The sequence below is a fragment of the Aythya marila genome (assembly GCF_965140915.1).
Source record: "Aythya marila genome assembly, chromosome: 7".
Lineage (NCBI taxonomy): Eukaryota > Metazoa > Chordata > Aves > Anseriformes > Anatidae > Aythya > Aythya marila.
The window spans coordinates 32,970,391-33,092,286 of record NC_139048.1 but is presented as its reverse complement, the minus strand read 5'-3'; the positions used below and the strand labels follow the sequence as shown (position 1 = coordinate 33,092,286).

General features: G+C 44.5%; 8 protein-coding genes across 10 annotated transcripts; all 8 read left to right on the top strand.

Moving 5' to 3' along the window:
* Positions 1 to 13,737: 13,737 nt before the first annotated feature.
* On the top strand, positions 13,738 to 19,514 carry STOX1 (storkhead box 1). Its single transcript, XM_082764794.1, has 3 exons — positions 13,738 to 14,073; positions 15,827 to 18,113; positions 19,209 to 19,514. Exons 1-3 carry the CDS (start codon positions 13,941 to 13,943, stop codon positions 19,246 to 19,248), a joined length of 2,460 nt encoding a protein of 819 aa, XP_082620920.1. The 5' UTR covers positions 13,738 to 13,940; the 3' UTR covers positions 19,249 to 19,514.
* A 750-nt stretch (positions 19,515 to 20,264) lies between these two features.
* LOC309880291 (nucleolar RNA helicase 2-like) lies at positions 20,265 to 33,810 on the top strand. The gene is made up of 15 exons (XM_082765081.1): positions 20,265 to 20,407; positions 20,958 to 21,224; positions 22,139 to 22,214; positions 22,708 to 22,886; positions 24,105 to 24,222; positions 24,928 to 25,113; positions 25,664 to 25,809; positions 26,413 to 26,562; positions 28,313 to 28,474; positions 29,206 to 29,325; positions 30,130 to 30,203; positions 30,418 to 30,577; positions 30,848 to 30,982; positions 32,365 to 32,409; positions 33,243 to 33,810. The coding sequence occupies exons 1-15, from the start codon at positions 20,303 to 20,305 to the stop codon at positions 33,441 to 33,443; spliced, it is 2,124 nt and encodes a 707-aa protein (XP_082621207.1). The 5' UTR covers positions 20,265 to 20,302; the 3' UTR covers positions 33,444 to 33,810.
* Positions 33,804 to 44,849, top strand: LOC309880290 (nucleolar RNA helicase 2-like). Its single transcript, XM_082765080.1, has 15 exons — positions 33,804 to 34,292; positions 34,461 to 34,739; positions 36,153 to 36,228; positions 36,512 to 36,690; positions 37,732 to 37,849; positions 38,429 to 38,614; positions 39,606 to 39,751; positions 39,985 to 40,134; positions 40,548 to 40,709; positions 41,258 to 41,377; positions 41,872 to 41,945; positions 42,757 to 42,916; positions 43,702 to 43,836; positions 44,066 to 44,110; positions 44,586 to 44,849. Exons 1-15 carry the CDS (start codon positions 33,942 to 33,944, stop codon positions 44,763 to 44,765), a joined length of 2,361 nt encoding a protein of 786 aa, XP_082621206.1. The 5' UTR covers positions 33,804 to 33,941; the 3' UTR covers positions 44,766 to 44,849.
* A 141-nt stretch (positions 44,850 to 44,990) lies between these two features.
* Positions 44,991 to 55,048, top strand: KIFBP (kinesin family binding protein). Its single transcript, XM_082765372.1, has 7 exons — positions 44,991 to 45,353; positions 46,968 to 47,066; positions 48,846 to 48,925; positions 49,034 to 49,217; positions 50,363 to 50,447; positions 51,928 to 52,037; positions 52,678 to 55,048. The coding sequence occupies exons 1-7, from the start codon at positions 45,006 to 45,008 to the stop codon at positions 53,554 to 53,556; spliced, it is 1,785 nt and encodes a 594-aa protein (XP_082621498.1). The 5' UTR covers positions 44,991 to 45,005; the 3' UTR covers positions 53,557 to 55,048.
* Positions 55,049 to 60,742: 5,694 nt separating this feature from the next.
* On the top strand, positions 60,743 to 62,659 carry SRGN (serglycin). The gene is made up of 3 exons (XM_082765485.1): positions 60,743 to 60,912; positions 62,132 to 62,276; positions 62,395 to 62,659. Exons 1-3 carry the CDS (start codon positions 60,822 to 60,824, stop codon positions 62,588 to 62,590), a joined length of 432 nt encoding a protein of 143 aa, XP_082621611.1. The 5' UTR covers positions 60,743 to 60,821; the 3' UTR covers positions 62,591 to 62,659.
* Positions 62,660 to 62,904: 245 nt separating this feature from the next.
* Positions 62,905 to 75,671, top strand: VPS26A (VPS26 retromer complex component A). Of its 3 annotated transcripts, none has more exons than XR_014317890.1 (10): positions 62,905 to 63,038; positions 64,722 to 64,871; positions 66,440 to 66,515; positions 68,962 to 69,118; positions 69,568 to 69,732; positions 70,193 to 70,299; positions 71,301 to 71,369; positions 72,203 to 72,345; positions 73,922 to 74,811; positions 74,952 to 75,671. XR_014317890.1 is itself a non-coding variant. In XM_082764538.1 (10 exons), the coding sequence occupies exons 1-9, from the start codon at positions 63,036 to 63,038 to the stop codon at positions 74,033 to 74,035; spliced, it is 984 nt and encodes a 327-aa protein (XP_082620664.1). In that variant the 5' UTR covers positions 62,905 to 63,035; the 3' UTR covers positions 74,036 to 74,039; positions 74,147 to 75,671. The 3 variants fall into 3 exon arrangements, 2 of the variants coding, with proteins under 2 accessions (XP_082620664.1, XP_082620663.1); XM_082764538.1 differs by having other exon boundaries at positions 73,922 to 74,039; positions 74,147 to 75,671; XM_082764537.1 differs by having other exon boundaries at positions 73,922 to 75,671.
* A 174-nt stretch (positions 75,672 to 75,845) lies between these two features.
* Positions 75,846 to 92,295, top strand: SUPV3L1 (Suv3 like RNA helicase). The gene is made up of 15 exons (XM_082764793.1): positions 75,846 to 76,103; positions 79,342 to 79,419; positions 79,681 to 79,788; positions 80,881 to 80,995; positions 81,575 to 81,743; positions 82,600 to 82,711; positions 82,977 to 83,054; positions 83,248 to 83,339; positions 84,256 to 84,436; positions 84,825 to 84,918; positions 86,937 to 87,156; positions 87,518 to 87,598; positions 89,076 to 89,252; positions 91,076 to 91,224; positions 91,621 to 92,295. Exons 1-15 carry the CDS (start codon positions 75,866 to 75,868, stop codon positions 92,114 to 92,116), a joined length of 2,388 nt encoding a protein of 795 aa, XP_082620919.1. The 5' UTR covers positions 75,846 to 75,865; the 3' UTR covers positions 92,117 to 92,295.
* A 5,570-nt stretch (positions 92,296 to 97,865) lies between these two features.
* Positions 97,866 to 113,907, top strand: LOC309880068 (hexokinase HKDC1-like). Its single transcript, XM_082764536.1, has 18 exons — positions 97,866 to 97,981; positions 100,744 to 100,906; positions 102,892 to 103,040; positions 103,132 to 103,251; positions 104,011 to 104,106; positions 105,076 to 105,175; positions 105,803 to 105,986; positions 106,277 to 106,432; positions 107,090 to 107,323; positions 107,799 to 108,103; positions 108,394 to 108,542; positions 108,633 to 108,752; positions 109,785 to 109,880; positions 109,971 to 110,070; positions 110,924 to 111,107; positions 111,267 to 111,422; positions 112,102 to 112,335; positions 112,963 to 113,907. Exons 1-18 carry the CDS (start codon positions 97,919 to 97,921, stop codon positions 113,105 to 113,107), a joined length of 2,754 nt encoding a protein of 917 aa, XP_082620662.1. The 5' UTR covers positions 97,866 to 97,918; the 3' UTR covers positions 113,108 to 113,907.
* Positions 113,908 to 121,896: the final 7,989 nt, after the last annotated feature.

Sequence of the window (121,896 nt, the reverse complement as noted above, 5' to 3'; positions counted from 1 at the left end):
TTCTAGTTCATGCAGTGCTTCACCATTACACTCAGACTGTTTACAGAGCATGTAAAGCCACAGGCACGTGAGCCTTATTTTGCCCTATTGTTGAAATACCTCAGTGATGTTATTCTATTTAGAAATAATAACCTTCCCTTCCATATCTGATCATTTTCCCTCAGTCTATTGTGGGCACAAATGAAAGGATCCTGTTGGCTGAATCGTTCCCGTTTCATCATGAAGAAACTGGGGAGAAGGGAAGAGTGGAGAGGAGGAGCAGTACAGAGAATCTCAGCCTGAACTCTCCACACTCTGTTTCAACAACTGCTTTTAGAGTGGTAGTTTGCTTTATTAGTTGCTTGCAACTTTTTCAGTGGTACAAAAAAGGATTTGTCTGAGTGTGCGTTAGGTTTTTCCCTTGTATTTCACTTAATGGTTTTTGGTCTTCCCCACAGAGGGTCATCCGGTTGCCTTCCTGTTTTGTCATGCAAGGGCTGAAACAGCTGGAGAGCAATTGCCCTTCATTTCTGATCTCTTTTTAGCAGGGCTGGATGGTAGCCAGCAGATTTGCAAATAAAAGTAGAAAATGCTGCCGCATGTCATGTCATAGAAATGAACCGTGGGAGATAAAAGTACGTGGTGCTGTTGGCCTCAGAAAAGACTCGTCTCCTAGACCAACCTGCCTTAGTGTAAAACAGACCCCTGCATGCGCACAGAGGCTGTGTCAGAGCAGAAATAGGCAATTGTCACTGCGTGCTAATAAAACCTGCACACATTTAGCCCAAGCCTCCAGCTGGTCTCCTGATAACTCGTTTTACCAAAGAGCTATTCAAGCAAATGTACTTTTGTTAAGTGTATTATGTCAAACATAAGGTATCAATCGAGACAGTCATGTTACAAGGTGCAAAATCCCGGGGAAGGTTGAGAGTATCCTTAAATCATTTGTCCATGGAGAGAAACTTGCAGTTGTCATTATCTCTGATACAAAGAAGCCTTGTATAATGTGACCAAAGGGATGAAAACGAGTAGTTGCTTACCAATATTGGGCTTGGTTTTCTGCTGAAATCTTTCCTGAAATCAAGTTAATTACCTCTGTTGTTGTGGAGTGGTGGGGGCAAGGAAGAAGAGTCTTTTCATTGTACTGACGAGAGGAGAAAGAGGTGACTTTTAGTTCTGGGGGACATATTGGTGGCAGCATGTCTTCAAATGCTCTGGTTATCCAAGGGATCCGGTAATAATACTTGCAAGGAATGTGCAGCCAACATTTTCAGTCTTGTGATTTGGGATATAATGATGGGCAGCACAAAGGGGGACTTGTGGGAATTATACACTGGATAATAACTGAGCCACTGACAAAAGCAGAAACTTTATAGCGTTGGCTTCGGGTGGCAGGGGCTCTGAATAGTTAGGGTTGATAAGAAAGAGGTGGCAGTGCAGATATTCTGAGCAGTTAGTTCATTCAGATAAGGAAAATGAGTCCATTTTAGGCACTTTTTCCAGTGAAGATGGTTTGAAGGCTATTCTAATGTGACCTGCAAGTTAACAACACGGCAGAATCCCCCTCAATCCGAAACGAAATCTCCCTGAGCACAGATTCCAAAGTGAGCAGTGCTCTTACCTTGTCTGGTAAGGATTTTCCACAGTAGATGAGAAGATGCACTGTGCAGCTTTGCACAACAGGAACGAACTGCATGTTTAACCCAAATTCTGTGCGGAGCAAGGCCTGCTGCCCTTGAAGGGGTGCCTCTGCTGCCTCCTTTGCTTGGGCCTCGCTCCATGAACGCGTAACCTGAGACACAGCAAGAGCTGACCCTGGGGGAGGAAAACACGGTGGTGGGATGGGGAGGGAGTCTTTTGTCTCAGTGGGATTTTAGTGCAAAATTGAGGGAGTTCCCTTCAGCCCACAGTGGGGTTTTCCAGAGGAAGAGTGCCCCATGCTGGAGCAGCGGAGACAGAGGGGAGAACTGACCGCAGTGGCTGCAGCTGGGGCTGGAGCAGGCAGCCTTCCAGTGCCACTGAATTTATTTCCTTTCTTCTTGACTCTGTTGCTTGTCTCCTTGGCTGCCTGCCTGTGCAATCCCAATGGTGAGATCCTCTCCACTTTGCAGAGCCGCTGGTTGATTGAGCAGCATGGCCTCAGCTGCCATCGGAGACTTTATCCACTGGAAGTGCCAAACCATGCAGGTGACTTCTGCCTGAGGTATTTCGTGATCAGCAGCATTGGCGTGAATCCTGGGGGGCAAAAATCCTGCAGCCGGGCTGCTGTGCAAGCAAGGAACAAGCAGGGCATCACCACCGCAGCCTTTCCCCGCTACGGACACCGGGGCAAACCAGGTCTCACTTGGTGGTGACCCGGTGAGTTGTTGCAGTGCAGTTGTGCGCACGGGCAATCAGCGTTTAGGGAAAACGTGATAGGACCAGGCTGGTTTAGGTGTTTTGTTGCAGATAGTGGTGTTTTTGGAGGAGGGGACTGGCCAGAGAGTGATACTCTGATCGGCTGGAAGGTGCATTCACAACCAGTGGAAGAACATTTTCAGACAGAGAATGATGCCTAGAAAAAAAACACTGAAGCTGGATGTTATGGATTGAATCAGCACAAAGATTTATGTGGAAAAAAGCTACAGAGCGTGCTGCCACTGAAGCAGGTAAAGGCAGAGGGTGCCCAGCACCGTGGGGCCCCGCAGCTCGGTGGGGCGATGGCTGCCTGGAGGGGAAGGCATTTTGTTACCTCGTGTGGAGGCGATGCTCTGATCTCAGCAGCTGCTTTTAGTCTTCATTCCTCTGGAAATGCTGACCAAAAAGAAGCTCCAAAGGGGTCTTTGAAAGCTTTTCTAAAAATAGGGAAAAGTGAAATTGATGGAAGATCTAAGAAGAAATCAGACTTGGGCACGTTCAGGTTGCTACCTTAAGTATGTAATTATTCACAGGAAAAATTTAGGTAAGAGTATTGCAGAAGATAGCATATTGCAGCAGTAACTGTCTCCGTTCCCCCTTTTGTTTAATCTATTAGCATTCAGGGGATACACAGAGAACACGCTGTCACATCGGGCAGTAGGAACAATGGCAAAGCAATCTGGGGGGGAAAAGTGTATTTTTAAGATCATACTGGTGAAAATTGTATTTATTCATCATTGCTATTTAGTACCTGCAATTAGCTCATAATCAATTAATTATGCTAGTAACCTTTTCAGTCTAATGAGGCCAGGCTGCAATCAAGGGCTTTGAATATACATGAAAATCCAGCTGCTGGATTACTGAGTGCTCTTACTGCACCGGTGCCACTGAATTATTCTCTGAAATGTGGCAGTTGTGTTAACTACATTTCTGCTCTTGGTACCGATCGCTGCCTCACAGCTCCTCATTTTTTTACTTGAGCCATTGGTTTGGCAGTGAAGCTTCTGCAGACTTTGCAATTTTCCATGTGGTTTTGTTGTGGTTAATTAGGACTGTTCTCTGCTGAAGGTGATTATGGGAGACAGCAAGTTGTAATCACCAAGAAACACCTGTAAGTGATGAACGGGGGCAGCCTAGTTCTTGCTTCATGTCAGCTCAGGTGCCTGCTTTAACCTGTTGATCTGAACCACTTGCCCCAAACTGAAGGATTGAAGCACCAGCAGCCAAACCAGAAATGTGGCAAAGCCCAAGCAGAAGATGCTGAAATGAAGGCTGGTAGCTGGTCAGCCCCATAGTAACTACCGGGTACTTGAGGTGCAAATGAATCCTGGTTTAGTTGGATTTCCAAGGGTAGGAATTTTCACAGCTGTCGTTTCTGAGAGGTTTATTGTTATGCTTCCCTGAGGGCAGCTCGGTAATCCGCTGTGTCAGGGGATGAATTTTAAAGTTAGCAGTACATGTTACCTCAGGCAGAGCTGGATCTGATTAGGTAACAGAAGCTTTGTGTTGAAGAGAAGCAGCAGTCCAAGTGAAACAGCAGCTCTGAATTCTTTCTCAAAGCCTTTGTCACCTTTTGGAAGACTTAAGAATGACCTCTTTCAAAAATTTTAATGTGAAAATATGTGATACCTAGCCTGTGCTGTCCTTGGCCAGCTCAACCTGTTTATGCTTCTCTTAATGATGGCTTTAGCTTAAATCACTTAGATTTATTTTTCCCCCCTTTTCCTGATATTTACACTGCTTTCCTAATAGTCTGCAGCGAAGAGCTCTTTTCTGCCTCAGCCCTGTTCTCTGACTCTTCAGTCTCCCCTTGCAGTCTCGTTTTTCTGGGCACTCTGCTGACCTTCTGCACCTGCTCCAGCGAGAGGTTTGTCTGTCCTGGTTGTGAGTAGCCTGCTGCCCTCTTTGCTGTTAACCCCGGTAGGGCATTATAAGCAAGAGCAGCGTTTTACTTTCTGGCCTCCATCTAAAAAGACATCACACTTCTAAATATGTCGGAGATTATTCCCTCTTGTTAGAGTTCTGCATTATTTGTGACTGTTGATATGTTACTTGCCAGTCTCCTGAAAATGATGTAGAGACCTCGATTCATTTGGTTTTTCATCCTCTTGCTTCCCCGTAACCTCTTTTCTCATGCACAGGGTGGCTGGCTGGATCCAAACGAAAATTATTTCAGCAAATGAATTACACAACTTCCCCTAACATTTTATCACTCACTGCAGTAATGCCCAAAGGGGGTTCTAACAAGTTGGAGTTCTCTTACTGTTTCTTTTATCAAATGCCTTTGAAGAAGCTTATTTGTGAATTTCTCTTTTTCAGACATTTGATGTTGAAGGGATTCCTTCCCTCCCTCCCTCCTGAAACCAATTTGTAATTTTAGTGTCTTTATTTAAGTAATTTTCTGGTAAAAAGTGACGTGCTGTGTCTTTTCTTCCATCCCTCGTGATAATGACCATGTTCTGCTCTGGAAGGCTTTTCTCCTATTCCTTGGACGTGTTTTGATCCAGGAAAGCAAGTGACAAGTTAGACAACTAAAACCCAAGGGACAAAGCTTTTTTTTTTTTTTTTTTTTTTTTTTTTTTTTTTTTTTTTTTTTAAAGGAGTTCACAATATTGAAAAATGAAGCTATTGGTATCAAGTTAGCAGTCTTTATTTTATATAGATTGCTTGTTTTAGTCTACCTGCTCCCAAGCTGTTATTTGCAGTGGAGTGGGATTCAAGGCACGTGGGTTTCTTGTGCTCCACGACTCGTGGCTGGGATGTAGGGAACAACAAATGTCCGAGGTGGTTCTTAGGAAACATCCTTTACTGCAGCACATAGCACTAGCAGTGTCTGCAAACTACAATACTGTTTGATGAATTTTCACAGATACCTGGTTGCAGTATCTTTATCTCTGTCCACAGTACACTAAAAGGGCCAAGACTGAGTTTTCAGACTCACGAGAAAAATCAGGCGATGGTTTTAAGGTGTTTCTTTCTTTCTTTCTCTTTCTTTTCCTCTTTAATCCACAACCCATTGCTCGTTGAACAGTAAACGAGAAGCAAGGGGCACACAGCCCCTGTGTCCCCCTGTGCCCTGGAGCCAGGCTCTGGTTTGCACGCTACTCCCGGGGATGGGGGTTGGGAAAATCATGGCAATTCATCTCTCCCTCGGAGGGTTAAGCAGGGGGGCTGGTTTTAACCCCCTTGTCCTCCCGATCTGATAGCTGAGCGGCTTGGGTGGCAATGCTAACACCCCTGAGGGCCCATCTCCGGTGCTTGTTCAGTCTGTTGTTAACCAAATGAGGGGCAAAGCGCTTCCCCTGCCCCTTCCTGGGCAGCCCCGGGGTGCTGGAGAGGAGCAGGACGGGGATGAGCTGGGATCCTGAGGAGCATCGCTCCAGGGTGTGTGAAGAGAGAAGCTGGGGGTCAGCCCAGGAGGAAGCATTGCTGGAGCTGCTTGCTTCGCCTTGGTCGTAACCAGCTCGTGTCTGTCTCCCCAGAGGTCTGCCGTGTGCTGAGCTGCCTGGTTCCCCTTCTGCGGGAACATAAAACAAGTCCTCGCCCAGTTGTTTGTGAACTTGATGGAGTTAGCTGATAGCACAGCTCCTCGCATCTCCTCCTTCCCCTGCAAATACTCCCCAGAACTGAGGGAGAAGTGAAGCACTCAGAAAGAGCCGAAAAGCACGAACGAGAGCAAAGATTGTCTCTCTTTATTTTCACTTCAGTACCTTGAATTTGTTCACAGCAATTCCTGTCAGTGTCAGCATCACCCTGCTGCAGAGTCTAAAGAAACTACAGCTGAAATCGTGGCTGTGTGAGCAGCAGGTGCTGTTTTGCCACAGGAACACCTGGTCTCGGTGAGGACAGTGGCTCTGCAAGAGGCCGGCATGTGCAGCTTGCGATTCCTCTCTTCTGGAGCCCCTTTCTCCCAGGGACTTTCATCCTGCCTCACCAGCGGGGATGTAGGTTTGCGAGGCAAAGCAGAAGAGTTTTGTCCTTCAATGCAGTTGGCTTCTGTGAAGTGTAACTCCGTATGTGGTCGTGGTTCACGCTGGACTGCTCAGGGCTCTTTTTAAGTTTGTTCCTTTTTTATTTTCTTCAGGCTTGAAGAAGAGGGGATGAACAGAAATGTTTTATTTTGCACTGCTGCATATAGGCTCTTAGAACATGAGTGGTTTAGTTGCGTTTTTAACTTTTATTCTCCAGTTGGTTTCAGTAAGGTCTCTGATTCAGAACTTACTTGTATATTCTGTTGTAATCGGGTTCTCCAGGTTATCGCAGTTGTTCCAGTGGTGACTGCCCAATACATCTTTGGGATAAAAAGAAATTGAAGAAAACATTTGTACTTTTTGAAAAAGGACAACTTTTTATTTGCTTTTGCTATCTTTGGTTTACTGAATCAATCCTCCCAGCGTAGATCTCACATTATTTAGCAACGTTTAGCACCTAATTGTAGCTGGCTTTGAGCCCTTACCACTGACTTGAAATGAGGTGACACCTCTGACTGTTTCACACTTTTCCACCTCCTTAGTAAGTTATCAACCCTCTAATCCAAGGACTTGCCTCGGTGTTTTGCACTGAACCCAACTGCGATATTTGTACTGCTGGGACCCCCAGCAGCAAGGCACTGCAACGCTCTTCAAAATCCTGATGGATTTACCACGGCTGCTCAGGTTGAATTCCTGTGAGGTGTTATCTGTAAAACCACGTGCGTGTATATTTTTCCACTCTTTCACTGAGTGGTCTCTCGTTGCACCATTTAACAAGTACCGTTGAACGGGAGTGTATTTTTTACGTCTAGTAAACTCCATTCATTTCAATTGTCTCTGTTTTTTTCTAAGCATTACCTCTAATAAGATCAGTTGTGCAGAACTTCATATGTGCTGCGTATTTCTCAGTGCTAGAAGTTTTCAGCAGAAGTTTTCAGACTTCACTTGAAGGTTAGTTTAGCTTTTCTGTACTGCCTTCCTGCTTCAGCATGTGTCCGCTTCACCACCAGAGAGCACCAGCTCTAACAACAAGCCCGTACAGACAGAGTTTGGTTGTGACAAAGGAAAGGTTACGAAAACAGTGGCTCTTTGAAGGTTGAGAAGAAATCCAATCGGTTTTCCATTCAGATGCTGTTTTGCATGGCCTCCTTGACGTGATGTAAGGGTAACCATCCCCTTTTTTCTTTAGCCTGGTGCAACCCAAGAAAACTTCACAGCTAGCAGAGGTCAAAAGTGCTGTTGCATTGGGTTACAGAAAACAGGGTGGTCAAAGTGGGTGATGAGAGCTGCTGTGGGAGGCACAGGCACCAGTGCCCAATTAAGCTGGATGTCTGGACTGTTACCTCGTTGCTGGGAGCCTGTCCCACCTCCTGCTCGAAGCAGGGACAGCTGTGGGGTCGGACCAGGTTGCTCAGGGCTGTGTCCGGTCACATCTTGGAAACTCCCCAGGACTGGAGACTGCACGACCTCTCTGGGCAACCTGCTCCACTGCCGGGCTGTCCTAAAGGGTGAAAAGGGTTTCTTTATAGCCAGGCTCTCTCGTTCCAGCTGATGCCTGCTGTACTTCATCTTCACACCACGCACAGCTGCACAGAGCTTGGCTCTCTCATCTTCTTGAGGGGCTGCTGGCAGGTCCTCCCAAACCAGGATGATGGCAGCACGGTTTTCTTTAGCCTGATAAAACTGCTGTGATACTTGCGAGAGGTTTTTCTTACTATTTTTTTTAACCATTAGGTTAGAGAGATGTGGGTGTCTGCATTGCCAAAACAACTTCCACCCAGAGCCACTCTCTGCCAATTCCTTGCTGTATTTTGTAAAAACACTCCCGGCAGAGCTAAAACAAAGATGCCAGTGCTGTGCATCACTGCTGTGACTCACGCAGTGTTTACTGCTAACAGAGAGCTCGGTATGCAGAACTGCCCACGTTGGTGAGAGTACTGTGAAACCCTTGGAAATAATCCATGATATAAACCATTTTTTTTCCTAGTATGTTTTATCTTGCACTGATGCATCAGTGGCAAGCCATGGTCCGTTTGCTGGCAGCTCACAGCTTCCCTGCGAGCAGCCCGATTTGTACGGAAGCAGAAAGCTTCCCGGGCAGTGGCACGACTGCTGTTTGGTTAGCAACCTCAGTCTGTTCGAAAGCCAAAATGCTGGGTTTGGTTTTGTTTTTAAACTGAAATAAACCGAGCCTCTGTGAATTTTATTCTGCTTTTCTAAAACAAATGAACCACTCCCAAATGAGGTTTTAAATGTTGCCTTTTAGTACCCCCTTCCACCCCGATGCTGGATTTCTCCTTTGTGCTCTATGGCCAGCTACATGCTGAGCTTCCAAGGTTGAAAATTATGTTATTGTTATTAAATATTTTCCTTGTTCCCCCAAAAACATTGCAATAAAGCTAGCCTGCCCTGAACAACACTTGCTCAGGTACTTGATGGACAGCATTGCTTACTTTTCCCCCATTAACTGTTCTACATCTTCAGTATCCCACAGGCACCTGCACATCTTTGTAACTTCTGTGGGAGGCTTCACCTTGCTCTGTGCGACCCAGCAGCCTTCACAGCACAGCTTCTCCACAACTGGCTCTTGAAAAAGATATTTACTGAGGCTTCTGTAACAGAGTGGAGGTGCTCAGTTGCTCTGTTTGTCATTTACCACTTCCTTTTGGTTGAAATTTAGATGAATTGAAGTATGGAAGGGGAGTTTAATAGCCCCAAATCCATGGGGAAAGGTTTGGGAACTCTGGGCCAGTATCCTGAGATCCAAACTACTGCTGTTAGTTCTGCACTGACCAAACAACTCCTCTGAGACCTTCTGTGATGGCAAACGTGCTGCTTTCCTTTTCCTTTGGGCCATAAATTGCAACCCAGGTGCAGAATATGCAGAAGCATCTTCTTTAGCATGGGGTTTGTCTTTAAAGTTGTATTTCTTTTTAAGGAGAGAGGAAGCTAAAAGTGGCTGCGCGCATCCTTCAACACCATGGGCTTCTCAGACGGGTGCGAATTGCTCGCGTACCATCAAAGCTTTGTGCTCAGCTGAATGACAACGCTCCCTGCAGTGGGATATGGCCTGAAACAGGATCTGAGAGCTGCTTCCTTCCACCTGTGTGTGTGCTGGTGGCTCCTGCCCTCCCTGACAGCCAGTGGCCCTGCTCCGAGGGCTGCTACAACGGCACCAAGCTCTCCGGCAGCTTTTGCTGCTGTGGGTGGGATTTGGCCAAGGGTTGCCTGGGAGCGAGTGGGACTCGATAGCTGTTTTGTCCCCTGATTCATGGTTTGCTGGATCCCTCTGCAGGGGGCTGTGTTCTCTTTTGAAGAGCTCTGTGCCTGCTGTTAGTCTAAAAGACCAGCGTGGGACTTTCCTTGGCTGGGGTAAATGTGGGCTGAAGCCAGAGGCCGTGCAAAGGAATGAATTTTGTTCCACCTAGGGTAGGGAGACATGCTCGTAGTTACGTTTTACTCCCGTGCCCGTTGCCTTAAGCTGTACGCTTTTTGTGAGTGCCTTTTGTGCCACGGCACACTTCCCAGCACAGGAGTCAACCTCGGGAATACAGCAGCAGTTTGAGCTGACCTTTCGGTGAAAAGAGGCAGGAATACACAGCAGCACGATGATGTTTTTACAGCCTCCTTCACTCTGTGGGTAAGTACCTAACCAGCAACACTTCTTAGACCAGAGATTTTGACATTAAAGAGCTACTTGGATGGGCTGAGATTTACTGCAGAAGAGAGGGCAGGGCTGGGAGCAAGGAAAAAGCCGAGCGGTTTCACTGGAGAAACGCCAGGGTTGCGAAGGGACTTTTGGGACCAGGCCCAGTGGAAAAGATGTGCTCGTGTCAAAATCCTGTAGCTCTGGCTGGCAGCACCTGCAGGCAATTACAGGAGCCAGAGGCATTGCCAGTGGCTTGGTTATTTCTCTGCTACTGCTCGCTTCCGTGGCTACTTGCATGGTTTTGCAGCTTACTCAGGACCCTTTTGTTTTATGTTATTTTTACCTCCTTGCAATGCAACTTTTGAATCATTTTGCCTTGTATGCCAGGCACTGAATGCTGAAATGGTTAACGATGACCCTCCTTGCTATCAGCTGTGCTGGGTATATCCAATGCTGTATGTGAGTTGGTTGAAAAGTGAGTTAAAGTGAAAAATAATTGTTGAGTGCTGCTGCTCATAGCTCAGTTTCTCTGCCAGTTAGGCTGCAAACAGCGAGGGTGACCCAGAGGCAGATGTGTTTACGTGGTTTGTGAGGTGGCTGCTTTGACAGCTGTTGTGGGTGAAACAGATCTCCAAGCACTGAACTTGCCTGCTCATCTTCAACACCCAGAAGTGCTCTTTTTGTGGCACGGCCTCATCCTCCATCTGTAAGCATCAGCCCCTGGCTCCAAGTGGAGGACATTGCCTGCTTGTTGTGATCTGGGAGTGTCCTTGCAGTGGTTACAGAAACCCCGACGTTTTGAAGTGTGTGCAGCTGCTCCTGCAGCTCCAGCTGATGAAGTGTCACTGACCTGAGCTGACAGGCGTTTTGTTTCTCTCAGGGAGTTGCACAAAATAAACAGAAAGATGGCCCGCTGTTCTTCAGAGCTTCTGCTTGTTTCAGTAAACGTGTTGCAAGAGTTGACAGTTTTTAATGGAGTTGAACTATTTGCTCTTTGTAAAGAGATGTTTCTGAACAGAGGGTCTGGTACACAATAGTTATGCCAAAATGGAGCTTCCTGGTTATGTGCTTGTAACTGAAAGTGGTCTACGATTCCTAACTCTGTCTTTGGAATCTACGTAGAAATGCTCTCCTTTAGTAAGAGTTAAAATCTCCATAAATGTTCAAAAAGAGATTTTACAGAAGTTCCCAAACTTTCTATGTTCCTTTTAACTTTTTTCCTCTTTAAAACTTTTCCTAGTTTTTAATTATAAAATGCCATAAAATGTGACCGGGATGTGCTTCAGTCTACAGAAAAGCAGAAGCCTTGGAGTTGTGGCAGAACTGTACTTGCTTAGAGTTTCCCTCCTGCATTTCTGCAGAAAGTGAAGCGAATCAAACAGGTTAGGGCTCTCGTGCAAAGAGGCATGGGATCAGTGGGATTTTATGCTCAATTATAGAGTCCTAGATGGACTTTTCTGGCTATTAAATGTAATTCCCAGGTGTTGTGTCTCAGCAGATGTAAGTGGAATCATGTAGTGGAGATTATTGTTGATTTGCATTTATTTTTCCCCAGAACTAATCAGTTATAGTTAACCTTTTATTGCTATGTAAATTCTTTACTCCAGCTTTTAAGAAGTAAATCGAGCTCTCAGGCAATAAAATGCACCTCTGTTCACTTTCTCAGAACTAGCCTGTTTTTACCCAGAAAAAACTTGCACTGTACACATTTTTCTGGTTAAACAACCCAGTGAAAAGTGGTAAAGCTCACGTTACAGGCATGGAACAAAAAAATCGCTTTGTGCAGGTCAAGAATACCCGGAGACTTTCCTGTACCCTGAGTTTGGAGGCTTTTCGTGTGCACCAGTGCTCGTGTTACAGGTGACTTGCCCACCCTGTGATCGATCTGTGCTCTAAAAGGGTGTTCTTGGGTTTCGGGTGTCCAGGTAATAAGCAGTGTTTGAATAGGATGGTAAAACAAACTGAAGGACTATAATACGTGACTACGGGCTAAGTGTCTAGCTGGGGACTGGTAAACGTGATTCTGTAAGAGCTGCGGAGCGTGCAGTGGGAACTGTGCTGTATTTAAACAACCCAGGGGCTTACCCTGAGTTCCTTGAGGGCTGACAGGTACCTTGCATGTCACTGTAAGCAAGTCCTTATAAAAACTATAAAGCAACTAAGCATACTATGTTTCTTCCCCTTACTATCAAACTGGCTTTTGTTTACTACTTTGTTTTAAATATTATCCTGAAAGGGCTTCCCCTTGAAAGAGACATGGGATTTTTGAGGTTGTGAGACAGATGTGGACAATGATGGCATGGTAATTAATATTCATAAAGATCATTAATACATTTCCATTACGTTTGGTGTTTTATTCCCTAGCAGTTTGGTGCTCTACAGGAACAAATGGCAAAACTGGCTGCAGCTCTGTGTGCCTACAGCAGAGAGCTGAGCCAGCAAAGTGTTCACAAGAGTTATTACTCACTGCTGACAGTCTTTTCCCATACAAAAAGAAACCTTGCAATGCTTCCTGCACCTGCAAGGAGTGTCCTAGCAACGTCACTGGGGAAACTGGGTGCCAGGATTTTTCTCTGAGAGCTTTTTGTTGAGCCTAACTGCAGTTGTAAAACAAAGGTCAAGAGCGATTTAAGCTTTTCCAAGTGCCGTTGCTTAATTCATTTACTCAGAGGAATGTTTGTGTTCTAGTTTTCTGCCAAAAAGGATAAATATCAGGTTGCAGAGTCGCCCAACAGACTCCCCAACTGCAGTTTAGTTAAATCTGAACATCGCTTAATCGAAGCTGTCACTTCTCACCAGCGGGAGAATTGCTGTTAGCATTTAACTCTAGCTTTTGCCTGGTGAAGTAATGAGCTGGCAGCTGAGCACACCCAGGGGCTTCCTGCAACAGAGACCAGGGGAGAGAACACGAAACACCACCAGGTAGTGAGAACAGATCGTGGGGCTACCTGAAGAATAGAAAAACGCCTGGTTTTGTCTGGGGTGCACACAGTTATAGTCTTAATGTATGCACAGACCTCAGGTAAGTCCCTGCTTCGTTCTTTGTCACCAGCTTCCAGGAAAAGTCTTTACTTCAGGTTTTCCGACATCATTCCAAGCGCAGGATCCTGTCCTTGTGAGAGGGAGGGAAATGAAAACCCCAGCTGTTGAGCTGCTGGCAGGAGGTGCGCTGTGCTCTGCTGGGCTGGGGCTGCAGCGCTGCTGGGGGAGCAGGGCTTGGCTCTCACCCCTCCGAGCCTCTGCTCTCGCCGTGCAAAGCGGGGACAGCGTTGTTGTCTCTGACCAGGAGACGTGACCAGGTGATGTAGCCTAAAAAATGTGTGAGCTGGTGAAGGAGTACAAATTGTGATTGTAACCAGTTTGTCAGTTATAGCAAGCATGTTTGTTCTCTGTACACTCCAGTAGATAATCTCTAGTTCAAGAGCCAAGTCTAAAAATGGAAAATTTACCATTTCTGTTCCAACGTGCGTGTTAGAGCCTGTTGCTGGTCTTTTTTCTTCTGTATTCTGATCAGGTGAAAAGATTTTGTGCTTAGAATGTTGGATGCTGACCTTTTTCATTAGCTACTCAGAGAAATACAGGTTCTGCATGGTTTTGTTTGTAAACAGTCATCAAATTTAATTCTTTCTCTCTCTCAACTCCCTGTTTACTAAGCTAAATGAAGGTTTAAGCTGGAATTTAATACCAAACAAACTGATGTGCCTAAGGTAGCCTTCTGTTGCCTTCACTACAAAAACACACGAAGTATTTAGAGCCGTTTGTGTTCTCTGAGAAATACTGATGAGTAGTTAGTGAAATAAAAGTAGTTGAGGATAAGATGCTTGCTCTGAAGCAACACCATATAACCGTGGCTAACAGAAAAATGAAGCACTGTGTCATTCAAACAACTTTGTCTTTGTCTTTTTCCTTCCTTCTGGACTCCAGGTGATGTGCTCCCTGTTCTCATGAATCCTTGCTCACTGCCACAGTCTCTTCCTCTGGCAGAAGAAATCTGCCGTGCCATATCAGACATGAATGCAGATCAAATGCTGGTCACACAGAAAACTTTGGTGGAGCAGTTAGTGAAAAGTTCTCCAGGTAAAGTGTTCGTTTCTTCTTCCTTTTAAAAGTGACTGCACCATCATGATATGGGGCAAGTCATCAATGAATGGTCACAAGTAAAACTGGCAATGTGGAAGATTAGAAACCATCAGGCAACTGGGAGAGTGCACAAATATGTATGGAGTCCTTAGCAGCCCATGAGCATTCCTGACGTTGATTTGACGATGATCCTTTTTACAGATTTTAATAAACTGGGTTCGTTAGGACATTGAGAGCATGCCCTTTCTCAAGGGTCGGAAAGAACAGATGAGGGATTGAGATGCCAGATCTGGAAAAGCATAAAGCAGAGACTGCCAGATCAGTAAGGCTTTGAATCCTCCTTTAAGAGCCAGGAACACCTTTGATTTTGATGGCAAAGGGGTCTACAGCAGGGCAGCTACACCTGGTGGCTGGTATCTGGAACGGAGCTGCCCGCAGAATCAGGTTTGTTGGTCAAATTCCTGAAAGCAAATTAATTACACCAGATGAGCTTTAATGAGCTCTTCTGATGGGGGAGTAGTCTCTTCCCTTAAATACTGCAGTTTCTTTTAATCTGAAAAACGTCCCTTAAATCTGCAGTACTGAAGAGGTGCTTGTGCATGTGTGTCTCCATAAAGGCTCCTTATAGCCCTTTGCAGCAGGTTCCCTGGTTTCATACTGAGCTTCCTCGTTTGATTTTTCACAGTCTTCCAGCTCTGCAAACGTTACAGGTTGATCTGGTAAGCATTTTCACTACTGGGAAAATTTTTTAATGCAACCCCATAAACTGGCTCCAAAAGCTGCCAGGAACGTGATGCAGTCCACATGTGCACTGAGACACCACGAGGTTGCATTTTCAGCTCAGCCAGAAGCCGTACTCCCCAAGTCTGTAGAGGGAGAGAACATTTTTCTTGCTATGTTTGTACCTTGCTGGAAGTCTTCCTTCTTGTGGGCAGGAGATGGGCAGCATCTGGGGCGGCTGGTCAGGTGTCACCAGATTAATGATGTGACACCTGAGGGAAAACCAGCAGCTGAGACCAGTCTCAGTGAGGTAAATTTTGGGAGCACTTGTAATGTGACCAAAAGGTACCAGAAGCTTGAGAGAGAGGAATAAAAGCTGCTCTTAAATAACCTGCCCAGAGGCAAATGCTTTGAACACAACACACAGCTTGGGAGAAGGTCTCACAAAAATCATATCCTGACAGATGCCCAGGGACATCCTTGCTTATTCAAAAGAGAATGCTGTGACCACCAGAAACGCTGCTGTCTTTACCTAATTCCTCAGGGGCGAGCTTCCCTCATCAGCGAGGAATGGCCTTGAGAGAGTTAAAAGGGTTTTGCTGGTCCTTAAGCCGCTGGCAGGCCTGCAGCCCCCTCGGCGGGATGGCGTTTGTGTGCTGCCCTCTCCTGGCTGCTTCAGCTCTCCCCGGCTCAGGGCTGAGCACGGAATATCCGAGCTGGAAGGGAGCTGGGGCTGTCCCTGTCCTGCGGGGAGCCCTACGGGGATATGGCTGGGAAAAAGCACTATTGCTGGTGATGTATTAAAAAATAAATAAATGTTGCTGTTTGTCTTGTGGTACCAGGCATTTTCATGTCGAAATTGAGTATTTCCCATTCGCATTTCGGTCGCAAACTGATTCTGAATCTCTCAAGCTAAATACACCGGGTATTTCACGCTGAGTCTGTTACATGCAAGTTTTTCTTCAACCAGTTTCCATTTTATTTGAAAACTTATTTTTGATTTGAAATATCTGTGCTTTCTTTGTTGTAGGCATTGCAGTTCCCTCCCACCAAATCTTATACAATATCCTTGGTGCTCTAATTAAAGAAAGGAAAATCTATCACACAGGAGAAGGATACTTCATCGTCACCCCCAGCACCTACTTCGTTGCAAATGATGCCCCAGAAGGCAATAAAAGAGTCCTGCTGGAGGACAGTTGCTGCTCCTTGTCTTCCATCAGTTGCCTTGTAAATGCTGAGAGCTGTGCAGACCCAGTGAAAGAAAACATTCCTGCCGTATCCTGTTACAGATCCTGCCGTTGTTTCCCCGACCAGAATACGCTCAGTGACCGAAGATATCGGCAACTAATGAACCATGAAGCTAAGGGAGGAGCGAAGAAAGGCTGCAGTGAGTTGAAGCCTTCAATTCAAACTCAAGTGATCTCTGCCTCTGCTGAAAGCCACTCCTGGGACACCATCAAATCCCTGACATCAGTCAAAGAGAAACTGAAATGCAAAAAATTTGGCCTTGGCCTTTTCTGGAGAAGTACTTCCAAAAAAGAGAAACAGAAGAAGGAGTTCTCTACCTTTTCAGCCCAGTTTCCTCCCAAGGAGTGGCCAGTCCGAGATGAAGACAACTTGGATAATATGCCACGTGATATCGAACATGAAATCATCAAGCGGATTAACCCTACCCTCACGGTTGATAACTTGATTAAGCACACAAAATTAATGCAAAAGTTTGAGGAGAGGAAAAGAAGTATCAGTAAAGGTATCTCTGCTGAAGCGTTAACCCTCAAGCAAAAGCATCTTTCAAAGGAGTGTGTTCCAAAGACACAAATTAGAACAGCAAAACACAGCAGGAAAACCAAAGCAGACAGAGAGAAGCAAATCAGCAGAAGCAACAGGAAATCTCCCATGCCTGAGCCAACATCCCCAAACCAGAAACTGGAAGAGAACATTTCACTGCCTACCACGACCCACCAGCCGCTGGATGTAGCGGAGGAATCCCACATCATATATAAAAAACAGATCCAGAACCCTTTTCAGGGTCTCTCATGGAGACACAATGCTTATGCCAAAGGGTACAGAGCTTGTGCTAACAGTCAGCTGAAGCCCAGGACTCAAAAGCAGGATAGGAATTCACAAAGGCCACGTTTCTTGGACTCCTCAAAAGCCTTTGAATATGAAGCTGAACAGTTGGTTGCTGAAATGCAGGCTGACAATGCTAGGCAAAACAAATTACTACGGGATAATCGGTCTTCCCTCCAAGTAAAGCAGGACAGTTTGAGTGGAAGCTGTAGTTACCCACAAAGCAGCACTTTGCGAACAGACGGTAACAGTAAACGCTTTGTGGAGAGCGTTATTCCTGAAGACAACATCCACAGAGGAACAGTCAAAATGAATTGTGGGGATATCCAAAAATCCCCTCGCTCCTACGCTGGGGATAACGGTATGTGCAAAGAAGCAGCAAAGCATTTGGTACGTCCAAAAGACAAGCACTGCAGGCACAGAGCCGCCGCTGTATGCGAGTTACTGGATCAAACAGCAGAAGAGTTTCAGAATGTCAGTCTTTCACGTTGTACAACCAATGTCAGCCGGGTAAAAGAATTTGGTGTGAAACACAGACAGAAGACTGATAAAAAGAATGACCTTACGTTTAAATATGAGTGCGCCAGCCATCCTGGATCACTGAAGGTGGAAAGTGAAGGATTTACTGGTAAGGGCAATCTTCCGCACCAGAAAGCTTGTGACACTGGTAGTTTGTTGCATCTGGGTGACAATCCTGAAAGCAATGAACCATGGCACTTGGTTCCTGGCCGTGCATCTCCAGGTACAAGGGACTGGAACAAAGCTGTGCAAGAGATGGGGCCAGCTCTAACAAACTCCCAGGTTAATATTTGTTCAGCGCAATACAACACAAATGTAAATAAACCTGATTCTGGACACCAGGGATTTAACGGGTGTGCTGGTTTTGCAGAATCACTGGATGGCTCAAAAAGGCATCAAAACCCAGACTTTACAGCAGAAAGCTGTTTGTGCAGTCAGGTTCTTCTGACAGTTCACAGAAAGGAAGCTGAAAGTGGCCTTACTGAACATGTGAAGGCTGCAGCTTTCTGCAGCACCAACAAGGCTGACTCTTTGCTGAACTCCCCCTGTGAGACAGGAGAAGCAGTGGCGTGCCGTGCTTTGGGCCCACAAACCAAAGAAATGAGAAACCCCCCAGGAAAGAAAGGTCTGGTTTTTAAGAACACGGGTACTGTGCTATCAGGGCAGAATCACACAGAGGGGACAGAAAACCACAGCATAACAGGAGACAGTGGAATTGACTCCCCAAGGTAAGAACACGCATGTGACTGTGTCAGTTGTTTCAGCTTCAAATTAACAATCAGCTTTAGGTAGACCGGTTGCTGTATACCATAGATCCCTCTCCACAACAACAAAATTGTTATTATTTTTAAAAACGTAAGTGTTGTGACCCAGAAATACTCAAAATGCAGAGTTCTACCATGTCTTTTTATATGAACTTTCTCCCCATGTCTGCTATACAAATGCTGCAGTTTATATTTTGCTTTCATGAGACAAGAAAATATTATGAGCTCTAATTAAACAAGAAGATGTAGACAAGTGCAGAAATGTTTTGAAACATGGTGATGGATAAACTCAATATGGTCCTGTTAACAATAACGCTCAGCTTGCATTGATCTTACCGTGTAATATTACTAATATTGCCATAGTTTTCCCGGTTGTAGATGAAGACTAAAAAATGTTTTATAAAGGTGTTCAATCATAATTTAAAGTACAAAATATACAAATTGCTCACAACAGACTGGAGAACGTGTCCACCACCTGACCAAGAGGTTTCTCTTCCCTTCATAACTAGGTAACTTCCTCAGGTGGATTTTTGAAAATTCATTAATAAACAAAACCAGTATGAAACAATATTTCATGTAGTTGCATGTGGGTAAGACTTACAAAACTGTTAACTAAAGTGACAGGAGCATAAGATGAAAAGCTCTGAGGGAAAAAATAAAATCATATCAATTTTTAATAGCACCATATGTTCTTAATACCTTAAATGACTGGTATTTAAGCACAATTAAACCACTCAGGTTCTCATTAGACATGTATTGTCACCTTGAGAAACTTGTACACAAAGGAACAAATCACATACTACCATTTTTAAGGAAATTCTGCTAAAGTGTTTTTTTTCTCCCCCTTCTTAAGCAGCTTTTTGGCTGTGCGCTCTCTCAGGCAGAATTTTAAAGTGTTGCTTGGACATGGACACTTGAAGCCTCTTGGTTGTTCTTTAGCAAAAAGTATTGAAAGGGTCATTCTGATTGTATCGATGCCATCTGAGGTACCAGAAGCTAAGCCAATTCAGGTTATTTTTAGAGTATGAGGTCTGACATCTAATAATTCTGTTGTTTCAGATGGACTGAAAAGAAGATGAAGCTTCCTGCCAAATTCTAAAAGAATAACAATGCCAAAAGGAGGACAATCCCCCAAATATTCCTTGCTTCAGCTAACTGTGGTCATGAATGTTTGATTAGTTTTTTAATGAGCTATGTAAACTTTTTTCTTTGTAACAATGCGACCATACTGTAACTATGACTGGTCACAGCGTGAAGCTGCCTCTAAATCAGAGCTGTTTGTTGGAAGTGTGGAGACCTAATGCACATTTCTGTTGCTCTCATCTTTAGTTTTTACATCCCTGCGTCAAATAAAAGTGAGGACTGATATACTTCACTCAGATCCCTTTGTTAATTTTGTTAATTTGGAAAGGGCATGTGTTGCTCTAACAGGACTACACCACTTGTGCAGGATTGTTTGATGCTGTAATTCTCAAGAGTTTTGTTTTGTTTGTTTGTTTGTTTGTTTTTAATTTGTAATTTTTGTGTGGAAAACCAGACCCAGGGGCAGGCTCCAGGCTCCCTCTCCCCTGTCAGCAAACACCCAAAGGATCCAGCTGGGCACGCACCTTGTTACCACAAACACTGCTTGAATCCTGGGGCTTCCTCACTGTTTTGGGGAGAAATCGCGGCAGTGCTGCTGGGCTCGCTTGTGCGTGGCTCTGTGCGGTGCACGGGACTCGGTCTTTGAGGCTCCTTCGGGTTTCTTCCCGTAGCTAAAGGCTGCGCGGTCTTTTACCGACCTTAAACCCCCAGGAGAGTCATTCTGAGACAATATCCCTGCCTGCGAGGAGGGTCACAACCCCTCTAACCTGCTGGGCGCCCTGAGTTTTTTATTTTTAATTTTTTTTCCTCTCACGTAATTCGCCCCCCCTGCCCCCCCCCCACAGGCGGCGAGGGGTGGCGCAGGGACACCCCCAAAATGGCGGCCGCCTCCCGACCGAGGCTGAGGCGGGCGGGGGCTGCCGCGAGGCACGCCGGGAGTTGTAGTCCGCGGGGCGGGGCGGCAGGCGATTGGCTGCGGCGGGCCGGGGCGGCGGGCGGCTTCCGGGGCGGGGCTCATTCCTGTCACGGCGGCGGCGAGGAGCGGCGGCGAGGAGCGAAGCGGAGCGGCGATGCCCGAGGCCACCCGGCTGTGCGCCGGCAGCGGGGCGGAGGCGGGCTCCGACAGCCCCATGGAGAGCGAGGCGGCCACGGCCAACGGCCGGCGGCGGCGCAAGGTACCGGGGGTACCGGGGAGCGGCTCCGAGGGGGGTTCCGCGACCGTTGCGGCCGGGCCGGGCCGGGCTGAGCCTTCCCCGCCCCTCAGGGCTCCGCTGGCGGCCGCCTCAGGCCGGGCCCCGCCGTTGTGCTGCGGTCCCGGGCCGGGCCCCGCGCTGCCCTGAGCCGGGCCGGCCACGTGCGTGGCGGCGTGGGCTCGGCCAGGCCCCCGGGAGGCCTCGCGGCCGCCCCGCAGCCCGGCCACAACGCCCCCGCCGCGGCACCGGGGCTGGGCCCGGCCGGAGAGGTCCCCCCAGGGGGCTCCCGGCTCCTCCCGAGCCCCCCCCCGGTCCCAGCGCCGCGTGTGCCGCCGTCGGGAAGCCGGCTCCCGGCGGCACATGCGCGGAGGGGGCGGGATTTGGGGTTTTTTCTTCTTTAGGGGAGGGTTTGGGCGAGTTACGGGAGCTCCCGGTGGCCAGCCGGCTCTTGTGAGGCGTTTTTTCGTGCTGCCTCGGTGCCCCGTGGCTGGGCGAGGCGCGGGTTGGTGCTGACGGGCGTGTCGTTCCCCAGAAGGAGAAGAAAGAGAAGAAAGCCAAGCGGCGCGACAAGGCTCAGAAGAGGAAATCGCAGGCGGATGAGAGCGAGCAGTCAGAGGATGAGCTCGGTTCGCCCAAAGTCAAGAAAGCAAAGAGCAGAGAGAAGCAAAACGGTGATGCCGGAGGAGAGAGCCCGGAGAATGCCAGGTTGTCTTCCCTCCCCCTTAAGGCTGCCCGCAAAAAGCAGCCCAGTAATTCCAGCGAAACGTCAAGTGGGGACTGTGACAGCGACCAAGAGCAGGTAAAAGTAATAACTGATTAAAAGTAATACCTGGCTTACCAACAGCTAGCAGGTCAGCTTTCAACTCCCATGCTACAACAAGGTTAAATTTAGAACACGTTATTTCTTTTTTTTTTTTTTTTTTTCCTCCTTCCCTCTCAATCAATGAGAACTGTGCAGGAAATTTTCAAGCTGCTTGGCCTGCCGTTGCTGTCGGTTATTTGCAAAAGTTCTAAATTTTGAAAGCATTGAGGTTCTAGATCAGCGCGCCATGGTTTCCTCCCTTCAACAGTCCGGTGCTGTTGTAGCTGTTGGCAGCTGGTGGTGAGCTGCAGCGAGAGGGTACTTTAATGGGATTCAGCATCACAGGATGTGACTGTTGTTTACTGTTTGTGTTTTTTTTGTGGTGATTGATGCTTCACAAAGCACCCAGCGTTACCATGGATAGGTTTGTTTTCAGCACACTTAACGTTTTAGTCAGTGTGCTGCTACAGTGTATATTGTGGTGATGCAGTAGGTGAATTTGATGATTGACCTCAATTTGTTGCTCTTTTGGGGATCAACTTGTGTACGTGTAAATTTCTGTGCTGTGTTAGGAAGTAGGAAGTTGGCTAGCAAGCTATATTACAACCTACTCTGCTTGGCTGTCAGTAATTGCTTAAAATATAGTCTTAAAATGTAATTAAAAGCTATTGGAGTTCATTTATTTATTTTCCATTATTATACAGTTATATTTGAAACTGCCTTAATTTAAACTAGAGGCCGCTTTCGTCTAACTGAAAGATGATAGCAAGTAAAACAAAGAAGGCTGTGATATAGTTACTGAAAAACTGACCTTCGTCTACGACACCAGTGTGCATGCCCATATCCTAAACTTTCTGATCGTCATCTGATCCTCACATGTAAAGCTACTTGATTTCTTGTTTACCCAACAGGAGATGACTGAAGAGCAGAAGGAGGGTGCTTTCTCCAATTTCCCTATTTCCAAAGTGACTGTTGAGCTTCTTCAAGGTAACTTGAAATAACAGATATAAGCTCAAAAAACATTCAGAAATTTTTGGTTAGAAGTTATATCATTGCAAGTAAAAGAAAATCAGATATATTTAGCATCTCTGACAAGAGTTGTATGATTTAGTATGAGATTGAGAGGAGAATTGATTTTGACTAGCATTTTATTTGAAGGTAAGAGATCTTTTTATTTTTTTTTAGCTAGGAGGGGAGAGTTACATAAATAAAATCATGGTGTTTAAAGACTTCTATTATAGGCTAGTAACTTCTGTCCCAGCTAGCTCTCTCTGGTGGTATGAAGCAGGGGAGAGTAAGAGAGGCAGTCTCAGGGTGCTTGTTAAAAATGGCTCTGCGGTTACACGAAGCAGTGGAGGAGATGATATAGTCCTGACTTACTGTAGAGTTGTGGGATATTCTGCTTGGGATGACCTCTGAAATGTACGTGAGAAGACTTTAAATGTGATTGTGCTAAGGAAGTCTGTTCTCATTGTCACAGCTCGAGGAGTGACATATCTGTTCCCTGTGCAAGTGAAGACCTTCCACCCAGTGTTTTCTGGCAAAGATGTAATTGCTCAAGCACGAACTGGAACAGGGAAGACATTCTCTTTTGCTATTCCCTTAATTGAAAAGCTTCAGGCAGACTCGCAGGAAAAAAGAAGAGGCCGTGCACCGAAGGTAACTTAGAATGCTGGTTTTGCTGTTGTCTAATGTCCGAGTGATTCACAACGTTAGCCCCCTGGAAAAGTTGTTCACATTTGTGCAGGGATAAGCTAGCTCACATTCTTTGCAAGCTTTGAAAGCTTCTTTGAAAGTTATATTCACTGGGGCTTTGTCTGCATCCTGTGATGCCTCATGCCCTCCGACTGAGATTAAAGAGCACGGTAGCTCTATCCACTCAACAACTGCTTTTTCTGCTTACAGGGAGAAAAAACTAGAGGGGTTTGATGCATCTCTAGGTAGTCTTGGCCAGCCATCTTACCTGTTTGGCCCCACTGGTCACTGGATGATTGTTTTTTCTCCCAAGTTAGATCAAAATAACAACTCTCTTGATTGATAATAGCTGTCTGCTTAGGCATGTTTTTTTAAGCACATAAATAGCAGGAGAATTAAAAAATAGACACATTTTTTAAGTAGGACCACCACCAGATGTTAAAAATTCTGTTCCAGAGAATGCAGATTTGATTATGAGCTGTCTGCTTTCTTCTCAGGAATGTTTATTTTACCAAAAATCTTACGATACCTTCCAAAACTAGAAAGGCCAATGCCTATTGTCATTTCACCGTGGAATTTTTTGTCAGCTTAATTCATCTTGTCACCCATCTCACAGGCTACCTAAAAGTTATTCCATAACTAATACTAGCTGTTTTATCTGCATCTGGCCGTCGTGTTGGCTGTCTGATTGGGAACACTGACTTAAGATTCAGTGCAGTCTTGCAGAGAAGGGAAAGCTTTCATCAAGGGAGTTAGGAATATCAGAAGAGAACAGATTTCAGGCCTTTATCCAGCATAGTATGCTTCTTACTTTTTTATAATGTGTGTCAATGATGAAAGATATAACAGGACAAGGATCTTAAAGGTCCTTCTGTCAAGCCTCTGTTGCTAGAAAGTATCAAAAAAAAAAAAAAAAAAGCTAAAAAGCTTACCCAACTTCTTCAGTCTTGTACTCACACAATATATGCACATGCAGAAGATCTGTAGCTGATCTGATGTGTTCAAAAGCTGCAGTTTAGAAACTTCAGTGTGTTTCCTAATCTTTGTTTAGATAACTCTTATCCGTTTTTTTTGTTGTTTTTTAATGGTATAGTGGTTGGGCCTAAACTGTTGGCTAAAAGTCTAATGTGTTTTGGTAGAAGCTGTGTTGAGAGAACACCTGTTTGTCATCCTTCTGTCTAGGTACTGGTTCTTGCTCCAACAAGAGAGCTGGCAAACCAGGTTGCTAAAGATTTCAAGGACATAACGAGAAAGCTCACAGTAGCTTGTTTTTATGGAGGAACTCCATATAATGGACAGAGTAAGTGACACATTGCTAATAATTGAAATGTCAATTGACTGATGTGTTTAAGAAGTGCACTCAGGTCTTACCAAATGCAGCCTTTAGCTCAAGCCCTGGGGGGCAATCGTGGGGTATTCAGTGAGTGGCTCAAAATATCTCTTTATGATGGGAAATTACTATAGCTTTCAGTTAGCGTCTTAATGTTCCTTGTCTACTGATGTACTTTTAACCGAAGTTACTGTGTCGTGTTTATAGGGAGTCAATATATACACGTATATTATGTGTACAGGATGTCGTTAGGGATATTTTTTTTCTTTTTTCCAACAGAACTTTGTGGAAAAAATATATTCAGTAATTCAGATAGTCAGAAGTGTTTTTTTTTCTTAATCTGGTTAAATCAGTCAGATGACTTGGAAAGATCTAACTATTTCCCAAGCATGTTCAAACAAGTTCTTTGCTAAGTACGTTAAGTCATGAGGAGAAGCAAGGGAGATGACGAACCTCTTTTTTCCTTCAGGGAGAGTAGCACAACTTCTGTCTTACCAATTTTGTTATTTTCCCAGTTTTCTCCTCCTCTTCATCACTTGTTACGTTTGTTAGGAAAGTACACGAGTTGTTTAAGAAGCTGTTGATTCATTATTACTTGGCTACCGTGTCTCTTTAATGTATAGAATGCTTATTAGTCCACTGCTAACTCCTTTTCTGCTCCTTCCTGTTTATCAGTTGATCTCATTAGAAGTGGAATTGACATTTTGGTTGGGACACCTGGTCGAATCAAAGACCATCTTCAGAATGGCAAGTTGGACCTCAGCAAGGTGAAACATGTTGTCCTTGATGAAGTTGACCAGATGTTGGACATGGGATTTGCTGAGCAAGTGGAAGACATTTTGCGAGTTGCGTACAAGAAAGGTAATCTCGATAAACAAATAGTAGAACATGTAAGGAATCTTTTAGTCTGCTAAAACTGAAGAATATTTTTCTGAAAGTTGTAATGTGGCTTTATTTAGAAGGACTGAAAAGTGTATTCTAGGAAATGTACTGTACATGTATAGTGTCAGAAAGTGTTGTGAAACTGGGAATCACTCATAGGACCTTTGCAGAGCTTGAAATCCAATACCTAGGAGCCTGTAGGTAACTTTCTTTGGCACCTCTCGAGAAGTTTTTCTTGAACTTTTTCCAGTTGAAAGGAATTAGAAGCTTTTTACCCTTTTTATCACTTGAAAGCAGGCTGTATTTTAGCTGTAAGTAACTTCTTCCTCTAATCTTGAAAAATACTTTTAGTTTCAAGAGTACTTTTCCGTGGTGTTGGTAATGCATGAATTGAAAAAAATAATTTTCCTTCTATGTCTTAGATAGTGAGATTTGACCTTTGCAAGATTTGTAATAAGTGTGTAATGAACTAGTATACGTCCATAAAATGAAAGATACTAAGGTTGTGATTTTTTTTTTTTGTTTTAAGATTCTGAAGACAATCCCCAGACGCTACTGTTTTCTGCAACTTGCCCACATTGGGTGTATGATGTGGCTAAGAAATACATGAAGTCTAAATACGAGCAGATTGACCTAATTGGGAAAAGAACTCAGAAGGCTGCTACAACAGTAGAAGTGAGTAATCTGTCTAATGTCAGTGTTTTCAGGCCTCATCCCTTTCCCTTTTCAACACAAATGGTCATCTGTTGACATAAATGGTACCATCTAAGGTACTTTATCAGGGGTGATGTTACAAGTTTGTTTTTAGAATGAATTTTTAGGCGAAGGACACATTACAGCTACTCAAACTGTTGCTAGGTTTAGAAACTCATATTCTCACGGTATCTTCTAACCTTATAGGCATTTAGAGCAGAGCGACAATTCAGTTATCAGTTATGTTGATATTCAGAGAGAAATTCAGCATGTCTGAATCTCTCTGAATTATGAGCTAAAGGCATGCATCTGTGGACTATCATTTTTTCAGAATCACAGAATCACCTAGGTTGGAAGAGACCTCCAAGATCACAGAGTCCAACCTACTTTTTACTGTAATTATTTCACTTAATGTTAGACTGATCATGTACTTTTAAGGGTCATAGAGGTTTTGCATGTTCTGGGAATATTTTGCCCATCAAGAAACTGTATAACTCGTTAGTATTTCTGTATTTTCAAATTTGATATGCTTTAAAGAATCTTGCGGGTTTGGTGTAAGCTAAAAACTGGAATTCTTTTCCACAGCATTTGGCTATAGCGTGCCACTGGTCTCAGAGAGCTGCAGTTATTGGAGATGTCATTCAGGTCTACAGTGGCAGCCTTGGGAGGACCATTGTCTTTTGTGAGACCAAAAAGGATGCGAACGAACTGGCTCTGAATGCTTCAATCAAACAGGTATTTCATCATCTGTGTTAGGTAACACAGATAGATCGACCCTGTACTGATATTAGACCTTCGCTGAATAAGTTTTGGAGAGACTTTGAAAGTGAATGATGCGGGCTTTTGCAGGTGGTCAGATTGTTTTGAACCTGCAAAACCTTAAACAAATGGTTGGAAGTTCTCAGCATTATAGTTTTCAGGACTAGGCTGCTCTAACAGATGCTGGACTACAAAGGGTTCTTTTTTCTTACGAAAAAAATGTCTTTTCATTGATGTTAAATGAAGCAGTTGTGAGCTGTTTTGTTTTTCTTTAGACAGAACTGTCTCTCTTGGATTAAAACACGGAAACAAACTCGGAGAGCTGCTAGGATGACAGGTCGTGGTACTGGAATAGCAGTTACTGAGCTAGGATGCTGATGTTAATTAGTGTAGTCAGGAGGTCCCAATTAGTGTTTAGAGCAGTAGTACACCAGAGGCTCTATCTGTGTCTCATTAATGTATTTGTTAGCTGTTTCGAAGAGTTTAAAGATGCATGCGCAGGAAGAATTCCATCTGCCGTGTCCTGTGAGTGAGCTGCAGTTTATTCCTGAGGTTTGTGATGCAGCACACTAGAGCACGCTAGCACTGGTGGAATACAACCTGCTGATGGCGCGGTGCAATGTTGATACGTTGTGGCACTGGCACTGCATGCTCCTCTTTGGTGGTGGTATCACAGCAACTACTTCTGGATGTATTTTCACCAGGGAGATGGGTTAACTTATGTCTAAAAAAGCTGTAGAGTATTATATTCCTACGGAAAGCAGAACCTTTTTCATCTGCCACTACTGTGTTCGGGAGTGTTTCTCCCGCACTCCTAGATGCCCTCACTAGCAGCTAAACCTGAGCGTGGAGCCTTATCCTGCGTTATTGGTGGTGGTAGTGATATCATAGCTTGCATAGGCAATGCAGAGCTCTGATCTTGGCAGGTAAGAGAGGAAATCATTAGATGTTTCTGGTTTTGCATATTGATGTTCACTAACAGAATATATGCCTCTTCCATTTGTGGGGCAGCATTAATTTAAAACTGTGAAGAAGTTTTTGAATTCTGCGGTGTCTGTAGGATTGCTTTAGTATTTTTTTTTTTTTTAAATCACTTTGTTTACATGAGGAAAGTGTGGAAATCAACTACAGAAAAGAGGTGAAAGGAAGTGGAAGGAAGAAAAAATGATTTCTGTACGTTTTAGTCTTTGCACTTGTTGCTGCTTCGATACAGAAGGAACTTTCAGAATGTTTAGATAAAAACACCCTACAGTTTATTTTCTTAAGTAGTACTTGTGTTTTAATCCTTTAATTTGTAGTGGGGGAAATTAATATTCTAAGAGGGATTAAAAAGCAACACAATTTTGGAAAAGATACCTAAACAAATATGTGAAGGCCTGAGAACATTATTGGAAATGGCTTGCTTTTAAACAGCTAAGCCTTGCAGAGAGGATGTGGGTGGAAAGCTGGGGCATAGTTGTTTTCATAGGTCACAGTAGTTAGAGGTGGAGGTAAGATATGTTGCTGTTGTTTCCATACCTTTGTTAAAGGTATTTGGTACATGAATAAGAAGCACTGAGGAAGTATCGTAAGACATCTAAAGTATAAACTGGCAGTGTAGTTCTTCTGTATCTTGCTATACAGTGTGTTCCATATACCAAGATATTGTTACCAAAAGTGACCATGAAAGGGAGAACTGTTTTGAATTTTGGTGCAGTCCTATAATGATACTGTTTTTTTTCTTCAGGATTGCCAGTCATTACATGGTGACATTCCTCAGAAGCAAAGGGAGATCACGCTGAAAGGTTTTAGAAACGGTGCCTTTAAGGTTCTGGTTGCAACCAATGTAGCTGCCCGGGGTTTAGATATCCCTGAAGTTGACCTGGTTGTACAAAGTTCACCACCAAAGGTAGGTTGGGTGTCTCATGACAATAGTCTTGATAGTATAATGATAATTGTCTTGTTTTCAGATAGTAAATGTTGTCAAGTGATGGTGTTCACTACAGAGTTTATGAGCATTGCATTTGAGGGTAGAGAATGTCCTGATATACAAAAGTAGTTTATTTGAGGATTTTTCAGTGTGCATCAGTCCCTAGAATATGTAAAGATGCTCCTTACGATGCTGCCTTTTAAGGCTGTCTGAAGCCTCTCACTGCAAGGCTGTATATGGTAGTTGCAAGTCTGGAAGCAGTGAACAGTGGGGAAAAAAGCTTTTTGTTTTGCAAGAATGATTAATGAAGTAGGGACACATGTGAGAAGGAGACCCCAGCAGTCGGAACATTGGCCGAAGTTATGAGGGTTTACAAGAAACTCAGTAACTGTGCTCACAAGTTGATATGCAAGACAGGGAATTGAGTTGTGAGAGGTGTACACACTTAATGTTTTCTCATGTTCTCTGTGGTAATGGCAAAACAAGACCTAATTGAGCTGTGCTCGTGATTCTGTCTTTCCAACCATGCTTTCTGGGGATTTATGGGAAAGCTTATTCTTCTGACTTAAGTGATATAATGGTTTTTAATTTAATTCTCATTTGTAATTACTGTGCATTGTTCAGGCTTATCAGTAATGACTTCTAATTTATATGAATGCAATGAGTTGATTAAATTGCAGTGATAAGTCATAAGGCTATTTATTTTGAAGGATGTGGAGTCCTACATCCATCGCTCTGGACGCACAGGACGAGCTGGCCGGACTGGGATCTGTATCTGTTTTTATCAACGAAAGGAAGAAAATCAGTTAAGATACGTGGAACAAAAAGCGGTAAACCACAGTTTTCTTCTGTTCACGAGCACCCAAATGTAATGTGTTAGGGCAGCGCATAAAATCCTCATCTCACGTTTTGTTCATGTAGCTCAATGACAGAGTACACCATCTAAAGCATCCCGTTGAGGTTCAGTTACCTTGCAGAGTTTGGGTACGTTGTAGGCTGCTGTGAAGCAGGCACTGCACTGCAGATTCTCATGCCCACGCTTTTTCAGCACATGCCATAAGACTGTACTCATGGAAATGAGAAGGGGAGGCTGGGGGGAATGCTAGCAGGTTTTCCATTTAGTGTTCACCCTGGTTTATGTGATGAATGATTTTCAGACGTGCAGATTTATTGGTATCTGTTACTTCCCAGCACTATTCCATACAATAGTTTTCTCACTAAGCATTCAGTTGAAATGAGATGGTTTAGTCACAGACATGTAAAACTTAGGCTTGCCTTTAGAAAGGCAACATAACTCATACTTTAATTTTAGTCTGGTTTACTTGCATTTATAATTCTGTTTAGAATTTGTAGGCCTTCATTTTTGCTGGGAAGTATCAAAATAGTCTGTTCACTTCTGTTTAAGGCCAGTAGATCACTTAAAAACCATTTATGTGCCAGGTCAGTTTAAGCTATTTTCCTGTAATTATAACCTTGTAATTTTTACTAACAAAGTAGGGATTTGAAAACTTAAAAGCACAATAAAAAAAATAAGATTTAAATGGTTGTTTCATTGGAGTCCAACGCTGTTTCTTTAAAAAATGAATTATTTATAGTTTGCAACTTTAATTTGTATTTTGCTTTATGAATTTCAGGGCATTTCATTCAAGCGTGTTGGTGTTCCTTCTGCAACAGATATAATAAAAGCTTCCAGCAAGGATGCTATCAGGTGACTCAAGCCTTATTGTATCTTCTTATCTTTTTAGTTCATAAGGGCTGTTTTAGATTGTTCATTGCCATTTCGGAGCTCATCACTATTAAAGTCTTGGACTACTATTCTTATTTATGCTCCAAAGCTAAGTAGATACCTCTGTGTGATTTTTTTTTTTTTTTTTTTTTTTGTTCTCCTTGACTAACAATTTTGTTTGGTTGGTTTTGTTTAGATGTCTGGATTCTGTTCCGCAAAGCGCTATTGATTATTTCAAAGAATCTGCTCAGTTGCTAATACAAGAAAAGGGACCAGTTAATGCTCTGGCTGCAGCTCTAGCACATATTTCAGGTGCTACTTCAATTGAACAGCGCTCCCTGCTGAACTCGGATGCTGTAAGTGCATATAGCTTAATGTTTGTCCTGAATTTGAAGAAAAAAATGAAACAACCACAAAAATACCTGTATTTTGTAAAAATAATTGTCTCCTCGTTCTCCATATGGGAACTAAGAATATAGGGGCTATAAATATGCATGTTTGCCTGCAATGGGAGCCATTTGAAAATGTAGTTTATAGACTAAATCAGCAGGTTTCTCATGTCTGATAGATGAGCTAAAGCCTATTCCTCTGACTGAATGGAATATGCCCAATTTCTTATTCTTTAGGGATTTGTTACAATGATACTGCGCTGCTCTGAAGAAATAAACAACATGAGCTATGCTTGGCGGAAACTTCGAGAACAGCTTGGTGATGATGTTGATAGGAAGGTGAACAGAATGTGCTTCATCAAGGGAAGAATGGTAAGCTTTTTTTTTGAAATTTTATTTCTGCTACTGTAAGAAAGTTAGAGCAGAGTGGATAGTTGGGCTTTTCTTCCTCCATTCCAGACTCTGATAAAGACATGATCCTCTGACTCACGGGGCCTCAATCTTATTAGTGGTCAAGCCTTATTAGTGGTCACCTCAGCAGCTTTAGGGCTCTGCTCCCCTGATACCTCCTTAACATAAATGTGCATGTCCAGAGGGGTAGCAGTACAGGTAAAACATACAAACCGTGTTGCTGTGTAATAGAAGCATAAAAATCCACATGAAAGGAAGTAGACTGTGCATTTTGGAAGTACCAGAAGGGGGGAGAGATGTGAAAAAAGCAGGTGTTGGTGGTATCTAGTTCAGTATATCATCAAAATCCTAGCACATCTATATGCCAGTACTGAGGATACCCACATGTGGTAAACTAGAAAGCTTGAAACAAAGGGCAACCTACACTTCAGCAACAGTTCAAAGATTATTTAAAAAAAAAAATAAAAATTTTAGCTGCTGTGTGTATTCTCTTTTACATTTGATCTTTGTGTAAAAGTTAACCTGCATGTCTTCACTTACAAATTTCATATATAGGTTTACAAGGTTTCCTGACAGGACACTTTAATTTTAAATTTGACCTTGAGGGGATGGTTCTTTATGCCAATGAACTATTTGAGTGTTTCTGAGCTTTTCTGATGTATCCCTCACACTTAGTATTCAATGCTGTCTTAATTGGTGAGATTTCTTTTATTGCCATTGCTTCTATCCATCTGATCACAGCCTTGTTTTGTACTTGATGTGCGGAACACAGTCTACGCATGGCTTTCCCTTCCTGTGTTGTAGTTGTTGATAGTCAAATTACTCCTACAGACAAATAATTGCTTTTTAACATATGACTTATGGATTGTACTTAATCTGTATGTAGTTTATTGTACTTAACCTGTTTAACTTCATGAGATTGTTAGTCTGAACCTAACTGTTCAATTTACTGGATGTATACATTTCTTAGTATAGAAAAAAAAATCTGCTTTGAGAGAATTTACAAAATGTGTGATGCAGAAGCTAATAGACCACAGTTTGGAGTGGAGAGGGTGATAAGCTTGTTAAAGAACAAAATCCATGAAGTACTGGCTATGCAGAGAAAAAGTACTGTATATCTGAGCAAAAAACATTAAGGAAGTACAAGTATTGGTGATTTGTGAAAAACTGATGTAAGTCTTCCAATGTTCAAAGATTTTGAAGCATCCTAAGTCAACATAATAACTTGGAAATGTAAAACTTCAGTTTAATACCTAGGTCTGTAGGTTCTGTTATACTTCTTTTTAGTTGCAATCAATTCAAAGGTTAGATTTGTATCCACTGGAATTATTTTCTCTTTGTAGGGTGTTTGCTTTGATATTCCTGTGGCAGACCAAAAGGAAATAGAGGTACGTACTTCACTGGAGTTTCTGCTAACAGCAGCCTGTAGATGATGCTGACTGTACTGGGTTAGGCTGAAAATGTTATCTAGCTTGTATCCTGCCTTTTCTAGTGGCCAGAAGGGCTGGCCATAAAGGAACAGAGGAACAGAACAAATAGACAGTGTCCTTTTCCTAAACTATTCCTGCCTGCAAAAATGTGTAGCTTGAAACATTTCTAGTGAAACAAATGGTGACATGAACAATATACCCCTTCTTATTGCTGCTGAATTGCTCTCTGTAGGTAATGTGTTTCACTTAAAGATCCTTTTTTCCATTCCGCCCCCTGTTGCTTTTCATCCAGAATCTTCTCCCCAGAAAAGTGAATTTGAGATCAGGTTTTAGTCTGGCAGAGTTAGCATTCCTGTGCCAGAATTCCCTAGTCTGTGGAGATCCCTCTGCATCTCCATACCCTCGTACCCCAGCATTTATTCCTAAACCAATTTTTAGTTCCGGATTAGACAGGGGGGTTGTGAATGGGAGGGTGGGAACTGTTGGATCAGTAATAATTCTAGTGGTATTCCTAGTAAGTGGGAGGTGGGGAAAGAGTTTACTGGTAAGGGCTACTCTGTAAATCTCTAAAGTGGGTTTTGATTCTGTTTTATAGTATCTGAGTTGTAGTCAGAGAGCTGTAGCTTTTATGCTTAAAGTTTGTCAGTACTAGTTTCAAAACAAACTTGAATACCCTATATTTGCTAACAGACTTTCCCTTGTTTTTCAATTGAGCAAATATAATAATTAGGAAATGCACTGTATTTGCGTTTCTGGAATATAACTTGATACATGTGACTTTGTTGCACTAGGGAAAATGGGAAGACTCAAAACAGTGCCGTTTGTGTGTGGCGAATGAATTACCTGAGTTAGAAGAAACGCAGCGAGGAGGAGGAGGAAACGGCAGAAGCTTCTCCGGCTCCAGGAGTGGGGGGCGGCGGGGCGGCTCTGGAAGAAACAGATTCAGAGGCAGAGGCCAGAAGCGGAGTTACGACAGAGCCTTCGATCGTTAACTTCGACAATCCCAAAGTGGGAAAACGGAACTGCAGTATTTTATAAGATGTTAAAATAGGCTGTTCCTGGGCGTTTGTACCACTTTGAGAAACATTCAGTTCTTTTCTTCAGTACTACTTTGGTCATAAGCAAGATCATGTTCATTTTGGGGGAAAAAGAAGAAAAAGCAGGTGTTGTTTCCTTTCTTTCGCATTTGCCATCCCAGCCGTGTGACACCTCAGCCCGTGTTCCGGAGGACGGCTGTCGCATCCAAACCTCTAGCCTGGCTCACCGTATAATGTATAGATCTTACCCGCTGGCCAAACCTGTACATTTCCAGAAAAAAAAAAAAAAAAGACATAAAAAATAAAATGTTATTTTACGAAGTGCTGGTGTCTGTCGGTTTTAGGGCAGAAAGGGGAGCGGCGTGAGGCGCGCTGTGCTCGCTGAGGCGCTGCCGGGCGTCCCGGCGGGCGGTGCGGGCGGAAGGGGCGGGCGGCGCCGGGCTGTGGGGCCGCATGGGCGGCGTGTGGGGCCGCGCTGCCCGCCTCGGCGTCCCCGCAGCCTCCCGGGCGGCGGCTCCGAGCTGCGGCCGGCGGCGGGGGCTGTGCTGGGCGGCCGCGGCCCGGCCGGGCCTGCTGCTGGTGGCGGCGGCGGCGGCGCTGCCCCGGGGCTGGGCGCCTCCCTTCCTGCGCGCCGGGGCGGGGCGCGGCTCTTGGTGCTGCCCCGCTGGAGCCCGATCCAGCGCCGAGCTGTGCGGGGAGCGCCCCGCAGCCATGCCCGCCGCCGGTCCTGCCGCCAGCCCCGGGGAGCCGCAGGCGCCTGCGGCCGCCGAGCCGCTCCGCAGAGGCCGCAGGAGGAAGGCGAAGGTGGGAGAGGGAGGGAGGGAGGGAGGGAGGGAGGGAGGGAGCGGGGCTGCCCGCACGTGGCGCCCCGGGCGGCCATTTTGTGCCCCCCGCGCTGAGGGGGACGCTGAGGGCTCATGGAGGGCGCTGAGGGGACGCCTCGGGCGGCTGACGGCTGCTTTGTGTCCTCAGGGTGAGAGCGCCGAGAAGAAGCCGAAGCGCCGGGAGAAGCTGAAGCGCCGCGGCCAGGCTGAGGGCGACCAGGCGCAGCCTGAGGAGAGCGGGCTGGGCGATGGCGAGCTGCAGCCGCCCCTGCCCAAGAAGGCGAAGAAGCGGCTGAAAAGCAGCGGTGGGGCTGAGGAGAGCGGCACCGTGGGGCTGGGCAAGCCTTCCTCGGCCCTAAGTGATGGCGAGGCTGCCCAGAGCGTGGCCAACGACGAGGTGGATGGAGAGCACGACGGCGACTCCGAGGTAGCAACTGCCCGCAGAGCCCTTGTCTCGCCTAGTTGGTGTCCTGGTGGTAACGAGTTGGCTTAATAACGTGCTGGGCGCCATGTGGAGACGCGGTGTGTGAGGAGCATTTGGCTGCTGCTGTAGGTAGCATTAGGTGCTGCTCTCCTTAGGCTCAGAGCAGCAGCTTTGGGGAGCCCCTAGCGCGATGCACCCGGCTGTGGTGGGTGAGTAAGGCGCAGCAGCACGTGGAGCAGCACGTGGCAGCTCTCTGCCTGTCCTGCCTTCCTCCTCGTGGCAAATGCTAAACTGTTTGGAGTGTCCGGCAGCGGAGGAGGCTGGCTAGCAGGAAGCAGCTTGCATATATTGGCTTGTCTTCCCATAGCAATTCATTCTGTGTCCGACAGCGCGAGGGTTTCTTCCTGATTGCACAAGCAGATCCCATCTGAGAAACGTGCACTGCTTTGTGCTCTGATGGCACTTTCTCTCTGGAAGGCTCTGCGAAGAAGTATTTGGCAGGGAGTCTGGAAAGCATGGTTACTTAATTCCATCTCCTTGAGATCTCCTTGCCCAGATTTGGGGCGTCTGGAGCCCCTGAGCCCTGTACACACGTGTGAGTGGGCACTACAGCTTGCCACCCTGTGTCTGAGTCCTTCCACGTGTAATTTTCTCTCTCGTGTTTAATATGGAAATGTTAATCCAGGGTGCTTTTTGTACGTGGGTATAGTGATGTCACCTCTCTGATCTTTGAAGCAGAAAACTGAATAATGACTTTTAGCTACCTATCTAATGGCATGCAGAGTTAAGCTATTTGTGTAGCGTACCAAGGAGATTAGGTTTGCTCGGAAATTTCTGCTTAACATAGTAAATTCTGATACCAAATATATTTTGCTCACAAAAAGTTTCCTGATTATTATTTCAGTTGAGCCAGTTGAGACTGACAGCAAATAGTTTCTGTTTTGTGACATGCTGAGCATAACTGTATGATGTGATGGGTCACAAATACGTGGAACGAGTGTTTGTTCCCATTCTTTTGCTATGGTGCACGTGTATCTGACTTAGGGATGAGATGACAGTATAGATGGGTTTGAACATATTGCAGGTTATAAGCAGGAAGATTTGGTAGCACAGAGTTCATGCTGATTTAAAAACATGATTTACTTGTATGAATTCCTTGTACCCTGTGACTGGTGCAGCCTGTGTCACCTTGCCTTCTGATACAGTGTGGCTGGATTCGAGTTGCCTGCTTTACAGCGATGACATTTTTGTTTCTGAAGTACCTGCATTTCAAGGCCTTTCTTTTCTTTTAATTAGAAAGGAGGTAGCTGGTACAACTGTGCAATAAAGCAAATACACAGCTTTTCTTGTGTGGGTATGTGGGTTATGCTATTTGATCGTATTTCAGGACTAATAAGTTTTCTTTTATCCTTTTAGGAGCTGACAGAGGAAGCAAGAGAAGGTGCTTTCTCCAATTTTCCTCTCTCCAAAAACACCATCAACCTTCTCAAAGGTTAGTTAACGTGGCAAAATAAATTTCTGTAGGTGTTTGTTAGGATTGTGCTCTGTGACTACTCACCTTTGCATTTGGGGGTGGAATACTTGATCTAGAGTAGGAGTGAAAACCAACAGGTGTGTGTGTATTTCTTCTAACTTGGTACCTCCCGTGACGTGCAGGATTTGGCAGGATGTGACTCACGTACTCAGGCTAGTTCTGTGTGAAGGATCCTAACTGTTAGTCAAGTTTGCAGCAGATTCAGCAGCATTTAACCAAATCTCTTTGGATTACCTTGCAGCTCGAGGTGTAACGTACCTGTTCCCTGTGCAAGCGAAGACTTTTCAGCCCATATATGACGGCAAAGACCTAATTGCTCAAGCTCGGACGGGAACCGGGAAAACCTTTTCTTTTGCTATTCCGCTGATTGAAAAACTTCAGAGCGTCACACAAGATGAGAGAAGAGGACGTTCACCAAAAGTAACTTACCACTTAAGGGTTAACACCAAAACCTTTGAGTAGGGCAGATTTCAAAAGTGATTTTGTAAATGCTTTGTGGACTTGTTTTTCCTTTATTTGTGTTCCTAATACTGAACACTTTCCTCAGGCCAGGAGCTACAGTGTGGCTGAGGTTTTGTAGCATCTCGGTGATAAAATGTTTCGTATTTGAGGTTCCTTATGATGTCCAGACTCCTGTCCTCAGGAATTTGGTGTGTGGCTTTGGGGTTCAGTCCCCTGCCTCTGTAGCATTTGTGTCAGCTGGACTCTTCAGAACTCAGTGAGGTTTTCTTACTGTAAGTTTGGTGATGATAATTTTGTTTTTCCCCTGTGTCTGGAGATGCAACTGAATGGATTCAAGGGGTATTTGCGTTTTTACTTGAGCATGATATTGAATCTATAACGAGGTATCTGTAATCAGATATCCTATTCCCACATCAATGAGATATGTGTATTTATCTTGTGACTGAAAAGCTGTGACAGTCTACAGATCCGTTGCCTATTTTATCCTTCTTTATTTTAAAGATGATGGTGACGTAAGATTTGAAATACTACTGTCCGAAAGAGTTCTAGGAATTAAATCATGTATCACTTTGTTCTTAAAAGGAAACATGGGTGAAAGGAAAGATATTGGAGGAGGGCAGGTAGATGGAGAAGGAGGGTACATGGCTGCAGTACTTCATGCTGTATATCATGTCAGATCTTACTATGCCAAATTGTCCAGTGACTGTTTTTGTCCTTTCACGTTGAACTGTGCCTTTGTTGCCTTCAGTAATTTTACTGAAGTGTCTGTTTTATCTGGTGTTAAGAAAAAAACATCACCATTCTACATCTTAGTTATCTTGTAATGCGACAAGTGTAGCATAAAAAGGGATTACAAACTGGCAAGAATTGGAGAGCAACAGGCAAAAAATCAGAGCAGTTCTGCAGCGTGGCTTCCTTGTCTGACATGAAGTAAATCCTGTTCTTTTTGCATCCTTTCTCGAGCACAGCTACATTTTTGTCTTTTCTTTCTCTTTCCAGGTGTTGGTTCTCGTCCCAACAAGGGAACTGGCCATTCAGGTAGCCAGAGACTTCAAGAATCTCACAAAGAAACTGTCAGTGGCTTGTTTTTATGGAGGAACTCCATATAAAGCACAGTGTAAGTAAACACTAAAACTCATGGATGGGAGTTGTCTTCCTCCAAATGTATTTCGTGAGTAAAACTGGCTTTTTTCCCTGTCAGAGTTTCACTTCAGGCAGCCATGACATTGCTTTCAAAGGAATTACACAGCCTGAGTTGAATTATTTCCAATAAACCGTCATTAAAAAAAAAGAAAAAAAAGATTATAGGTCTGCAAGTGTCTGATCCTCCTGATTACTTCTTTATTGTGGGTTTATGCATGTTGTAAGTGGACATACACTGGGACTGGATGAGTGTCCAAGGACTGTATGTGCAGGTGGCTCCATAAATTTCCATAGAAGTGACTGAAAGAAATAAATAATTTAGCTAAAAAAAATCAAGCTTTTTTTTTTTTTTTCTGTGATAAAGCTATGGAGGTTTCTAATGCCATCACATGGCAGTAATGTCACAGTGCTTCTGTGCAGAGACAAAAGCTGCAGGAAAGTGCAGCTTTTTGGTTAGAAGGTTAGAAGTTTTGCTGTGTACTGGTTGTTTTTTTTTATTTTATTTTTTTTCCTCTGTATTCTGACACAGTTGTTTTTGTCTCTTTTCTTGCAGTTGATCTCCTTAAAATTGGCATTGATATTCTAGTGGGAACTCCTGGGCGGATCAACGACCACATTCAGAATAGCAAGCTGGACCTTTCCAACGTGAAGCATGTTGTTTTAGATGAAGTTGATCACATGTTAGACATGGGCTTTGCCGAGCAAGTAGAAGAAATCTTAGGATTTGCTTATAAAAAAGGTAAATGCAGATATTAGGAAAAGAATAGGGGACGATGCAGAAAACACAGTTATACTATCCTCAAAACTGGTGGTGCTCCCCAGGTTGAATCCTTTGTGTGATGCTAATGTAAAAGCCTGGAGAAAAGGATAGGATACAGAGCAAGGTGTCAGATGGCTGATGGGCTGGAATGACATCTATGGGAGGAGAGAGGGAAAAACGGGAAGGAGGGCGAAAGAGGAGAAGAAAAAAAACACTATTTTTTTAAGGTTTTACACAAAGCCCTAACATTCCTCATTCTGAAAAAGATGACTGGGTTTAGGGTTAGTTGATCCTTGTACAAGTAATATTTGTACAAGTAATCTTCTAAAAAAGGAAATCTGTAAAGGCTTTGTAAGAGTTGTAATTCATCCTTTAAAGCTTTTTTCACAACTGGAAAGTAAATTGCAGGGAATAATACTGTTGCAATGTGTGTTTCTACCTCTCTGATCCTGTGGAGCTATGGAGGTAGGTTAAACTTTTTGAAGATCCCCTTCATTTGTTAAACTGTTCTTACGAGGAGTTGTCTATCTGGTTTTATATTTTTTCCCATGATTCGCAAAGTGTCCTTTTTAGCCCACTGTTCTCCCTTTGTATGTAGCCCTGCTGTCCACAAGTAATAAGTATTGGAACACTGGGCAAAGAGGGACTGAGCTTTTCAGGTAAGAGAGGGACTTCAGGCATGGTCTGAACTATTTTAGCTGAAGATCTGGATGAGTCTTGCATTTCTGTTAGGTGAGGTGAAGGATTCAGCATAGTCAAGTTCAAATTACTGTAATCTTGCCTTTGGTTTCTAAAGGGCTTTAAAAATATTTTAATCACTTCTGAGTTTTATTGTAGTTGACTTACTGCACATGTACACTTCTCAATTTGAGAGAATTCTAATTGATTTTTTAAAAGAATTGATTTTTTTAAATCAGACCTCAAGTTTGAGTCCGCTGTGATGTCTGAAATTGGTGGTCTTTCCTGCCAGGTTCTGAGAACAACCCTCAGACGCTGCTGTTTTCTGCAACTTGTCCGCACTGGGTGTACGATGTTGCAAAGAAATACATGAAAGATGAATATGAACAGATCGACCTGATTGGCAAGAAGACCCAGAGGACTGCCACCACTGTGGAAGTGAGTGAGTCTGGTGCAGAGCGCTATGGTGCTGAGAGCATGTGGCCTGGGTGAGATGGGTTCTGCGGTGACTGTCCAAAGTGGAAAGTGGGGGTGTGGAATGACTTTTCCCTTGATTGACATGTGAGTTTTTAAAGCAAAGATTTCACTTAGGGCCTGTAGTTGGCAATTTAAAAAATAAAGTACAAACATACTACAATTGAATTAATTGTGTCTGCTTCTTTCCCAAACAGCACTTGGCTATACAGTGTCGTTCATCTCAGAGAGCAGAAGTTCTTGGCGATATCATTCAAGTCTACAGTGGGAGCCGTGGGCGAACTATCATCTTCTGTGAGACCAAAAAGGAGGCAAACGAGTTGGCTTTGAATTCTTCTCTCAAGCAGGTACTGGGGTCAACAGAAAGCAGCAGTTAAAGATTGAAGACTCAGTTAAAGTTAAAAACTCAGGGGTTGAACATCCTGGAAGAAACATGAGGTTGGAACCATGTGGATGGAGTTGTTTCTGTGTGTGGTCTTAAGATGTCTGAAATCCATGTCTAAAAGTAGAGCTGTGCATTTAAAATACACTTGTGGCTGTTATTATGTGATTATTGCTGTGGCTTTAAAATCATGCAGGACCAGATCAATGGAAAATACACAGCTAATGCTGACCAACCAGGAAATACTGTCTCTCTTCCCAGCAGTGGGAAGGCATGTTTTGCCCAGTATTTGAAAAATGTCACATACAGAATATCTTCAGATGTTGCAGGCTACACTTCCTCATTAAATGACATCGTAACGGTTTGTGTCTCTGACAGGATGCCCAGTCATTGCATGGTGACATTCCACAGAAACAGAGGGAAGTTACCTTAAAGGGCTTCAGAAATGGTGTGTTTGAAGTTCTGATTGCAACCAATGTAGCTGCCCGTGGTTTGGATATTCCTGAAGTTGACCTGGTTATACAGTGCTCACCACCAAAAGTAAGTCATTACGGGAAAAAGAAAGTGCCTGTTTGTTTGTTTGTTTGTTTTTGTGGCAGAATAGTTGGGAGTTCCTTATTTTGCCATGTGTATGTTCTGATTCACCAATGAAGTGGATTTTTTTACGTGCAGCCCTACAATTTTCTAGTTAAGCTTTTATATTTGAGCTCTGATTGAAGTAAAAGCTAGGCTTTTCTGTTACTCTGCTAAGTCTTAGAGTAGCTTTTGACATTGTTTCAGTATTCCTGAATCCTTTCTGAACACTTTTAGATGGAGTTTGTAACAATACTAAAATACTCTTGTAGCCTTTTTCTTTTGGAACTCCATTGGAGCTTTTTACTTTTAAAAATGTGTACTAATAGTATTTGTTAAACCCAAGGTATTACATCTCCAGTGGTTAGTGTGTAGATAAAAGTTTGGGTATAGAAATGTATCGTTCCTTAGGCTTCTGAATTAAAATTTAGCTTGCACTTTTTGCTCGTACATTGTATAAATGTTGATGGTTTAAATTAGACAAGTTTTTTTCACATTAATATGAATTTTTGAAGGATGTTGATTCCTATATCCATCGTTCTGGACGCACGGGTCGAGCTGGCCGGACTGGGATCTGTATTTGTTTCTATCAGAGAAGAGAAGAAGACCTGCTGAAACAGGTTGAGCAGAAAGCGGTGAGTTCTGCTTTGGACTTCTTAATGAAATGATTCAGGTCCTAAGAAGACAGTGGTACTCTTGGACTTTGTAACCACAAGCTGCTTAGGGCTTCATGAGGTCAGCATGGGGGTGGGTAGGCCTGAAATGCTGGTGTTTGTTAAGTGTTGGTAAATGATTTTGTATCAGCTTATTCTAATGTCTCATGAGTTTTCCCATGCTGGCAGTACTCTGTTACTGGCAGGAGGCAGACTGTGACAGGAATACATGAATGAGACCATGCCTTTTGTTACAGTCTGCTTATATATTGGTGGAAAGTAGCTCCAGATTAACCAAGGCAGCGACTTCCAATCTTTATTCTAGCTTGCTAGCTATTCTAGCTTTACTTTTTAAGTAAAGACTGTTGGGGCTATAAACAACAAATGAAAGAGGTCCTAGTAATGTGACTCAGGTAGGGTTGAACGTGTGGAGTGCTGAAAATACCTTTAACTGCAATTTGTTTTCTTGATTTCAGGGGATTACGTTTAAGCGGATAGGTGTTCCCTCTGCTACAGATATAATTAAAGCGTCAAGTAATGATGCCAAAAAGTAAGTTTCTCTGTCTGTTCTTAAAAGACATGTAGAGTTCATGCCAGCAGCAATGCTGCTAATGCGATTTTAAAGAACAGACATGTATGTGAGCATCTTTCCCTGTGTAGTAAAAGTCAGCTGCTTGCATGTGGACACTGACTAGTTTTCTTAAGATGATATCAGTAAACCTGTGTGCTTGAATGTCAGCCTTTTCAGAGAACATAATCTTCTGTTAAATCCTTGCTGAGATTGACCTGTGTTTAGAACATCAGTAATCTATCAAAGGCAGAACAAGAAATTACTGTCATGTGGGGAAACTGGTTCTGTCTGCTCAGATGGTATACAGTAGCAGTGCTTAAAGAGCAATACTTTGTAAAATGAAGAATTCCACTACAGTAGTGAGTGTACTGTAGCCCCATCCTGTGTTTTTCTGTCATTTTATTGCCAAGGGTTGTTGTGCTTTTTATTCCATGCAGCTCTGTTTACACTTGCTGCCCAGTTGGTGGAAATTGCATTGACAGATTTTTGTCATTAGCGAGATGATTGGCATGGTGTTGGGTTCACCGTGTACTTAAAAGCGGTGGGAAGTGCTGGTGTACCAAAAACAGCACTAGAGAAGTAACTGTTCTCCGTTTCCCAGCTTATTCTTATTCCTTCCCCCAGAACTAACCAATTTGATCAGCTTTCCCTGAGAGCAGAAAGTGCCTTGCTCCAGCCCAGCAGTGGTATTGTAGTGGTTTGTTCCTCTTGTGAACTAAACACAAGGGATCCTCGGATCTGCTAGCAACGCTTCCTGAACCTTTCCTTGCTGTTTTTATCAATGCTCTAGGTGTATAGAGGCCATTCCTCCTTTTGCAATAGACTACTTCAGGCAGTCAGCTCGAGAGCTCATAGCGGAAAAAGGAGCGGTTGATGCCCTGGCAGCAGCTCTGGCCCACATTTGTGGAGCATCTTCCATACAGCAGCGCTCCTTTCTCAACTCAACTGCGGTAAGCAGCATTATACCTGCAGTAATAAGAGTGGATAAACAAATTACTTGAGTCCAGTACAGCTGTGGCATTTTCTCTTAAGGCTCTTTCAGTAGGGTTTCTTACAGCTGTTACCTCCTTCTGTTTTGTTTCTTGTTAACCGAACTCAGCTCTTACTTGCCCACTGCAGGAAATCTAGAAACTTGAGATCATTTAGTAAATTTTCATGTAATGAGACCTAAAAGAATTGCTCTAGAGATCTAAGTAACAGAAGACTTTGATACTATAAAAGAACTTAATGAAATTTCACAAGCCGATAGGTTGGTTCTTGCTGTTGTTGTTTTCCTTTCTCAGGGAGCATCTTGCATTTCTGCATATTTCAAGCAGGTCTAATATACAATTAATTACCTGATTTCAAAGAAATCCTGGCAGGTGAAAAATACAGTCCTCCTTTTTCCTGATGCATCTGGGGAGAACTTGGCACAGTTTATTGTGTAGTAATACAGTTTCGGAAATAGCATGTGACTGGACTGTACTTCTCGTATCATTTTTTTAATGCCCTTGGCAGCTGTAACTTTATTTATTGAATAAACATCTCTGTTTCTGGCTAAAATACAGAAATGCTATTGGCTTTTCATATCAATGGGCACTCCTAGGTAAAATGTATACCTTTAGCTTAAGAGGCTTTTTAGTTGCTTTACTTCTGGGAAGCTGGTCCCTTAGGATTCTTTCAGGTTCTTGCATAGTTCATTATGGTTAGTCCAACGAAACGTATTTGCAAATGTCTTTCTCTGTTTCTTCTGAAGGGCTATGTGACCATGGTGTTAAAGTGCTCAATAGAAATGCGTTCCATGAGTTACGCCTGGAGAGGACTAAAAGAACAGCTTGGTGAAGAGATAGATGACAAAATATCTGCAATGCGCTTCCTTAAGGGGAAGATGGTAAGATGGAACCCATCCTTTGGGAAGGAGGGATGGTGGTGTGGTCCATGTGTGTGTTGGTATATATGGCCAGATTCTACAGGCGTTGGGACAGGAGTTCTGAAGTACCAGTATAGAAGTGTTCATATCTCAGTTGCATGTGCTGCCTGTCTGGAGTTTTGTTGTCTTGGTTATGTTTCTGGAAAGCAAATGCCTATTTTTGGTTTTTAATTACTTTTTTCTCCTATAGGGGGTGTGCTTTGATATCCCTGTTAACGAACTGAATCACATACAGGTATGTTGTTTTTGGAACCTTTGGGGGGATAAATGAAGTTAAGTGTTTGGTGATTGTCATACATCAGATTGAATATTGGGTGGTTTGGGGAGATCAGGTTTGTGATTTAACAAGGACATTGCATGGAGAGATTGCAATGAGAGAATACTCATTTCAGTGCTCATCCTATAAGCTGATTTTCATTAAACACAGTCATATGTTCTTGGCTGCTCTGGGTTTTGATCTCTCTGGTGTATTGGAGAGTTGCGTCACTTAAAAGAGTTTTCTGTGGACTTCAGTTCTTTTTGTCCGTTGGTTGTTCTGCATGGCGGTGATTTGGGAAGGAGATGATGTGGGAAGGCTGTAGTTGATGCCTGTCCTTTTGGGGCTCTGCCGAGCTGTTTTATCATGGCTCGGTCTCGCCGGGAGGTGCCGGTGCATTCGGTGCCATTGGGCTAACAGTGGCGGGCGTGACGTGGGGCTGCTGTGTTTGCAGGAGCGGTGGCAGGACACCCGGCGCTGGCAGCTGGCGGTGGCGAAGGAGCTGCCCGAGCTGGAGGAGCAGCCCCAGGAGGGGAGCCGGGGACCCTCCAGGTTCGGGGACGGCGGCTTCAGGCGCAACGGCAAGTTTAACGGCGGGAGCTGGGGACGGCGCTTCAACAAGTCCTCCGATTAACCTCTGCCACAGCTACGGGACTGAGCTGGTTTTTACCAAAAATATTAAAAAAAGTTTTTAAAAAAATAATATAATAATACTAAACGGGGCGCTCCTGCGTGTGTTTCCTGAGGGCGGTCGGGGCGCCGCCTCCTGTCAGCGCGGCGGGGCTGAGGCGGCGGCCGCCATCTTAGGGGGCGGAGGGAGGGGCCGGGGCTGAGGCGGCGCGGGGCTGACGCGGGCGGGCGGCGGGGCCGCAAGATGGCGGCGGCGGGCGGCTGGTGGGCCGAGGCCTGCGAGAAGTTCCGCAGCGCCCGCACCCTGTCGGCCGTGGAGTCGCGCAAGGACCCGGAGAGCGAGCCCTACCGCTCCAAGTACAGCGCCCGGGCGCTGCTGCAGGAGGTGAAGCAGCAGCTGAGCGCCGCCGAGGAGGGAGGCGAGGCGCGGCTGCTGGCCGTGAGGCGCGCCGTGCTGGAGTACGAGCTGGGCGTCAACCACACCGACACCGAGGAGCTGTCGGCCGGCGAGGAGCACCTGCAGCGCTGCACGCAGCTCCTGCAGCCGCACCGCCTCTCCCCGGACTGCGTCTCCCTCTACATCCAGGCCCAGGTGGGCAGCGGGCTCTGAGGGGGCCCTGGGTGCTGTGAGCTCGGCGGAGGGGCGCTGGGAGGGAGCTGCTCCTCTCCAGCCCCTTCGCTTCTCGCCCGAAAGAGTGGTTCCTCAGGGGTGTGGAGGTGTGCTGCTCGCTCGCTGAGCATTAGCAGTGTGTTCTCTGGATGTAAACCAGGTGTTGGCAAAGCAGCCTCCTCCTCCGGATAGGGAAGCAGGGATTCATAAGGAATTCGCAAGAATAGTAGAAGATTTCAGTGTGTCCAGACCGTAACTGGTACTCCTTAACCCTCACTTGCTGTCAAAGGCGAGCTGGGGGATGCTTTTATTTATGCAGTGTCCTGAAAAGGTAAATTATTCCTAAAATCGCTTGCTTGTTCGCTTTTCAGCATTGCCTGTTATTTCTTAATCTATTATATTTTATTCAAGACAAGTAAACACCATCTTGAGAGTCTAGAAGTAATAACATTCACTCCCTAAAACTGAAGTAGATAATACTGTTAACAAAATCTCTGTCCAACAGCAGACAGGGCTGCCATCACCTGCCGCCCAGTGCAAGGCGTGCAGCTGTGAGCACTGCTGCTAGATGAGCGTGCCCTCAGCTTTCCATCCCAAGCGCTGTAAAAGACTTGAGTATTTAAATTAAAAACCACAAAGCCACCAAACCTGAGTATGAACGCAGTAGTAATCACCGTGGCTGTAATTCTACATCAGCGTGTTCTAGGGACTGCAAATTATGTTGTCACTGCACTTGTGCTGTTTGGAGGGGAGGCGTGTTCCTTTTTCCTGCTGGGCCTGTTCCTGTAGTCCTACCTGTAATTTTTGACCTTTTACATAAGGGTATATATGGCAACTTCTGTCTAATTAAATTTGGTCAGTTCCAGTGCTCAGCAGTGGGTAAAATGTTCATAAACATCATGCTATGTGGTGCTTTCTTGTAAAAATAATAAAAGGAATGGAAATGAAAGGGCCACGAGGCTGGCGTACAACTATGCATAGTAGCTTTTTTGAAGGACTTTTTTTTAATCTTGATTTTGTAATAACACTGGCTAGGAATTAAATCAGCACAGTAGACATCGATCACTATTAATACCTTTGTCTTATTTTTGTAAAAGGTAGGTTTACAGCTGCAGTAACACGTTCCTATGTACTTTCCTGTAATATAAATCAAAAGGTGGCAATCCATAGCTTTTACGTCTTAGTAGTTCCTTTCATCTCTTCTCGTAGTCAAAGTGTACGAGCAATCATTCCTAGCACTTTTTCCCTGTTAAATTTTTCCACAAAGTTGTTATGACAAATATCTAATCTGATAGCGAATGATTTAAAAGATGCTTGAATCAGATGTAGAGCATACTGTGTTGAAAAAACTTTATTTGAACACACCAGTCCTAATTTAGGAGAGCAAACACAGAAAGTTACGCTTTGTGAGATGATATTTGTATGTATTTGCCCCTGTGGGAACCTTCTGCTTTGAGCAACTTGTGATAAAATGGGTTGCCTTTTGAAATGTATGATTTTAAAATACATATATGGGGATGAAGACTGATAAGTTAATTGGATAAAACGTGTGATGTAATTAAAAAATAACTATTTTGTTCTTCGTTTTAAATTCAGAACAATCTAGGTATCCTGTGGTCTGAAAGGGATGAAATTAAAACTGCACAAACTTACCTGGAATCTGCCGAAGCCTTGTATAATCAATACATGAAAGAGGTACTGTATTTATTAATATTCTGACAGGTCTTACTTTTGTGCATCACTTACAGTTTCATTGGTCTTGGAAAAAACATACAATGGAACTTGAGTTTCTGAGCTTTATACTCGCTGCTGTGATACTTTTGAGTTTGTGCTGCTAGCAGAGGAGGCTCACTTGCTAGTTTCAAAATGGGTTTACTCAGAAAAATAGTTTTGCTCAAAAAAAAAAAGTCCTTGATGAAAGATCTTTGAGGTGATACTCCACATTGAAGACAAGTAGAACTTGGTTTCTAATTGAGATTGTGCTAATCTTGTTTTGGGAATGCTGTGAAATGTCAAACTTTCAGTCAGATAAGGGAAATAAAGTGCAATGTTTGCATGGCTTGGTCTGACCATGCACAATGTAATATTGCATAGAGGCAAGGAGTTTAGTTCATTTCAAAGAGGACAATCTTACAAGCAGTTATACCCCTCTTGCATATTAAACAACCTTTTGAGTCGTGGATTCTGCTGTATGTCAACAAAGGCTCCCTTGTGCTATTGTTAGGTGGAAGAGTTCCTGAGCGAGCTAAAATTATTTGTGAGCTTAAAGGAGCAGTATGAAGTTAGCTGCATTAAATTAGTTTTACATGAATATGGATTACAGAATAAGTTATTCTGGAAATTTTAAGATGGGTTATTCTTTGTGGGTTATTTCCTGCCACAGTACTGCCTTTGTAACCGTGCTAGTCTACACTTAGAGAAGAGGTAATGGATAATAGGGTGTAAAAAATAACTTGTGTTACCAAGACTGTTCTCCACCCTCTGAATCAGTTGGTTTAACTAGAAACACTGTACCTCTCTACAGACCCTCACTCTAATTAATTCCTGATGTTCATCAGTGATATACCCAGCCAAGCACGATATTGTTAGCTTCCACAGCACCTCTAAAAGATTGTGTCTTGCTCCAGTGGTTATGGTTTTGAACAGCTACTACCACGTATTTCAGTGGATTGCATTCTTCTCGTATGAAGAAAATAATTACTTCGTACATACCACAATATACACGAGGATTATGACGGAGCTTTTGGTTTAAAAAACAAAAACAAAACGAAGTATTTCAGTAATAATTCACTCATTTTCATTAATAAATTTGCATGTAGGTCGTGTCTTAGATCAAGATTTATCAGCTTCATCCTCCAAAAACATTGGCTGTTGTCTCATTTGTATGTTTGAGTGAACAGCCTCAGCAGCTTGTGAATAAAGGGAGTGATTGCAAAGTGGCAAGAGCAGTCCCTGCAGCAGGTCTGCTGAGTGCTCTGCATGTAATGTTCTCTGCGCTACTTCCTGCAGGATGTTTTCTTGTTACTGATTAATGCTGCTGGGCGAACGAATATTTCACACTTGAAGACAAGCTTAGTGCTAAACTGATGCTTTAAAAACATCGTTTTTAAAAAGCCATTATGTTGTTACATAATCTAAAGACACCCAATTGTAGTCCTGTAAAAATACAGGGTGAGTATTTCTGGGGCAGGTAGCATGCGTTATTTTGAAGTATGCAGGCAGAAATATTTTACAAGCTGAACACGGTGTACTTCTGTGTGAAATTGTGGTCTTCTCCCCCCTACCCCCCAGATTTCTTGAATGATGTGGAATTGCTGCAGAGATGTGACATTCAGATAGCTGTAGATGCGTTATGTGAAGTTCTGTTGAATTTAGGATTGCAAAGTGATAAAGCAGTCTGCAGCCAGCAGAGGGAGCGCTGTGTCACAAAGTAGGAGAAATGCAGTTGACTAAATAGGTGGTGTATTCCTGCAGGATGGAAATCCTCCCCTGGATCCCAGTGAACATTTCATGTCCGAAGAAGAAAAACTCACAGACCAAGAAAGATCAAAAAGGTGGGTACATAGCAGCATATTCTAATTTTTGTAATTTTTATTTTCTTACCTAGGAGGGTGTATTTAGGGAGTAGAAAATGACGAAATCTAAGGAGTTTCTTTTTTCAGATTTGAAAAAGCCTATACCCATACGCTGTATTATCTGGCCCAAATCTACCAACACCTAGAGATGACTGAGAAGGCTGCTCAGTATTGCCATACTACTCTGAAACGACAGCTTGAGTACTGTGGCTATTACCCCGTGGAATGGGCACTCAATGCTGCTACGCTGTCACAGTACTATCTCTCTAAGGTAATATAGTGATTTTTCTGCTGTAATTATATTGTAAACATAGCTAGCAAGTAAGACTACTGTTTAAACAGCTGTTTGGAGCAGGGCTCCCTGTTAAATTAAAAGTGGCCTCTTATTAAACCATGGATTGTCTTCTGACATGACAGCTATTATTTTTTTCTGAAGAAGCCATAGAAGCCTTGTTTTTTAATTTTTTTCTGTGGCATAGTGATGACAACAGGGAAAACGGACAGGGCTTTAGACAAGGAAAGCTGTGTAGTTAATGAACATCTCAGCAGTGATGTGACATGATGCTTGTAAGTGAAATTTACTAGGTCATAATTGCTTAATCTTAAATTGTTCTTTCTAATTATATTGTTCTCTTATCATACAGAGTCTGAAAACAAAGGCGTCTTAGGGCTGAGGTATTGCACGTTGTATGTTCCATATAAATCATTATCCTTTGTATTTTGGCACGTGTTTAAGAACTGAGCCTACGTGAACATTAAGGCTAACTGTAAGATGATAACTGTTATTTCTGCACATCTGTCTGGACTCTAAATAATCAGTCCTGTTAGGAAATGCTTCCATTTTGGTTAGGAATGTTGAAGTTCCAGACTACTCAGGTGCTTTTTCCTGATCCTTAAAAACTTCTGCCATACATAAACCAGTTCATGCTCATATGAAGAGTAACTTGTCACTTCCATGTGGTTTTGATGCATTCACAAGAGTAATCATTAAACAAGGCAAATATAAGTAAAGGAGTCCAAATCTGACTTTAATGTATCGACTTGTTTGTCCAGCTCCCTTTGACTAACGCCATCTGATACAGTCTTCACCAGAAGATGTCAGGAAGTGATAGTAGCATAGATCAGAGCAGTCTGAAAACGTTCACAGTCTAATATAAAAAAGAATATTAAAAGAGTGGCTTGCTTTTATGGCTGTGGTAGGCAGAAAATAGTTAGAAAATACTGCGTTCAGTAGTACATGTGGAAACATTCTTTTCTTCCAGCATCCAGGGGAATATTCTTGAGAGCCTCTCAGTTCTGTAATTTGCTTTGTACTCCTGTCTCCGTGCTGCCTGAGGTGAGGGGTGTACTCAAGCTGAGAGCAGTGCTTGTGTTGCTTGTTCCAGTGTCAAACGCTGCCGTTTCTGTTTCTCTCAGCAATGCTTCATGGAGTCCCGACATTGTTTAGCAGCAGCCAGTGTCATCTTTAGCCAAGCTGGCCAGGTGCCATCTGCTGAAGACAGTAAGTTCGTACAAGTGTTCAACAATAAAATACGGTGAATTATGCATCATTCATACAGGCATTAAAAGTGAAGCCTATAAATATGTACAAAACATATTCTGGTGTTAATTTTCAAAAATCTCTTTTGTTAATAAACTGGAATGTCTCTGAAGAGCTGCTGCTACTGCAGCTTAAGATTAGCTATGAGTAAACCCTTCGAAAATAAAATTGAGTGCTTGTTGATGATGTTTCAGAAAGCATACCAGAAAGAGTTAGATAAGGTTTGCATTTACTGTAAAAGTGGCGAAGATTAAAAACTGAAACTTAAAACAATAGTTTTAAATTTTAATGCTTTCAGTAGTGGCAGTTCACCCACTTGTTACTGTATCTGTGCTTAATATCCAGCTTACTTTTGTTGTAAACCATCAGAGGAGGATGATTCAATGAACCAAAGGGGGTGCTTCCTGGGCATAGTTTTTGAAGGGGGCAGGAAACTGCAGTTCTTAAAAACCACAAATCGAGAAGGTACTTGTACTGCCTTTTGTTGCTGAATGCTGCAGCCTCATTAATGGCTATTTTTGAAGTTGTAGATATCACCCTTGTTGTTTGGGGTATTTATGTAAAGGAACGACTTCACTGTTCAGCACAAAGATCAATAAAAGACTTCTAAAGAACTGACCGCAATTTTAAGGACCTGTGGTTACGTGATAGCATCAGTACGCAACATAAGTCATCGTTGTAGGATTATGCTTTGCTTATCTACAGCACAGCTTCTTATGTTCCATGTCTTGGGCAAATGAAAGCTTCAAAACAGAGCTTAACTGACGGAGTACTCAGGGTAGTCCCAGCGTGAGTTCGTAACTCTGACTTTAACCGGTGAATTATATTGTTAAACTTCAATGGTTTGAGCTGTTTAGAGCTCTAGCACTTGAAGCCATCCATATTGTTAATTCACACAAAGTATAACCTGAATAGACTCAAATGAATTTTACCTAATTGAAGTTCAGTGATAGTACAATGATTTTAGTATTTTTTCTTGCTCAAAAATACAGAATTGTATGCAGTTGCCTTTGAGGATGTACTTATGTGATGGTGTCCAAAAGACTTTCAGTTTCAAGGGAACGGGACTGTCAGAGCTGGGTTATGCTGATCTCTTAGGCCTGTAAAAACCCAGGGGTTTTCAAACAGCCTGTGTTATAAAATATTCAGTAGGTCTGAATCCGTGTTTATGGGCTTCTGTAGCTACCTGTCTGCACAGTTGTCAGAGTTCTTGAATATGGTCATTAAAGTAAAAAATGAGGTGATGTTTTCAGTAGGCATGTAGAAGCATACCAGCTGTTTACAGAGTTGTATAATGACCTAACACAGTGAACGTGTATCTGTCCAACAAGGAAGAAAAAATAATTAACTACAAGTAATGTTTCCTTTGCATGTAACATTTGGGGTTATTACTGGAGTGCTCAGGTATTAATGTTCTTCTGCGTTTATTTCCACTAACTAGATGAAAATGAGCAAGACCAGCAGGACCTTCGACAGAGAAAAGCTGAAATTGCAAGGTGCTGGATTAAGTATTGCTTGAATCTTCTGCAGAGTGCTCGGAAATTACTTGAGGTAACTCAAAATCTGTTCTGTGGAATAGATTGCTAAAAAGAAAAAGTCTGTTTTGATGCTTGTAGCAGGAGTCAGTTCATAGCTGGTAGCAAATGATAAGCAATTGCCCAATGAATAATAAAATAGCTGCTTGAAATCTAGCAGGTATTTCGTAGCATGTTTTGGCTTTAATGCAGTACTTAGAAATAAGCATGGATGGGAGAAAAGCTCGCTAACGTGATCAGTGTGCTGCTTGTACAGCAACTTCACCAATTCCTCTCCTCCCTTGAATTTGCTCATGGCTTGATTTTGGCAGGTCAGTAAGAACATCCTCTTGATAACGCAGCACATTCGCCTGCTGGTGTTTTCATGCTAAATGCTCTGCAGAAGCAGGGCCGTATGGCTTTACATTTATTGGTTTGATTACGTTGTCACACAGAGTAGGGAGACTTAAATTGTTTTTGTCCTGTGTTTTTACATAATCAAGCTTGTAATCTACATTTTTGTTAGTGAATATAAGGTTTAATGTGCAAGTTGTGTCTTCTGTGTTTTGCTGCTAGCTAGTTTGTATTTGAAAAGTAACTTGTAAATAAAATGATCCAGTGTAAGCCTGCCTTTGTAAGGCACGTGCACTTTTAATTACTATGCTTTGTCTTTTCAGGATGACATTGGAGAGATGGATTTATTCAAGCAAATGCAACTTAAAGCCCAAAGGAGAATAGAGGAAGATGAGAACGAGAACGACAGGAAAAAAGCTGTCCTTTTTGGGACGAGCGATATATGTGACTCTGTCTTAGCCATGGAAGAGAAAGTGAGCAGCGTGTATCCGTTAGATTTTCAGGAAGCCAGGGAGATATTTCTAGTGGGTCAGAACTATGTTCAGGAAGCAAAAGAGTTCTTCCAGGTTGATGGTTATGTTACTGACCATATTGAGATTGTTCAGGATCACAGTGCGTTGTTTAAGGTCCTTGCTTTCTTCGAAGAAGACTATGAGAGACGCTGCAAAATGCACAAGCGTAGGATAGACATGCTGGAGCCGATATACGCAGACTTGAACCCGCAGTACTACCTGTTGATCAGTAGGCAGCTTCAGTTTGAACTAGCCGAGACCTATTACGAGATGATGGATTTAAAGGTATCTATTGGTAACAGGTTAGAGGGGCTTGACTCCCACACGATAAAAAAAGTGAATTCCTTGGCTCAGTTAGCAATCAAGTATTACGAACTCTTCTTAGATTCTTTGAGGGACCCAGATAAGGTGTTTCCTGAGGAGCTCGACGAAGATGTTCTCCGCCCTGCAATGGTGGCTAAATTTCATATCGCGCGGCTCTATAGTAAGCTTATTACTTCAGATAGCAAAAAGCAACTGGAAAATATGCAGACATCATTAGAATATTACACATTTCTGATAGACTATTGCGAGAAGCACCCAGATGCTGTCCGGGTTGTTGAGACTGAACTAGAGCTCAGTAAGGAGATGGTGGGCCTTCTTCCAGCAAGAATGGAGAGGCTGAGAGCAAAACTGGGGCCATTTGTATAAATACTTGCCTTGAAGGAAATGTGCATTATTAAAATGATCTCTGTCAAAACCAGTGCTGCCGGACAGTTTCAGTGCCGATTAATAAAACTGAGGTGCCCACAGTTAGGCAGTCCAACTAGAGCCTGCAGTAACGCAACTTCTTGAAAAACAGAGCACTCCACTTTAGTAGCTCACCCACACTAATGGTCTAAACCTTAAATGTAAAGTGAATGTCCAGAGGATGCTTTGTATTGCTTGTACTGTATGTAAATATAAACCTTTTCTCCTTCTATTTTTCCCTTTGAGATGCGGTCTAAATGTAGTGCTGCACAAAAATGGTTTCTTCAAAGAGAATCTGTTGCTCTGGCAAAAATTTTCGAAGAAACTTGAGGCACGTTCTTCCACTTAGAAAACTTTTTCTCTCTTGTAACCTTTGTCCCCAGAAAACCTTATCTGTATGAAGGGAACTCTATTTTCATTATTTATTTTATGTGTTGCTCAGTGTTTTCTTTCCCTAACAGATAGAGGCTCAATAAATGGACTACCTTGACTAAATGTTTTTGTTCAGAGTCCTTAGAATTCTGTTTTGTCTTACTAAGATATGATACACGGTACAACTTCTACCAAAATAAATGCTTGTGAAAGTGTTTTCCCATGTGCCATCAATCAAAACACACGAGCATTTGAAGCGCCAGAATGACAAGCAAGAAAGCAGCGGACTTTCTTGCTCAAGGTGGGAGGAGATGCTCTGTTCTTTGTACAACTGTTAAAAAGTGGTAGGGTGTAGAGGTGCCATGGGATAGTGCTCCAAACACTGCTTCAAGGCCTGAGGTGCCATAAACAGCTCCTTGTGTAGGTCAGGAAGGTCTGAAGCTTTCTCAGCCAGCGCTGCAGGTAGGCACCTCTCTGAAGTTGCTGCAGATCCTCAGGAGCACTGTTCAAATGTCTGATTTGATGCTGTGGATTGCAAACTTCTCTACTAGAGCTGATTCTCATTAAGGACCTGCTGGTTTGGCCGTGTTCCTGGTCTTACACAAACCATCACTTTTGCCCTGTTCTGAATTAGCCCCCTGTTTACTCCTTCATGGAAGACCAGGCTGTGTTTCTGCCCCAAAACACACACTGAGCTTGCCTTTGTATTTCTTGTGTCTGTGGCAGGATTACAAGCCAGTGCTGTAGATGAAATATAGGCTGAGCACACGATCAAGCCATATACGTAGAGAGAAGAGTCGGAGAGGTCAGCCAGCTCTGGGAAAGCGCAGTGACAAGGGTGTGCAGTAACGAGCCGCCACATGCGGGCAGTCTTATCGTTATCGAGCTGATGGGAAGATTTTTACAGAAATGGAGGGCATTGAATGAGAACAGCCCAACTATGGGTTTCTTATGCAAACCTCAAGAAAATGAGAACATTTTTAACTGGAGAGGGGCTGAGGGAGGAGCATATGCAAGCAAGAAAGTACATCGTGTATGTGTGGTAAAAACCTCTCGTTTGCAGACTGCTGTGCAGAACGGGCTGGCTGACTGCTAACCACAAGCAAATAGGCCAAGACACGGGGCCTGGAAATGAGAGGCAGCAAAGCTCAAAACTAGAGCATCTATTTTGCATGCATGCAGGGAGCGTGTGGGCACGTGTGTGTGAATGCGTGTGTGCACTGTTTGTTTTCCTACTTGTCTAGTCAGCCTTTACGAGTTTCCTTTCCACTGTCAGTACCTCAATTCAGTTTTTCCCTCGTCCTGACGGTGGGACGGCCCACAGGTCGTCAGAGGGCTGTACGCTGTTCTTGTGTTATTGCAGTTAAAGGCAGGGTGCATTTTTACCCCTAACTCATATAATTTAAAATACAAGGTCATATTTTTCTAATAACTCCAGCAGTTATCCAAGTATCTACTCTGTTCAAGTAGAAAAAGAACTTCAATGTTTTGTTTGTTTTCCCCTCGTATTTAAATATTCCACCCTTGAGGGCCTCCACGTGAATGTTTTAAAGCAAGGCTGGGCTGATCAAACTTGGCTTTTCTTGTAATTCAGGGAAAGACAGACCGAGGGCTAACCCACTGTACAAACGCAGAGCTGAGTGCAGGGCCCTGTGTCACTTGTAGCCAGCAGCTGGTGCAGAGAGGAGCACCCCTCTTGGTAGCAGCTTTTGCTTTGTATTCACCAAAATCCTGGTCCAAGCTCAGTGGAGAACAGGACAATACTTAAAAAGGCCTGGAAATAAGAGAGAACGGGGCTTTTTTCACACTTTTTTTTCAGCTTGTGTGGTTGGTGCTGTGGTTTGGACACCTCTTGCCTCTGCGGGAGTGCTTCAACTGGTCTTAAAAGCTGCAGTATAATGTAAGTGTATATTAATTATATGTTACATTTAGGGAAATGTTCCAGAAACCATTCATGTCTGTTCTTCATCTCCTACAGTAAAAGCTGAAGACTGCTACCAGCTGAACATATTTTATTCCTGAGACTAGTTCGTGCCAGATGCTCACTGCAACACATTGTGTTGTGGGACTTCGAGGCACGTCTTTTTTATGGAAACCTCTTGAATATTTCCTATTTGTTAAACTATCTGATGGAATGGACTCAGATGGTGTAGTAGCTTAAAAAAAGGGAGGGAGGCCAGGAGGGTACTTGCTGGATTAGGCAGCAAAGCTCCCTTCAGGAATGCTGAGTTTTAACTGTGAAGTATGTGTGAGGTCAGGCATTTATTTCAAAGATTAATTAAAGATTAGATTCCTGTGAACTCCATTTAACCTGCGTTTTGTTCTTTTTTGTACCTCAAAAAAACTCGTGCCACTGAAAACTCCTCTCTGTTGTTCTGCTGTTTTTTTTTTCTCCTTACCCAGCGTGGAGCAGTGAGGTTTACAAGCAGCCCATGTTTGTGCAGCATGCATATCAAGTGTCAGATCTCCTAGACGTGGAGGCTATAACCTCAGCGTCCTTCTTCAGACAGAGCACAACACTCACTAGAGACAATTTGTTTTGTTTAAAAACAGTTTCGTTTTAACTTAAAATGCTCTCAATTCTCATACCAGCAAAGACGCTTTACGTGTTACAAAGTGGGTGGATCAGGAAGCTTGTTAAATGGTTCAGGACAGGGAATGAAACCACTGCCTTTTTCTGTCTCGCCCCAAAGCCTATGGAAGGAGGGAGGCTCTTTCCCTTTTTCCCTCGAGGAGAGTGGCAGAACGGCCGTGTCCTTTGCCATTCTCCTCCCTTACACTGGCTGAAACACCAGGGGAACTGAGAAGCGAGCCCTCGCTTCCCCTTTCCCATCAGGAAAATGTGTCCCCTGCGCCCCACAGGGGACAGTCTTACGTGATCTTGGCAAGGCGATGACTTCCTCCTCTATCTGCAGGCAGATGCCTCGATGTATCGGTGCAGAGCTGGCACTGGGTGTGATCGCTGCAGCAGCCCCACGTCCGGAAACATTGCAGGAGCCTGATTAAGCTCAACATCAGACAACGAGATACAAGGCTGATCTGCTTAACTTACGGCTTCAGGCATTTCAGTTTTGTTTTGGTTTGTTTTTTTTTTTTCTTTTTTCCCTTTTGCTCAGCACTCAGTGAAGATGAGCTTTACTTGTGTGTTTCTTCTAAAAGATTGAGATAATCACTGCTGCTTTGATGTTTTCTGTGGAACTTTTTGTTATAAAATGCCCAGAACCAGCCCCAGTCCCACCAGCAGGACCCCCACCTCGGCTGGCATCCCCGAGGCTGACCCCTTCGCAGCCTTGCAGTTACAGAAGTGAAGACTGTTATGTTAACATCAAGTGTGTAAATTTGTGGCTGGAAGCATTTGTCAACTTTTTCCTCCTCAGTTGCAACATTTTAGGTTACTTTAGGGCTTGCCAGGAATAATTAATGCAGATTTTGAATTCCGTTTAAAAACGTGGCTCATATACTTCCAAGTAACTCTTTCGAAGTGCCTGCTGGCACTTTTTAATTTCGCTGTGTAGTTGATCACGTCTAGCTCTTCCTCATCCCAGCGAGATGTCTGAGCAATCAGTGATTTCCTACCAAGAACCATTTGCCTGCCTGCCCTTTTCCAAAAGCTCACAGTTGGGGATTTACAGCCAAAGAGGTGAGCGTTGTACCAGAGAGACTGTGCGGGGAGGGAATACTGAGCACAGCCCCTTTTACAGCCACCAAAATAGCTCGAGTTTGTCTGGAGAAGTGACTGACAGCAGCTTGGAAGAGCACAATTGTTCAGGTGTTTTGTGCTCACGTGTTTAGTGCTGGAGGTTTTTTCTCATCTGGTGCACAGAAATGCTGAAAGTCTCCTCACATGCTTATTGACACTGCGAAAGAGACGTCGAGCAGTGATGCAAGTATTTCGCTGTTAGAGCTATTAGTAGGCTTTGCTGACAGAACAAAAAGGAATTGGGTGAGTGATGAGTGGAAGGCTGCGATGGGCAAGTTGGAGCGAGACGTCAGTCACTGGGCACCGTGAGAGGGCAGCGAGGGCGTGCGTCAGAGAGCTCCAACGTCCCCGTCTGAAACACAGGGGGCAAAAAGAAGGAATTAGCAAGATGCTTTCCTGTAAGTTAACCCTCTCGGAGGAGAGGAAGAGAAAGTGGTTCCCGGACAGGCTCTCCCGCAGCTCTGAGTGCTGGCCATGAAACTCTGCTCGCCTGGAGCCCGTCTCCAGAGGAGTCCAGCAGCCTCCAGGGACGCTTCAGAGCAGCCCATGAGAGGAGGCAGTCAGGTCGGCTCAGAGCCTCCCTCTGCCAGAAAACCAGGACTTTGCACATAACGGAGGCACTGATGGGCCAAAAGTGACATCAGGTTCTGTGCAATAGAGACGAGAGGACAGCAGGGATGATGCTGGAGCTGATGACCACCAGCCCAGCGTGGTCTGCAGGCCCAGGGAGAGGAGGGGACGATCAGGAACAGCACAACCTCCTGTATTTGCAAATAACTCTCAAATCCTTCTCCTGAACTTCTCCACGTGCTCTGTCTTATTTTTTACGGTGCCAAGCTGCCTATGTTACTTAGGGCTTTAGTAAGAGCACACCTCGCTCTGCACCATAAAGGCACAAAGTTCTGCTAGCAGGAGGGGCTCCTGAGTGTGATCGCCCCCATCAGCCTGTCCTAACTCTACTGCAGCGTTTGCTGGGAGCACCACATGGGATGAATCCAGTCCCAGGCTGGCAGAGCTCTGTTTTTGTCAGAGCCAAGATCTCTGGTGGCAGCTTCCTGTAGACCATCCGCAGCGCTCGGTGCCCGTGCAGCTGTGGCTTTTCTCTCTGGGTGTCTGTTGGCCTTTATCATGGGAAAAAAACAGGGAGCTGCTCTTCTGCGCGATCTAGATGGCAGCAAACGTCAGATTTCTGTGCAACGCACGTGAGTGGCAATGACTTCTTGTGAGATCTGGATCTTATCTTCACGGGCCAGGTCCTGATACTGCCCTTGGAGGCAAGAGGCTACGGCACGAGAGGCAGAGGGATGCTGTACCCTGCGGGCTGCTGTGCGCCAGCATCCCAGGCACTGGGCTCAGCCACAGCCAGGGTGGAGGATCCATCCTGGACTTAGAAATCCCCTCAAGGGTCCCAAATCTACCTCCTGGGTTCATCAGCTCTTTGTCGAGCTGTGATGCCCGTGGCCATCCTTCTCCCTTTAGCCTCTTTTCCAGCGCTGCTCAGCACATGTAGCCTTTCTCTACCACCAGTCCCCAGCACAGCGACCTACAGATAACGCAGCGATGTGTAATATGTTTGTGTAGATAACAGTGACCCCTGAGCGTGCAGTGACCCCGCAGCAGTTGGGCTTTATCTGATTTCTGAGCAGTTATGAATGAGAAACTTCTTTATCAGGACCCCCCTCTGGGTGGACAACGCCTCGCCCCTGTACCTGCATGATACGGGGCCACCAGGAGGGAATTTTCTTGCCCTAAATCCCCCGTTGTCAATGGCAGGATAGATGCCCTCACGCTGGGCACTCTCACAGCATGATCGCAATTTACTGATGTTAAAAATTACTCATCACTCCTGAGGTACACTGGGAGATAAAACAGCCCTGCGAGTTATGACTGAGGCGTTGTTCATCACTTGAGCTTTTGAGATGTTTCTTCTCTGCTTTTGAGGCTATTTCCAGGCATTTTGGGCACCCTGGGAGGAATCCCAGGTGTCTGCGCAAGGGGCCAGAAGCAGCCCCCTCCCTCTCCCTGCCCCCAAATTAATGCCTTAGAAAAATGCAAAGCCCTTAATCTGCCTTACACGTGATTTGAAAGCAGCAGCACAGCAGCAGTAGGACGCTCCGATGGCCCCACAATGGCACGTTTCAGGGTTATCGCTGTTGCAGAGGGGGCTGTGAGCTGTTCCCCTGCCCACACGGACACAGCCCAGTCCCGGGGGGGGCCTGGGAAGGTTCCGTGAGCCTGTGACCAGCGGAAAAGTCAGAGGTGTGACGGCAGGGACGACACCCTGGATGTTTGCTCCGTTTCCTATTGATGTGCTGAGCACCACCTCAAAAGAAAAGAAAAGAAAAGAAAAAAAAAGCAAAGAAAACAAAAACAAAAACCAACACGGAGTTGATGCTAAAAATACAAAGTAGAGAAGTCGGTACAAATAACTGCTGCCTGCAAGCTTGTCTGTTCGTGCTAGCTTAGAGTCTCCTGGTTTTCCCATGCTGGAAAAACCACGTGTGGAAATGGAAAACAAATGGGAAGAGTTCGCAGCCCCTTGTCGGGCAGTGAATCCGAGGGAGCATCGCAGGGAAAGTCACCGCTGAGCAGAAGCACCGCCGGGGCCTCGGTGGACTTTCCACCTCATAAAAATAGATTCACCACAGACAGCTCGTGCTCCGCGGTGCTGCGGGAGGTGCTGGCAGCATGCTGGCCCCCACATCTCTGCCCGGCTTAACCTGGTGGGGAGTGGTATGAGTAAGAAAAAACCCATCACTGCCGTTGCCTTCTCGTGCCTGATTTATTCTTGGCTAAACTCAAGCCTGGCTGGTTTAATCCCAACGAAAAAGTTGCCAGTGCAACAACACGGTGGGCTGGAGGAAAGGGCAGTGGGCAGGGATGTGTGCCTGGCCCGTGTGCCTGGTGGGCTTGCCGTGGGTTTGCCTTTGCCCACGGGCAGCACCGGGGTGGGGATTTCGGTGCCCGGTGGGGAAGTGGGGGGCCGGAGCACTGGGCTTTTCCACACATGCCTCACTTCAGTCAATCAGGAAGCGGTGACGCAGGTTATGGGTTGGGTTTGAGGTTTCGGAAACCTTGTCTAAAAGTCGGTCTCCTCGCCTCACTGTATTTCTGAAGCGCGAGGCCGCAGCGGAGGCTGGCGGGGAGAGGAGGAATGCCAGCCAAAATGCAGCTCCCAGTCAGATGTAGCAGGAGGATTTTCCTGGCCGTTTGTGTAATCCTCTTTGTGGGATGCACAGCGCAAGGTAACGCCGAGCGGTTGTTCTCTCTGTAATCCTCTTTCTGGGTGAGGCAGTGTGGGCCAATGAAGCAGCCTCCAAATTTAAGGGAGAATCTTTCAAATTGACCTTCTTCTGGGAGGAATGAGGTCTGCTTAGGAAACCTGCTTTGCTAGCTTCTTGTTTTCTGAAGGGAGAATTGGAAGAAAAGGTGCCTTTTGCTAGTGGAACATTTCTGCGTCCCTCACCCAACCCGTCTAAGAAAAAGACTTTGTAAAATAAGCTACTCTATGTACACATCTATCCAATATATGCCGATATAGATATTTTTAACCAGCCCTTTGTCAAGGGTCGGATTATCTCCTGATATTCTGTTACGCAGCTCTAGAGTAAGGCTGTTGCAGTCCCCATGTCATAACTCCTCTGCTCTACTTGGGGGAGGGAGGAAACGAAATCGGACGTAAGTGTGAGGAAATTAAACGGTTTATTCAGTACAGAAAAAATTGCAACACGCAGCACTAAAACAACGAAAAGGAAATGTTGATTCATGATGACAAATGCCTTGTGGATTCCTTTCTTGTAAGAGAGTGGCACTTACCAACGATGTGTAGGATAATTTCTTGCCAAACTATGGCAAACTATGGCTATGGCAGTGAGAAGCCTTCATTATGCACCTACTGCTGTTTGTGCTCTGAGAAGGAGCTTTCCGAGCTTAGAGCCTGCTTTCTGTATAATGCTTATTTACAAAGTATTCGGCTGCGGTTGTTTCTTCTGTTGCTGCTGTTGTTATAAAAAACCTCCATAAGATGCTAAGAGAAATAAATAAGAAAAGGGAATATGCTGCGAAAGCGGCAGGAAATCCTACCTGAGAGACTTTTTCTCTGACAGAAGAGTGTAGGAGGAAGCGGTAAGTCATCTAGCATATTGTGGCAGTACATGGAGCAATAGAGAGCCGTAATTACAGACAGATATTCCCAAGAACCTGAGAAAAATTACATAGAGTGCTGAAAGGAGGAGGATGTGCCGGGAGGCTTCAGAACAAGTTTAATTAAACGAGACTGGAAAGAAAGATGCTGTACTGTTGCTTCCATCCCCGTGTTCTCCTTTTGGTCATTTTGGAGGACTTGTTCATCACCGTTGGCCCGGGGGGCACCGAGCCGTGGCGGTGGGGTTGGGTAATTTTGCCGTCGCGACACCCACATTGGGACTGGTGGGTGCGGGCGGCTAACGCGGGCTGCTCCCACAGGTGCCCCCGTGCAGAAGGCGCGGTACAAGAGGGTGAGGTGCCGGCCCGACGCCTGGTCCCCCAACTGCATCGAGGAGAAGGCGCCCTGGCTCCTGCCCCATGGCGATGCCAACAGGATCCTGCCTCCCGTGGCCGACCCGTCCCCGTAAGTGCGCGCAGTGCCGTGGGCGTGCAGGGCCGTGGCTCGTCCGGCCCCGTGAGCGTGATATTTGGTAAATAATGTGAGAAATAGTGGGTGTGTAATGAACCCGCTGCTGTTTCAGGGTGAAGAGCGACCAGATGAGCGACATCTTCCCGCTCTCCGAGGAGGAATCGGGCTCCGGCTTGGACACGGCACTGGAGATGGAGCCGGCCTCGGGCTCAGGAGCCGAGGCCATCCCGGCTGCCCGGGCTGCCCGGGGACCCGAGCTGCCGCCGGGGCTGGGGCTGCGGCTGTCGGAGGAGGCTCTGCTCCTCTAGGGCCCCGGCCGCCATGACGGGACCACCCCCGCCACCGCTCAATAAAAACCCTTGCCTTATAACCCTGAACGGCTTTCGCTCAGTACATGTCTTTATTGGGGCTGGTCGCTGGCTTGTTTTGGTACATTAAAAGCGTTTATTGGGGCTGAACACCGCGCTGTTTTGGTGCATTAAAGGCGTTTATGGAGGCTGAAGGCTGCGCCGCTGTCACACACCCGCCACTCCCCCTCAGCGCCACCACCCCTCCCCCTGCTCCTCCCCCCACAGCCGCCCCTTCCCGCCCCTTCCCTCCGCGCATGCGCCGCCCCCTTCCCGCCCCGCGGGCGGGTCACGTGGCGGGGGCGTGGCGGGCGCGTGGGCGGGGCGTGCCGTGGCGGCGCGGAGGGTCACATGACAGGGGCGCGGGCCGGGGGCTGGTGGCGCGCGGCGGCGGCGGGCAGCGGCCATGGTGAGTGGGGGCGGGGCGGGGCCGCCAACCGCCGGCCCTGAGGGGCCGCCTGAGGCGGGGGGGGAACGGCCGAAAAACGGGCGAAAAACGGGCGAAAAAGGGGCTGGAAAGCTGTGGGGGCGGCTGCCGGAGCCTTTATTCCGCCTGTTCTCGGCCTCTCCTGCTTGGGGGAGCGCTCAGGCTGCCCCGCTGCCGTTGCTTTCCTCAGAGGATCTGAGGGGTCCCCGAGCGGGCTCCGGTTACCGGGCACGGCTGTGTGGGGGCAGCCGGGGCTGCCTGCCCCTTCAGGGAACCCCCGGGCAGTTCAGGCTTGTGGGGATCGCTGTCCTATAGCTCCGTGTTGCACCGTGTCTTGTGAGACGTTACTCGGTGTTCCTGCTGCTAGGCAGCTCTATTCATATTAAACTGTATTTTAGATTTGTTTTTCCGTTTATTACTAATCAAACAGTTAAAACTTGAGGTCCCCATAATACCTTGAATATGTGAGTGTTTGCTCCTTGAGGTTAAATTGGTGAAACGAGGGTGACTGTTACATCTATACAGAAATCCACCAGCTAAAGCCGATGCTCTTACTGAGAGCCAAGTGTAACTTCTCAAAGCAAAATGCTTTCTTAAAAACATAACATTGTCCTGAATTGGCAAAGCGTTGTCTGCTTCAGAACATCAAAGCAGATTAGTGCCTAATTCCTAGGAAAACTCTGGGATTTCACACCAACCTTGTCGAGTTTCCCACAGAGCTGCCAAACATGTTTTTCAGTTTCTCGTAAGAAATGTTTGTGCAAGGTCAAAGGATGATCTTCCCTGCTCTCTTGTCTGATAACGCTCAAAAGTTGATGCCTAGAGAATGCTGCTGCAAGGTGAGGACAGACAGTTACAGCTTACAGCACATCGGTGCCTGGAGCAGAATTACAGGTAGACTTACAACATGCGAGGCATCTGATGGCAGGGTTGCGTAGTTAAGGTAGATTGTGTGAAGAGCTGCTGTCTCCTGAGCCCGCTAATGCTCTCTTTGTTCCCGAAGAGAATTACAGGGCGTAGGAAGAGGCAGCAAATAAAAGTTCCTTATTGAACTTTGCCAGCCAGGAGCTTCTGTAATATTCCCCCGATAGCTGTTTCTTCTCACCTCGCTTTGCTCCATCATTCCTCTTACTTCTGGTCAGCGTGTTGCTGCTGTTCACGCAGTAAGTTACAGTGGGGATCAAACAATGCGTATTTTTGACGTAATAGCTCAAATCCTCACCCAGGTGGAAAAAATTTAAGATTTTTTTTTTTGTGCGTGTGGTTAGAAGGGATTAATTTTTTCAAAGTGAAGTTGCTGGTTTAACAGTAAATGCCATGAAATGTTGCAGCGGCAGAAACCAAAGTTGTGTTTCCAACGGTAACAAGTATTTATTAGCATCTTAAGGTAGCGGTAATGATGGTAGCTATGCTGCATGCTTTAATACTAAATGTCACACTTTTGTAAGTACAACTGCTGCTTGTTGCCGTGATTGCAGTTACTCGCTAGGTGAACAACTGTCTTCTGTCAGTGCTGTATCTTGGGTCTTTAATGAAGAATGGCTTCGTAATTTCATGGAAGCACGAGTGTTTTTTCCCAGTATATGGTGCACAGCTGCAAGTAGATCCTGCATTTAAAATGGGGTGTCCTCTGTGAAGTAATTTACCTAATTCTTGTCATTCCAGAGTTTTCTTGGAGGCTTCTTCAGTCCCGTTTGTGAGATTGACGTTATTCTTAATGATGCTGAAACACGGAAAACGGCAGAAATCAAAACAGAAGATGGTAAAGTGGAAAAGCATTTTCTCTTCTATGATGGTGAATCTGTTTCAGGAAAGGTAACTCTTTTTTTTTTTTTTTTTTTTTTGAGTGGCAATTAATTACTGCACTGATTGCTAATGCATACAGGAAATGAAATGAACAAACATAAGCAAGCATGGCCATTTCAGGTTGTGTTGGGTCTGAAAGGAAACACTATTTTCCTGTAGCTGGTCTCTTTAACCATAGTTATTCGGGCAGCCGACAGAACTGAGCATTTTCAATGTTTTGTTCATGTTTGTTTCTGATAATCTTTTCTGGTCTTCCTATTTCTATGAATAAGCTGTTTGTGCAACCATGTGCAATCCTCTCACTGCTTCTGACAAGAAAGTTATTCCAAACTGGACCCGCCCTTCCCCTTGAACTCTGAAATCCACAGCTCCCATGTGTGTAAGAGCAATTCTTGGCTGGTGCAGCCAACCTGCTTTGCATACCCTGAAGCTAAGCCTTACATTTTATGCCCTGAAGTGGTTTCTGGAACTACATCAAAGGGGCAGCATGTTACAGTTCAGCTGGCTGTTGAGTCAACAGGAGTTCTTGGTGGGGAAATGCAGTTAAAATTACCAGAGGGATTCCTCATCTCTCAGAATTCCCCCACAAGAAGTCCTTGCTATCACTGGTTTTACTGGAGTCATTCTCTGAATATTTCTGTTAGGATTCACTCTTCCTCCAAGAAGCTTGGGCCAGCTATTGGGTTCTAGGACTGACTTCTAAGTACCTAGTTCAGTCGTGACTGACTGATTATCACTGGGCACCTTTCTGCTCTTTAGTTATCTTTCCACGTTACGAACTTGCTTCTCTACAAAAATCCTTTCAGGGATGTGAAACTCTTGCAAGACAGGCCTCAAACTCGAACAGAAGGAACTGGCTTTTGCATGTTCACTGACCTAATGACTTCTTGCTTATATCAGCAAGTCCTGAGAGATGCCTGATGAGCTTTGACTAACACCAGCACAGTGGGATCAGGGGTTTTGGGAGAACAGTAATTTACAGGGCAGCTTCCCTCTGTCTCTTCCCTTCTTTTCATCACGGACGTAGACCATTCAAGTGATTTCTACTCGGATATCAATGATATATTGGATTTTAAGGTACAGGAGTTTCTCTGGTAGTAGCTGCCCAGCGCAGAAACATTGATTCGTCTCAGACTAATGCTTCTATTTCTGCTGAGGAAAGGATTTGAGCGCACTTGACTTGAAAGGAATGCATCTAATGGGAGTTCTTCTGTGGACTTCCAAATGTTTTGAAGCTCTCTGCCCTCAAAGATGGCAAGGAGGTCACTGCTGGCTTCTCTGAGCTCTACTGAAGCTAGGGGTTGGGTTCCTAATTGTGAGACTCAAAGGTTTCAAGGCTGCTTACTGAGTTCAGTCTCATGGATGGCTAGATTTTTCTCAGAGGCTTTAGTGGGGCCTTGGTTATGCTTAATTTTTTAATGAGCTGTTTGACTCGGTTCTTTTGAAGCTCAGGTAGTGCTGTTGAGAAGAGTTTGCAGTTTTTAAAAAGGAAATTGCTATATGCCTGTATTAAGACCATGTATTAAGTGAAAGTATTAACTTTTAACTGTTGCTCTTTTCTTTTTTTGCCTTTGTAGGTGAACATCTCCTTTAAACAGCATGGGAAGAGACTAGAGCACCAAGGAATTAGAATTGAATTTGTAGGACAGATCGGTGAGTTTTGAAACTATGAAGGGGATGTTAGGTGGGTGTGGTGTGTGCAGCTTTGCATATGTGACTGTCAGCAGTTCGGCCAAACCATTGCGACCTGATTGGGTTAATAGATGACAAGTGCCAAAGGAAGATTGTATTCTACTAATTTTAACACAGGTGACATACTAATTTGTGCTAGTCAGAAAATCACTGGAAGGAAAGATGTGTACATGTGAGGGAGAACTGGGCTGGCAAGTATTTCTTCTGGCTAAGAGCTTGATTAAGAACCACTCGAGACTTCTGAAAACTAAACTTGTAACCACGATGCACATTGTTTCAGCTTTATGTATTTCAGTCTATTCACTTGTAACTTGTGAATGTTCTCCACTAATTATAGGTGGTGAATGACCCTGTTTTGAAAAACCAACTCGAAACACTTTGTTTTTTTCTTGCTTGTGCTTTTTGTTCGTGTTTAAGGTTTCAAGCCAAAATATCAAGTGTACCTATCGTGCTAGACTTCTTAATTCTAGTCTTGAATTCTGTCTCTGAAAGACAAAGAAGAGAGAGAAAAGAAATGATGGGACAGCCTACAGTAAAACACTTCTGCAAGTTATTCTCTCTTTTAGAGAAGCAATAAGTAGTTTTGTATTGTTAACATAAAGTAATGTTGAAGCTTCACAGGATCTGTGTGCTTTTTAGCAAGATGATGTGGTATTGACATAATAAACATAATTATCTTTTAACTGTATCCAGATCTTGTTTTCAGCTGTGAAGAACCTTGATCGTGTCTAACCTCTTAGCAGTCCAAATAACCTCAGCTTCTTGAGGCTGATGCGGAAATCCCTCCTTTCTCTGTTAGAAGGCTGTTTGCATTGTTGTTCCCCTTGGAAGTAAACCTGACTGAAAAATTGATGTAAAATTGACTTTTGGGTTGGCATTTAACAGATTGCTCCGTTTCTGCTCAGTCAGTAGGCTTCGTTACCCTTCGTGTGAACCCTTGTGCAGCAAGTATGACTGAGTTCTGACACCTGCTGCTTTATGCTTCGAGGATCTGATCAGTGGAGCCATAACAGGCTGGTAGAGTGGAACAGCAGTGCAAAGGAAATGAGGTGTTGAGAAGCCGAGGAGAAAAAACAGAGCTCCCATATGTCAGCTTTGTTCAGCCTGGTGTCTGCCCTCTAATAGTTGTATCTATGTTCATCTACTCTGATGGATGATTTGTATTCTCTGAATGACTTCAACTTGATGGAGTTAATCAATTTTTATATTTTTCTGGGTCTTTCTCTTGTGCTGCAAGTTTAGAAATTCTCAAGAATCTGCACAGGAGTGGCTTAAGCCACTGCTTATTTTACTTGTTCATAATTCTTTGTATCCTTTCAAGTTTTAATACAGTTAATACAAAAAACATGCTGTTAGAGTGACTTCTCTCTGCACTACATGGAGACTAGCTTTAGCTGCATGTCACAAGCATATTTTAAACCTGCTCTTCTGAGTACTTCTCTGACTGGCACAAAAAATAGTGGACATGCAACAAGAAACAGACCTTTTGTTATTTAAATGCTTGTCATAGCAAACAAAGCACACCTTTTCTTTCTGATTGTAGCAGAAAATAAGCAGTTACTAGTGAACATATAAGTTTCTGTCAAATTTGCAGTGATAAACTGTCAAGTTTGTGTTTGTTTATTCTCTTCTGGAATGCTTCAGTCTGTGCACAACCACTTCAACTGCCGCTTATGTTCTTACCTGATGTTCTTAGGTGTGAATTGTGGAGCAGTTTTTATAATGCACTAAAGTGGGTAGTCTTTCAATGACGATATTATAGTTCTCTAACTTTTTATCAATGTGAGGATTGCATGGCACAGAGCTACAGATGAATAATAATCTCAGTGGTCTGGCCATCTCTCCTAGTGACTGGAGATGTGATTCCTGTGTGATACTGGTGTGTATATGCTTATGTCTTAAGAACTTGTTTTCAAATGACCAACTTATACCAGTGGTCACGATGAACCATTTGATAGGCGTTGTTGGCCTGCAGGGTACAGTTTAGGATCACCGGCATGTCCTTAAGCAAAGCAAGATTAGCCCATTAAGTTTTGTACTTCCAGCAATACACATCATCAGCCAAAACTGAGCAATGGCCTTTACAAAGGATGCAAGGCAAGAAATACTTGATAAAGCTAGCTAAACTGTCATTTAAAGAAAGGGAGGAAAGAATAAATCCTATGTTAGTGAAGCTTCAAGTATGTATTCTTTTTCACTGTGGTTGGCTCTTTAGGAATGCTTACTGTAAGTTGCTAAAACAGAAGGTAACTTTGAAAAGCCGGATAAAACATCTGGTTAAATGTGTTGCTCACATCAAATTACTTGCTCTTGTCTTCTCCCATCTGCTCTTGGCAAATTAGGGACAGTTTTGTTTGCTAAAAATAAATGCTGAAAACCACTTTCCTTTCCTCTTCCTCAACTGTAGAGCTCTTCAACGACAAAAGCAATACCCATGAATTTGTGAACCTAGTGAAGGAACTTGCCTTACCTGGAGAACTGACCCAGAGCAGAAACTATGACTTTGAATTCATGCAGGTTGAGAAGCCATATGAATCATACATTGGTGCCAACGTCCGACTGAGGTTTGTAACCCCTAGGTCTCCTCTCCCCTCCTGTCCTGCTGGATATTTCATAACTTAGCAGTTGTGCTTGTCACCTTCATACCTCCCCACACCTTGGATTTCAAATCATGTTTAACAGTGAGTACTGTGCCCTGTTTCATGGTGTTGAGAATAGCCTCTACTATGTTATTTGGAATTGCTCATATTACAACACGATATTGTTTGTATAGATCAAACTCTTTCAGGTCAATCAAATAAAAACAGTCTGTATCTTTCCCTTTAAAAACAACTTTTTTTTTTTTTTTTTTTTTTTTTTTAACCTAAAAGCACTGTCTTGTATTTTGGTGTCTTTCTTTTCTGCTCGGTCTTAAAGATAATTTACTGTGGTCTTTGAAAGAATGATCTGTATGTCAGAACATGAAGATGTTTGCTTATGTAATTCTGGTTACCTTTTATGGCTTGCTTTCTAGGTATTTTCTAAAAGTGACAATAGTGAGACGACTGTCAGACATGGTGAAAGAATACGATCTGATTGTTCACCAGCTTGCTACCTACCCGGATGTAAACAACTCCATTAAAATGGAAGTAGGCATCGAAGACTGTCTTCATATAGAGTTTGAATACAATAAGTCAAAGTAAGTGGAACTCTAGAATGAAGCACGTTCAGGTAAATACTTTGGTAGAAAAGGGTAGGATATGGAATACTTGATGAACAGTGTGGCACTAGGGAGTTGAAAAGGAAAGCGACACTTTTGGTGATTTTGGTATTGAGCTGTCTGGTTACTAATTATGATGGCTTTTCTTCTCTGTTCTGCCTTCAGTGCTAATAGGCAGGTCACTGCAGATGCTTAAGACTTGATTTCTGCATTTATGATTTTTGAATAAAACTGCAGTACTTCATTTAGCAATACTGCAGTGATGGAAGGTGTTAATTGCACCAGTGTGGCTGAGATACTTAGCTTGGTGGGGAAGTGAGGTCTGAGTAATGAAAGGGCGGATAAGGTAACTGCCTGTAGAAATTGATTGAAGAAGGTGTAAAAGTGTTTTTTTTTTTTTTTTAATTTAACGAACCCCTCTTGTTCCCTTCTTTTGAAGGTATCACTTAAAGGACGTCATTGTTGGGAAAATTTATTTCCTCTTAGTGAGAATAAAAATTCAGCACATGGAGTTGCAGCTGATCAAAAAGGAGATTACTGGAATTGGTAAGAGAAGCAAAGCCCAAAAGATGGGCTTCTTCCTTACTTGATGTTTGACTACTATTTGCATTTTGTGCTGCAGTTATCATACTTGAGGTCTGTGGCATTGTCTTGGGGCTTTGACGTTAGGCTGGCCTCACGAACTTGAACCAACATAAATGGAACCTTTTGCAAAAAATATACAGCAGCTTAAGCAGCTTTGATAGATAACAAACAAGGGAAGAGGTGCAAAATGCATCCTGTAGACCTCTCTGCCTCTGCAGAGTAAAGCTAGTGAAGTGGGCTTGGTAAAGAGTGGCATGAAATCTCTCCTCTGCTCTAGAAATGTATTACTTTCAGGCAGCCTAAAGCTGATATCATGAAAACATCTAGGGGCTTTGAGGCAGAAACAGCTCGATTATTGCAGATTGGGCTTGCACACTGTGGGACTAGGAAGGCAGTAAGGTTGTGGCTCACGACTTCCTTCCCGAGTGGCTGGGGCCCTAGTGAGTTGTTCGCGTGGAGATTCAAGGATGTCTCTGTAGTAAGAGAGGAATAGCAGAGAGCTCTACTTCATTGCTTGCTTTGTGGCTAAACTAGGTAGTGCTGCATCCCAGGCACTGGAGAAAGGTGGCTCTTGTGCTGGATGGCCACTCCTTCAGTTTCTAGTCTGGTTGTGGCCTACCAGAGTCAGGCACTAGCACTGCCCATGGAACAGAACAGTTTCACAAACCTTACCCTGCATGCTAGTCCTTTATTTAAAGCCTGCATACTGAGGGCTCCCTCGAGGCACTGGCTACTGCCTCTTCTGTGTCAGTGCTGGGAGGAGATAGTAAAGAGTAGTTACTCTGTCTAGGAGTTGGCTTTGCTCACTTTAGCTGTGTGTTACTTAAATACAAAATAAAGGCAAAAAATAATCTGGTGGTATGTAATTTAAATGCTGCAGACTAGAAATTGCTGTGATAAAGCTTTGTAAATATGTTTAAAACTGAAGCATGTGTTCTCAGAGTGATAACTTGTTTTATCAGGACCGAGTACCACAACAGAGACTGAAACCATTGCCAAGTATGAAATAATGGATGGCGCACCAGTTAAAGGTAAATATTTGTGATTGTATTTTGAAGGGTAAATGTTCGTAGTTAACTGCCTAAAAATATGTAGGTTATGAGACTTGTGTAAACTCTTCTTGGAGAAAACAGCTTTCTACTTATGTTGCTGTAATAATATTGGATTTTCCTATTTAAAACTGGCATTTTCACTAACTAAGAATTTTACTTGGGACCCTAGTAATTCTTACACTTACCATTGAAAATTCTGATTGATCTATTTATCACTTCTGTTTAAACCTGACTCTCTGATGTAGATCAGCTGTAGAGAGTTCCAGATGCAATTTCTTTTTGTCCTGCTTGGTTACCACGCTTCTACTGACAAAAATGCTTCCGCCTCTGATTTCATACTCACCTGAGTGTGGTTTTTTTTGTTTTTTTTTTTCTAATTTTTATTCAAGCATTCCAGCTCTGAGCAGTTACTGCCTGACTTCAGGACTCAGACATGCAAATGCTTGTAGATGCCATAGGTGGCAGCAGTACTGTGAAGGTGCTTCAGTAGCACAAGATAGTGTAATTTAGGTCTCATCTAAGTGTGATCAAATTTTAATCTAGACTTCCACTTGCTTGCTACTGCTAGTGGGAGCTGGTTCTGATGACTGTGTGGAAGGCTCTTAAATGATCTGAAACCTAATGAGGTGCAAGTGACTTACTGGTGAGAGGACTCTTGTCCTCTTGCCTCATATATTGGAAGTCTGGTGTTCCCTTTTCCCCTGCAGAAAGAAGAGGCACAGAACTTGGGAAGGTGCCTTTATTTCGCATGGCTTCCGAGACCGTTAACATTACCCAGTTTTCAGGAACTAATTGCAGCTTTCCTTTTCAAGGTGAATCGATTCCTATCAGACTCTTCTTAGCGGGCTATGACCCAACTCCTACAATGAGAGATGTGAACAAGAAGTTTTCAGTGAGGTACTTCTTAAATCTTGTGCTTGTGGATGAAGAAGACAGACGATACTTTAAACAACAGGTATGGTCTAAAGGGATTTGACTGCAGAATTCTGGGGTGTTTTGCATGCTGCTTTGGATATTCTGTACATTAGAGTGTATATTCAGCTATGCTTTGTGTATGGCATAAATATTTTTGCTGTTGAATGTATTGGAAGCCATATAGAAAATATTAGCTTGCTGAAGGAGGTCCAGGAGGAAGTCAGGTATGACAGATAATACTTCAGCAAGGATATAATGCTGAGTGCCTTAAAGCAATCTCGTATTGTGAATGTAATAAATGGCTCAGTCTTCAAAATAGGACTATAATCAAAGTTTACAATTTATTAAAGGAATAGAGGTAAGCAAACAGCGCTGGGTGTGCCGGGAGTGTCTCCTCCACCAAGACGCACACCAGTTACATCAAGCAGCTGATTTTTATGCTCCTAGGCTAATACATATTCATTACTACTTTTTTAAAAAAACAGGGTTATTATAATTAGTTTCTGGAATCCAAACCCTCCCACTGGAGCATGCATATCAGTCTCTGGTGGTCTCTCTGGGGGTCTCTCATGCTGAAGGCTCATAGTCTTCCTCCCTCTTGTCCTTTTCCTTTGTCCAACTTGGCTGTATGGCAGAGACTTGTGCAACATCCCCTGCAAGCTTTGTCTTTTAGTTGTTTTTCAGCTCTCCCCGTCTCCTTAATCTCCTGGCCAGATATCAGAGACTTGCATAGTGTCCCATGCAATAGTCATAATAGTTAGCAGTTATTCTGAAACCCCCCAGATATCAGAGACTTCAAGGAAAAACCTATAAATACATTTCCCTTCAAGCTCTCTATTGACACGAATTGCTGAAACATTCCTTTGCAAGATACAAGAATTATATACATTAACCACTCTGTTTTTCTTTGACTTGTGGTTATACAAGGGTATGTAAGACAGAAGGTCGCATTCATCATACCATGTGGCCCTAGCATTGTGCCATACTGACACGAATCAGATGAATCCAGACAATATACTTTGTGGCCAAAATAAGTTATCGATGCATTTCCGTGCTCGCTCTTTTCTACCTACTGCAGATAACGTCCCTTCCCAGCATTATCTCAGGTTCAAAACTGTAGTAAGGTCAAGATAATTTACTGAGAAATTAACAAAAGCTGAGGACCCGTTAGGGGAAAGAAATAATGAAAAAGGTCACTGGAATGAAGCCATGTGGATTGTGACAACATATTTTTCTTCTAAAGAATAGACAAGTTGGTGTATGTGGGAAATGGAAGGTAACTGGAGCATACAACAGCTATGATGGGTTTGGGATTTTCAGAAAAGGAGGAAGAAAAATCTCTTGACCCTTCTAAATAGCATCAGACGGAGGAGTAGGATTGTTAAGGAAGAAGTGACTGCTCAGTATTGATAAGTTAGTATTCAGGCAGTAACTAAATATGTAAATTGTCATCTTTCTGTTAACTACATAACAGGAAGTGCATATGGAAAATACGGGGATCCAGAGGTTTTTCAAAAGCCTTTTCCTATTCTGTCTAGGAATTTATCCTAATGATAGTTGATACTTCTGGCTTAATGGTAAGTGGCTGGTTCAAAAGTGTTTGCTTCCTCCTACAGGAAATAATTTTATGGAGAAAAGCGCCTGAGAAGCTGAGGAAACAACGAACAAACTTTCACCAGCGATTTGAATCTCCAGAATCACAAGCATCTGCTGAACAACCTGAAATGTGAACTGGTAGGAGGCGAAAAACTTTGCAATGCTTCAGCAGGTTAAAGATGGCAGCAGCCTGTGGGGAAAGAAGGCCAAAATTCCCATTACAACTGTCTTCCTTCGTCTTGCAGTGCTGCATTTACCATACTACTAAAACATTCTTCAGTTAAACATTCAAGTATGTATATACCTTTAAAATAAAGTGCTTTCTCAAACACTGGAACTTTCTTAAGCTATTTTATACTGCACATTTACTTTTATTTGGTAATGTTATATGCACTTGGATATGCGTAAGCTTAAATCTAGTTGTTTCCATGCATGGTAGGCTGGTGTATTTGATTTTGCTGATCACCTATACAGTGAAAACAAAAGCATTTCCCTTCTCATGTTGTTTATTGCATGTCTTTTTCCGATGTTGCTTATTTGCATTTGTTTTGTTTTGAAATGGCAGTAAGGCAAATGACTAAATCACACTAAAAAGGTTTATGGTGGACTTGTCCTAAGACTTCTAATGACTGTAATAGACAGGGTTTAACTCAAACCGCATGTATATGCACTATGACTATAACTGGAGCCTTCAGACACCTTACCAAGGTTTCTAAGAAGCTTTGAATTTCGGTAGCAAAGAATGTTAGAAAACATCTTTGCTCTCTCCCTGCCCCCACCCCCAGTTCTGACTTTGCCATTCTTCCCTTAAGCCTTTCATCTGAGTCGCTCCTGACTGTTGGGGGTTCATTGCCCGGTAACGAGTGACTTTGGAGATGTTCTCATGATTTCACCTTTGGGTGGCGAGTGGGTAAAGTATCTGAACGTAATTCTTTCTCTCGTTGATGAAATAAACTCTAGTAACGTTGATTATTTTGCGAATGCACAAAATGTGGTTCCTTCTGGTTTCATGCTTCTACTGTCTTCAATTTTTCCTCATTGTCTTGATAGGAAAGGCAAAACATCTTCAAAGGACAACCTCTTCCTCATCCATCTAAGCCCGTGATGAGGGTAAACATGCTTCTTGTGCTCTTCTAGAAAGGTATTTTCAAGCCAGGCGAGCCTCAAAACTGTTAGAAGCTTGTCTAGCACAGCAACTTGTTTGTCTTGGTCATCTTGTATGCATTTAGTGTTTGAAGAAATAGCTTAAATGAGTTAGCCTTCATCTACTCACAGTTGAGCATGTAGTCTGTTATCAGACACGTGGCTTGGGCAGAAACTGAAGCCTGCTGTGTGGAAGGCTACTTGCGCTTGTAGTTCACTTGGCCTTTAAACCAAGACTTCTCAACTTCAGTGCAAGTGTCATTGGTAACCTTACTTTATGAGTAAGCAAATTACTGAATTACTTTTCTGTAAGAACTGTTTTCTTACTGTGGCACTTTGATAAAGCAGACAAAGATTCTGTGTACTTTATGCTAGAATACTTCTCGTAATATGAGTATCTTTGAGAGCAAACTTAATTCCCTCATGTAAGTGCCTGTATGGAAATCTAAAAGAATAAAGTAAAAAAAAGCCAAATATTTTCATGGTCACTTGCATGTTGTTATCTGGAGCCTATTCTAAGAGATTTTGAAAACTGATTGTATTTAACCAGCCTCAGATTGTGCAACCATGTATAATAAACGAGAAACATACTGAGCTGCTATTTCAATTATTAAAATAGCTGTATTCTCACTACGCATCTGGCTCGTCTTTGCTCGTCCTCCCGTGTTCGGGGCCGAGCCCTTTCCCTTCCGGGGCAGCCCGGGCCCTACCCCCGGCCCCGCTCCCTCACGGCCTCGCCCAGGAAGGGGAGCGGCCGCCTGAGGCGGGCCGGGCCGGGCGCATGCGCAGTGCGGGCGGTGGCGGCGCTGCCCTTGAGGCGGATGAGGCGCTGCGCGGGGCCGCTGCTGCGCCTGGCGGGGCGCCGGCCGCTGCCCCTCCGCCATGGCGCCGCCGCCTTCCCGGCCTCCTCCTTCTCCTCCTCCTCCTCCTCCCCGTCGGACGGCGGCGGCGGCTCGCGGGCCCCCGACACCTCCCTCTTCGTGCCCGTGCCGCTCAAGCCCGTGGGCGACGCGGCGGAGGAGGACGTGGGCGCCGAGCTCACGCGGCCCCTCGACAAGGGTGGGTGCCGGATAGGCTGTCTGTCTGTCCGTCCATCTGTCCGTCCATCTGTCTGTCCGTCGGTCTGGCCGAGGGTGGGGTGAGGACGTCGGGGCGGCCCTGAGGCATGTGGGGGTGCGGGGCCAGCCGTTGGCGCGGCGGGCGGGAGGCTGACTGCGCCCCTCCCGGGGTGGGCAGCTCCCTGTACACCTGCTGAATTTATATATTTATATTTATTTATTTATATATCAGGTGCATCTCCTGCCCCGTGCATCCTTTTTCTTTATCCTGTAAGTGGAAACAGGAAAGAAATCCAATCCTGGGCCTGTAGGTGCTCTACACTCCTCTGTCCCTCAGTATAATTACATCCCCGGAAACACAGTGCAGTTTGGAGATGCTTTTTCACCGTTTTATTGAATCATAAACTGCACAGCTTCTTCCTTCTGCACGCTAAGAGTTACGTTTTACCCAGCTCTGCCAGGGTGCTGTCCTTAAAGACTTGCTAAGAAACAAGTTCCCGCTCCCCTCAGTGTTCAGCGATGCCAAGAGCTGAGGGTGTAAAAGAACATTTGTTTGTATGCCATCAGAAGACTTGATTAGGAGAACATTTTACTTTTATTAACCCCAGGTATAGGAAGCATGGGAAAGCGATCTAATTTGTTCGGAGCCTTTGAGAAAAGGATGCTTGGGTCTGACAGGTAAAAAGCGTAGTTAGGAGCAAAATCCTGGACAGGTGTAAGGCAAGAAACGTGTGTTGTCTTCAGGCTGGTCCGTGAGTAGTGGCTAAAGCTTGCCAACAAGTATGAACGGTAGCATACGGTACTCACTGTCACCTATACTAGACAAGCAGTTACGGTGGATTTCTTCAGAGTTATAATTAAAATGATATGGGAAAATATGTATAGATTCTGTGTGCTCTCGTAACTTCAGGAGAGAACAGATTGGCTAAAATCATTTGTGTTCCCGCAGATGAAAGCTAACTGCTTCAAACAACCTGAAGGTGTGAGGAATGCCGGCCAGGTGGCTGCTGTGGTGCTTGTCCGGCACAGTGGCCTGCAGCACCCTGTTTTGCTGGCAGTGATTTCGTATTTTGAAGCCTTAGCTTCCTTAGCAAATATCATCCACTCTTTTTTTTATGAAACAAATGCTTTTCCTCTGGTTTTCCTCCAGGATTCTTACCAGATCTTAACGCAAATCACGCATCTTCTTGTGGTATTTTGAATGAAGACACTCTCAGCTTCTACTGTCACATACTGTCCTAGATTCAGGGAAGAAGAATTTGTAGGCTGAGTACTTACAAGCTCTCTCACTACAGCGGCTGAAGAAACTTTGTTACTTACACTTTTCATAATTACAGTAAATCATCTTGTTAGTTTGTTATTTGCTGAAAGATACACTGGTCATACCTTCATGCTAGCCAAACATTGTCAATATAGCAGACACTGTTCTGGATTACTTTTGCAAAGCCAGGTCTGCAAAGGCTTTTATAACAAACCTGCTGCTTAACACCAAGTAGGGGAATTCATTCCCAGCTGCATCTTTATGCATCTATATTTTATTATCCTAACTTTTACTTCTTTAGGATGTCCTCATTAGTAGTGATGCATGCTTTCCATGTTAGTGTATCAAGAAGGTTACAAGTAGAAGGAGTATTGCTTTTGAGCTTTTCTTCCAGAGATTGTGCCAGAATATGTTGTAGCTTCTCATTGCTTTTACATTAATAGGGTTACTGATAGGTTTGTGTGGTGGTGACATCCTTGTTACGAAAAGCCTAAGTGCAGTGTTAATGATAAAACAATATGATGTTACTATATGATGGAGGGATTTAACATTAATTAACATGAAATTAAAATTTAAAATCTTCTGAGTTTGTGCCCTGCGGCTAGTTGTTTGAGAAATAGTGCTGCATGCAGTTATGTTAGCTGCAGTGGCTGGACACATGATTGGAGTGCGATGCCAGCTTCGTTTTGTTTGGATGGGCCTTATTGTTAAGGTAGTTGTGCTTAGGAAGGATTGGGACCTGGAGTGGGCTACGATGGTCCCAACGTCACATTGCCTCGGCTAGTAACAAATGTTCTGGCATTGACCTTTTCGTCTTGTAGTAAGGCCAGCAGGTTGCGACTTAAATACGTCTGATGTTGCGTTAACTTGTGTAACTTCTTATGGAGGCTTCTCAAGAGAAATTCATCCTCTTCCATTTTTCCAGTGTTTTCCAGTCTGTCTTTGATTTCCAAGGCTCTAAATATATTCTGATGAAAATATGAATATCTGTGTAATAAATGTAAGCCTGCTGGTAACAGCCTTCATCTTAGTTACCCCTGTGAACGCTTCAGAAGTAGTTTTCAGCCAATAATTTGAAATGAGTTATGAACAGACTGCGGCACTACTCTGTCCCACGCAGCATGGGATGGATGGAGCCACTGCTCTTGTGCTTCTGGCTTTGGCTGCACTGGTTTGCACTTCACCAAATTCTTGCCAAGCGATGATTTTTATTATTCAAAGTGGGCTATCTCTACTCTAGAGTATGGCTTTTCAGAAAAAATGAGGCAGTTTTTCAGGGATCTATGGTTGATTTCACGGGAAGCTTTTCAGATAGTCAGGTAATAGCTGCGGAGAGCAGAGCGTGGTGGTGTTCTGCTGGCAAACTGCATCTTGTACCAGTTCTGGCACTGTGTACTACAGGGCTGCTGGACTTGAACTTTAAGAATAACGTAAGGTTATGGCCAGGTGCTGCTGAGACTTGCTAGGTTGCTATGAATTCCCAATTTGTTATCGATGGGGAGCTGACATTTCTGCTGTTGTGATTTGACTAACATTTAATGACCTCTATTCTATGTTTTATAATATTTAATACAATTTTCTTAAAACACAGAACTTGCCTTTCAGGGGACGGAATGGGTTTATTAATGACTTTATAATAATCAGGTGTTCACATCAAACCCCTTGGTTTGTGACAGATATGAGGAAAGTCGGCTAAGTTTTCTTCTATCTTATGTGAGATTTTACATTAAAACCTGCTGTTTACTGATAAGTGCTGATAAAAAGCAAACAAAAAACACCCCCAGACTTAAAATTGTCCTTTGCCACAACAGCCTGAGTTATTGGTTGGGTTTCATTTGGGGAAAAATCATTTGAGTCTGTTCAACATGGCAAAGATGCCCTCACTCTGAAGTAATGGGACTATAAGCCATGATTTTGGGGTCGGCAGAATGCGATGTAGTGTTGAGCGAGCTAACAAAATGTTCTTCTCTTTCTGCAGCTGAAGTTCTAAAAAACTTAAATAAGTTCTACAAAAGAAAAGAAATCCAAAGACTAGGAACAGAAAATGGATTAGATGGTAAGAAAATGTTCTAAGAGTTTCTTTTATGTGAACTCTCTTTTTATTTGGGTATGTTAGTAGTAGATTGGATCTTTTACAGTTCTCACAGCACTGCTTGTTAGGTTGCCTCTGTCGCTAGGTTTAAATAACCTTTAATTGCTTGTAATAGCTCAAGTGAAGGTGCAGGTTTTTAATGGACCACGTCAGTGGTTTGTTACGTGTTTATAAACACGGTGTCGTGATTCTACTCACATGGACTTTTTCATTGTCTTTTTGCAGCTCGCCTGTTTCACCAAGCCTTTATAAGCTTTAGGAAATATATCATGGAATCCAGCTCTGTGAGTGCTGATTTGCATATTATTCTCAATGATATATGCTGTGGTGCAGGCAAGTATCTGGGGTGCTTGGAAAATAAAATGTGCATTTTTCTCTTGTTTTTAACCGCTGTACTTACCTGTCTACCTGTTGGACCCCCCCTTCGGTGCTGTAAAAGAGGTTGAAAATCGTTCTGCTTCCTCTTCAGAACCATTTGTGCCCATCCTATGGGGTGTTCTGTCTTTAAATCTTCTGAAGTGGAGACAAAAGAGGTGGAAGTCTTAGCAAGTAGAAGCCCATTGTTTTATAGCATCTGTTCCTTGGTGAAACGGAAACTGTGCTGTTTGATTTATTCCTCTCTCAAAAATTTAGTAGTCACTAGGGGGCACTTTGAGAGCGTTGTCCTGCCCAGGTGGCTTGAAAAACTTGGGAACACAACTCTGTGACTGTTCTGCTTCTGTGTGGCGCTAGTAGAGAAAGTGCTGTTTGCTTGCTTGCTTACTGCTTCGTGCGTTGTAATTAACGGCACTTAACCAAGAGGTGATGCTAATTGGGAACAGCACAAACAGCTTTCTCCAGAGTTTGAGCTTTAGGACTTTGGCATTGTACGTATTTTTTTAATGATGATAATATAAAGGTTACAGTGTCCTTAAGTTTTGTCTTAAAATGTAAAAGTGTTGGTTTTAAGTCTTGAGGAAATTTTTCTCTTTAGGAAATTTAAGAAATCATTATATATTAGTTTTGTATAAAATCTTTCACGTAGTTTCTTTATTTTATTCCAAGGCCACAAATGAATTCAGCAATAAAAGATGAAAATCTTCATAGGACAGAAAAAGCTATTTCCCACCCAGCTTTTTCATAGCTTCTCATTTTATTTGGAAGTTCTCTAGACTTGAAGATTAAGGAGAGTGAATTTACTGAACCGAGTTTATTTTTCATGCTTCTTTGTGTTTGTAGAACATTGTTTAATGAGCCCATGGCTCATGTTAGTTTACCTTTCTGTAGTTATGATATTGAACTTTAGAGCTTTTTAGCTCTAGAGTTTTTAGAACTTTGTTGAAGTAATTACTGAAGTTGTGGTGGAAGTAGCATTATTTATTTTTTCAAAATTTGTTACGAAGATGCATGCCTTTGGACGGGCATTCAGGCTTTCTTGTCTTCTAGGTCACGTGGATGATCTCTTTCCGTTTTTCTTGAGACATGCCAAGCAGATCTTTCCGATGCTGGACTGCATGGATGATCTGCGAAAGATCAGTGATTTAAGGCTGCCGCCCAACTGGTCAGTGAGTTGAAGTGCTTGTGGTGTTTTCTTAGCCTCACATAATTTCAGAGTCTGTGGATTTGAACTTCGATGGATATTTGCATTATGTTTTCAGTTCCAGTTCTCTCTTTTTAGAATAACTTGTCAGCAACTCTCATCTATGTTACAAGATAGTTTGCAATCAATTAAAAGGAAAAGGAGAGCATGTCAGCTATGAAAGTAGCTGAGTTGGTATTCTCTTCCCAGAAAGCTGACTTGTGTCTGTATCTGGGAATTAGCGTGTTGGAACATTAAAATGTTAGTGCACCCAAAGAGAGACCGTAGTAATGAGAGTTATTTTGAACACCGTTTATGAATTTCAATCTCAGTCTTAGGAAGCATTGCATGGTTAGTATGATGAATGGATAAGATACAGGAGCTTCATGTCTTATAGGGTGTATTCAAGAACTTGACCTTTCTGCTTTCAGCACACATGAAAGTTTACTGATATGCAAATGTTTAAGCTAATTGGGAATTTCACCTATATCAGTATCCAGAACAGATACAGGTTCAACAAATCTTTTTTTTTTCTTTTTTTTTTTCTTGTGTGTGTTTCAGGTATCCAGAAGCTAGGGCTATTCAGAGAAAGATAATATTCCATGCTGGCCCTACGAATAGTGGAAAAACCTACCATGCTATCCAGAGATTTTTGTCAGCAAAGTCTGGAATATACTGTGGTCCATTAAAACTTCTGGCTCATGAGATCTTCCAAAAGAGTAATGCTGCTGTCAGTATGTTGTTTTACTTACCTGTTTCTTAACTCTTGGAGCAGCGTCATGAATGCATGTTTTAGTGCTGTGGTTGCTTAAAGGAGGCCGTGAAGCAGTGTACTTGAAAGGGTGCTTTTGGCAAACTGTGGTGGTTTAGCCTGGTTGTACTGTTAGATTTTTCTGTCTCAAAACCATTGCTTCTTTTATCCTGACCTTTATTTTAGCTTGTACTCAAGTAATTACCCTTGCTTAACTCCCATCAACCTTTTGCTTCAGTGTTTAAATACATTTAACTCAGCCATCTAATAAAGTTGTGCAACTTCAGATTGGGTGAGTTGGTGAAAGCCAGCGCCCTGTTATAACAGGTCGTTAGAGGAGGTGTTCTTTTGTACTTTGCTGTTGTTGTTTACTTTTTTTTATCGTTTCTGACATCTTTCCGAAGGGTTTTCACCAGGGTGTTTGCAGCTGCACAGAACCATACCTGTTCTGAGGTATTACTGTAGCACATCACACATTAGTGCAGCGTAGTATGTAGATATAGCAGTGTTTAACAAGGTTCTTGTCACTTCTCTCTCTATATTGTTAAGTCTGAGAATTTCTAAGTAAGAGTACATCCAAGTAAGATGTAATCTCCTGCAGGAATGGGGGAGGGCATCTCATTAAAGATATTACCTCTTCATTATGCCCTTCAGTCTGATAGGACTTAAATACAGGCCACAAGTCTCAAAAGGCCGAGTAATTATTTTCTGGGTAGCTTCCTTTATACTGTCTTAGAAGCTACTTTAAGAAACTGTTTTTTTTTTTTTTTCCCCTTTGGAAAGAGGATTATATTATATTCAGGAAATGTAACATGAGTTTTCTGAATTCCCGTAGAACGTGCCCTGTGATTTGGTGACAGGAGAAGAGCGTGTGTATGCCAATGAAGATGCCAGACAAGCTTCTCATATTGCTTGTACCATTGAAATGTGCAGCACTAACACACCTTGTACGTATATAAAATCGTTTGTCACATCTCTGGGATCTTTGCGGGTGTTATTGCTGGTACTCCGAAGTAGCAGAACCATTCCTTTTCACTCCTACTTGAGCAATTTCTGAGTTATTACCTGGACCATCTTAACTTAGCTTTTTGCTGGCAGAGGCTTAACTTGATTTGAGCAACATTTTTGAAAGCCTTTGTGATGTTCATTCCTGTGTAATAATGCTCTTCTGGATGCTCTTCCTCTGTTCATCATATTTTTCTTGTTTTTAAGATGAAGTTGCTGTGATTGATGAAATTCAGATGATCCGAGATCCTGCCAGAGGGTGGGCTTGGACAAGAGCCCTTCTAGGTAAGCTTGTTAGTGTTGGCAATTAACTTTTGTTCATAGGTTATGACAATAATTCACAATTTAATATGAGGTGAAGTATCTTGATGCGTTTAGTAAGCAAAATGTAGTATTTGGGTATCTGTTAATGTCAGTCAAAGTGTCTGCTGGTTATAAATACGTAACTTCTTACTTTGTTTCGCTGGGTCTTGTTCAGGACTCTCTGCGGAAGAAATCCATGTTTGTGGAGAGGCTGCTGCTATTGACTTGGTGACAGAACTCATGTACACCACAGGGGAGGAAGTTGAGGTAAGCTTTTTAGTTCTACAAAGCTATGGCTAGAGCATCCTGTTCTTCTTGCTGGGATAACAGACTAAAACACAGGCTCTTGTCTGGGATACTGCTGATCAAAGTTAGTCTTGCAGGAGTCCTGTTAACGTGTTTCTCAATTCCTGTAAACCAAAGGAGATGTTATGAAGTGTTTTTTTTTGTTTTTTTGTTTTTTTGTGTGTATAGCGATATTGTTTTGACTTACAAGAAAGGCAATTGGTTTCCTGACTTCCCCTCAGGGTATGCTGTTGCTGTTCAGTGGCTTTCTTTACTCTTTTGTTTTTCCTGGATGGAACCATGCCTTCAGTTCTCTCAGGTTATTTGATCCGTTGATACTTACTCTCCATATGAGGAGGAAAACTCTTAAGAGCTTTCATCTCCAGAAGAAAGCGATTGCAAAATCTCTGCAACCCAACTTAGCTGTTATGAATTCTGCTGCCTTCAGAAGATTCCTTTCTGAAGAGCATTAAAAAACAAAATTTGGTCCTAAGAAAGTGCAGTCTACATGATTTCTTGGTGAATTAGCTGTAACATGACATATATCTGCTTGCAGGGCTGTGCAGCTGTGAAAGAGTTACAACATGCAGGTGACTGAAATAAGGAAAACAAATTCATTTCTTACAAGAATGGCTATTATGTAGTCTGTATTTCTTCACTGGAAACTAGTTGAGATGTAAAAATGTATAGTTCCTCTGCTTCTTGAAAAGGCCTTTTAGTTCTCAGCCTGGGAAATGTTGCAAGCATGCAGCTGCGTGAGGTGTATGTCACCTTCTCTCTGGTAGTTATCCTTCCAGGACTGTGTTAGTCAGTTGTGACAATAACCATGCTCGATGATCTTCCACAGGAATTTTTCATTTCAAAAACACATTATCGTTGGTAACTCCTTTAATTCCAGGTCCGAAACTACGAAAGACTCACTCCTCTTACAGTGTTGGATTATGCCTTAGAGTCTTTGGATAACCTCCGGCCTGGGGACTGCATTGTTTGTTTCAGTAAGAACGACATTTATTCTGTCAGTCGGCAGGTTGAAGCTCGAGGATTAGAGTGTGCTGTCATCTATGGCAGTCTGCCACCAGGTGAAGTTTCCTTCCTTTTATTTTTATGAGAATGCTCTAATTTTGCTGCTTTTCTAGAAAAAAAAAAAACAAAACACTTTTAAAATGAAGTTTTCCTAGTTTTGCATCTAGATATAAAGACTTCTGTTGAATGGTGCTTTTAATAATCTTGGGGTCAGACCTTTTATTACGTACTTAATCTTGTTCTTCAGAATGAGATGAGATCTATCCACAGCTCTGGGACTGGTTTTAAATTCCTGCCCCTCTACCCTCAACCACAGCGTGATACCAGGCTGATACCTTTTTTTTGTCCTTGATCTATTATAAAGACATCAACCTTAGTGATAAGCTGTATTTGTTTTCTAAGAGCAGTTTGCTATGTGAAGTGTTTGTTTTTTTTTTGCTTTAGGAACAAAACTTGAACAGGCGAAGAAATTTAATGATCCTGATGATCCATGCAAAATTTTAGTTGCTACGGATGCAATCGGAATGGGACTCAATTTGTAAGTATACAGGTTATGGTATGATTTTTTGGGATCTGATACCTGCATTAGTTTGCTCACTTTTTTCCGGCCAGTCTGACCGGATTGGCTAAATATCTGCTATGTCTAAAAAAACCACAGTACTTACGTTTTATTTTTGAAGCACTGATGAATTTGATTGGGTAGGACTGAGCTTTAATTCTAAAGCTGATTCTAAAAATGAAATGGCCTACTTGATCTAATTCTATGTCACAGTAAGCACTGTTAAGGTGCTTCTGATTTGTGGGGGTCAGATGGGCTGGGTTGTTAGCATCAGTCTCTTGTATTTGTGAAATGAAAGAGCGTGGCCAGCAGGGCTGGGGAAGTGTTTGTGCATCTGTACTTGGCACTGGTGAGACTGCAGCTCGAGCACTCTGCTCAGCTTGGGGCCCCTCACTGCAAGAAGGATGCTGGAACGTGCTCAGAGAGCACTGAAACTGGTGAGGGTACTAGAAAACAAGATACACGAGGAGCAGCTGAGGGATGTGGGGTTGTTTAGTCGTGGTTTTGGGTGGCGGAGTTGCCATCCCTGAAGACACTTAAGAGACATGGTTTAGTGGTGGACTTGGTAGTGTTACGTGGTGGTTGAACTTGATGATCTTACAGGTACTTTCCAACCTAAATTCTATGATTCTGCGAAGTTCAGTCCGGTTTCAGAGGTATTATGCTGCTGAAAGCAATGCAGTCGTATTGCTATCAAATGCTAAGGCAGATCACAGAATCACAGAATCACAGAATTTCTAGGTTGGAAGAGACCTCAAGGTCATCGAGTCCAACCTTCAACCTAACGCTAACAGCCCTCCACTAAACCATATCCCTAAGCTCTACATCTAAACGGCTTTTGAAGACTTCCAGGGATGGTGACTCCACCACTTCCCTGGGCAGCCTGTTCCAGTGCCTCACAACCCTTTCAGTGAAGAAGTTCTTCCTAACATCTAGCCTAAAACTCCCCTGGCTCAACTTAAACCCATTCCCCCTCGTCCTGTCACCAGGCACGTGGGAGAACAGGCCAACCCCCACCTCGCTACAGCCTCCCTTGAGGTACCTAAAAAGAGCGATAAGGTCGCCCCTGAGCCTCCTCTTCTCCAGGCTGAACAAGCCCAGCTCCCTCAGCCGCTCCTCGTAGGACTTGTTCTCCAGGCCCCTCACCAGCTTTGTCGCCCTTCTCTGGACCCGCTCAAGCACCTCGATGTCCTTCTTGTAGCGAGGGGCCCAAAACTGAACACAGTACTCGAGGTGCGGCCTCACCAGAGCTGAGTACAGGGGGACGATCACCTCCCTAGCCCTGCTGGTCACGCTGTTCCTGATACAAGCCAGGATGCCGTTGGCCTTCTTGGCCACCTGAGCACACTGCTGGCTCATATTCAGCCGACTGTCCACCATCACTCCCAGGTCCTTCTCTGCCTGGCAGCTTTCCAACCATTCCTCTCCCAGCCTGTAGCTCTGCTTGGGGTTATTGCGCCCCAGGTGCAGGACCCGGCACTTGGCCTTGTTGAACTTCATGCAGTTGACCTCAGCCCATCGGTGCAGCCTATCCAGATCCTCCTGCAGAGCTTTCCTACCCTCAAGCAGATCGACACACGCACCTAACTTGGTGTCATCTGCAAACTTACTGAGGGTGCACTCGATCCCCTCATCCAGATCATCGATGAAGATATTAAAGAGGACCGGCCCCAGCACCGAGCCCTGGGGGACGCCACTAGTGACTGGCCTCCAACTGGACTTGGCTCCATTCACCACGACTCTTTGGGCCCGGTGAGGAGAGGACTGGGACCCCATTAGAACAGGACTGAAATATGTAGGGACGGGGATTCTTGTAACTATTATCCCATAGTCTTATGCTGCCCTTTTGAATTTGATACGTTCCTAAGTAATATCTGTGATTAATTTATGGAGGAGAAAAAGCCTTTGAAAATACGGCTTTCATTCTCCTGTAGGTGGTTGTGTATTGGAAATAATTTGCAAAACCAATTCCTTTTTTTTTTTCTCAAATATTTCAGGTGTATAAAAAGAATAATTTTTAACTCAATAGTAAAGCCAACTATCAATGAGAAGGGAGAGAAGGAAATAGATTTAATTACAACCTCTCAGGCTCTACAAATTGCGGGCAGAGCTGGGCGTTACGGCTCATCTTTCAAGCAAGGAGAAGTCACAACGATGCATCGTGATGACCTAGTGCAGCTGAAGGAGATTCTGAGTGAGCCTGTGCGCCCTGTGAAGGTGAGAGGCTCAGTTCCCAGTGTGTACAGATGTGCTCTGGAGCTGTGTTACAATCTTCTGATCCCAAATCATTTTTCTTTGTGTGTATGAACAACTTAGTGACAAAAACGTTTTTTGTCATGCTGGGATTATTTTGAATATATGGCTCATTTGGAGGCTTGCAATACCTCCAGCTGTATCGAAACTGCTTTTTTAAGAATTAAAAGCTCAGAAGTTTGTAAGGTCCAAATGAGTGTGCTCAAAAAACTGGACTCTGTAGGGTGTTTTGGCATATTATCTTTCCAGATTCTTCATCTGATGCGCTAATTTAAGCACAATGTTGAGAATTAATGGAAAATGTTGTCTTTGTTTTTCCCTTTAGGCAGCTGGCCTCCATCCTACTGCTGAGCAGATAGAAATGTTTGCTTATCATCTCCCGGATGCCACTCTTTCCAATCTAATTGTAAGAGCAATCAAAATATTAGCTTCTGTAGCATTGCCTATAGCACTGCTTTCCTAGAAATGTGTACTTTAAAAACGAAACAGACAGCTTTGTGTGTATCAGTTGGATTCTTCTTTTTACCACAGCCGTGACTGCAAATACATTTTGAACGCCTACTTATTCCATTTCATAATAAATTTGAAAGCCTTTGAAGTGTGTAAATATGTGCACTTGTGTTAAAGAGCATGCAAGATCCTTTTCATTTCACCTTTCCTCCATTTCAAATGTAGACTTTGTCTGTGTCTGAAAATCTTAGATTGAAATTTTAACAAATTTATGTGAAAACTCCTGGGAAACGGAGCTGGTCGTGTCAGGTTTCTATATATCTGAGAGCTTCTGTGGACTTTACAGTAAAACAGTCTGCTGAGCTTGGTGTAAACAGATTTTGTGGGATCTACTTGATCTCATCATTACATGGATGATAGAATTTTTGGAAGCACCTGAAGTGTTTGAAGTAAAAATTAAGTTTCCAATGCTGTATTTAAACAATAGTTTCACTGGTTTTAGCACAATGAGAACTTCTTGGCAGCTTTCAGGGGTATGAGTGCATATTTAGCTCCCCTCTGAGATGCTGTTACGTAGCAAATTACAGTTTCTAACCTTGAGATAGAAGATTACACGCAGAGACCTCCTGGAAGATTAGACTGGTAGGGTAACAGCACATCTTCAAAATCTAACTGTTTTTCTGAGCTAGCTTGTCAGTATCAAGATTTATTGAAAAAAAAGAAAACGTCATTATCAATCTCTCTAAGAATTCAGTTGCATATCCAATTAAGAAGCTCAGTACTTCTGTAAAGATCTATTAAAGAAAAAAATCTTCAAAAGATTTACACTAGAGAAACTAGTTTTGTGGGCCCATAAAAATTCCACCTGCAGTGTGCAGTGGCATCTCCTATTACTCCAGACCTTGGATAAGTTTCAGGTATTCTTTGAACTTCTCTATTGCAACACCAGATTTATCTTGTGACTTCTTTCTTCCTAAAATAGATCTGCTCCTGGCATTGGTATAAAAATAGCTCAATTGTTGAATTTTGTGATGTAAAGTTAGCGTTTTGGGTCATGCTAAGTGACAAACCTGGAATAAGTTTGAAATGTGGAAATAATTGATTCTTGTGATAGTGTTCTTCGAAGCTGAAGTGTAGTTTTTTTGAACATAAAATTGGATACTTAAAAGACCAGTTGAAAATGCTTCTACAAAACATAGTGCTTTATGTCTTATCCTCTGATCTTGTGTCAGAGAATTTGGTTAAAATTCTCTTAAAAGAGTAGAGGGAGCTCCTCTGACCTTTTTCTTATTACTGTGGTTCAAATTAGTATTTTTAACTGTTCTGTCAGTATAACTAGCATTTCAAACACCAAATCATTTTGTTTTGTCAATATAAAATGTGACAACCCTTTCCTGCAATAACACCCTCTTCATTTGATTATGTTTTCACAGGATATTTTTGTGAGTCTCTCACAAGTTGATGGGCTTTACTTTGTCTGCAATATTGATGACTTCAAATTTCTAGCAGATATGATTCAGCACATTCCACTAAATTTGCGATCACGATATGTCTTCTGCACTGCACCCTTGAATAGAAAAGAGCCCTTTGTGTGTACCACGTTGTTGAAGGTCAGTTATTGTTTGTTCCCTAGAAAATGTCGAATTGGTATTGAACTGAGCAGGTTGTGGTGCAGTGGGACTTGTCTAGCTGCTCTGCTTATTGTGGGTATGTCATTGCCTCATTTGAGAGCATTCTTAACATGCTCATAGGTAAAAAAAATAATAAAAAAATAGAGTTTTTTTTTAATTGTATTCTTCACCTGGAAGGGGAAAGCTCTTCACTTCTGAGAACTGATTTCTTTTTGAGATGTCAATTAGAATTTGAATAGTTTTTCCACCGTTTGCCTCAGAGAATCACGCTGCTTGCCTTGCAAGTGGTCTTGTAATGGGAGAGATCAGAAGTGTAGCTGTTAGGTAGTCACTTGTGCACAGGTAAGCTTTGCACTGCAGTGTGTCTAGTCATGAAAAATAGTCCTTAAAAACCAGCACGCCCCTAATTCAGGGTGTTAGGTCGTCAACAAAACAGAAGAATGTGGGACTGAATGTGACTGTTGATGTTATAGTACAATTGTGTAGAATTAAACTCCCACAAGATGTTGTGCTGTAAAATTGATCTCAGTTCAGTTTGCAGGCCTGGGTAAACTCTTTTTGTCAGTGCTCCTGCAGTGATTATTTGAAGGAATTTTCAGTCAGCTGATTTCAGTTTTTCAGGATCAATAATCTCTTTCAGGCCTTTCACTTTGTTAGAAGCTATTATCTTTCTCTCTTTTTTTCAAGGATTGTGTTAGTCTAAAAATTTAACCTCGTGTCACATATATCAGATAGACTTGAGCTTTTAAAAACTGGCAAGTAACTTTCTTTAATAGTTGAGTGATTGATTTCAAGAGTTTAAAAAAAATAAATTTTGCCTTCTTAACTAAATGCCAAGCATCCAGATCCCACATAATAGAGGTGTAGAAGGTCGTAAAGTGATAGTGTACATTTATTTAACAGCTGACACATCAGTTGTTGAATGCTGATGTGAATTTCAGCCCCTTATGAAAAAACATCCTGGTACTAGCAAGTTAGGAACTAGTTAATCCAAGTCATCAGTACTCCTGACATTTTTAAATTTAAATCTTACTTGTCTTGTTTATCTGTTAGTAAAAGAGCCAAGATGTCTAGGTTTCAGAAGAGCTGTTACTGCAGATTAATCTGTTTGGGTTGTGAGTAGTGCCTTTCATAAGTCAGGGAACACATTTAATACGATTTTCTCAATCCTGGAGATTCTGAAAAAAAAAAAAAAAAAAAGATAATTAACAGAATAGGGACAAGAGGAGAAGAAAAGACCAAGTCTGCATGCTCTGCTAGATGAAATCATATGCCTCCAGTGTTAGGTTTTGCTGGATAGCTCTGTACTTCTGTTGCTTAACTCTGTGCACGGCCCATGGACAAATTGTGTTAATGAGGCCTGGGAAAGGAGAGATGACTGCTATGTTGAGCAATTAACTAAAAGAATGTGTGGCATTTGGGCTGTGTAAAACAAAGCAGGTATTTTCTGGAATATTGTACGTATACAGACTCGAGGGAATTTAGTTCACTGGGATTATTTTGAGTTGGCTAACGGCTGTTTCTTTAATAATGAACTGGCCTGCAAACATTAGCTAGCAGTAGGCTGTGGTACTGACTCTCAATCAGTTCTGTGCTCGGAGGATTACAGTGGGCCTTTGCTAGCGTGCAGCTGCCCAACTGCAAACTACCCTTCTGCTGGTTACAAAGAATGTAAACAGCCTGTTTGTTTATAAACTGCTTGGATAATGCAACTGGTTACAGAAATGGCTGTGCTGTAAACAAATTTATTTGTTCTTTCCTGACTAATTGCATATTTTACTGAATCCTCTTTTTTCTTTCAGTTTGCAAGACAGTTCAGCAGAAATGAGCCTCTGACGTTTGACTGGCTCTGTCGGCACACCAAATGGCCGCTAGCCCCACCAAAGAACATCAAGGAACTTGTACACCTCGAAGCTGTTCATGATGTTTTTGACCTCTATCTGTGGTTAAGGTATTCACTTGGTGCTTGGGAATCGCTTTTTTTTCCTGCTAATATTTATGAATTGCTGTCCTAGAAAGCAGTGTGTTTCCAGCTAGTGTGAATGTGATGCAGTATGGGCTCATTTGATGGCTCTTTGGAGGATTTTGGCAAATGCAGGTGTAGCTATGTTGTGGGAGCAAGTTGTAGGCTCTGCAGAGAACAGTTTGTGACTGACAGAAAGTTAGAAACAAGGAGATCCTGGACTGAAGCAGCTGCAGTGCCACTTAAAATATAGTGATCTTCTCATGCAACACGTAATAATTTTTCTTTTTTACTTTACATAATATATATCTCATTTTTGTCCCAGTCTGCATTCCTTTAGTGTAAAGGTTCAATTGTATTTTGTTTTGTTTCACCTCTCTTCAGTTACCGCTTCATGGATATGTTCCCTGATGCTGCCCTTGTAAGGAGTATTCAGAAAAAACTAGACGACATCATACAAATTGGTGTCTGCAACATCACGAAGCTGATCCGAGCGTCGCAGTCGAGTGCTGCTCCTGGAGCAGCAGAAGTTGTGCCGGAAGACTTTCCTCTTTCAAGGACTAAAAGAGATAGCAGGGTGTTTTCAGACCATCGTGGTGTGAAATCCCCAGAGCCACTCTCTGTTGCACTGGAGGTTCCAGGAGAAAGAAGAGCCAGGAGCTTGAAAGCTTACAGGTCTTCTGTGAGGCAGGAGGATTTGAAAAGCCATGGACGTGGATCGCTTGCCAACAGGTTGCTGCGTGAAGGACTTCTAACACAAGAGATGCTGAGGCAGCTGGAGAGTGAGTGGCAGGATCAGCACAGGAGCGGTAGATACGGCTTAGCCTCAAAAAGAGATGATGAGAGTAGTTCAAAGGAAACTGGAAAAAAGAAAAAATAGAATCCATGTCATAATTCTGTTTAGTTTTTATTAATAAAATAAAATACTATTTTAATAACTACTTTGGCATTTCGTGTTTACACTGCTGCAGCTCCGTGATGGTGTTCTCCTCCTGTGACCACTCATGTGAAGCACTCAGAGAGGCGGACTCCTGTAAGCTCAGAGGCCGTGCCTTTGCTTTCCCCACTCTGCTGTACACTTGTTCACTGTGAAAATCGGAAACCGCTGCTGCCTTGCAAGATATCCTCACCTCATTAATAAACACCAGATATTTCACTAGTGGTGAATTAGCTACTCGTTCCATTCCTTCTCAAAGGGCAGAGTTAAGCAGATAACAAACAGGTAATGAACAACCTGGCAGGAAATTTGGTCAGAACGATGACAGGAATCATGTGCCTCTAACCTTTGGGTCTTGTGAAAATGGGTAAGGAGGCAAAAAGCATTTGTGTTAATGCCTTGGGTATGATGTCATGCAGGTCACAGGAATTTTGAGATAAATAGCAGTTCTGTCATCCGAAGGGCAATTAAGTCTGTCCTTGCTCTTTATATTGTATTCTTTTCTGCAGGAAATGCTTATCCCACAAACTCAGGCAATGTTTGGGGGGAAAAAAAAGTTAGTATCGTTTTTTGGGGGAAGGTGATTTTAGAGGCATAGATGTAACTTAGTCATTCTTGAGAAATTCAGATATCTTATTCTTTTTTTTTTTCTAATTCAGTTTTATACAAATTACTTTGTTCTGTTGCAATTCATAATTTTTTTTTGTTTCCTGTTTTAGCTTGTTGGTGACATCTGGATTTTGATGGGAGACATGAAATATTCAATTAAACTGTAAGCTGTTAGGTAGAGTAAGTAACAGCCAGGCGTTGATGCTTGTGCCAGTGGTATTCCCACATACCTTAAAGTGGAAAACCTGTGTGCATACCACCACGAGGAAGGTTTAGTTTGTTGGAACTGAGTTCTCAGGAAACTCTACCTGATAGGGTCACTGAACAAGGTTTAAGGCAGTGCAACACCAGGCTATGCCTGTTTCATATATGACTGTGCTCTGTCACTGTAGTGGGTTTACGTGGCAAGGTTTTGGTAGCAGGGAGCCATAGGGGTGGTTTCTGTGAGAAAGATCTAGAAGCTGCCCCATGTTTGGGAAGGGCCCCATTGTTTTCCAGATCCGAGCCAATAAGCGATGTTGTTTTGCGCCTCTGTGAGAGCATATTTAAGACAGGGAAAAAACGCTGCGCCACACAGCAGCCGGGAGAGTCAAGGGAGTGGGAGAACAGCCTTGCACCAAGGTCAGTGTAGAAGGAGGGGGAGAGGTGCTCCAGGCGCCGGAGCAGAAGTCCCCTGCGGCCTGTGGTGAGGACCATGGTGAAGCAGGATGTCCCCCTGCAGCCCATGGAGTACCACGGTGGAGCAGGGTTCCACGCTGCAGCCCGTGGAGGAGACCACGGTGGAGCAGGTGGCCCTGCACCGACGGAGGCTGCCGCCTGTGGAAGACCCCTGCCGGAGCAGATTCCGGGCCGGACCTGTAGCCCGTGGAGAGGAGACCACGCAGGAGCAGGTGATCTGGCAGGAGCTGCTGCCCGTAGGGGAGCCAGGTTGGAGCAGTTTTCTCCTGAGGGATGGACCCCGTGGTACGGACCCATATCTGGAGCAGTTCTGGAAGAGCTGCTGCCTGTGGGAAGCCCACGCCAGATCAGTTCATCAAGGACTGCATCCCATGGGTGGGACCCCACAGCACAGGGGACGAGAGTGACCGAGAAGGAGCGGCAGAGAAGTGCTGTAGACTGACCATAACCCCCATTCCCCGTTCCCCTGCGCCGCTCGGGGGGAGGAGGTGGAAGAGGGTGGATGGGGGGGGAAGGTGCTTTTGTTTTTTCTCCTTTGTTTTCTCACTTCTCTCGCTTGTTAGTTGTAGGCAATAAATCTTACTATCTCCTTATGCCGAGTCTGTTTTGCCCGTTACAATAATTATTGCGTGATTTTCTCGTCCTTATCTCAATCCTTGAGCCCTTTTCACATATTTTCTCCCCATTCCTCTTTGAGGAGGGGGAGTGAGAGAGCGGCTGTGGTGGAGCTCGGCTGCCCACTCGAGCGGAACCACGACAGTCACCCTTGCAGTTATTTTTAGTGTAAGAAGGTTTCAAGTACACCTTTGAGGTCCTGGTAGAGATACTGGGGAGTGGAAAAATTGGCTGCTGAAACTGCTGTGTGTGCTCACAGAGTGGGATTTCAGCAGTAGGATGTGTTGCTGTGGCTGCATGGGGAGAATTATGTTGTGGCAAGTCTGTGTGTGTGGTTGGCTACTCACAAGCCTGCAGATGCTGCTTGTCTTTATGTTGGGATACTTGTGAAAATGGGTGAATTCTCTCTGTCAAATACCTGACTTTCTAAAATGTTCAACCGCATCTCTCTGCAGCTGGAAACTTAGGTCTGAATCCCCTTTGCTTCCTGGTAGCATCAGAGCTTATAGCTGCTGATCAGAAGCAAGTCTGCAGCAGTCTGAACACAGTTTTAAAAGCTGTTTTGGTGTATTTCATGCACTTTCCCCATTACTTACTGAAATGCAGGTAGTGTGTAAATGCTGCTAGTTCATGTCCTCTGCTGATTTCAGGACCTAACACGAGGAGGGAAATTTTTGTGTTCTTCAAATGGGGCTTTGCTATGGATGTGTGGCCATGGCCATGTGAACGTTGGGAACTTTCTGCTCTGGGGAGGAGTGATTCTCTTTTCCTTTCCAGAGTCAGGACAGCCTCTGCTTAAATGCAGCATGACGGGCACAGAACAAAAACTTGCTGCTGTCCCTTGCTTCTGGACTGCTTTGGTAAATGTACCCTTGAATTGTGTGCTAAGCTGCTTCCCAGTGTGTGCTTCTGAGCAAGGAAAGAGGAGCTGGGACTTGGAGGTGGGAGCCAGCCTTGTGTTTGAGCAGCAAGCCTTGCAGGCCGGGAGCGAGATGACTCTGAGCATTCTTTTTCGTATTTTGCCCAGATTAGCGTTTGGCTTAATTCAGCGCCCGTTCCCATAGTGACTCCATAGTAACTGGTCAAGAGCTCTGAGGTTTATTCAGACGTTTCCAGGCTGACTTTTTATGAAAGTTTTCTTTTCTTCTGAGCTAATGGTGTGGTTGTCTTTGACTCTGGGTGCTGGGGCTGCCAGCTTGGTCCCATGTGGTAAAATCCGGACTGGTGTGGTGCAGAGCTACACGAGCTGCACGTTTTTAATATGTCCTGGGCAAGCAGGCCCTTGGGGGGAGTGGAGTGGCCTGCTGCTCTTCCTCATGGGGCTGTGCTGAGCCTTTGTTTTCCAAACAACAATACCAACATTGTTCTCCTGATTTGGGAATCACATTTGCAGAACTTTTGTTTCAGGTGTTCAGATTCCCAGATTAATTTCAGGCATTCCCGTTTCAGATGGTTGGAGTTTTATTAGTCTCACAATTTATTTGTGTGTGTGCACGTGTGTGATTGTTGTGCTTCTGATGGAAAATGATAAAACGATGGTAACAGTGCTGCTTGGTTAAAATAATAACAAAAAGCCTTCTTACTCTTAAGCTCATGTGCTTTTTGCTGTCTGTGTTGTCTCCGTCTCTTCTCAATGTCGTCTGTCCTTGGGGTGGATGTTCCAGTTGTTCCTCCCTGGTGTTCTGCCTTAATTTTGCAGGAAAACTCCCTCTGTCGTGTGCTCTGCTGGTCTGGGGACGCTCCAGCATCGAGGTTCTCTGGTGGCCTCCCGTGTTCCCGGAGGGCTTTCTTTCCCCTGAGCTTGCCTGCCCCCAAATGCTGGCATTGCTCCATGGGGACGTGTGTGACACTGAGGGGGGATGCTTTCATTTCAGGTACCCAAGGGCTCTGCTCCTGTCCCTTGGGAAGAATGTGGGGACCCGTTTGTGTTTTGGTTTTGAGGAACTTGTGGGAATGTATCAGGGGATCAAAGCTGCTGCTGCTGGGAGGGGAACTGTTCCCAAAGGATTTTGCTCCAAGCATGCGGCAATTGGAGCTCATCTGGTCTGGATCATCTCCCCTCTGCTGGCCAGTACTAAATGGCTGCCACATATTTGGGAATCGGGCCCTCAGTGCACTGAGCTGCTGTCTGCATGGCAATGGGATAACGTCTCGGCTTTTCTTACACAACAGCCTTCTTGGAGCTAGGAAGCACCAGAGGTGAGCGCAGTGAATGCGACGTGCCAGGTATTTCGCACAGCCTGCTGCCAGTTCCGTGACGTGTGGATCTTTGAGACCCTTTTCCAGTGGCATCTGTTAGAGAAAGAAAGAAAAGGGAGAACAAGGGACAAAGCTGCTGTATTACAGGCACAATGAGCTCTGGATCAGAGTGGCATGGAGCTGGAAAGGTGATGTTTTCAGTTTTGCTGGCCAGAGGGGTTGTGACTCGGATGGCACGGGCAAACAATGAGGAAAGAGACAGTCCCTCTGGGAGTCAGTCTCTGACTTAACGAGCCAGCAGTTATTAAAAGATGAATACAGGAGAAGTGAACCGTGCTTTCTGGCTGGTAGCGCGGCTTTTTTTCTTCTTTTCTCCCTTTCTCTTGAAGATCAAAGGCCTAATTTTAGAACCGGCCCTGTTTATGGACTGTTCATCCACTCCGTTTACCCTCACTTTTCTCGTTTTGGAATAGTGGGAAATCCACAGAGCTGGTGCGATCTCCTGTGTGGAGCTCACCCCTGATGCACGGCAGGCAGAAGGAACAAAAAAAAAGACCTCAGCCTTTCCAAGTGGAGCTTTTGTGTGATTTGTTTGCAGTTCTCTTCCCTTCCCTCAGCTCCTGCAGTCTTTCCTTGTGATCAGAGGCTGAGGAAATGTCACCTGTGGCTGCTCCTGATGTTCTTTGGATGATGTTTCAGCAGTCGGTATCCATATCAAACGGGCTGAGCCCGTGTCTTCAGGATAAATGTTGTGAGGAATAGCTGAAGGCTGTGTCAGATCCAGCTCTGGTGAAAAGGAAGCAGCTCCTGCTCCTGCAGCAGGCACGGGGTGCTGCCAGCCCGAGGCACGTCTTGGACCCAGTGCCACAGTCTGCTCTCTGCACCGGCAGCCAGGTCAGTCCATCCCCTCCCTGGGTTTTGCAACGCAGAGGATCTGCCTAGGTCTGAAACTTTGCCTCCAGGAGGGGTGAAGGGAGAATCGTCTGCACAAAACCTTTCTCCGCTGGGAATTGCGCAAGAGGCGTTTCAGCCGGGGGCAGGGGTCCGCGTGTGCCTCCTCTCCTTTGCGCAGCCGAGGCTTAGCTGAAGATAAGGGTGCACTGTGTGGAACTAGAGCAGAGTTAATTCATGCAGAAGAGCACGAGGGGAGTGCCGAGCAGAGGGAAGAAACCGAAAATCCTCTCCAACTTTCCCCATTCCCCGCAGCACTTTGCGCTGTGCTGGAGCCAGCTTTTCGGCCCCCGGGGGTAGGAAGCGGGGTGAAGCCGGGCAGGCTGCGTGGCAACTCCATGGCAAAGTGGTAACAATTCCCAAGGGGAGCAGGAACAACATCGATTTTTCTCCCCTTCAGCTTGGCAGCCCTCCAGGTGCCTGCTTTTGGCACAATGGAGCGTGGAGCTGGGGAGGGAGGGACTTTGGGGTGATGTTGGGGGAGATACAAAGAGACAGGAGTTTAATCATTGAACCGCTCACACTGGATGGATTTATTTCTGGACTCAATTTCCCAGGAACGCCACTGGCTCGCCCTGAGGGAAATGCCTCAGCTGAAGTTTCTCTAGCTCCAGCTTCGTGGATAAAGACGTATCGCTCTGGAGTTACCCCGCAGCAGCTGGCACTACCGACACATCCATCAGCCTCAAGAAAATGTTTGCCGTCCACTTGCTAGCTTTCCATTTTACAAAGCTAAAAGAGGATCAGATAAAAAAGGTACGTAAGAGGGAGCAGTAGCTGAGATTCCTGTTCTCAGGGGCTCTGTGGGGTCTGAAGTCTGTAATGCAAACTAGGCAGCGCTTTATCTACTAAAGCCATGGAGCCAAATGGGGTAAGGAAGATTTGGAGCACAAACCATCTGATGACTGTGGAAATAGGTCTTGGTTAGTGCTTTTCCCTGCTCAGTTATACGTTCTTTTCCAGTAATGGAGCAAGTGCTCTATGGTAAGGACAAATGGGGTTTGAACTTTATTTGGTGTGGTGTCTGTGTCCAGAGGGCAGCGAGGAAGCTCGTGCTGAGTGGCTTTGTGAGTAACGTGAAGGATGGGGTCTTTCAAAGGAGCAGGAACCTGATTCACTCCCATTGCAGCAGGAGTGGGAAGCTCCTGGGGACTTTGGGCCAGGTCTCCTGGGACTCAACACACAGTTCCAACTCGTGTAGGTGGAACTAAAGGGGGAAAAGCTGAAAATGGGGCTGCCTGCAGCGTGGCAGGGCGGCGATCTGAGGGCCCCGTGGGCAGTGCCACCTCCGCAGCAAAGCCAGCAGCACCCTACTGTCCTCTCCATGCCCTTGGTTAAACGTGAGCTCTCTCATTTTTAGGGGGGCTTCTTCGCTAATTCTGCCTTGGAGAGGAGTGCCCCAGGAAGTGTCCTGGTGTCTCTAAGTGGGATGTCTCCGAATATCACAGCCCTTTTATCCCCATGGTTTAATACAGCTTGAAGGAGGCCCCAGTGCCCTTTCCTTGTGAGAAGGGCATCTTTGTGCAAGGTGCAGACTGGTCCCAGGGGAAGGCAAGGAAACTTTGCTTTTCAGAGGTCCCTTTCAGGAAGCCCACAGCAGGGTTGGTTTCTCCCTAATTAGAGGGAATGCCTCCTCCTTCCTCACCTGCCCAGGCTTATTTGCCTCTGCTGTGAGAACAGTGCTTCTTAAAAGCAAGGCCTGTCCTTGTGTGGTGGGGGCAGCAGTACAGCACGTTTTGGCGTTGCACAGCCAGGCCATTCCTGCCTTTGCAAGCCAGTGATTTGCCTGTGCCCTTGCTGTGGCTGTAAATCAGGGGGCTGTCAGGCTGGGCCTTATCTAGCTCCTTGGCTAGGGCTGTCTCCTTCTCCGGCTGGTGCTGATCAGGGTGGAGGACGCAGCTTTGGTGGGGGCAGAGAGTTCCCGTGGGGCAGCTGCAAGCACGGCCGCAGCCACTTTTATTACTCTTTAGTTTTCTTTCCTCGAGGGCTTATCTCACAAGCTTATCTGAGTCTGTGTGAGAGTGCGTGAGCGCTGCGTGTTTCCAGTCGGCGTGTTTTCCTCTGCTGGCGTGCCCAAGGAGGCAGTGCTGGTGCCTGGGCGGAGACGGCACCTCCTGCACCCTGGTGGGGCCTCACAGGTGCCCTGGAGAAAATCAAATGGTGGTGAAACTGGGGCTACAGAGAAATACCTAAATAGTGGTCTTTTGGCTGTATCTTAAGGCAGTTGCTGCTTCTTAGCAATCACATCTGGTAGTTGGATTTTCTCCCATATGCTTGGGGTCAGGTAGGTGCCCACATTATTGTCAGGGTCCCAGCACGCTCAGATGGGTCACTGCTCACCATCCATTCAAAATGGGGCTGTGAATGAGTAACTAGGTAATTAGTTCAGGCATCATTAACGCAGGTGGCCGGTCAGTTAGAGATGAGGCCAATTTATCCCCAACCCGCCTTCCCCATTTAAACAGTGTTATTTCTTAAACCCCAGCTTGTTGCTGGTGGGACCTGGTTTGTGTGTGATCTCCCAGCTGTCCCTATGTATATGGGATCGATGAAACCCTGCCCTCCCCTGCCCGCTGCCTCTGGCCCTGAGCCTCATGTCAGAGGATATGCAGAGCTGGGGTGAGAAATGGGCTTTGAGCTCCAGCCTGGTGTGCCAACCGAGTGCATGGGCTGGGGAGCGAGGCAGCAGCTGAATGGATATTTTCGGGTCGTAGCCGACACGCTGGGGCACTGACGGCGTGGTCTGGACCTGGCTCAGAGAGGTCAAATTCTCACCAGCTTGAGAGACTTTGCAGTTTTAGCTCATTAAACAAACAGGAGGAAAAAATGGTGTAAGAACAGCCTGTCAGGGTCTAGAGAGTCTTGTGGGCTCATGTAGGGCAGGAAGTTACTGATCCATCAAGATGTTTTGTGTTTTTTTTTTTTTTTTTGACAGTAATTCAAAAATTAATCACTTTCTAAACTAAGTTTTTATAAGAGTAAATCACAGAATCACAGAATTTCTAGGTTGGAAGAGACCTCAAGATCATCGAGTCCAACCTCTGACCTAACACTAACAGTCCCCACTAATGTTGTGGTGATACTCCAGAGCTTGCTTTCACTGCTGTTTATGGGAATTTAGATCTGCTGAGTTTACAAGTGCAATGAATACAAGATGAGAGGTGCAGTTTGCATAGATGGTGTGTTCCCCTTCAGTCTGTTACACGTGTCAACGATTCTGGTGTCTCCTCACGGTGTGTTTAGCCTCGTGTCCGTCAGACGGGTGGGAATGAACAAAATTAACCGTGTGGGGATATTTCTGGAGCTGGAGTGCAGGATTTTCAGATCCTTTATGCCAACCTACACCCCTGATGGTTAGAAAACCAGCCCAAGTGGTTAGGAAGGTTCTGCAGTTCCCCCACTTGCAGGGAAGAGGGAAACCTCCCAGGCACATGCAGCATGAAGGCAGCGTCCCTCCCAGCTGTGCTGAGCACCGAGGGGCCTGCCTGCCTCCCTCGTGACACCTCGCACGTCTGCAGGTTGACAGGTACCTGTACCACATGCGTCTCTCCGACGATGTCCTGCTGGACGTGATGGCGCGCTTCCAGGCCGAGATGGTGAAGGGCCTGGGCAGAGACACCAATTCCACGGCAACGGTGAAAATGCTGCCGACCTTTGTGCGCTCCCTTCCCGACGGCTCAGGTGAGATCCCCCTGCTCGGTCCCAGCGGGGCTGGTTTGGGAAACCAAAGGCTTGCTGCTGGTGCTCGAGGAGCACACAAAAAGGGCACAGGGCAGCTGGTGGGCTGAGTCACTGCCTGTCAGCAAGCAGAGGATGAGAGCCTCGGGGGGCTGGCAGGTGCCTTTTTGCCCACAGCAGGTGGATTTTGACCAAGTGCTGAGTGTTTGAGGGCTTAGATCTTAGAAAGCAACCTCGTACTGCAACTGTGGCCGTGCACAGTGCAGGCGTTGCTGCAGGAGCATGGCAAGGGCAGCCTCTACAGCTCAGTCCCTGCAGTGCAAGCAGCGCTGCTCCTGGGGGATTGCTCAGGTACAGGAGGGCAGGATGCTGCAGTGAAACCCCTCAAATCACAAGGTTGAGGCAACATCATGTTCTCAGAGCTGTGAGGATGCTCCTCTGGTCTTCTGACAGCAAATTCAGCAAATTCTGTGCTGTTGTCTTGTTCTGTTGCACCGAAAAGCGGTCCCTGCCTGCCCTTCCTTGCCTTCTGCACTACAAACCTGCTTCTACATGGAGCCTGCCAGCGAACAGCCTGCCCTGCTACTGCAGCTGGATCCTTATTTCCAGTTGCCCCAAGACTTAGAGAGGCTGACAGAAATTTAGAGTGTTTTTTCCAAGTGTAACCACGGCTCCGAATTTGTGTGGGCCCCTGTGTCTGGCCTGGGTCAGGACTCTGTGTGTAACAGCCGTTCACGCAGAAATCTGAAGAGAAACATTTGCTTTGTACTTCGTTTCCACAGGAATTTGTTCCTTCTGGAGGTAATTTGCTCACAGTTAAATGAGAAATAGCAGCTTTAATGGCAGAAAGAGAACATTTGGAAGGTAGTCCCTTGAAATGAGGGACGGGTAGAGAAATTACATACTCGGAAACTGCCCGGTTGGCACTGGGTGCCCTTCTTTCCAGCGCTGCCTTCCCCAAAGAAAAAGAAATATTAGCTTAACCCTCGTTACCCCTGTGACCACCAGGTCCTGAGGTCTCCCCTGGCAGTGACCCCGTCCGGGAGCTGCAGGGAGCCCTGAGGTGAGGGGACTTGGCAAGCTGCACGTGGTGTCATCGCTCTTACAACACGTCGTGCCCCTCAAGGCCAGCCTTGGACAACGCTCTCCTGTCCTCCCCTCCATAGCAAGGCCGGGCAGCGGTGTCACGGCGGGCTATGACTTATTGACATACCGCCTATTTTAAGCACTGCATCGATTTTTGTCTATTTCTGCTCCCTTCCCGTGAGTTCCTTATCGGTTATTTCGTTTCCAGACAAAACTTCCAGCATGTCCAAACATCTCGAGCTTGGCTGGATTTTTCCCAATGAACTTTGAGATTTTTTCGCTGCCCCCGGTGTGACTACCTGAAATGACCTGCGTGGAGCACCATCCATTTTTAATCATTTAGGGATTAATGGTCTGACTAATATCACGGCTTACTGAGTAACCCAATTTGCCTCGTCACCTTTGCCATGTGTAGCCGTGGTGTTACAGGCAGAATTTCCTGCTTCCTTCCCTTTCAGGGTCAGATTTGATAAAATCCAGTCAGGTGCTTGTACCATGGAGCAAAGATCATGCAGGGCTATGACATTCTGCTGCATTTTCCTTTGGGGAAGGGCCTTTTCGTGTAGTAGATAAGTGCTTTATTGTAGCAGTGAGGATCAGCTGTCCTTGGACCTCTCTTGCTGAGAAGCTCATCCCTCTCCAGCTTGAAAACACGAGCAGGGTGGGCAAAGCCAGACTGTGAAATAAAAATGAAATTAGCTGCCACGTATCAAGCTGACAGGAGGGACTCGATACCCTTGCCTGGGTTCTGGACAGAGCGTGGCCAGGTCTCAGCCTCCCTGGTGGTGCTCCCAGGCCCAAGGACCTGCCATGGTGGGGCAGGAGAGCCTGAGGCCCTCACCGTGGCATCTGGGCCGCGTTCGGTGGCCGTCACCACTGAGGGCTGCCCGCTGGTGTTGCAGAGAAGGGCGACTTCCTCGCTGTTGACCTGGGCGGCTCCCAGTTCCGTGCCCTCGAGGTGAAGGTGTTCAACGACGGGAAGCAGAGCAGCCAGCTGGAGAGCAAGTTTTACCCCACCCCGAAGGAGGTCATACAGGGCAGCGGGACCGAGGTAGGCCATGCAGGGGCTGCTGTGGGGGTGCCGTGCTCGGGCCAGGGTCTGCTGGTCGAAGCCTGACCCCGTCCTCTCCTTTCTCCTGCAGCTCTTCAATTACGTTGCTGACTGTCTGTTAGACTTCATGGAGTCCAAAAACCTGCAGCATAAGAAGCTACCTCTTGGCTTTACGTTCTCTTTTCCGTGCAAACAGACCAAACTGGAAGAGGTAAGGTGCAAAAAGGAGTATTATCGGCAGAAGCCAGGGTTGCTATTGCATGGGAGTGCTGCCTTGGGGCCTTTTTGTGGGCTCAGCTTTCCACAGTGCTCTGAAGGTGAGGTGGATGGCCATTGGCATTCAGCTACAGCTGACTACCATTCAAGGACTCATTCTTTATCTTGAGGCAACGGGATCTTTCAGCTAAAACTATTATTTGGCTTAATCCGTACCTGATTCCATAGGAACCATACGTGCTTGTGTGAAGGCTGCTGGACACTAAATCACACACTTTTGTGTCCTAAATTGTGATTTTTTTTAAATCCCTCTCATTCAGCACTTTCTACAGTTGGTGCTAATTAGGAAAGACCTGTAGCCAAGCTGTTGGAAAGGCCACATGGGGGATTGAAGGGCTGGCTGCAAATATTTTGTAGCCTCTTATTCCAACTTCTCTATTATTACTAGGAAGCTGTGCCTTGGGTGCCAGCCCTGCCAGTGCTTTGTGCTTAATGCTGTCAGTGTGCAATGAACATCAGTGAAGCCAAGCATGCTTTAAACAAAGCACAGGGAGATATATTTATGGGATTAGGACTTTATTACTGTAGCGTTTAGTTGTGCTGGTACTGACAGGCACCCACCTGAGGGTGAGATCTTCTGCTGTGACTTATTTTGGCCCAGATATTTATGAGATAGTGGGCTTCTTCACAGACTTTGTGGTGGGTGTGCATGCTGAGGCTGGAGCTTTGGGGTCACTGATCTTTTACTTTCCAGGGGGCTCTCCTTGCCTGGACGAAACACTTCAAGGTCCGAGGAGTGCAGGGCACCGATGTAGTCAGCTCGCTGCGCAAGGCCCTCCAGAAGCACAAGGCAAGTTTTATACCTCAGTCTGAGTGGCTGACCTGTGCTTGGTGTAAGAGGGTTGTTTTGGGTTGTTTTGTAAGGCTTTCCTCAAGGTCTGTGGTGTCCCATGTGGCTGTACAGCTAGTGGATCTGGCGGTGGGCCTCTGAGGGCAATTTTCTGCTGCCCCGTCTCTGAGGGGAGTTCTCCCTCAGAGCTGAAGCCACGGAAGGGAAACATGAAAAAAATGTGTATCTTTACATCTTTGCAGTAAAAAGGAAGCTCTTGGGTTTTCCTACCTGGTAAAAATTGATTCTTGATTTCCATTCACTTCGTTATCTGTGTCAGTTTTGCTGTGGTTGGCAGAAATGATGGACCTGAGACTTCCTGGGTAAAGTCCAGCTCCCTGCTTGTCTTGGCATCTGTGCTACAGGAATTGTTGATAACTTTGATCAGGCTTTATCGAGTTACCTCAGGGTGGAAAAAAAAACCTGCACATCTCTGATGGAAAGGCTTTTTACTTGCGTGTGATGTGGGTGCACGGCCTTATATTGAATATTCACCTTTATATATTTTCTATATATTATGTATTTTCTGTCAAATTTTCTGGGATCAATTTGTCAATCCCCCAGTTTCTTGGGGTCTCCTCGTGGGGTGGGACATTATCCTAGCGTAAGCAAGCTACCAGAATCCAGCCTGTGAGGACAGATACACTAGTGCCAGTTTATCACAAGATTCAAACCGATATGAATTGCTTTCTGGTAAAGAAGGATGAATTGGGTAAAAAGTCCCGCAGCCATAGACACTGTCTGGCCAAGAATAACTTGAGAATTCGGAGTTATTTTCTACTTTCTAGTGTTGTGGGGATAGTGTTATTAGGGGAAGTAGCATGTCTTCAAACTGAAGAGCTTTCCTGAACCAGGCCTTCAAAGTACTAGTGAAGTACAAAGGCTTTGTAGGGTTTTTTCCCTATTAACCCCTCATCCTCATGCTATTAGGACATCAACGTTGATGTTCTGGCAATGGTCAATGACACCGTAGGAACCATGATGACTTGTGGCTATGATGACCCACATTGTGAAGTTGGACTCATAATTGGTAAGTTTTCCTCTTCACTAAGCATCTTTTTTTCCTCATTTGTTTAATCCGAACAAATCTTGAGCAGAAGGGAGTGTGCCAGCACAGGAAAGAACAGGAAGAAAATGAGGAAAAAAACAAATGGTAAGGTTGTCAAGCCTGGCTGCCTTCTGTAAAGCAGCTGTTTTTATGCTGATCACATTGCCATCAAAGGCCACAGTCCCCATTTTGTCTGGGTTCAGTTGTGACCAGCATAATAAACTTCTCTGCTGACTGTGTAGGAAACTACTGTCCGTCTGTCCGGAGAGAGCTGAATTCCTCTCACATCTGATAGGATCAGCTGTGTTTTCCACAACCCTTCCGCTTTACACATAGTGGTGGCTTTTTAAAGGCACGTAGAGGTACATTTGAGATAGGGGAAAAAATAATTGAACAAGTCAAGCCTTAGATTAATTTCTTGTACTTTCACTCACTGTTAAATGATTATTTAACAAACACAGGTGGCTTGATATTAGCATCCTTACCACAAGGTTGTATATGTTCTTTCAAAGACGATATATTGATTTATTCCCAAACATGGGGGCTTAAAACAAAAAGGGAACCTGAGGCAAATGGGTAATTTATCCACACTGGCTCTAATGTGCATAGGTACTGGCACCAACGCATGCTACATGGAGGAAATGAGGCACATCGATTTGGTGGAAGGTGATGAAGGCAGGATGTGCATTAACACAGAGTGGGGTGCCTTTGGAGATGATGGTGCTTTGGATGACCTCCGCACAGAGTTCGATCGGGAGCTCGATCTGGGATCTCTCAATCCTGGAAAACAATTGTAAGTGATTTCTTAAAAAGTGATTACTTAAAAAGTACGTATTTAAAGTTCGCTTCATCAAAACTGCTTCTACTGGCTGAGCTGCTTGCAGGTTTTTGACTAGTCTTTTTAATCACTCACTTTTCTGGAGAGGCTCAAGTTGGGTTCCAGGTCCTCAGGAAGGTATCTTAGGTTCCAAACCCACTTTGTAGATGCTTAAATGTGATTGACCTGCATAAGAACACACTTGAACTTGCTGTGGCTCTGGTGAGCTGGTGGACACCTATAATCCCTCTTGCTTCTCATTCCAGGTTTGAGAAGATGATCAGTAGCCTGTATTTGGGGGAACTTGTAAGACTCATTCTTCTAAAAATGACAAAGGAAGGTCTGCTCTTCAATGGGAAGGTGTCAACAGCTCTGCTTACTAAGGACAAGATCGAAATGAAGCATGTGTGTGCAATGGAAAAGTAAGAGCCTATGACGTGCCCTTTGAGAGGGGCTGTTAATATTTCACACTCACAGCAATGATACCTAACATTTCTTCATAATCAGGGAGCACTGGGAATCAATCCTGAGCTGTTCAGCTTGGTTTTGCTTTTGCCTAGGAGAAAAGTTGATCCTTCTGTATGCAGAAGTGATGGAAGGTGAAGTTTTAGCAAAATACCCCAGCATTTTTGCAGTTTTCAACTTTTGTGATGTCCCAATCCTGGTGCTGCAGAGAGGTAGTGCATGCCGTAAGTCACCTAATGGGTGACCGCATGGAAAGCTGACAGATTCTGGTGTTTTAAAGGGGAATCTTGGTCGACGCTGTGGACCAGTAATTTCTCTTGTGCTGAGTAAAGGTGTACCTCTATTGCTGTGCTCTCTAAATATTTCATCCTCTTCTGTACTTGGTCAGCCAATTTGTATGTCTTGCAGAAAACTGATCTCCAGGGAGTAGCCTCTTAATGCTTTTGGGTAGAGCATGGGACAGGCGCTCCTGGTTTATGGGAACCAATTATGACCGTGCCTGATGGGTTCTGCCCTGGCCCTCTCTCATTTGTTTGAGCCCGCGTGCAGATATTAACTTAAGTGCTGCCTTCATACCCTTGCATTAGGTGATGCTTTCCTTTGTTTTGGGGTAGATACAAGGAAGGTCTGAGCAACACAAAGGAGATCCTTACAGAGCTGAACCTGTTTCCCTCTGAAGAGGACTGCATTGCTGTCCAGCACGTCTGCACCATCGTTTCCTTCCGCTCGGCCAACCTCTGTGCTGCTGCCCTAGCAGCCATACTGACCCGCCTGAGGGAGAACAAAAAGGTGCTAAGGCTGCGAACCACTGTCGGGATCGATGGGGGACTCTATAAAACTCACCCCCAGTAAGTATCTAAAGAGGGTTTGGGAATTGCTGGCCACGTGTTGATGTTGCAAAGATTTTCCACCTGTGTTTGTGTGGCTTTTGGAGAGCTGCTCGTTGTGCTGCGGGGTTGGGATGAGGTCTGGTGGGATGTGGGGGGTCAGACTGACCTTGCTGTTTCAAAGCTGGGTTTGCTTCAGAGCTTTAGAGCTTGGGGTGGGATGGGAACAACATGACACACAATGCTGCTGTCTGGGTGGGAGAATTGGTTCCTTGGGTGACTCCTGAGCATCCAGGGCACTTGCTGTTTATTGTTTCCTTCTTTTTTTTTTTTTTTCCCTCTTTGTTTTTTAACCTATGCTTCCATTTCTTACATGTCCTAATTTCTGTCCTTCTCTGGCTGTGCTTCAGTACTCGTGGTGTTGGATGTGTATTAGAAGTGTAGGTGAAGTAAGCCACGTGTGAAATGAGTCTAAAGAAGCTCTTTGTTCCCGCAGATACCCCAAACGTCTGCACAAGGTGGTGAGAAGGCTGGTCCCCAACTGTGATGTTCGGTTCCTCCTGTCTCAGAGTGGCAGTGCTAAGGGAGCTGCGATGGTTACGGCAGTGGCGTACAGGCTGGCCGCTCAGCGCAAGCAAATTGATGCTGTTCTCGCACCGTTCCTGCTGTCCCTGGACACCCTCAGAGAGGTAAAGAACAAAATGAGGGCCGAGCTGGAATATGGGCTCAAGAGAGAGACGCAAGCCAGTGCCACAGTGAAGATGTTGCCCACCTATGTCTGTGGGATGCCAGATGGAACTGGTAAGTTTATTTCCTGGACACCTGGCGGTGCACGAAAGCTGCCTGTCTGTTTTCGGGGGAGAACATGCCAATTATTCTGGAAAATGCCAGGGGGGATTTCTGTTGGCAAATCAATGCTTCCTGCAGCATTTTCTGGCTGGCTCTTTAGCCTCTAGCCTAAGGAAGTGAGAGCATAAATGCCACAGGGGGCAGTGTGCTGTCCTGTGTTCCTGCAGATGTGTGGCAGAGTATGGCATCCTGACTGGCAAACGTGCTGCAAGAAGCACCAAAACGAAACATTTCTCTTGCAGAGAGTGGAAAGTTCCTTGCCCTGGATCTTGGTGGGACAAATTTCAGAGTTCTGCTGGTCAAAATTAGAAGCGGGAGGAGGAGATCCGTGCAGATGTACAACAAGATCTTTGCCATTCCTTTGGAGATCATGCAAGGGACAGGGGAGGAGGTAACTTCTAATGAACACCTAATTGATCTAGTCAAGACCCAATTAATAGGAGAATATGTGAGATTTTCATGCTTTTTTTTGTTCTTCCAGCTCTTTGACCATATAGTCCAGTGCATAGCAGACTTCCTGGAGTATATGGGGATTAAAGGTGCCCGGCTGCCTCTGGGCTTCACCTTTTCCTTCCCATGCAGGCAAGCCAGCATTGACAAGGTAAGGACTGCAACAACAAATGGGTCAAATGATATCATTTTGGGGGAGGATGGCTTGTTAGTTTGGAAATTGTGGGTAAAAACTCCTAAATGTTTCCCATAGGTAGGGACTTTACAAGCTTAAGTGTGTATAGAACTTCCACCTAATGTGTGTGAAAAGAGGTAGATGTTCCTTGCTTTTATTCCATAAAGAGGCAGTGCTAGCTTATGATGGCTGAATGACCACGCATTTTTAATAGCCCAGGAATCTCTTATGCTGCCTTCTGCCTTTAATGCCACGAGAGAACAGACTCCTCCTTGTACTACTTCAGCTAAAATCCCTGGGTGTTTTCTAACTCTGCTGCACAGCCCTGACTGTAGCTTCTGTACTGCATTAGCTGCTTGTTGGTGAATGTCAGGGAGCAGAACTGAGTTTGCTTGTTCAGAGCTTGGAAGGGTTGGACCTCTCTGATTTGGATTTGTTAATCTGATGTATATGGCTTTTTGACAGATCTCATCTCTTTGTCTTTCCAGCCATCTAACGTAAGAAAAGTAATTAGAGTTTAAAAAAAAAAAATCAAATTCAAGAAGAAATCATTCTTGATTATTCATTTCCTAAAGGGGAAAAAGAAGTTTTGCTGCCTATTTCTAGTCAAATATGTCAAATACACAGGGAAATGAGGGACGACTATTTTATCAAAAGTTTTTATGTCCTGGTGGTTTTCACAATAGTCTCTGAATCTAGAGATTAGTCTAGACAGCCTCTAATGTGACCTGGGATCTGTATGCTTAGCAATAAGATTTATGTGTTTGTGGGGAGACCACTCAATATCCTTTCCAAAACTACAGGAAAGCTGGGTGAGACCCAACTCTCAGGGCCCCATAATACGTCGCCCATTGTGTTTGGTCTATTACCGTTGCTAGACAGGGAAATAACATCATTTAAAAAAAAAAAAAAAAAAAGGGTGGTGGTGGTGGAGGAAAAAGGCTTATGCTTGGGGTGTATGGTCTTCTCTCTATATTCATTTTCTGTTTTTTTCCTCTTCTGTTTCAGGGTACACTTGTGGGATGGACAAAAGGTTTTAAGGCAACAGACTGTGAAGGGGAAGATGTTGTTGATATGCTGAGGGAGGCTATCAGGAGAAGAAATGTGAGCTATTTTTCTCTGCTCTTTTTGGTGTGTTAACGCATGCTCCCTCTTCCTTCAGTACCCCACTAGTGATTGTGACTTGTGTTTTAGGAGTTTGACTTGGACATTGTAGCAGTGGTGAATGACACTGTCGGGACAATGATGACATGCGGATACGAGGATCCAAACTGTGAGATTGGCCTTATTGCAGGTACAGTGATGCTGCAGTCGCCACTGTAAGAAGAAAGCATGTGTGCAGGTGCTAGGCTTCACGCCCTGCTATAGAATTCGTAAAACAATGTCCCTTATTTGAGGTAGATATGTGGTGTTACTAGTCGCTTGGGGTTCTTGGCAGATTTGTATGGTGTTCAACAGAGAATATAATAGCACCAGTAGCAGATACAATCAGAAGTGCAACAGATTCAGAATCTGATGGTGCCAGGTAAAAGAATAGGGGAACAGTAGATACAGCAGGAGTCTTTGTTTTAACAAATGTGTTCATGTTCTAGCAAATAGGACCTGTGTAACTAGTTCGTAGGCTTTGGAGCAAGAATATTTCACTGAATTTAAAACTTACCTGAATTCTTTGTGGGCTTTTTAGATGATCCCCCATTTGGTCCCTCCAACTTGTCATGTAGAAATACATCTACGCATAGAAGATCTGAAGCCCCAGTTAGAAAATAAACTCTGCTGGCTGGTTACGTGCACCAGCCATCTCATTTTGTTTGCAGAAATGGGCTTTGTATTGCCTCATGTAACCTGTGTTGCAAGTGATAAGGCCCTGTTCACCAGATCACCAAATCAGACTTGGTTTCTGCCTGACTGGCTGCTAGACAGGATTTGCTTTAGAAAGCAGGCTCGAATGCAAAAGATGATTTGTGGTGCAACCAGACTGGCAGCAATGATCTGCCAAAGGCTGCCAAAGCCATTTCTGACCTATGACAGAATCCTTTTTCCTCTGCACTTGGAATATGCTGTGCTGGACCCACTGGGAAAAATTTCTGTTGTGATTCCATAACAGCTTCACTCCTCTGGCTGAAGCCGTGGCATTTCTTTCCTCCTAGGAACCGGCAGCAACGTGTGCTACATGGAGGACATGAAAAACATAGAAATAGTGGAAGGGAACGAAGGAAAAATGTGCATTAATACAGAATGGGGAGGATTCGGTGACAATGGCTGCATTGACAACATCAGAACCAAATATGATAAACAAGTAGATGAAGGCTCGCTGAATGCAGGGAAACAGAGGTAACAGATTTCTGATGGCTGAAAAATGGCTCTTACTCTGCAAGTTTTTATTGCTTTTTCAAGTTTATTACACTGCTCAGCTGTGTATGTACCACTTGTGAAACATAGCTAACTTGCAACCCATTTAAAAGCATTTTTTCTTCTTTTATAACACAACAGGTATGAAAAAATGACCAGTGGAATGTACCTAGGTGAAATAGTGCGGCAAATTCTGATCGACTTAACCAAACAAGGGCTGCTGTTCAGAGGACAGATTTCAGAATCACTCAGGAAAAGAGGCATATTTGAAACGAAATTCCTGTCACAGATTGAAAGGTAAAATTAATTAATTCACATGTTTTAAGTCCTCAAGGTCTTCTGGAACATCCAGAAAATAATCTTCTCCAAAAATGTGGAGGCTTTTCCTTGAAGAAGTCATTTATAGCTTCCTTCTTTGTCCCCCCCTCAACCCCGAATGAATTATCATTTCATTTCCAGTGTTGTATTGGATGTCTTAGCTATCAAAAATTATTGCACTTGGAGTCATTCCTGTAGAACTTAAGATAGTATTAAAAAAAAAAAAAGTCAGCAATATATAAATATCCCATGAATATGTGCTTACCTAAATACCTGTACATGATCGAACCAGTCTTCCAGGCTGTTTGGAACCCTTCCCACTATTGAAAAACTTTGAAGGTAATGTCTCAGCCTTCAGATCAAAAGAATAAGGTCAGGTGGCTGATCTGGCACAGCTTCCTCCTGACTTTGGGAGTTAGGTGAATAGCTACTGTTTGTGCCCTCTGGAAAACCAGTCTAACGTAGCAAAGAGCATGCGAGGAGCAAAATTGTGATCTGAATTCAGGCTGGAATTTGCTTTAAAACAAATGAAGGGTGTGAGCTGGAGTCCCACTTCCTGTGAATCACCTCAGAATCCCATCGGTAAGGCTTGTAAAGGTTCCTGCCTGCCAGAGCTTCCCGTAACGCCCCGGTGCTGCCTGTGTTTGCCTTTACGCAGCGACCGGCTCGCCCTCCTCCAAGTGCGTCGAATTCTGCAGCAGCTCGGCCTGGACAGCACGTGTGAGGACAGCATCATTGTGAAAGAAGTGTGTGGAGCTGTTTCCAGGAGAGCTGCCCAACTCTGTGGGGCGGGACTGGCAGCTATTGTAGAGAAGAAGAGAGAAAACCGAGGTGTGGAGCACTTGCAAATTACTGTTGGAGTAGACGGGACCTTGTACAAGCTCCATCCGCAGTGAGTACCTTGGTACCCACCCCTTCCCTTTGCTGTTAGCTCATTTCCAGCGTGAACATGTAGCAAGCTGCACCAGCCTTCTTCTGAGGCAATCAAAAAGGGGAGAGGATAAAGATCTAATACGTTTTCCTGCATCCTTTGCCTAGTCAAAGGACTGAAAATCGTGAAGAAAAGCCCTGTTATCACTGGAAGGCTCTTGTTCTCTAGTGTGCTGAGCAAACTTACATTTCTAATATTTATTTCTCAGTGTTTCAAGGGATTTCTGTGATGTCTAGGTGTCCCAGAAGGAAAGCTATGTTGAGTAGCTAGAGCTGGGTCAGTATTTTGTGAGCAAGGCCTTGAAGCAGATGCTTTAACTGGGAGATGACTCCTGTGGTTTCTGAAGGCAAGAGGCCTGTCTGGCATCTTGCTGAACAAAATTAAAGTGGAGATACAGCAATTAAAATCTGATAGAGTGCAGAAACTTGTCTCTTTTTTGTATAGGAGGAAAAGCAAATGGAAAGGGATGCTATGGAGAATCAGTGGAAGATGTTGGTTGAGGTTATTGTTCCTTGCTAATGTATGAGTACAACAGTCTCAGACTGGAAAGGGACTTCTAAAATGTTCCTTTTTCTCCTTTCCTTTCAGTTTTTCTAGGGTCCTGCAGGAAACAGTGAGGGAACTGGCACCTCAGTGTGATGTGACGTTCATGCTCTCTGAAGATGGGAGTGGGAAGGGAGCTGCCCTCATTACTGCTGTGGCAAAAAGATTGCATAATATCGGACGGAAGTAAAAATGAGAAATGAAGTCGTTTCAGCACTGCCAGGCGCGTGCACTAGAGATTTGCTGAGCGGTGATTGAAGATAACTTTGCCAGACACCAGTACCCAGGTACCTGATTTTCAGGGAGCAGTTGGTTTTTGACCAGCCAGGATTGTGGATTTTTGTCCCTGGGACACCACCTGGACCAGGTGTTTCTGCTCCCCACCATTATGTCTCGGCACACTGCAATCTACTCGGTTCTGTACTTCCTGAAGTGGGATAATAATATAATGCATATGGAAGAGTCAGACAAACAGAAAAACCCAAACCAAACCATGCAACCAAAAACCCAAACATGTCTTTTTACAATGGCTTAGTTAAGATACTGTACCACAAGAGAATTTATTATCAAGTTCTTAAGATTGGTGTGTTTTTTAGTTTTGACTTGGCCTGTCTCACGGAACACTGATATCTGGTGTTGCACATATCCAGTGGGCATGTTTGTTCAAAGACATCACAGATCTTACAATAAATCTGCAGGTAAAATAAGTTAATGGGCTTTGATCAGTGACGCTTTCCCCTCACACCCAGCTGCATCGGTATTGTAATACTTCCTTGAGTGCAGGAGGCATGTTGAATAGATGAATGTAATGAAAAAGAAATATGATTCTACAGAATATCAGTTTGTGTCAAAATATAACAGTGCACTTGAATGCACATAAACATAACCAGTGCTGGATGGACTCTGATTGTGGCTATTCTTTTGATTCTGGGGGAAAAAGAGGGTGTAGAAGCAGCTACAGGGTCTGCTATGTGCACGTTAGAGCTACCTTGAAAGTAACAAATTTGTTTATCTTTGGGCCATCAAAATAGTTTTGTAGAAAGGAAAAAAAAATCACCTGAATTTCTGAAATTCTCCTCTTTGTTTTCCCTCAGCTATCTACTTGCCCGTTTGAGGGAGGATAGTTTCCATGAAGTGGGAGTTTATCCTTGACTTTCATTTTCTGTTGCCTGTTGTTCTGCCTGTCTGTAGTTCGTTGTAAATAAATCTGTGGTGCTGTGAGCCTTTACTTCTCTGTCTAGTGCCTCTTCTGAGTTGTGGGAAGAACCTGCAGGCAAGTGGGAGCTTTAAATCTGCGTCTGACAATATTCAGCAGCATTTTTGTTATTACAAAGGTGGCTTGTGGGTAGGGCCTGTCAAATTGAAGCCAAATATCCCTCTTTCTCTACACTGATAAAGCACTTTTTTATTTGGCTATAGCACATCCAAAGGCCTGCAAACACCAGGAAAAACCCCCATACTCTTATATCACCAGATGCCCTTCCACTAATTTACCCATCTCAGAGTAAACTGAAGCAATACGGTACAGAGAAGCAGCAGATCTGGAGTATTGCAGTATCTCCTTTAATCCTCTCTCCTTGGCTATTTACTTCTGTTCAGGCTGGCAGCAGAAAGTGGGGCCAAGAAATGTGTTTTAAGCCTTAGATAGGTCAAAAGTAACTATAATGCGGGGGATAAGCAGCTGGATTTATGTAATAATCCGGAATAAGGCCAACAGGTTTAAATTTAGCAGTGGCAAATGCAAAATTTGAAGATACAGACTTTTCCTGGTTTGTAGTTTTTAAAAGCAATACGCCAACAGCTCTCTGAGTGTTGGAGCCACAGGATGGGTAAAAAATAGTAGCTGGAAGTCGTTTTTGTTTCTGAAGGAGTCCCTCATGATGCTGAGCTCCCTGTGCTGAGCAACGGAGAAGAGACAAGTTGTGAACTCACGTGTAATGTTTTCCTCCTCCTGCCATGCAGCTTAATATGTTCCTTTTTTGTTATATTTCAGAGTCCCCAGCGTCACGGAAACTGCTTGCTGTGTAGCTGAGGCAAAGTTATATCTAGCTGGGTACAGGAAAAAAAAATAATCAAGGGTTGGGGCTATGCAGAGCCTGGCAGTAGTGCTTTTGCACTGGCTGTTTTTCCCCTGGGCACTCTGCGATCTTGTACTAGCTTTGTACTTCTGGGTCCTTTTGGGGGCGTGGATTGTGCTAATCTGCAAAAGTACATCCGTGGGTGAAATATGTCCCTGTACAGCTGGAGAGAGGTGACATGGACTTGCCTCATGATGGACACGTGAGTATGATGCAGAGGATGTATCGCGCTTCTGTTCTAAAGGCGGCTCTGCACAACTGGAACGTGTATCAGTAAAAACACGAGGTAAACCACTTGTGCAGATTCTTGCTTTAAATTTAGAAAGGAATTCCATATTGCTTTGAATTTTCGTTTTAGTCTTTGTAGGGAAATGTTCACACAGTCAGTTCGCACCTCTGCTGCAGCTGTTCCCTTTCTGCAGTAGATTAACCCCACACAACAATAATATATATATAATTTGCATCTGCATTTTTTTTCCAGTGAATCTGTGGGTGTTGTGGAATCTGATCACATGAACCTGAAACTCTGCTCGCAAAGTGCCCGGCACTTACAGCTCTTGTTGTAGTCCCTAAGGCCCAGCACACACACGCTCTTGCCTTTTCTGTAGGTTTGCTGCGAACCCAGGCAGCTGCCACACAGACCCGATAACACGTCTACCGGGGAGGGAGATGGCATCCAGGCTGGGGGGGCTGCTGAGCAAGGATTTTTTTGGGCAGCCATGGAGGAAGGAAGGGCTGTGAGAGTTACGGGGGCTACAAACATCCCTTGTAGTTTCCCAGGGATCCTATAAACACACAGGCTTTCAGCTGACACTAAGACAAAACATTCTCCATCCGGGTAATGATGCAGCATTCATGTCCCTGATTATATTGATGTATGGAAACTCAAGGAGTGTTGCAAACTTGCAGTCTGTTTTGTATGGATATCAAGCCACTGAGCCAAAACCCTTCTATGCACGTTGTGTGTGGTGATTCGGTTGAAAGTCCTATTTTAAAATAAAAGTTAGAGGCCTTCTATTAAATACGACACAGTATTCTGAAAAACACATAGTACGCCTGATCACATAACATTGGTAGGTGGTTTAAAATAAAATGGGATTCTTCAAGTTTCATGTCTTAGATGTGCTTTTCTACTTTTTTTTTTTTTTTTTTTTTTTTTTTGGTACCTTCATGATATTTCACTTCTGTGGGTTTTCCCTCCTGTCAACGTGTTTGGTGCTTCTTAAAACTGATTTTTGTTTTGTTGCTTTTTGAAGACATGAACATCTTTTTTCAGATCTGAGTCATACATTTGATTTGGAAAGTTTTAATTGGGTAGAGGTATAAAGGCTTCTGCTTTCTAGAAACTCCCAGTATGAGGTTGCAGTTACCCTTTCAACTGTGGGGAAAAGGTGATCCTAAATATATTGTTTTTCCTGCTAAAGAGGTGTTTCAGTGGCTATAGATTTGGACAGCGCTGGTGCTTGACTCATAATCCAGAGAAAAGCAGCAGCTCGTTGGTGACATCCACCCTTTGTCAGTGCAAAAGTAAATATAGGATCATGTGTAAATCTTTCAGAAATCCTGATTAGCATAATCTCCCTTGGGAAGTCAGTATTATATAGGATTAGCAGATCAGTGTAAAGAAGTTGGGGGCTGAAATGTAGGTAATACCAAAACGAAAGTATTGTTGTCATCTGTTTCTTTGCATTTGTAAAGTGAGCTGTCTTTTGTGTGGGGTCTCAGATACAATGTCAGTGTAGTGGTGCATGGAGAGGGAGGAGGGACTTGGGAGACTCAGTGTTGTCCAGCTTTCTAAACTCATAGTTTTTCTTGTAAGGACCTCTGCTGCCGTGGACCATCATTGAGGGCCCATCCCGAGCATTTCCCAGACTTGTCAAGTAGGTAGCTTGTCAACCAAAAACAAAACAACAACAACAAACCCATAACACAACATCATGAAAAAACAACCATCATCAGCAACAAAGCACACAAACACAACAAAACCAACAACAGAAAACGTCACAGAACTACTCCTATGCATGAGTGTGGATGGCCTGTCTGGGGAGGCAGGGAAGTCAGATGTCTACTTTGTCCCAGCACTGCATCCGCTCAGTGGATTTAAGGCAAGGTATAAAAGCACAGAAAGCTAAATTAATGTTTTCCTCTTGTTGATCCTATTGCATTGCAGGTGCACATTGAAAGTGCTGTGAAGTGGTGGTCACGTTTATCAGAGAAGAAAATGCCAAAATAACTTTGATCTTGTTGTGTGCTTTTTAATGTCTTCTGGATTTCAGCCCCTTCCCTACCCAGTCTTACATATCATCTGTGCCTCGTGTCTGAGGGCCCCACGTGGCCTTGGCACTTCTAGAGAGACAACAAACTGTGTGCCACAGAGAGAGAACAGAACAGTTAAGATACCTTGTAAATACGGGTTCCTCCAGAAAACTTTTGCCACTGGCACAAGGAATATGCTACAGGAAAATAGACAAAAGACTCCAGGCTGGAGGTCTCCTGTGAAGGAATTCAGACCCAAATGCTGGGGAGTCTCAGCAAGCTGGAGCTTGTTGGAAGGACTGGAAGGTCCTTTCACCCTTTATCTTTCCTGACTAGTTTTCAAAACAAGTACGGAATTCCTATTTTTATCTACAAAGCATTAAGTTAAACCCAAGTAATAAATAAAAATAAAGCTATAGGTTAAAAAAAAAAAAAGCAGAGGGAGGAGATGGGCAGGGGAAAGACCGAAATGGTTTCACTGCCACTGTATCTTCTTTTCTTCTTTTTGTTGGGAAGGATAAAGACTTTGGAGAAGAAGGGAGAGATGTGTGAAGAGTATGGCACAGCAACAGCCAAAGCTTCCCCATAGATTTGTTATTGCAGATTGGAACATCTTAAAGTAAGTCACAGTAGTGGGGAGGAGGGGTAAGAGCAATGCAAGGTGTGATACGTTATAAGCAGTGAATTACAAGGATTGTTTAGGGCTATAAGTAAGTCAACTGGCTCAGTTTATTATCATTTCATGAGCAGGATAAAAAGGGAAGGGAGGCAGTGAGGTGGCTACTGTACTAGTGTCTGCTTCCTTCGGACTTGGCAGGACGACAGAGCTCCTCGCCTTGGGCGTTTCAAAAATGCCAGGGTTCAGCTCTGAAAACACCCGCGATGTTGATTCAATTTACTATTTTTGCGGTTCTTAATTTGCCTCTTGCTATTTGGAAATTCAGCTTGGCAAAGGTTTCTGTGCACCTGGGAAGGCCGCGGGAAGTCCCAGTTCCTATAGGGCAACCATATGGTGGTGCTGGGCCATCTGGTTAGCTGTAGGACTGGGGTTGCTCCCGTTGAGGCTGTATAGAGGGTTGTCCTCATTGCTGCAGTCTTTGGCCCCTCCTGGGAGTGAAAAAAGGCTCTACTCTGCTGCTGTGGAGAGTTGGAGAGCAGGGAGACATGGAGGGGATGGGTCCTGCGGGGCTGCGTTTAGCACAGGCGCTCCCTCAGCAGTGGGGGAAAGGCACCTTACGGGGGGAGCTGAAGTCCTGTGGCAGCAGCCACGTCTGGCTGTGGCTGCGTGAAAACACAAATAAAGCATGGTTAGGATGACAAGAATGGTTATTGGGACATAAGCAGTTAACAGAGCAGATCAGCTGGTGATGGACAACTTTGTTGTAGCGGGGAGCTCTCTGCAGGAGGAGAAAATGGATGACGGAAGGGCAGGGAGTGAGAGTCTGTGAGGGTCTGAGCAGGTAAAGGAGGAAGATGCTTTCCCAGCAGGCGTGTCCTAAATACTTCAAAGTGGAAAGTTACAGATGCTGATTTGGGAGCTGCAGCTGATTCTGGAAACAAATGGGATAAATACTGGCATGAGAAAAAAAAAAAAAAAAGTTGAAATGCCCGAAGGGCACATCTGCTGCGGCCAGCGATTCTGCAGGAAATGCACTGAAACCAGAGAGAGACGAGGAAGGTGGAGATAAACACGGCCCCCAGTGAAGCCAAACGAAAGCCACGGGCCTGAGAAGCGCCTGCGATAGCATGCTGAAGATTTGGCTTTCTTTTTAGGCTCTCCAGTGAAGTAGCTGCGTTTAATGTGGGCCCGAGTCCGGCTGTGCTGAATGAATTTTAAAGGTGTTTTGTGTTCTGAGCTTGGAAGTTCTACTTTAGAGACTTTTCTGTTGCTTTCAAGTGTGTGTTTTCAGAGCAAGGGAGCAGCATTGTAGGTCTAAAGCCTAGTCTGTTAGTCTGAAATTTGAATAATTGCATGGTCATTAAATTTTGCACAAAAAGGAATTGACTCTAAAAGCAGCTGATATGTTATCATGATTAGTGCAATAGCAATGCCTTCTTTCATCACAATGAAGTTACATTGTTAGAGAGCATAATTGACATTTTTTTATTGAAAGATTAAGAAGAACTTGTTTACAGCTTGCAAACAAAGAGGTTTTAATTCAACGAACTCCAGCAGGAGTAAGCAATAAGTGGCATTTTCATCTGCTGGCTGGTTAGCGCTTTAGCTGCAGAATGCTGCGGATAGAGAAGTATGAAGGAATTTGCAGCTCAATATCTGCCCAATAAAGCGTGCACCACGCTGGCAAATGCCAGAAAGCTGACGGGGAGAAACCTTGAGTGCAAAGAAACAAAGAGCTCTAGTTAATATTAGCACCTTTTGGGAAGACACTGGTTTTTGGAGACCATCTTCATGACGCCTGTTGTGCAAAGGTCAAGGTATGGCATTTCTGAAGATGCTTTTTCCACGGAGCCATCGGGATAACACCTGTCAATTCAACTGGGTGCTAAAGTAGGTATCTGGGTTATTTTTATATCTCTGGGTTTATTGTTTCATGGTCTAATAGACTCAGGAGCTAAGTGGTACTGGCATTTCAAAGTGGCATGTTGTGATTGGAAGGGGATGCTGTGTAAGTATTTGGAAAGCAGATCCAAATGAAACACCACTGTCGCCCGGCTGCATAGGGACTTTTTGCTCTTTAAATATACCGGGGATCCTGTTTGTGCTGGTGGTTGTATCTTACTGTCCAGATTGCTCTCCAGATAAAGTCAAGGGTATGTGAAAAATTCAGTTTTATTTTTACACAAATTCCTCTTTTGCAGTTTGAAATTGACTTTGAAATTGAAATTGTCCCAGCTCCGATCAAAGTTTAAAGAATCTGAGTTGAGCCCTGTTGTTTTGAATAAGTAGTGCTTCAGAGAGGCAAAAATTCCCTGAGTACTCGGGGTGCTGACAAGGCACTGCGAGGAGGGTGCTTGTCCCACCACCCAGGAAACCATTTATTAAGCCACGTGTGGTGTCACTGCCATGCGGGGGGAAGGAAGGGGTTGTCCAGGCCTGTACTGAAAAGCCTGAGACCTCCTGATCTGTGAATGACGTGCATCCCTGCAGATTGGTGCTGGAGGCCTGGATCAGTAGCATCTTATATTAGCATCTTATATTGAGGCAGGTGTTAGAGCAACTGAGGGGGATTTTCTGGGTCTCAAATGCTGCCTGGTAGCCACAGTGTTTTTCTCCTTTCCAAACATGAATTCCTCTGTCTGCAAAACCAAGATGTAACTTTATTCTGGGTGTTTTAGCTTCTTCTTTTACATTAAAAAAGAAAAGAAAAAGAAAAAGCTTCAAGAATGTCATGAACCCAGACTCTTGTTGCTATTAGGAATGGGTCAGAGGGATAGAGAAACCTATTTAATTAAAATAAGGACTTCCTGATACGTACATGAATTTTGAAAATTTTCTTCCCCATCTACCCTTTTTGTGCGTGTGAAAAATCTCAGAATGAAAATATCAGCCCAGAATCTCTTTGAGGTTTGTATTTGTGCTGGGATGGCCATGGGCTGGCTGCCAGACACCCACCCAGCTGCTCCCACCCCCATCCTCAGCAGGATAAGGAGAGAAATTCAGGTGTCCCGGGCAAAACAGACTTGACTGAGGGAAAATTCAGTTAATTCATTGCCAAAGTAGATTTGGATTGTGAGAACCAAAGACAAAATTAAAAATGCCTGTCCCAGTGTGGACATATCACCAGTGTGGGGATTGGCTCCACTGTGGTCTCCCGATGGGCTGTTGGTCTCTGCTCTGGTACCCAGACTTCCCCTCCTTTTTGGGACTTGCAGGGCTGTTCCTCACACTTTTTTTCCCCTCACTACTCTGATGTTTGGTATTTCTTCAATTTGCCACTTCTTCAATTTGTTTTCCCCTGAAGGACTCGGCTGTGGCCTGCAGCGGGGCTGCTGGAACCTTCTGGAAGCAGCCGGGCAGCCATGCCCTCTCCTCACAGAGTCCCCTCAGCCCCGCCACTGGCACCTTGTCCACCTGGCAAATACCTTGTGAGAGCCAGGGTGGCCTGAGGGAGCAAAGGTTGAGGTGGGAAAAGGAGGACCCCAAAAAACCTTTGTGGGTGCCCTGGGGGCTGGCTGGGGCTGGAGCTGGAGCTGGACCCTGAAAATGAATGGGGTGGAAAACCCTCTCACAGGGAGTTCGCTGGCGCCTCACAAGCTGCATGAGGCGGCTGGGGAGGTGAGGGGAAGCCGCCTGCAGACGTGGCTGACCATGGCAGGACCATGACAGGTGCAGGTAGATTCTCTCTGCAGGGCCTGTCGTCCCTTCCCTTGGCAGCCCAAATGGTGCTGGGGGTCCAGCGGGGTGCCCATGCCGGGGCAAGGCATGTGGGAGCTGAGCCCACCATGCCCCCCTCACCCCCTGGGGTCTTACGCTGGAGGTAGCTTTGCACATCGACCTCTGCTCTCCAGAGAAAGCTCTCAGCCTGGTCCCTGGTTCCCTGGGGCTCAAAAGTGTGGATTTTATGACTAAGACTTGTCAAATCACAGAAGCCAAAATCCTTGCTCCTCTGCTCATGGAGGTAGGCTGGGAGGGGCTGTGGACATCTTCCCCCAACCTCTCCTGAGGCAGATGCAAGAGGTTGGC

Bases quoted from the DNA above. Each gene is read 5' to 3' on its own strand.
- LOC309880290 (XM_082765080.1), top strand. From the start codon at position 33,942: ATGGGCGGCGTGTGGGGCCGCGCTGCCCGCCTCGGCGTCCCCGCAGCC. The intron at 40,135-40,547 runs GTACTGGGGTCA...TGTCTCTGACAG, and splicing joins TGAATTCTTCTCTCAAGCAG to GATGCCCAGTCATTGCATGG. The intron at 42,917-43,701 runs GTAAGCAGCATT...TTTCTTCTGAAG, and splicing joins CCTTTCTCAACTCAACTGCG to GGCTATGTGACCATGGTGTT.
- SUPV3L1 (XM_082764793.1), top strand. From the start codon at position 75,866: ATGAGGCGCTGCGCGGGGCCGCTGCTGCGCCTGGCGGGGCGCCGGCCG. The intron at 83,055-83,247 runs GTAAGCTTGTTA...GGTCTTGTTCAG, and splicing joins TTGGACAAGAGCCCTTCTAG to GACTCTCTGCGGAAGAAATC. The intron at 87,157-87,517 runs GTGAGAGGCTCA...TTTTCCCTTTAG, and splicing joins AGCCTGTGCGCCCTGTGAAG to GCAGCTGGCCTCCATCCTAC.
- STOX1 (XM_082764794.1), top strand. From the start codon at position 13,941: ATGAATCCTTGCTCACTGCCACAGTCTCTTCCTCTGGCAGAAGAAATC. The intron at 14,074-15,826 runs GTAAAGTGTTCG...TCTTTGTTGTAG, and splicing joins GTTAGTGAAAAGTTCTCCAG to GCATTGCAGTTCCCTCCCAC. The intron at 18,114-19,208 runs GTAAGAACACGC...CTGTTGTTTCAG, and splicing joins AGTGGAATTGACTCCCCAAG to ATGGACTGAAAAGAAGATGA.
- KIFBP (XM_082765372.1), top strand. From the start codon at position 45,006: ATGGCGGCGGCGGGCGGCTGGTGGGCCGAGGCCTGCGAGAAGTTCCGC. The intron at 45,354-46,967 runs GTGGGCAGCGGG...TTTTAAATTCAG, and splicing joins CCCTCTACATCCAGGCCCAG to AACAATCTAGGTATCCTGTG. The intron at 48,926-49,033 runs GTGGGTACATAG...TTCTTTTTTCAG, and splicing joins GACCAAGAAAGATCAAAAAG to ATTTGAAAAAGCCTATACCC.
- VPS26A (XM_082764538.1), top strand. The intron at 69,733-70,192 runs GTAAGTGGAACT...CTTCTTTTGAAG, and splicing joins TTTGAATACAATAAGTCAAA to GTATCACTTAAAGGACGTCA. The intron at 72,346-73,921 runs GTATGGTCTAAA...TTCCTCCTACAG, and splicing joins GACGATACTTTAAACAACAG to GAAATAATTTTATGGAGAAA.
- LOC309880068 (XM_082764536.1), top strand. From the start codon at position 97,919: ATGTTTGCCGTCCACTTGCTAGCTTTCCATTTTACAAAGCTAAAAGAG. The intron at 103,252-104,010 runs GTAAGGTGCAAA...TTTACTTTCCAG, and splicing joins AACAGACCAAACTGGAAGAG to GGGGCTCTCCTTGCCTGGAC. The intron at 107,324-107,798 runs GTAAGTATCTAA...TTGTTCCCGCAG, and splicing joins CTCTATAAAACTCACCCCCA to ATACCCCAAACGTCTGCACA.
- LOC309880291 (XM_082765081.1), top strand. From the start codon at position 20,303: ATGCCCGAGGCCACCCGGCTGTGCGCCGGCAGCGGGGCGGAGGCGGGC. The intron at 20,408-20,957 runs GTACCGGGGGTA...GTCGTTCCCCAG, and splicing joins ACGGCCGGCGGCGGCGCAAG to AAGGAGAAGAAAGAGAAGAA. The intron at 30,204-30,417 runs GTGACTCAAGCC...GGTTTTGTTTAG, and splicing joins TCCAGCAAGGATGCTATCAG to ATGTCTGGATTCTGTTCCGC.
- SRGN (XM_082765485.1), top strand. From the start codon at position 60,822: ATGCCAGCCAAAATGCAGCTCCCAGTCAGATGTAGCAGGAGGATTTTC. The intron at 60,913-62,131 runs GTAACGCCGAGC...CTGCTCCCACAG, and splicing joins TGTGGGATGCACAGCGCAAG to GTGCCCCCGTGCAGAAGGCG. The intron at 62,277-62,394 runs GTAAGTGCGCGC...CTGCTGTTTCAG, and splicing joins CCCGTGGCCGACCCGTCCCC to GGTGAAGAGCGACCAGATGA.